Raw genomic sequence first — 131,391 nt, 5'->3', positions numbered from 1 at the left:
GCCAACTCCGGACACAGTGGGTCTGAGGAGGCCGACGCTCCCCAGCCCTTTGTGCCGACCCACTTCCCCGGGTCTGCTCAAGCGCCCGCCAGCTCCCTCTTCAAAACCCCGGTCACCGATCGCTTCTGGTCTCTTGGCTAAAATCAAGGGCAGCGTCTGCTCTTTTTACTTTTATTGTTCATTGTGTGCCCACCACCCACAGTCAAATCATCTTCTGTCACCAATATTTGGCCCCTTTTCCCTTTACTGCCCGCCCCACCCCCAGTGCCTGTGCCTGTCAGTGAGTAACGCCCAGTCACCTCTGTACAAACTAAAGTGGCACTTGGTTCACTCTGGGCCCCTTGCCCGGCCACCACAGTATATTACTGATTAAAACCTGCCCGAACCCCTGTAACTAGTGTCCGGCTTTGTTTCTCTGTGACCCCAGCGCAGTCAGCCATCAGAGCGTCAGGATTTTTTAAGTGGATCACAAGCTAGCGTTCCCCCCACTCAGCTAAGCCACACCGCACAGCAGTAATCGAGGCTGAGTTGAGTGGCATGCTGACTGCTGATTGCTGACCGGTGTGGCTCATTTGTTCGGGTTTCATCCTGCAAAGCAAAAGTCTGCTGGTCGGAAGCCCAGTCCGGGCACATGCCTGGGTTGTAGGTTCGGTCCCCGGGTTGGGGTGCATACAAGAGGCAACTGATCGCTGTTTCTCTCTTTCATTGCTGTTTCTCTCTCTTTCTCCTTCCCTTCTCCTCTCTCTAAAAATAAAGAAATAAAATCTTTTTTAAAAAAGACTGAGTAGTAAGTGACAGACACCCAACTCAAAGACCCTACCCAGGTTACTCAAAAGTGGGAGGGAACTCATCAACTAATGCAGCTGGGGAACCTAGAGCTAATACCACCTTCAGGCATAGCTGGATCTAGGGGCCCAGACAATGTTAAGGCTGTCTCTCATACCCTCTTCAGTGCTGCTTCCCTGTGTCTCTTTATAAAATGTCCTCATCCTCTCCTGCCACAGTCTCTCTCTGCATTGCCCTTATACCTGATTTCTGCTTGAAATCCAAAAGCACGCCCCTTTCTCTCCCAGCAGCTGTACAGTAGTCGCACGAAATTTTGGCTCTGCCGAGTCACATGCCCACCTATGAGGACCAATCCTTGGGGACAATGATATAGGGAACTGGTCTGGCCTTCTGGAGCAGGGATGTAGACTTATTTTCACCGGGGGCCACATCAGCCTCGTGGTTGCCTTCAAAGGGCTGAATGTAATTTCTACTCCTTCACTCTTTTTTTTTTTTTTAAGATTTTATTTATTTATTTTTTTTTTTTTAGGGAGGGAAGGGAGGGAGAAAGAGAGAGAGAGAGAGAGAGAGAGAGAGAGAGAGAAACATCAATGTGCGGTTGCTGGGGGTTATGGCCTGCAACCCAGGAATGTACCCTGGCTGGGAATTGAACCTGGGACACTTTGGTTCCCAGCCCGCACTCAATCCACTGAGCTACGCCAGCCAGGGCTCCTTCACTCTTAAGGGGTAGTTTCAACTCCTTAAGAGTGAAGGAGTAGTTACATTTACACAGTCCTAAAGTCATTTTGGCCCGTGGTGAAAATGAGTTTGACACCCCTGTTCTAGAGTCATGTGCCCACAGTGGCTTCCCACCACCCTGTGGAGGGAGGGACCAGGCCGTTCACAACCACATGGACTGGGGAAGAGTCAGTTCCCCAATGGAGAGAGGAACAGCAAGAGCTGACGAAAATAAGAGGTGTCCAAAGAGGATTACTGCAGGAGCTGGGGTGGGGGCAGTCTGATGCAGGGGAAAGGCAGAGCTGAAGAAGGAGGTGCTGGGGGCACAGTTGGAGTTGGAACCTTGAATGACAAAGGCTCAGGCCCCGCCAGTCCGCCTGGCAGGGTGTAGGTGTGGGCTTAGACAGTCCTGTGCTGGACAGTGTATTTCCATTATCCAGTCTTCCCAGCCACCTTGCGAGGGGATGCTATTACCATCTCTGTTACATAAACAGAAACCAGAGCTCGGAGGAGTTCAGTGATTTGCCCAGGCTCACGCAGATAGGAAGGGGCAGTGCTGGCATTTCTGACCCTGACCCAAATCGGGCCCCTCATAGCCAGAATCCACACCACGGACCTCCACTTTGCTCTCCTCCCGTTTACAATGTCTGATCATTAATAATGTAGCAAGGAGGTAAGAATGTCACCAATGAGCAACCTTGGGCGAGTGCTGTCCCTCTGAGTTATCACATCCTTGAACCGCGCACAATTCCGCAGCAGGGAATCAAAACAAACACCTGGATATTTGAAGCGCCCACGGAGCGGTACGCATGCGCGAGGCTGTGGGGTTGCGGAGAGGGGTGGAAGCTCAGTGGGGCGGGATCGAGACTCGCCACTGCTCCAGCTTCCGAAAGTTACCTGTGTGGTAAGGACTGCGGGTGGGGGTGGTTACCGGCTACGCACGCGCGCCGGCCACGCCCTCAGCCTGTTCAGGCACCTGTTGGCTCGAGGGCCTACTCGGCCGCAGCTGTCACCCAATAGGCGGCCTCTCTGTCCCAATATGGCCCCGCCCACCTCCAACATCCGCCAATCCCCGGTGAGCCGCGGTCCCTCTCCTGGGAGGGCCCGCCCCTCTAAGCGCTTCTTCCGGGTGGGGCCCCGGGCCGAGGCTATGGCGCCCTGGGCGCTCCTCAGCCCTGGGGTCCTGGTACGGACCGGGCACACTGTGCTGACCTGGGGGATCACGCTGGTGCTCTTCCTGCACGACACCGGTGAGCCGGACCCCGCGCCACCCCGGACCCACCCGATCCCCCGTGGTTCCCGAGACGTTTGAGTCTCTCTGGGTCCCCTGCCCAAGCTTCAGAGACCCTGGGATTCAACCCATCTCCGCCAGCCCCTGAGGCCCCTTCCCCATTTGTCATTGCAAGAGCTTTCCACCGAATACCCAGTCAATCCCTAATTAATCCCAGCATCTTCCCGACCTCTGCCAGATGCCCTGTCCTCCCCAGGACCCATGCGATGGACACCAGGTCTGATGACAGACTCAAGCCCCCATCTCCCCTGATCCAAGGACCCATCCGCTCCTTCCTGGGAATTGACTCCCGACCGTCCCTCCGTGAGATCAAATAGATCAAGGACTGGCGTCACGCCCAGCCCTCTGGCCACTAGCTGCCCAAGTGCGGGCTCCCCATTCTCAGGCAAGAGAACACCTAACAGGGGAGTGGCCTGTCCTCCACGTACGTCCCCATCCTTGCTTCTCGTCCCAGCAGTCCCCATTCACCCCACCAACCCTCCCCCACTCCCATCACCTCTTTAGTCGCCACAGGCTGCCTCCAGCACAAGCTGTCACCTTCCCCCCCCTCACTCTCACCCTCGGCAGCCCCCCACATCTCCCTCCGTGCTTCAGCCTCAGACTTCTCAGACCCTGAGGTGGGAGTGTTCTCACTTTCCCCCTAAGACTTTCTCAAGTCTCCTCCCTGGTCTTTGCCCTTTAGCCTAAAAACCTGTTCGGTCTCCCCATAGAAGGGAATCCCCAACCCCCCACCTCTGCTCCCTTTGGCAATCAAGGGGTGCCATGGTTGTTTGCTCTGCTGTCTGGCTGTCTCCCACCCTGCACCCCTTAGCTTCTGCACCCCCGCCCCACCCCCACCAACCCTCAGTCGCCTCCGTGGGCTGGACCCTTCCCAGCCTGGGCTGCCTTTGTGGCCCTCTTTGCAGCATCTAAGCATCCAAGCCTGCCGGCCCCACCGTCCTGTGTCTCTGTCCCACGGGCATCTCAGACCTGGTGGAGCCAGAGGCGGGGACCCCTCCTTCCTCTCCCCCACATCCGGTCAGGCCTGGTCCCTTCACCCCCGTACCCTCATCTGTCCATGCCCTGTCCACTCATCCTACCTGTGCCCCGGTCCAGCCATCTTCCTCTCCCTCCTGGGGAGCCCTCTGTGCCCCGAGGCTTGCGCTCTGATCCATCTTCTCTCCATCGGGAAGGTTTCCAGAAACAGGTCTGACCCTGTACCCTTCCGTGATTCCCCGCTGCCCCCCAGAGAGTACAGATGAACTTTTTTTTGGGAGGGGGGCTGGTCCTGAACTTCTGTACCTTATGCAGCAGATACATCTGACCACTCACCAAAACCTGTCTCCAGGCCTTACCAAAACCTGTCTCTAGGCCTTTGCTCAGCCAGGGACACACTCCCCACCTCCAGCTGCACCCGCCCCCAAATGCACCTTCCCCCACACACCCCCTTGTTCAGCCCAGCCAGGCCTCACCGTCCTCCTCTGGCCTCCCCAGCGCTGCGGCAGTGGGAAGAACAGGGGGAGCTGCTCCTGCCCCTCACCTTCCTGCTCCTCGTGCTGGGCTCCCTGCTGCTCTACCTGGCCGTGTCGCTCATGGACCCCGGCTACGTGAACGTCCAGCCCCAGCCCCAGGTAACCAGGGGGCCCCTGGGGACCTGAACCTCTCTCTCCTCCTACCAACATGGGATCTTAGGACCAGTAACAGTCTCATTCCAGGCTCCGCGGGGAGAGCTTTTCTGGGGCATCTCAGTGCATCCTCTTGCCAGCCCTAGAGCCCCATCCAACAGTGAGGACATGGCCAAGGCCCAGAGAGGGTGTGCAACTGGCAAAGGTCACACAGTCTGGCTCGGTCCAGGGCATTGTGATCTCTCTGCTCTACCACCTCCATTATACATGGGATGGGCCCCAAGATGTTCCTACCCGTACCATCTGCCTCCCAAGGGGCCCTATCTTATGCTCTGCCCCCCGTTTTCAGGAGGAGGCCAAGGAGGAGCAGACAGCCATGGTCCCTCAGGTGGTGCCCCTCCGACGCTGCAGATACTGCATGGTGCTGGTGGGTGATGTGGGGACTTCCTGGGGTGGGTCACGGGCAAGGCTGAGACTCTCGGACCTCCCCCTCCCCCTGTGCCTTGGCCACACCTGTCCAGGAAGGCCTCCCGGATTGGGGCCCAGGCTCCTGCCCTCATCCCTTCCCCCACTGTTGGGGCCAGAGGGGAGCTGGCGTCGAGCCCGCCTCCCTGCCTGCCCACAGCAGCCCCTGCGGGCCCGACACTGCAGGGAGTGCCGTCGCTGCGTCCGCCGCTATGACCACCACTGCCCGTGGATGGAGAACTGCGTGGGGGAGCGCAACCACCCGCTCTTCGTGGCCTACCTGGCGCTGCAGCTGGTGGTGCTTGTGTGGGGCCTGTACCTGGCATGGTGGGTCCCACCGCTGCCCTGGTGAGGGTGGGCGGGGGCAGGCTGCACGTGCCCACAGGCGTGTGCAGCCGGGGCTCCCTCTGCAAGGGTCTCAGACCCTCGTCCACGTGGCCTGACCCTCTGGGCTCCCCGAACTCTGGGCCCCCATCCCTGTGCTGCCCTGCAGGTCCGGCCTCCGGTTCTTCCAGCCCTGGGGCCTGTGGCTGCGGTCCAGCGGGCTCCTGTTCGCCACCTTCCTGCTGCTCTCCCTCCTCTCCGTGGTGGCCGGCCTGCTCCTGGTCTCACACCTCTACCTGGTGGCCACCAACACCACCACCTGGGAGTTCGTCTCCTCGCACCGCATTGCCTACCTCCGCCAGCGCCCCGGCAACCCCTTCGACCACGGCCTGACCCGCAACCTCGCCCACTTCTTCTGTGGATGGCCCTCGGGGTCCTGGGAGGCCCTCTGGGCCGAGGAGGAGGAGGAGGAGGGTGAGGGCAGCAGCCAGGCTGTTTAGGGTCACAGGAGGCAGAGCCACCATCTTGTGCCTGAAAACCAGAGGGCTGACCCCGAGCGCCCAGGGCTCCTCACTGCCGCCCTGGCCTCCAGCCTCAAAGCAGAGTGAACAAACGGCAAACCCTGCCTGTGGGGGGCGCTGTGCCTCCAGAGGGGAAGGGGAGGAGGAGGGCCTGTGTGGGGCCAGGGCACCCGCGCCAGGCTTCTGAGAGCTCCCCCCGACCCCTAAGCCAGAATGTCTCCAGCGTGTAGTTTTATACATTTAATAACCCATTAAGCAAGTCAAGTATTAAAAAAAACAAACCAAACCACTCCTCGCTGTGCCACCCTTTCTGGCCCAGGTCTGGCTGGGAGGCAGAGGAGGGGCAGGTGGCGGGGAGGGGACCGCTCTGCCCAGCCCCACGCAGCCCCAGGGCCCCGGCCCGAGTCCCAAGGGCCAGTGAATACCGGGCAAGGCCTGGGCCTCCTGGGCAGGGCGCACAGCCGGGCAGACCGGTGGGCAAGGGAGGCCCTAACCGTCTGGGTGGCACTGGGACACACGGGGGGGCAGGGACGCGGGAGAGGCCCCTCAGGGCTCCAGGAACCGCTCGGACACAAAGTCGAAGTCCCGGAAGGCGGCCTGCTGGCGGGCAGTGAGGGGGCTGCGGGGGTCGGGCGGAGTCAGGGCGGGCGGCAGCCCCGTGAACTCGCCCTCGAAGTAGCGCAGGTCCGTGGGGCCGCAGAGCGTGGGCGCGAAGGGGGGCTGCACGGCGCGGGCGAGCAGGGCCTGCCAGTCGGTGGTCTGGGGACGAGGGCAGAGACGCCTGAGGCCACAAAAACGACTGCCCGGTGGTCTCTCGACCCCTCCCACCGTGCCAGGCCACGGGGACCGCCGCGGCCGCGGCCACTCACCCTGAAGAAAGGCTGCGCCTTGATCTCCTCGGCATCCTGCTCGCCCGCCCCCAGGCGCTGCTCCGGGCACTTCTGGAGGAGCTGGACAGGACGGGTGCTCACCGCGGGCACTCGGCCCGGGCTCTGCCGCCTCCCCGGGGCCCCCCACGAGCCACGGGGCCCCAGAGACGACCGGTGACCACCAGCCTGTGCGCTGGGAGCGGCCGCCCAGCCCAGCCCTGGACCCTGCAGTGATTAGCTTCCCCTTTTTATAAATAAAGTTTTTAAAAATCCTCATCAAAGGATATTGTTCAATGATTTTCAGAGAGAGAGGAAGGGCGAGAGAGAAATATTGACCCATCCCCTTCCATACATGCCCTGACCAGGAATCAAAGCCGAAACCTAGCTATGCACCCTGACCGGGAACCAAAGCCGCAGCCTTCTGGCGTAGGGGACAGCGCTGCAGCCCACCGAGCGCCCCGGCGGGAACAGCGGTTACCTTCTGAATGAGCTCGAGCCCTTGCGCCGACAGGAAGCGGGGGTACGGAGCGTCCGCGTTGACGATGCAGTCGAACACCTCCTCCTCGGTGTCCCCCGGGAACGGGCACTGCGGGAGGGGGGCGCAGCAGGGTGCGTGGGCCGCCCCTTCCCCACCCCGACCTGCGGGCCGCAGCAGCCCAGGTGCAGCACTCACCTCGCCCACCAGCATCTCATACAGCAGCACGCCCAGCCCCCACCAGTCCACGGCCCGCGTGTAGGCCTCCTGGGTCAGCACCTCGGGGGCCAGGAACTCCGGGGTGCCGCAGAAGGTGCTGGTCCGATCCCCAAAGCCGATCCCTGCAAACCCACAGCCACACCAGTGCCGGCTCAGTGTGCCTGGCCCACGGTGACCTCCGTGGTCGTGAGAACCAACAGCCAACCCTTCTGTCCCCACGCCCCGAATCTGTGCCAAGCCCTGCCCCCGACTCTCGGAGGTGGGGATGGTTGTTATGCCATCTGGGGGAGGAGGGAGCTGAGTCCCAGCCAAGCTCACATGTCAAGGTCACAGAGAAAGCGGAACCGAGGGCCTTCTCCCAGCTCTGAGCACAGGCTCTCCCTTGCGCCAAGGGCAAGCTGGGCTCTTTAAGAGCTTGTAGGGCTGGGAAGGAAGCACCCGTGTGTCCAGCTGGTCCCTAGAATGAGGGTGGCGGTGGGGAGGTTTCCCAGGAGACGCCTGCTGGCCTGGGCTGGGTGAGGAAGGCTGGAGGACACAGGGTCCCGGACCGGGGACACCCACCTTCTTTACACAGCCCGAAGTCCGCGATCTTCAGGAAACCCTGGGCATCCAGCAGGAGGTTATCCAGCTTCAGGTCCCTGCGGGGGACGGGGGCAGGTCGAGGGGACCCCTGGGACAGCCGCCCGGGAAGAGGCGGGGCAGCATCTGCTCCCTCACCACTCCCCCTGCACCGCGGGGCCAGGTTACCTGTAAATGATCTTCTTCTCATGTAAGAACTGCAGCCCCAGGACCACACAGGCCAGGTAGAACCTGGAGGGGATGTAGGGGGGGCTCAGGCCCGGGGCTGTGGGGGGGAGGGCAGGGGACCACAAGGATGGCCGAGGCCGGGGGACCCTCAGCTTTCCCCGCCCGAGTCGGATGGGGGACGAGCCGCGCTCTGCCAGGGCTGAGTGTCCTGCAGGGAACAGCCCCGAGACCATCCCAAGGTCGCTGCTGGCCAACAGCACACCCTTCCTGGGAACTTGGACGGTGCCAGGGACGGTGCCCAGCTCTCACACCCTTTTCTCCCTGCCTGCTCCCGGCAGCCGGCATGACTGCCTTCCACCTGAGCACCTGAGACTCCAGGCGAGTGACATGCCTGGGGTCACACGGCTAGTGGCAGAGCGGATGAGCCCAGACGCCAGCGCCTGCTCTCCGACGGACGAGAAGCGACTCCGGCTGCCGGTCACTGGCTGCTCCCTGGCCCCTGGGCTCCGTGAGCCATAAATACTGTGCTCAAGTACGCAACAAGCCTCCGGGACAGTTATTATGAAGCCAACTCATAGCTACACACACTGACGCTCAGAGTCCCAAGTGCTGCGAGAGTCGATAAAAAGAACGTGAACCAAGGCCTCCCGGACACCCTGCTCTTTGCCAATGGGTGCCCGGAGGAAGCAGGGCGGGGGGCCCGGGTGTGGGGACAAGGGGAGGCTTGTTGGGAGAGGCAGACACGAGGAACGGAGACCCACCGGGCCTGGGGCTCCGGGAAAACGTCCTCGTGGATCTGCATCATGAGGTCCCCACCCGGCGCAAACTCCGTCACGAAGCAGGCGTGGCTGGCGGTCTGGAAGCAGGCGAGGAGCGACAGCAGGAAGGGGTGCCCCATGCGGCCCACGGCCTCCAGGATCCGCTTCTCGCAGTACAGGCTGCAGGGAGCGTGGGCTTCAGAGGGAAGGCAAACCTCCTCCCGGTTCCGCCCTGCCGCCCCCCGGGACACCCCTGGCTCAGCGCGCAGAGTGAAGGTTTCTGCGTGTCGGGGGCTCACGTGGATGAGCCTTTAACCTGCACACCCACCGCTGTCCCATTTCACAGGCGAGGAAACTGAGGCGCAGAGATGAGAGGGGACCTGCCCAAGGGCACCCCATTAACGGCGGGTGCTAAGAAGAGAACCCAGGCCTGGCTGGGCCCAGAGAGTCGCCACTTGGAAGCCCCAGGAACCTCCTGGCGCCAAGAGCCCAGGCCAGCCTTCCCGGGGGCCCCCTCCAGGCCAGGTGTCCCCCCGGCTAGGGTCACCGCACACCTCTCCATCTCGTCCCGGCTCAGCACCTCCTGCTTCTTCAGCGCTTTGATGGCGTAGTATTTCCCCGTCCCCTTGAACTGCACCAGCAGGACCTGGGGGGGCAGAGAGAGGCTGGGCTCCAGTGGGCAGCACAGGGGAGCCTTTACACACCCCCACCCACTATCCGACGACCACGGTGCCCTCCCAGCTCGTGTGCCGAGGGCTGCCCTCCCTCTCCACCGCACCCTCCTCCGTCCACTACCTTCCCGAAGTGTCCCCGGCCCAGCACGGCCAAGCAGCGGAAGTCCTGGAGCCGGGGCGGTTTCCTGCAAGAGAGGGGGCGGCACAGGAAGCCCCCTGGGACGAGGGCTGGGCCTCCACCACGAGCTGCTCCCAACCCTCTCCGGCCGGTCCGGCCTGCCCCCACGAGCAGGCCCGGAGAGCCTGGGTGGGGCTCCTAGGACAGCAGGTGCCTGGAGTCCGGCGTACAGCTGCAGCTCCATAATGCTGGCTCAGCCCTGGCTGGGCAGTTCCGTGGGTTAGAGCGCCACGCTGATCCGCCCAAGTTGCAGATTCCCCGATCGGGGCACGTACAAGAATTAACCAGTGAGTGTGTAAATACGTGGAACAACAAATCAATGTTTCTCTCTCTCTCTCTGACATCAATCAATAAAAATCTTTAATGATGATGATGATAATAATAATAATAATAATAATGTTGGTTCAGAGAGTCAGAACCTGAGGGCAACCCAGTGAGTCTGCCCAGCAGCGCGGGGCGATGTGGGAATGGATACCCGAACCCCCGATCGAGCAGACAATGTCTCAGACAGGAGGGTGAGCCCGGCAAGGGTACCTGACGGCTGAGGCTGGCGGTGCCGGCCGGGGTCGGGTCCTGGGCTCCATGTGGGGGCGTTTGGTGCGCTGTGAGGGCAGAGGGGCTCAGGGCAGGGCTGGGCTGCCTTCCTCTCTCCCTCCGGCCCGGCCGCCCCCAGCCCAGCACCCCCAGGGCCAGCAGCCCCCCCTCACCGGCGTCTCCTCGAGGGCTGGCTCCCGGGGCAGGTAGAGGCGCGGGGGCTTGGGGGGGGGACTCATCTCGTCTCCCAAGGGGGTCTTCTTGGGTGGGACATTACTGTGAGGAGGAAGCAGACATGGGGTGGGGCACAGGCAGATGGAATAGCTGTGGTGGGGGGAGGGGGGGGACACACAGCCGTGCGGAGAGAGAGGGTGAGAAGGGGAGCAACAGGGACGGACAGACAGACACCGACAGCCCCCCGGAGAGGCAGACCACAGAGCCGCAGGCGGTCTGGGGTGAGGCGGCTCCTCACCTGGGAGAGGCAGGGGAGGCGGCCCCCCGAGGTGTGGCCGGGGTCTGGGGGCACCCTTTGGGAGGGCTGATCGTGCTCGGGGAGCTGCAGGGGGGCAGCAGGTTCATGACCAAGCGCCCCCAGGCTGCCATGCTGAGGTTCATCTGGGAAGCCCTCAGGAAGTCCTGACCTGGAACAAAGCGGGGTTCAGTCCCGGGGCCCCCCCGACACCCCTGCCCTCTCCCCTACACGCACCGTCCTCTCCTGTCCATACCCCTGCGCTTCGAGAAAATCCGTTTCTGCCTCTGCAGCCGGGGCCTCCTCTCAATGACAGGGTCGCAGAAGGTTACCTGTGGGGGCAGAGGGCGGGGCTGAAGGCCAGTCCCCTCCCGCCCCGCCTGCCGTGGGCACCCCCCCCACCCCGGCTCCAGGGTCCCAGCCTGAGCCCCCAGCGTCAACAGTGCAAGAGCCAGAAGGGCCCAGAGAGATGGATTCCGCGTCTTCATCGGAAACAGTGGGGAAACTGAGGCCCAGAGAAGCGAGGCACTTGTCCAGGCTCACGCATGGAGCAGGATGGTCAGGACAACGGCTCAGGCTTCCAGAGTCCCAGGAGGCTTGCAGAGTGGCCTGGGGATCTGTTCCGGGAGCCCCCCTCCCTCCGGGTCCCCATTTCCACTCCTCTGCTCGGAGCGGAGGGCGGGGTAACACAGTCTCCAAGGCTGCCCTAGCTCTGATGGAGCCAAGGAGCCCACAAGGTCAGAAGGCAGGGGTCAGCGGGCACCTGGGCAAAGAGCAGCCCCTGGGGCACCAGGCTGAGGGTCAGCTGGTGACAGGCATTGTCCAGGAAGTCCTCCAGCCGCAGGAAGGCCACGCCGCACAGCTGTCGCCAGTCCCGCCAGCGCACCCCGACCTCCAGCTCTCGGGCCTGCGTCAGAAAGGTCAGGCTGGAGACGGGGCGTGATGCCAGCCTCTGCCCGGCTGGCCTTCCGCCACGCATCCCGAGGTCACCCCCGGCCTCACAAGGGCCAGCCTCACCCGCTCCAGGGGGATGACAAAGGTCTGGTCCCAGGACTGCCTGGCCACCGGCCCCCAACCCGTCTGGCCCACGGGACGATTGTCCACCTTCAGCACGGCCAGCACCTCACCTGCAGGGCCAGAACCAGGGCTCAGGGCAGGCCGGGACCGGGGGTCCTTTGCTTCCCCCCACAACTCCCTGCAGCCCCCTACTCACTGGCCAGCTCGCCTCCGCCACGCTGCTGCCTGGTCCTGCCCCGAAGCCAGCCCGGCGAGGGGCTCCCGGCTAGCGCAGCCACGGGGGACCGGCCGGGCACAGCTGTCAGCAGCTGCTCACAGCCCAGGAGGCGGACCTGCAGCGTCCCTGTGAGAGCACGGGGGGAGGGGGAGATGTCGTCAGGTGCCATCCTCCCAAGGCCACCACCAGTGGGTCCCTGGAGCCTGAGAAAGGCTCCCTTCTCCAGGAGACGACTGAGCCACAGCCTACCCACGGGAGGCCTTTGCTGCTTCTGCCACCCTCCGTGCGGACCGGCCGCCCCGCCCCTCCCAAGCTTGGACCATGAGGTGGGGGCAGCAGGGACCCACAGGCAAAGGAGCGAGACTCAGACCTCAGCCAGGCCGCATGGAGCCACCGTGTGTTGCGCCGTGCTGCCCCAGGTGCAGGACCCGGGGTGGGGGAGGGGCCCGAGGCACCAATGAGAGCTTGGGGAGCAGGAAGCCTGGCTGCCCGTCCTCCTCAGGCCCAGTCTCCCCATCTGTCCAGAGGCCATGAGCCCCGGCTCCGTCCCACCTCCCACAAGGGGTACAAAGAGTGTCTGCCCAGCAAGGGGACTCATGTTTAGGGCCGCTAGACTTTGTCCCTCAAAGGGGAGAAGAAGCAGCAGGACACCAGCCCTTTCTGAGGAAATAAACGGGGCCGAGGAGCACCCTTCAGAGTCCAGGCCTGCGGGGGTTACTCGCTGAGGGACCTTGTCCAAAGGCAGCGGCCCGGGTTGGAGAGGATTCTCTTGGGAAGCACAGGGAACGAAGGTGTTGGGCCAGGACGCGGGATATGCAGGGGCCCCGAGCAGCTCACTTCGAGGCCTCTAACACACCATTTCCCCGGCCCTTCTCGGCTCGTCCATCTGGCCAAACCCCGCACGCTCTTCGAGGCTGAGCTCAGACACCGTCTCCTCCAGCAAGTGTTCCTGACTCCCCGGGGCCAGGGGAGGGGCCCACCCAGCCCCTGAACCTCCCCTTCTCAGCTCGGCTTGCAGGGGGATCACCCTGTGTGCCCCGCCTCGCCCCCGCACCATCCCTGAGCAGGAAGGCGCGGGCCCTTCTCGCTGACTCTGTGTCCCAAGCGGGAAGCTCAGAGCTCCCAAAGCCGGCGCTCCGAGATTAGCGACTGACTGCAATTTGGCTGCCACTAGACGGAGACGGGTCCAGCTTGGGATCAGAAAGGGCTCTGTACTAGTCCACGCTGCCCAGGGCTGTGAGCTCCCTACCGCTGGCGCCTTAAGCGTTACCATGGTTACTCGTTAAAATAATCGCTTCACTGACGGAGCGCTAACTGCGCCCGCAGAGCGCACGCCACGTGCGACAGACGGCCCACTGCACTCGCACAGCAACCCCATGCCGCAGGTGCTGGCACCGCCCCCATTTCACAGATGGGTAAACCGAGGTTTGCGGAAAGGGTGTCAACCGCCCGGGGCCACACAGCGAGAGGGGGGGTGGGGCCAGGAACTCTTCTCCGAAGTCCTCCCCCATCGTATTTCAGAGTCCCTTCTGGAAGGGAAGGAGAGCTCTGAGGTGGAAGGGACCCCCGGCTACCTGTTACTGCGGTGGGCTTTACAAGCATCCCTGCGGGTGGAGGGTTCCCAGACGCAGCCGTCCGCAGCTCCCGGGCCACTCTGCCACGCAGGGGGTGGGCAGGAGGCAGCCCTTCCAGCAGCTGCTCCAAGGCCAGCCGCAGGAGGTCCAGCTTCTGGGAGGACTCCTGGAGCTGGGCCTGAGCCTGCAGAGGGGACACAGGCCCGTGGGGCATGGGGACATAGGGGCGGTGCCTCAGGCCACCTGTAGACACCCCCGTGAGGTCTAGGCAGAAGGGGTCTCCTGTTTCCCCACTGCCACCCCGCACGGCCACAGCCACGTCACCTCCCGCCACTGCAGAGGGTGAACGGGAACAAGGAGACACTCCGAGAGGAGTGACCACCGGGGGGTGGGGGGGGGCGATGGTCTGACCTCGGCCAGCGCCTTGCGGTCCTGCGTTCGTCGGCTGCCCAGCAGCTTCACCACGTTCTTGGCGCCCTTGGCCACGGCAGCCTCGATGCGCAGTCGGTGCCTCAGCTCCTCCGCCAGCAGCTCGGGACCTGGGGGGAGGGTCAGCCCTCAGGCCCGTGCCCTGCGCGGCCCTGCCCGTCCCTGCTTCTCAAGGCCTCACCTGGCGCGGGGGACCCACTGGCCTCCAGGCTGCTGATCTTCATGCGCAGCAGGGCCACCTTCAGCTGGCTGTCCCGCAGCATCTGCTGGGCAGCTGCCAGGAGCTTCCGCCCCTAGGGGGTCGTGACACGCGCTGGCCCAGAGCCTCCTGGGTCAGACCAGGGGCTGCGGCCAAGCCTCCCCCATGGGGCCGGGAGCGAGGCCAAGTCTCCCTCAGTAGGCCAGATAAGGAGCCAAGGCTCCCTGGTGAGACAGGTCTGGGGCAGAGCCTCCCCGGGAGACCAGATAAGGGCTGAGGTCAAGCCTCCTCCACCCTATCAGGACTGAGCTCCCCACACCGGGCTGGGGCCGGGGCTGGGGCCGGGGCTGGGGCCCGGCCTTCCCCGCCAGACTGGGAGCTTGTGTAGTGGCTTATCTGTTAGAGTGGGGTGAGAGCCGTGCCTTTCCCCACCAAGCTGGGATCTGGGGCTGTGCCTCTCCCATCGGACTGAGGTTTAGGGCTGTGTCTGCCTCCTAGGGTCAGTGGCCGGGTGACAGTTCCCTTTCCGATCAGAGGCTGGAACAGCTGCCCCCCAAGTCAGCTCAGAGCCAAATCTCTCCGCCTCAGAGCCCAGGAGCCTTACCTTGGGCGTGCCGCTGGCATAGGTGTGGGTCATGTTCTCGGCGCCCTGCTTCACCTTCAGCTCCACCTGCAGCTGCCTCCGGAGAGCCTCCAGGTGCCGGGCCCTCGGCTGCTCCGCCGGAGGCTGGGGTCCTGGGGCCACGGGTTCTGTTGGCGCGAAATGCGGGACCCGTGAACCCCTTGCCCACCTGGGGCAGCCCAGCTCTCTCCTCCCTCCCGTCCTGGACGGGGGGCTGCCCGAGGAGGCTCTGCGAGTGGTGAGTGGTCCAGCCGGGGAGCTGGGCTGGCCCCAGGGCCTCCCATCCCCGGGGGTCGCGCACCCACCAGCCGCGGGGCCGGGCAGCAGGATGCGGGTGTGGAGCTCCTGCAGCTCCCCGTGCAGCTGCTCCAGACGGCGGTTGGAGGACCGGAGCAGCTGCTGCACGTGGCCCAGGTGGCGGCGGTCCGTGGCCACCCGCCGCAGGTTCTCCACGCCCTCCTTGATTTTCAGCTCCTTCTGGATGGCCCGGCGGATCACCTCTTTCTCATCCTCCGGCGGCCGCCGGCCCGGCCCAGGCTGCTGCGGAACGGCAGAGGAGCAAGCCCCTCAGTTCCCGCTGCCACCAGCCTCAGCTCACCGGACGGTGGGGGTGGGGGGGCGGCGCGACGGCACCCAGGACCCCCACTCGGGGTTTGGGAAGCGCCTGGGGCTGCAGAGCTAGCACCCCTAGGCCGGTGGGAACCCTGGGCTCTGTATGCACCCAGCCCAGGCGCCTCTGCTCTGCGTCAGAGAGAAGGGTGAAGGGAAAACCCGTCAGGCGTATGTGGTGCTACTGGGCGTCAGGGTCTGACAGCTCTGCGCACATGAGCTTGTCTATCCCGACGGCAACCCCAGGAGGTGGGCGCAGTTACCATCCCCACCGAAACGGTGAGAAGACAGACACAGAGCGAGGTTGCGTGACCTGCCCCAGGTCACCACTCGGAGGAGACGCCACCCCCTCTGGGGCCCCCGCCCCTCCCTGTCAGCCACGCTTCATCGTGCCGCTGCTGTAAGGATGGGGGGTTCGGGGGAAGATTTGGGGCCAGAGAAGAGGCTAGGGATCCACTCGAGCTCAGGGGCGGCTGGAGGCCTGAGCAGGGATCAGGACTGGTCCCCTGATGCCTCAGGCGGCAAAGCAGAGACACGCAGAAGGACTGGGAAGGTCTCCGGGGACCCACCGCCAGCCCAGCGCCCAGGAGGAAGTAGGTTTTCTCATGACTTCACCCCAGAGGCCCTTTCAAACCCGGGGTGCCGAAGCTGACCTCAGCGCAGGGTAACCCACAGGTTACCTCCCAGGGACTCTCGCACCTTACCTCTCGGCTCGCCATCTCCTAAGCCCAGTGGAAGGGTGGCCACCCCGGCCTCAGGGACACCCCCCACCCCAGGCCTCTGTGCCCTGCTGGCCGGGCAGGCACAGGGGAGGGGTGGGGCTCAGGAAATCCTTTGCCGGCTCTAGGCGAGAAGGCCAGAGCCAAAAGCCTGAGCAAACAAAGATCCCATGGAGCTGGGGGCCCGGCCACCGGGGTCCTGAGTCACCCAGCCCGCCGCTGCTGGGCGGAGGTTCACAGGAAATAGGAAAATGTGTACAAGTCCCCGCTGGAACAGGCGAAGGGACCTCCGGAGGAAGGGGGCGGGCAGGAGAAAGCAGCCCTGAAGGCTGCCTAAGCACTTGGGGTGGGGGGGGAGCAGCACTCAAGGAGCCAGGGTGGGGGCCACCTCACCCTTGAGCACGGCCCAGGCTCCGTCTGCTCTGGGCTGGACTCCTCCTGCTCGGTGAACGCACACCTCCCCCATTTGCTCCGGACTAGAACGCCATCTCTTCCTCCCCAACAACAGATCTGCACACAGCCTTGGCCCCCGTACCCACGCGCCTATTGCCCAGGTCTGGCAGGAACCCGATCCCCTCACCTTAGGGCTGGAACCCTCTGGGTACCCGCAGGTTCGCGCCCAGGCGCTGAGCCGGGCGCCTGCGCCTGGAGACCACACTCCTCGCGGGCCGTATTCTCTGGGAAGGACCCCCACCCACCCAAGGGCGCACAAGGGCCCCTTCTCCCGCTAGGTCGCTCCCGAATGCGTCCGCACGGACCTCCCTTTTGCTTTTCCTCACTGATTCCCATTGGCCTTCGAGTCCTACCTGAAAGAAACTATTTTAGGAAACTTTGGGGCCCACCCTGGTGACTCTGGCCGAGAATTCAGACGAGCTCAAAGGCTGGCCTGGCTGGAAGTTGTGAGTCACTTGGAGTGATTTGGGGACGTTTCCAGGGCATGAACGACTTACCCCCAGTGCGCAGCTAAGCCCTGCGAAGGGGTAGGGGGACACGGGGCAGGAGCTGGGAAGGGACGCAGGGCGAGGTTGGGGACACCGCCGGAGGCTCCCCCCGCCCCCCTCGGCCCGCACCCGCAGCCCGGCCTCTCCCGGAGCCGTTCACCTGCCGCGGCGCCCCCTCCTCCATGGCGCCACTCCGACTGCTCGGCCCCTCCTTCCACCAGCCGGGTTCCGGAAGCCCCGGCCCCTCCGCCGAGACTTTCAAAACTTGAAACTTCCCGGGAAGCGGCGCCGGAGCCGCGGGATCGGGCGCCCCCTCCCGAGGTCCGCTGGCCTTTCAGGTACCTGGGATCAGCGCCGCCACTCGGCCGCGCCAGGTCGGCTCTCGGGACTCCATCCCGAACCCGAGGCCCCAGCGCCTCCCCCGGGTCCGGCGTTCCCTGGGGTTTCGGACCCCGCGCCCCCTCTCCGGAGGCGGTAGTTCCCTCTCGGTGGCACTGACCCCCGTCCCGGGTTAGAAGGGCAAGAAGGGGCATTTCCCGCGCTGGGGCTCTCCGGTCGCCCCGCCGCGTGCTTAGAGGGGCGGGTCCGAGTGGAGACAGCGCCGCCTGCTGGCCGCGGGGCTCTGCCTGTGTGACGGGTCCACTCTGCCTCCTCATCCTCCGAACCCTACTACGACCTGGCTCCGCCCCTAAGGGTCTCTTCCTTTCAGATGTCGTTGGTGTAAAAAGGGCTAATCCCAAACCTGTCGCCCCCACGAAATCGTGGTCCTTGTCCAGAGCCACTGTAAAAATGTATGCTTCCGAAAGAAGTCAAGTCTCACCCAAGTTATGGCAAATGACAAATCACTGATGATCAACTGCGACTCTCACGCTCCCACCACTTGACCCAACGGGAGCTTTCTGGTTCAGGCCGAGCCACTGTTCCACCTTCGTCCTGAAGAGACAGACCTTCTAAGGGGAAACCCCAACCCTAACTGATGTGGTTCAGCGGTTTGGGCGTCGTCCTGAAACGGAAAGGCCATGGGTTCAATTCCCGGAGGGGGCACATGCCTGGGTTACCCAGCTAAATCCCCAAGCGATCGATGTTTCCCTCCCTCTTTCGCCCTCCCTTCCCCTCTCTCTAAAAATAAATTAAGTCACTTTTAAGTGTTTTTAAAAAGTGAAGACACATTTATACCCTGTAAAATAGTCACTGTCTCCGGAAACGAACCACCTGTTGCAGACTCCTGGCGATGACTTGCTTGGGTAGGAAATCCCGGTCGAACCACCTCTTCACTGAAAGTACCCATGTCCCAGAGGTCAGAAGTAAGGGTCAAATATTGAAGGTGGCCTATTAGTTGACTTGGAATAAGCACCCCCTCTGCCACCCCCCGCCCCGACCCAGTGCTTTTTGCTGAGGAAAGCCTGTCTGTTCCACTTTGCTCTGACCACCGCCCTCACAATGGGCTTGGAAAAGTGAAATTGGCACGCCGTGGGCAACCCTGGATTATTGCCCTGCCACGGGGCATCAGCAAAAATGCCAAAGCAACTTAGTTGAGTTGGGGACACGCCTGTGCTTCAAACCAGGACGTTTGTGGATATACCCATCAGGGCTGCTGAGTGGTAAAGATGAACACATAGTAGGCTCTTTTCTTTTTTTTTTTTTTTTTTGCTTGAGAGGAAATATCTGTTGTTCCACTTATTTATGCATTCCGTGGTTGTCTCTTGTACGCTCTCTGACCAAAGATCAGACCCACAACCTTCCTGCACCGGGACACGCTGGAGCCAGCTGAGCCAGGGCCACAGCAGGCTTTCGCCTGGGAGTCACCAGGCCGCTTTGAGCACGATGTGATCAGCCGTGGTTTAGAGGTAGTCTATCGGTTTCCGACCGCAGGTCACAGGCTAGTGAGAAACTAGCAAAGCCCCTCCACTTGGGAGGGTGGTCTATCTCCCATCCGGAGGATCCCTTATCCACTCCTGCAGCCTGAAAACTGAAAGTAGAATCCAGCCACCTTTTTGAATGAACCTCAGGCTGGGTGCACCTACAGAGGAATGTGGCAGGAGTCTGACCAGATAGTCATGCTGTGTGTCTTAACAGCGATGTCAAGTAATGAAATTTCAACTCTTGGCAAAACTGAAGTTTACATTCCATATACATCAGACGGTGAACAGCACAAACCACCTCTCCAGCTAACTAACTGTTTAACTGTACAAGCATCAGACTGAAAGGAACCCAGGTTTGCTGGCAGGGTACGTAAGGAAACCCTTTCCCCTTTCCATACTCATTATTCTTGGCCATTACAGACACCAAATCCATCTCCATTTAGATTGGCGTTCCTTGGGTATGAGTATGCAATGGCACCAATTTATCAAGTTGGCACACACCCTCCTTCCAAGCCCCGCCCTGGCTGGTGTAGCTCAGCAGACCGAGTGCCGGCCTGCGAATCTTAGGGTCGCTGGTTGGATGCCCAGCAAGGGCATGTGCCTGAGTTGCGGCTCAGGTCCCCAGCTGGGGGTGTGTGAGGCAACCAATTGATGGACCTCTTACACATTGATGTTTTCCTCCCTCCCTCCCCCTCTAACAGTAAGTAAATGAAATCTTTAAAAACTAAAAAAATCAAAATAAAAAGTCCCTTCTATTTTCTTTTTTTAGATTTTTATTTTTAGAGAGGAAGGAAGAGAAACATCAATGTGAGGTTGCCTCTCGCACGCCCCCTACTGGAGACCCATCCTGCAACACAGGCACGTTGTGCCCTGACTGGGGAATCGAACCAGCAACCCTTTGGTCCGCAGGTGGGCGCTCCATTCACTGAGCCACGCCAGCTAGGGCAGGTCCCTTCTATTCTTGTTCTAATCATGAAACGGCAGCCCGTTCTTTCAGACCTGTTCAAGAGTAAATGTGTTGAGTCTTCAATAAGCCATATAAACACTAAAAAGGGAATGGTCACTGATCTGGTTGGGGAAAGACTTCAAAATAGGATGTCCTCTGTAAGTGTTTAGAAAGGCGACTCATTGTCTCCTTAAGAACTCGTCTTAACCTTCAGGAAACCGAGTGTCCACCCTTGGCATCAGAGTTCCATTCTTGCAAAAGCCACCAAGGGTTCACAGAAACATTGAACAGAGAAGTCGGGAAACCCAAATCTTTTCCTGGGACCAAGTGAAACAATGAAACCACTCATAACCCAGAATTAATGATGAAGACGGCCAGGTCAGACCGGAACACAACTGTCCAGGGATCCTCTGAAACCCAAAAGGTCCCCCCACCCCGACTCAGAGTCAGACACTAATGACCTATATAGCTAGACAGCTAACCCACGTGCAGACCAGATGTAAAGCAGTTTGCCGGCTCTTCGGGATGCCCAGGCACTCCGTGCATCCTTTACACACCCCATTCCCGAGCCCGAGGCGGGCGAGAACAGTCAGGGCCTGTTACGAAAGTCAGAGAGTAGGTCCATCTTTAGAAACCAGGACATCATTGGAGAGACCAACGCTAACCTCAGCTGCAGGGGTGAATTAAAATAGAATACTCCTTAAGGTTTTGAAATTAATGCAAAGACACATTACAAGAGACTGTCTTCTCTGCCCCAATTCACGCAAGCTCCCCTCACAAGCTCAGCGTAGCACGGCTCGGGAGGGTGTCCTCTTCCCAAAGAAAACTAAAAAGCTATTTGCTTTTTCTTTTTTAATGTCCTTTGTACCCAAGGAGTGTTGTCATTCATCTAGCACTTTCCAACACATACTTGCCCAGGGGCCACCCCGGAACTCCCCCTGCCATCGGAACGAAGAGCACTAGCTACTCCGGAGTCGCTTTCCGGGACACGGGGGCTGCGGCTGCGTTTCCCCACAGCCAGCAGCACTCACTGCAAGCCCAGCAGGCGCAGGGGTCCGAAGGGCGACCTCAGTGGCTGGAAAGAAGTGACCTTTAGTGACTTTTCCCTGTGCTCCCACATTCCCGTAAGATGGCATTATAAAAGTCGACTTCATGCGGCCTGCCACCCCCTAGTTCCACGAGCCCACCAGCACACACAAACCAGGTTTGGTCAGGCGGCAACTTTGTTCACAAAAACCCCAGGCGTCCTTCACGTGCGTTCACTTGGCTTCTGCTCAGAACCGCCAGTTCAGATTAACACAGTCTGTCACCTGTGTCTCATACATGCCTTCTCATGTGGAGGTGACCTGTGCTGTACTTACTGCTGCAACCACTCAAGGGCTTCCCCACTCCCATCGCTATGAACACAAGTAAGACAAAAGCTTGCTTATCGCCTAAATCCAACAGCAAGAAACATCTCTCTGCAGAACAAGGAGAAGGACCCCAGTCGGAAAACATCTTTACGTTCCTTTATTGGAGCAAGATTCCTGACCGGTACACAGCGATGTGTTCGTTCCCTGACAGAGGCCTGTGCGGAAGTTACAGGCTATCCATCTAGACAGGTTTCCATCTCGCGTTGCCTACTGATGGAATAGTTCCATTGTATAAAGTTTTATACACCAAAATGCTTTGAGAATTTGACCAGGCTGTCCGTTAATTAATCTCTGAAAAAAAGTTAAGTGGCATTTCATTTGTTTAGCTATGATATTTTACAGCATTAAAAAGCATAGGCATTAGGTAGCTTCTCAAAATGTCGGTCTGTGCACGACAGCGTTTAGAGACACAGCGGAGTCCACCGTCTCGCCCGGCCCCACGGAGACAGGCGGGTCTCGCGTGAGCGCGACACGCTACACGGCTGGTACTCAGACACCGCAGAGTCCTGACCTGAGTTTAACCACCAACTCGGACTTCTTACTGAGCGCCTGTCTTCTCGGCCACATTTCAGCGTCCCAATCGAGACACGCCAGCAGTAGCCCCGCGCGTAAGTCAGCTCTAGAGCACCAGGTCTGTCTGACGGCGGTGGCAGGCACGGTCATTATACCCGAGTGAACACAGATCCTTTTTTAAAAATGCCAATCTGAAATACAAAATGAAGTGTACAGCATACTCCAAGCTGAGTTGTGAGGGCAATCTCGTATCCCAAATGATTGGAAGGTTTTCAAAAACGGATAGCAAATTGTACTCATGATGTTTCCCGACTACGGAGACATGAATACATCGGTTCAAGTCCCTTCCCTCCGTCCACGTCACCCTGGGGTCAGCCTGCGACGCAGTATCAAAAAACACGGTTAGGTTGACAGAATTTGACAATACATTATACAAGTCAATCTTGCAATCTGTACTGAGAGAAAAAGCATCAAATTCTTTGTGTACACATTTAGTTTTATTGTAACAAAGCAACTTGTACACTTTTAACGTTTAAAACTGAGTATCATCTTCTTTTCCAGTGAAACAAAAAGAAAATTTAAAAATAAACAGGAACAAAATTACAATAGAGAAATGTCAATTCCGAATAAGATCCTACAAGGTTCTGCTGATTCTCCCATTGAGTGGCAGGGCTCAAGTCATCATTAGGAGAGAATTTTATTTTTTTTAAAAGTGTCATCTTCAATTGCAAGGATGTCTGTTAACATCACGATTAAACATGCCAAAGGAGAAGCCATGTTGTCAAAATGCCCACTTAACCCACCCAAACATCTCAAACCCACCCTTTGCTGACCTTCTATAACCCCCTTTTTTTTAAAGTTTTTTTTTCTTTTTTTAAACAAGAGAAAGTAGACAGATACATGTTGGTAAATGCTAACTGTCCATATTCACATAGAGACACAGTGTAATCTCTGAGCCCAATATACAGAGAAAGGAGGAAAAAAGCTAGAATTCTATGCACGACTACACAGGGGCCTAGCACCCTCCAGCGTCCAGCAGAGCTAAGGAGGCGGAAGGTTTTTCTTTTTTCCCACAGAGCACGGTGGTGTTGATTCCATAAAGTTTTGTCAAGACAGGAAGGGATAAAAATGAATTTGGAACAGAAAGGGGCAGAGATTCTTTTCCCACCGTATTCCGCTCAAGGTACACCCCCCCCAAATCAGGTGAGAACCATGGTGTAAAGGAGAGAAAAGAGACCTCAAAAACAGGGAGACTGAGCACAAGAGGGGGGAGGGGGGAAAAAAAAGACGGCAACTTGCTCCCAGGGACTGGAGAAAATTAAAAAAGGTTGGAATCCATCAGTGTTCCATTAGTCATCTTCTCCTTCATCTTCCTGTAGGGAAGAAAGGCGGCAGTCAATCTTCAGGGTTAACTCTGGAGTCATTCCCCGACACTCACGGGACTGGGGACCCCACAGACGGGAACACGCCACGAGGGCGTCTCCCTGCATGAACCCGGACATCACAGCCCGCGCCTCAGCCCCGGCTCCCAGGCCAGGCACGACATTCCAGACCCGCGCAAGCTTGGCACTTGGCAGATTTCTCAGAATGTGGCCAGCTGCACTCCCCCTATCGCTTCAGACAGTAAGTCAGATAGTAAGTACTGGTAAGGGAAGGGCAGGGTTGAGTAGTCACAAAACACTAACCACGAAAGCAGAGCTAAATAAATCAGATCCAATTAGCTCATCAAAATTTCTTTCAACCTTGGGATAACAAAATGGTTTATCTTTTCTACCTTCTCCCATAATTAGCTGAGTCAGTTTCATCTTACGACATTATCTATCTACCTACCTACATATACATATCTTCCAAAATAACAGCATGAATAAATTCTTTAAAGGTTATCTTTTTGGACTTATCCAAATTTTCTTTTACCTCTCCTTCCTCCCCCTCATCATCATCTTCATCTTCTTCACCTTCATCCTCATCCCCTTCTTCATCAATATCTTCCAACCCTTCTTCCTCTTCATCATCATCATCATCTTCTTCTCCTTCCCCTTCTTCGTCATCCATATCAGGGACCTTAAAAAAAAAACAAGTTATATTAAAAACTCATTTTCAAACAAGTGAGACAAGTGCAACCTTGAATAAAATATTGTCAACTCACCAAGTAGTACTGTAATGGGTTTGGCCAAATATCGTCTTTGATGACTTCCCCTAACTCATCGGCACCTGCATCAGAATGGTCAGTAAACCAGGTAAAAAAGCTCTCTGGTTCCTCATGCTGCCTCTTCCTGCTGGCTTTATTCTGCGTTTGACTTGAACGTTTCGTCAAATCCTAAATGAAGATGGAAGAACTTTTGGTACAGGCTCTCTACCAGACCCATGTTCCCTATAATTTAAACAGTAAGATTTTTAACCAAGAGGAGAACAAAAATGAACATCAGTATATTATCAACACTATTGTTCTAATCTAGAAGAAATTACAATATAAAGAGAATTCTAGGTCTACAAAGTCCATTGTTGAATTTGTATGACTAGCTTTTCCTGAAAAGATACCAGCTAAATTTGGCTTTTTCATAAAATTAGTTCCACAACCAATCTAACAGTGTAACAAATATTTTCTGGGGGCACGGGAGTGGGAGGAGGTGAAAGAGGGTATGGGGAGATAAATGATAATGGAAAAAAAATACAATAAAAAGTGAACTATGACTTACACATACATCTCAAAAAAAAGTATTTATTTACTAATTAAATGGAGGCATAAATGGACTTTGGGATGTGGCCTGCCATTTGAAGAGCTAGGTCACCAATTAAGAAACCAAACACCCCAGTCTCTTTATTTAAACACTTGTACTGTGGGGTTTATGAGAAATCCGAAGTTTTTCACTTGACTTAAATTTTTTTCGAAAATATTTTAAGGATTTGCGTAACACATTATCAGAGCACCAAGTATTGATAAATTGAATCAACAACTAAACCAAATACACAAATATTTTTGCCCAACAATTCTTCAAATACCTTTCCAGATTTCCATTTGATTTCAGTGGACTTCGAAGATGGATCGCCACTCTCATTCAGATGAAATTCTTTGGAGAGAACTTTATTTTCGAAGTAAGGATTTTCATCAAAATACTGTAATAAATGATTAGAGGATTAAAAACCAATACAAATAGCTCTGCTAACCGAGGTTTAAGTTAATTTCCACAGTGGCAAACGGAAGTTGCGATACTTACAAAATCTATTCTGTAACCTGATTTAATATCTTCAAACTCTGTCACTTCGACTCTTGTCAAATAATGCAGCGCCTCTTCATCCTCCTCCCCAAGCAGTGCAGACACTAGAGCAGCAAACCACAGGTCAGAGGAGTATTAGACAAGCATTGGAAAGCAACCGAGGTGTTTGTTAAAAGCACTGCAAAAAATCTCCAAAATTAGTGAGCTTCTTTGCTTTCATAAATCCATTATTAACTAATAACCAAATGGCTCAGGGTGTTTGGGCTATCACTACCCTATTATCAGGAAACTAAAAGAAATCCTCCGTCAGAATACACGCTTCTAAATAGATAGAAAACATTAATTACAAGCCTCTCCTCTCTGAGTGTTTCAACCTCTGTATGTAACCAACGTGCGGGACCAAGTCCTCACTACACCCAACAAGCGGACACCCCACACTCGAATAATGGATGCACTGCCATGACATACCTTGTGGATGGTTGACAAATGTTGTTACCCAAAAATTTGGGATTTTGGCGATCAATTCTGACCTCTTCTGAAAAAATGGTTGGCGGAGTTTGTTATATTTCTGTTCTACTTTCAAAATCTCCTCACTGGCTTGTTCATTAAGTCTGAAGCAAATGAAAAGACATGTTGACAACAATGGTATTTAATAAATAAATTGTTGAAAGTACAAAATGTTTCTTGTTAGCTTTGTAACAGCACAAAATACCTACTTATAATAACCACATCGCCTTGAGTTTTCTACCTATAAACTCAAGTCAAAACTAAGATGGCAATTTGATCTGCCTTAGGCACTCAACAATTGGCAGTTCTTAAACTAAGTGCCTGAGCTACGCATTTTGGTAACATTGTATATTTACTTCAAGTACTCTAAAACCAGCTAACTTCCATTGTCTCCCTCCAGATCAAGGGGAATGAAAGTGCTTGTAACAAAGTTATAAGGTAAGGTAGCAACACTGATGCCAGAGTACTGAACTGTCAGAGGTCAGAGCACTGCCATACAGAGCAAGTTTGTAGCCTTTAAAAAGCAAACCCAATCTTTACAATGTCAACGTGCAAAAGCTTTTCGATGACTACAAATATTTTACAGAGAATTATCACAGAATCTTCTTATTTCCAACTCAGTTGTAACTATCTACACTTAGTCAGTGGATACAGATTTGACCATACTTTCAAAAATCACCAGACCTTTAAGCTGCGTTTCAGAAAACTTCTGGAAAGTAAATTAACAAAAAACCTTACCTGTCTATTTCATTTTGTACTTCATCAATATGTTCAATTGCTTCTTGCTGTTCTTTTTCTGCAAGAAAAAGGTACACAAGCTCAATACTAGAAGATACACCGAACTAGCTTTCCCGATGTTAACACCGTCTTCCACGAGCTGCACCAACAAAGTTGTTTGCAAGAAGAGAATCTGCCTGCGAGGCATGCCCTCCACGTGTTCATGCAAGTAGTTGACAAATTACTTTTTAGTTCAAAGACTGCTCACAAACCACGCTATCTGCTAGGCTATTCACAATGTTTCTAGCACTTTTGAACAGTTACGTTACAAAAAAAAAAAAAAAAAAGGGACAGATTGTTAAAGATTCTATTGTGGAAGACACAGAAGGAACTTTAGAAACTCACTGTTTATCACACTGCATACCCGCAATACCCTAGGGCCAGCTGTTAACCAGAGTAGAGAAAGTAACCCCTGACATGAACAGAAATCAGGACACCACCGATCGCAATGGAAGGGTCACACTTTACGGAAAGCTGAAAATAACCCCCAGCGCCTACCATTGAAACACCAGACACGCCTACAACGACAGGGAAGGGTCGCACAACTACCCTCCCACCGTCCACGCTCAACTTTCCCTCGTTAGAATGCGAACCCCGAGACTCCTATCAGGCCTTCCTCACCCTGCAGCCCAATTTCAGGCGGGCTGATCTCAGACGCGGCCCAACATCTCGGAGCACACTTACAGGGAGCCAACCGTGCAGCCAGAATACTAGCAGCCACAGAAGGGAGAGGAGAAAGAGGCGTGCTGGGAAAAGGTGCCCTTTTGTCCGGTGTAAAGGCAGCGGAACCTACATGCTAAGTGGGCGTGAGGGGCCCCGAACGCGCGGTCCATTTCCGGTAACCATCCCGGGGCTTGCAGCCCCCCTGCCGAGAAAGCCTTAACGGAAAAGGCAGGAAATTTCCCAAGAGCCATCGTAGTCAAGACCCTCGGACACCCCGGCCGCGACGCCAGGTCGCTCGGCGCCCGGCCGCGACGGGGCGGCCGCCCCACGTGGGGAGCGCCCGGGGCCGCCCCGAGCATCCTCCGGGGCGTCCCGGGCCCAACGCGCCGCCGGCCGCGTGCTCCCCCGCGCCCCCACCCTGACCCAGCTCCGGGCAGAGGGGACGCGCGGGGGCCGGCCTCCGGGTGGGGGCGCGGGGGTGCCGCCCGCGGGCCGGGCGCAAAGGGGGAGCCGCGTGGAGGCCCCGGCGCGGGGCCGCGTCCGGCCGCACCATGTGGCGGCGGCGGCGGCTGATGGGAGCGAGGCATCATGGCGGAGCACAATAAAGAGAGGCTTCTCGGGAGGGAGGGAGGGGGAGGAGAGCGAGGGAGGGGGGAGAGGAAGGGGGGGTCTCCTCCGCCCGCGCCGAGCAGGCCGCAGCGCCCCCGCCTCGCAGCGCCGTCCGCCGCCGCGGCGCCGGCCCGGCCCCGGCCCCGCGCGCACAAAAAAGGGCGCCGAGCCGCGCGCCGGCCCGTCCGCCCGGCGCCCCCGGCGCGCCTCGGGCCCCGCCGGCGGCCTGCGGGCCGGGCGGGCGGCGAAGATGGCGGCGCGGGCCGGCCCCCGCCTCGCCTGCTCCTCACCTGAGGTCTCGTCGGCCCCGTCGTGGTTGGAGTTGAGCTCCTTTTTACTGACTTTGGCCGCCGGCGCCGACATGGTGCTGCTCCGCGGTCGGGGGGGGGGAGCGGGGAGGGGGAGAGGAGAGATGGGAAGGCGAAGGGGGCGGGCAGCGGCTTCCCCTCACGCCACACGCGCGGGCGCTCGCTCGGTCCGGCCGCCTCCTCCCGGCGCCCGCTCGCTCTCCCTCCCCCTGGCTCGCGCGCGCTGCCCTGGCGGCCTGACGAGGAGGGAGGGGCTGGGGCAACGTGCCGGGCCCCGGCCCGGGGCTCCTGCTTACGAAGGGGAGGCGGCGGCGGGCAGGCAAGCGGCTGGGCTCCTTCACTCACGCTCCCCGCTCCAGCTCGCTGCTCGTTCTCCCTGAGCCGCCTCCTCCTCCACCTCCTCCTCTCGGCTAGGGGCGGGCGGTAGGGCGCAGGCGCGCCAGGCCCCGCGCTCAAGCCCCGCCCCAGGCCGGAGAGGCTCGCGCCGCCTGGCCATTGGCTGGAGCCCCGGGACGAGGGGGAGGAGCCTCGGCGAGGAGACACAGGGCCTGGCGAAGAGGCGGGAGGAAGGAACGCGACGACGTACGGGGCCGCCCCCCGCGCCGCGTTCCCCCTCCCCCGCTTTCCCCTTCTCCGGCCCGACCCGGGACATTTGCGCGCTACGGCGCGCGGCGGTCGGAGAGGCGGGGCTTCTCCGGGCCGCGCGCAGGCCCCCCAGCGGGCGCGTCACGTGGTGTCGGAGCTGCTCCCCTCCTCTCTTGGAGAGAGGGGTGTTCTCAGCCCCCTGTAAGTGCATACCTCCTAAGTAACGTTGGAACCCAGAAAGAGATTCACTCTCCCCCCTCCTCGGAGACTGCTGGGGCATCCCTCTTAGAGGGGAGAGGAAGGCGACACTTCCATCCTATTTTCCTGATGGGGAAGCTGCTGACCCAACTCACTCGGGCTTGTTTGCAAAGCCTGAAGCAAAGGCTTTCAGTCCAAGTTCTGCCCAGTAGGCTGTGTGCCCCTGGGCAAGTCACCTTTCCCTTCTTCTCTACTATTTATGTTAGAAAGTTATAAAATGCGAAAAAAGCTGACAAGTGCAAAATCATAAAATGCAAGAAAAGGCCGAAATGAAGTGGAAGTCCTCTGAAGTCGGGGACGCCGGTCCTTTTGGCCCAACCCAGTGCCTAACGCTTTCAAGAAACCCTACCTAGAGCAAGTGCACAGCATTCGCAACGCCGCTGACCAGAGGGTAGAAAGGCGTTAGATTCATTTTGCCCTGTAAGAGATGATAGGCCTGCTTTTGGAGACCGTGTCTCCAACCATTAGATAAGGCCAAGGCACTTGTTTAAATACAAATACCGCTTTCCAGGTACTGCAAGGTACCCCACTCTACTGACTCCAAGGCCCCAAGACATGGACCGCAAAAAGCTTCCCTGGGTGTGTGTAACCCGAGTTTGATACAGGATAACTTCCCCTCCAGCAACCACAATTCCCAGTGTCTTTATTGTTCAAAAACGGTCCACGGTGAGTGATCGATAAATGCTAAATAGCTCGCATCCAGTCCACGAGTACAGAATACAAGTACCTTCTTGGGACTCCCTGCAAAAATAAACAGAATTTCACCTAATCCTCCCCCCTCCAAACCTGATTCTCTATTGAGTCCAGCTCAATCCATACCTACCCCAACTGCACAGGCTTAAAGAATTGTTAGTATACGTTTGACAACTGGCTCCCAGAAGGGAGAAAAAAAAACACACCAAAAACCCTGATGGGTAGCATTTGCTGATTTCAGCGATGTAGAAATACTGTCACCACGGTCAGTTTCCTGCTGGCACTGAGATGTCACCGAACAGAGCTGGGAAAAAACACCAGCTTCCAGGCACTACTGAAGCGCGGACCGCGGGCCACAGGCTGGGATAAGCGCAAGCACCTTCTCCTTCAGTCCTCATGAGATACGAGGTAGGCATTAATATCCGCATTTCACAGATACACTTAAACTTAATTTTTTTTATACAAGTGGCAGAGCCAAGATTCTAAACCAGGGGAATGGACAGCGAAGGCCCTCACCTAGGACAGATTTTCCCGTTTTTTGAGATGACCTGCAGCGTAGTTACAGTTGGTATCGGGATCCGACTCACTGCACGCACAAAACGACGCTTTGCCCTCACAAGTGTGATGTGGTGTGACCCTTCGCCTTCCATTTTCTTTAAATGCAGGGTACACTCCACTAAAACGATCTCAAGACCCACCTATGTGGTAAAAGATTCTGGAAAACACTGTGCTGAGGGCTGCTGCTCCGAGAACCCACAGCGTCCCTTAAGTGCCTGGCCTGCCAGAGTTTCCCAGGCGTCCGCAGAGGCTCCAGGGCGCCCGCCCGCAATCCCAGACCCGAGGGCTGTCCCGCTCCTCCTCTTCCCGACCTTTCCCACAGCACTCCAGACGAAGGCAAGGAGCACACACTAGGAAGTGGAAGAGAAAGAGAAAGCAAAAGGGCGAGGGTTTCGGCAAACAAGGGAGTGGCAGGGGCACACCAAGGGAGAATTCGCCACGGTGGTGCCGGTATCCGCCGAGGTCTCTCCTTGGCCTCTCACCCTCGCTCAGGATTCCTCCCTCTCTCCTCTCCTCCCCAGCGTCCTTCTGAAGGAGGAGAAGCCCACAGCTTAGCTAATGGATGAGAGAGATGCCGGAGCTGCCTGCAGGGCAGCAGTGTCCCGGGATGGCCAGGAAATCTTAGCTAGGATGGCCTTCAGCCCACACATACACACCCCAGCTCGGCCAGCCTCCTCCTCCTGTTCTGTAGATGGGCTCACTGTCCGGAGCACGCTGCTGCTGTGAGGGCTGGGGGGAGAGGAGCGCTCAGCACAGTGCCTCGCAGAGCAGTGCCCAGTGACCGGCAGGAGCTGTTATCTGGGTTTGCACAAGCCACTTCTCCTCCCGTTCATCCTCCCAGGAAGCTAAATGGAAGGAGACCAGGAAGATTCATCCACGTTTTGCTGCTCACAGGTGGGAATGAATTTACTGCCCGCCTCAAGAACACAGATGATGTGCCACTCACTGCCTTAAGTGTTTTACTTCTATTGAAGCCTCAGAGATAGGTACTGTTGAGCCCATTTTACAGAAGAGGGAAAAAAAAACACAGGTTATGTCACTTGCCCAGCAAGGTCACACAGTCAGAGCCGAGTTGGAACTTCACCCCAGTGGTGCCATCGGTGGGGCAGGGCCATGCAGCCCCCTGGACCAAGGCTCTGTGGGGTCAAACCTGCCATGTCACCCAGCACATCCCTGGGGGCACTGACGTGAGGACCCATTGCTTCTTCCGCCTGAGCCAAGTCTGCAAATTAGGAAGACCCCCGGACTCCCAGCCCCTTCCCCACTGAGCCAGCCAGCCCGCCTGCCTGCCGTCGCCTTTTCCTAGGGCACTGTCCTCCTGCCCGGCACTTATCCAAACCCAACCCTCATGAAGGCCCCAGCACATGGCCACTCTAGCAGGGAGCCCTAATCACCGGAACAGTCCACTTTGTGCCCAGCTCGAAGCTGCGTCTGCAAAGGGAAGCCCTCACCTCCAAGTTAAGGGTCAATGGCGGGGGGGGGGGGGGGGGGGGGGGGGGCGGGAAGCAGGCAAGTACAAAGTCATGCTGTACGGGCTGCTCTGGGGTCACTCTGGGCGCTGCCGCGGCACCAGGGAGCTGCCAATGGCCAGCAGCTCAAGGGAACGTGCATGCGTGGAAGTAAGAAGTGACTTTTCAGCAGAGAGCTGGAGACCGAGGACGCAGGCACAGGTAAAAAGAGGAGAGGGGTCAGGGAGAGAACAAGTGGATGTTCTCTTATCCATGGCCCCAGGTGAACAGTGGGTGGCCCCAGATGAGGGAATAGAGCCCCAAGAGTTGTAAAAGGTGCTGCTGGAGAGAACATGAACTTGGACAGGTCAGCAGGGACCAGGTGGGCAGAGCCCAGGGAATCTCAGTCTTTACCTGAGGGCAATGGGGCAGCGAGGAAGTGGAAGGACTTTAAGCCAATGAGTCACGTGAAGGGCTCTGCTCAGGATGGATGGGAGGAGGAGGAAGCTGGAAGCAGACGCAGGAGGAGGAGGAGGTGACCAGGAGTGTGGGCCCGCGCAGCGGCAGCGGGAAAGAGAGGTGGAGGGATGAGAGGCTGAGGGGCCAGGACCCCCACAACTGAGGGATCTGACAGGATGTGGGACCGTGAAAGAGAGGAAAGGGGTCACACGTGTCTCCCCAGCCTCAGGCTGGCCGATGGCGCCACAGACCGAGACAGGGAAGCCAAAAGGGGTGCTTGGGGGCTGGGGAGACAGGCTCGGTGGAGGTGTTGGGGTGGGGGCAGGGATGAGCTCCCACGTGCTCCGGGGTCTCCCAGTTTTCCCTCTTTGTTTTTTCTTTTTTCTTCAAATAAACCTAATCCACTCACGCTGTGCTTAAAACCCGTCCGGGCAGTTTGGGGTCACATCTCAAAAGTCTCAAAAAAGACTAGGCAAAATTTTAAAAAAAAATTTTTTTTAAGACACTTAGGAGTCCGTCTTTGCAAACCCCTTCAATCTCCAAGGTGTGGGGACTTACCTTCCTTCGGCGAGCTCAGAGCGGTCGGCTTCTTCTCCGGCTTGGGGGCAGGGGAGGGTCTCGGTTTCTTCGCCAGGGGTGGGAGCGAGGACGGGCGTTTGGGAGCCATGCTGGGCGAAAAGTCAGAGAATCTGCCCGGGAGGAAGTTGCACGGCTGGAAGGAGCTGGGCGAAATGAGACCGCCCCAGGTGCGGGAGCTTTAAATCCGCCCTGGGGCTGCCGCGACTGGGGGGATATTTACAAGACAGTGGGACACACACCTCACTCCCCTCCCCCCGCCTCACCCCTTTGCACCCACCCTCCAATCGAGATCTGCCTCTGTTAGTGGCTCCCTTCGCTTCCCTAGGGCCCTTCCAGGCACTGAATGGACGGGAGAGGTATTTCCTCTAGGGAGTGGCCGGGGCTCCCTAGGACCCTCTGGGTCTGATCAGCAGCCCTTCCCCAAATCGCCTAGACAGGTAGTGCTGCCAAGTTTTCCTCTTCTTTTTTCCCTTTGGCCTCCAGAGAACTTAAATGTGACCTTGCTCCACCTCAGCCTGGAACATTCTCTAGTCCTCCCGGCCCCACGGCCTCCATGTCTGGCTAACTCATTCATTCCCAACCTCTAGGTCTCGGCTGGGAGGGATACATGAACACTGAAAGAAGGGATTCCCAGTCAAGAATTACAAAGGAAGAAGGGAAAGCAGGCGCCCTAGAAAGCAGCCATTCCTTCTTCACTCGTTTCAGAAGAGGACAGAGGGGTCAGGAGTTCCAAGGACACGTTGAAGCCATCTTGTCTGGGAGTCACCGACCCCAAAGCCTTCTGGGCCCTGTCGGGTAATCACTATGAGTAAAGCGAGCGAGTGCAGTTCAGGGGGACTTCACGAGGGTATGGAAGGTGAACTGGTACAACCGCTCTGGAAAACGGGCGCCTCTGGCTCCAACAGCTCTGAACAGCACACTGACTGACTCTGAGATCACCCAGCAACTCTGCCCCAGGCTGCAGCCCCATCGGCCACGCATCGCCCTGTGCACCAACACAGGGTGGGGCAAAAGTGGGATTCCAGCCCTTCCTCCAGAGAGAAATACAATAAGGAGTAAATCATAATACAGGAATTGTGCCCTGGCTGGTGTAGCTCAGTGGGTTGAGTGCGGGCTGGGAACCAAAGCATTGCAGGTTTGATTCCCAGTCGGGGCACATGCCTGGGTTGCGGGCCAGGTCTCCAGTGGGGGCCACATGAGAAGCAACCACACATTGATGTTTCTCTCTCTCTTTCTCCCTCCCTTCCTGTCTCTAAAATAAATAAATATATATATATTTTTTTAAAGAATTGGCCCTGGCCAGGGAGCTCAGTTGGTTAGAGCATCATACCAATGTACCAAGATCGCAGCTTCAGTCCCTGGACAGGCCACGCACAAGAATCAACCAATGAATGCATAAATAAGCGGAACAACAAATTGATGGGGTTTTTTTCTCTCTCTCTCTCTCTCAAGTCAATTAAAAAATAAATGAATAAAAAATACAAGAATAAACCTCGTACTCAAACTGTAAAATCTGCTTTCGCCCCAGCCTGTGTGTGTGATGAGTGTGAGCTAGAATGTGCATAGCCACCAGATTCATAAGAGCCAAAATCTGGAAACAATACAGATGCCTGTCAATGGGCAAGTGCATATGTTGTGACGTTCTGACACGAGAGAACTCGGGAGAGCAAGGAAACCCACGCGCCCTACGGGCTGCGAAGGCCAGGTGGAAGGCACAAGATACAAAGTAGCACAGGCAGTGCGCTCCCCTTTGTGTCAAGTACAAAAATGGGCCAAGCTGGCCTGGGCTGTAGGAAGGCGTGAGTGTGATTCCCTCGCCTTGGGGCAGGGTGTCACTGGAGGGGGCCTCGCCCCATGAGGCCTGGTTTCTGGATCTGGGGCTTGTTCTACCTCTGCGATTTGGGAACCCTGTGTTGCCAGAGCTTTGATTTTTTTTTCCAAAGTGAAGGCAAAGATACACATTTTTATGTGAAATCTCTGGATTTTTCTTTTTCTTTTTCTTTTTCCAGCTAAGAAGAGATGATTTATTGGACACACTCAGCCACAGATGATAACAGAACCAGTCCAGAATGTCACAGGTCCAGGGCAAAGGACCAAAAGGGACTGTTGCTGTAAGAGCAGCGTGGGACTCTCAAAAGGTGGTCGCGGAGTTCAGACTTTATGTTCTACACCCATCGACAAGTTCTCGACAGCAGGCATGGAGTCGAACAGTTTGTGCCAGTGTCCCTGGCCTCTGGCTTCCCTTATTTCTGCTCCCGTGGTTTCCATGGGTACGCGCGCTAGCAGTGTACTCGGACCTCCGCCTCATCTTTCTTCCTTTGCGCTTCAGCCTGCGCATTCGCCTCTTCCTCCACGTGGCTCTCATGGCGCCGAGGTTTCTAAGAAGATGGTGTTAAGGCCGAGAGAAAATCTCTGGATTTTTAAAAGTTGGCAATATTTAAACATTTTAAAAACATACATTGTAAAAAAAAATATATACCATATTTTTCTGACTATAAGACACACACACACACCCAATTTGGGAGGAATAATGGTTGTTAATGCTGCTGTTGAGTTCTGTTTACATTTATATTGGTGAAATATTATGTTATTTATGTTATTAAATATTTTACCACATTTTTTGCTTCAAATTTTTCTTTCCTATGTTCCTCCTCTAAAACCTAGGTGCATATCATGGTCTGAAAATATGAGTACATTATGCCCTGGCTGGTGTGGCTCACTGGTTTGAGTGCAGCCTGAGAATCAAAGGGTCAACAGTTCTATTCCCAGTCAGGGCACGTGCCTGGGTTGCAGGCCAGGTCCCCAGTATGGGGCGCACGAGAGGCAACCACACATTGATGTTTCTCTACGTCTCTCCCTCTAAAAATATATAAATAAAATCTTTAAAATAAATAAATAAAATAAAATCAATAACTAGCCTTGGCTGGTGTGGCTTAGTGGATTGAGCTCTAACCTTTGAACCAAAGAGTCACGGGTTCAATTCCCAGTCAGGGCACATGCCTGGGGGCCAGGTCCCCAGTGGGGTCGTGCAAGTGGCAAGCACACATTGACGTTTCTCTCCCATTCTCCCTCCCTTCCCCTCTAAAAATAAATAAATACATCTTTAAAAATAAATACATAAAATCAATCAATAAAAAGTTTTTTAAAATCTACATACTTTGTGGATTAAATGAAATATGTGGTCAGGCCGCTTTCAGCCTGTGGGCCATGCGTTTGCAACATCTGAGATAGTGATTTTCCTTTTCCTTTTCTTTTTTTAAAGATTTTATTTATTTATTTTTAGAGAGGGAAGGGAGAACGAGAGAGAGAGAGAGAGAAACATCAATGTGCGGTTGCTGGGGGCCGTGGCCCGCAACCCAGGCTTATGCCCTGACTGGGAATCGAACCTGCGATGCTTTGATTCTCAGCCCACACTCAATCCACTGAGCTACGCCAGCCAGGGCCTCTTTTTCTGTTTTCTTTCCCCCGTCAATTCCCCTCTTAACAAAATTAATCTCAGACGTAAATAAACAATGCCAATCCCAGCAAAAAGCTGAGGTCGCTCTGGTGGAACACCCTCACCTTCACCTCTTGCTCCCCTCTGTCCTTCCTTTCTTTGCCAGCGTCAGAGGGTCCTCGGGATGCTCCTGAGATCTTTGACAAGTCACAGTGTCTTTGTCTCATAGCTAGGCGAGCTGAGAGCTGAGAGAATTGGTTTGCCTCAGGTCAGGAGGAAAATGACTTTGTTAACAGCTGGAACCACCGGGACCACGGGATCACTTTCTCGCAGGGGTGACCAGCCTAAGTCTCGGCGTTTACATCTGTGAAGTGGGGGGTAACGGTGCCTGCCTCTTCGTCTCCCATCCGAGCACTCACCGGGCCCGACCCTGCTTAGCTTCCGAGATCAGACAAGATGGGGCACGTTCAAGGTGGTGTGGCCACAGACTACCTGCCTCTGTTTTAGGATTGTCAATTCGTCGACAAAAGGGTCATCTTTTCCCTATTTTTACCTTCAGAAATTGTCCCCAAGAGCATGGGAAACAAAAATGAAAATTCTCTGAATAAGGTCGGGAGTTGGCTAAACCACAGAATGAATAGGTAGGCGACTGCCAGCGAGCAGGAGCAGGGTGTGAGCGGGAAGAGGGGACAGGCGCCTGGCTGCAGGATTCTGGGAGCACCAGCGAGGGACCCTGCTGGATGCAGGGGCGCTAACCTGAAACCCAGCGCCGGAGCCGAGCGTCCTAATGGGGTGCTGCAGCAGGTCCGCTGAGTTCCGGAATCAGAGAAGGGGCAAAGTGAGGAGTGGCCTGGAGGAGCTTCATAAAATAAGCCCAAATTAAAACTACTTAGGGTCCTGGCTGCTGTGGCTCAGTGGGCTGGGTGCTGTCCCACAAAACAGAGGGCCACTGGTTGGACCCCCAGTCAAACGCTGTCAGGACACGTGCCCGGGCTGTGGATTCCGTCCCCCGGCAGGCACGGGCAAGGGCAAGGTGCCCTGTTGGTGTTTCTCATAGGGATGTTTCACATTTCTGTCCTTTCTCTCTCCCCGCTCTCTAAAAATAAGTAAGCTCTTTTTTTTAAAGATTTTTTATTTATTTATTTTTAGAAAGGGAAAGGAAGGAGAGAGAGAGAGAGAGACATCAATGTGCGGTTGCTGGGGGTCATGGCCTGCAACCCAGGCATGTGCCCTGACTGGGAATCAAACCTGCGATGCCTGGTTCGCAGCCTGTGCTCAATCCACTGAGCTATGCCAGCCAGGGCAAAAATGACTAAACTCTTAAAAAAACAAAAACAAAAACAAAAAGCAAACAAAAAAACCCCCGACTGTGAGCTACCTATTCCCCCCCGCCCAACCTGAGATCCAGAAGTTTGGAAACACTTTTCCTGGGTAAGGGTGTGAGGAGAAGTCCCTATAGTTTAAATAGATGCAGCCTCTTGCGGCTTACATGGATACAGCCCTGTCGGGGGCAATTGAGCCCAAAGAGTACCTATGAAAATGTACAAAAGCAGCTCTGGCTGGTGTGGCTCGGCGCACTGAGCACAGTCCTGCAGACTGAAAGTTTGCTGGTTTGCCTCCCATTCAGGACACACACCTGGGTTATGGGCCAGGTCTCCGGGTGGTGTGATTGATGTGTTTTTTTCTCTCTCTCGCTCTCTTCCCCTCTCTCTCAAAATAAGTAAATAAAAATCATTTTTTAAAAACTGCAAAAACACATGCCTTTGACCCAGAAATTCCCTTTCTAGGAATGTATCCTACAGGCTCATCGCAGAGATGCTACCTGTCCAAGGCAACTCACTGCAACATCATAAAAGCAAAGACTGGGCCCTGTCTGGTGTAGCTCAGTGGACTGAGCGGGGGCTATGAACCAAATGGTCACAGGTTCGATTCCCAGTCAAGGCACAGGCCTGCACTGTGGGCCAGGTCCCCAGTAAGGGCCACATGGGAGGCAACCACACACTGATGTTTCTCTCCCTCTTTCACCCTCCCTTCCTCTCTCTCTAAAAATAAATAAATACAATTTTTTTTAAAAGCAAAGATTGGGAACAGTCTAACTTCTTTAGGCTTCTGGAATGCTCTGCCACCAACCAGGCATTTCCACGTACACCTAGAACACAAGGACTTAACAGGAGGACTCCCAGGAATAAGGCGGTAACTTGGCCATTCCCGGGGAGGGGGCCCGGTGATGAGAAATGAGAAGACAGGGGTGCGAGGGAGACCTTTCCGTCTTTACCCTGCTGTGTATTCTGAATTTTGAATCTCGTGACTACATTACATTTTAAAAAACTACCTGAGCTCCAGTATTTAGACCTAGCTACAGACCCACTTGGCCCGTGTCAGCTTGAAATCAAAATAACAGACCCCGCCTTTCCTTTCTTGTCCAGCTTCCAAACTCGTCACTTCCTGGATTCCCAGAGGTGTTACTAGGCAAGGGTGCAAATCTGCTAACTTCCAGAACGGGCTGCCAACGAGGCGGAGGCAAGGCGAATGGTGTCCTGGTGTCCTTCCACCCCACCCCAAAGGTGACAGGCTCAGGATGTCCTTTAACCCAGAGGCTAGGCTCCCTGCTGGAACCAGAAGTTTCCAAAACAGTCGGAACCCAGAATGTATTGTTCAGTTATCTGTGTGCACTGTAAGGTAGCTCTAAGTAGCTACCGTTTACTGAGCTTTAGCGGTATGAGAGGCATTCACTAGGCGCCATCCTTTTGATTGCTCCCAGAGTAGTATTTTGTCCTTATTTTGTGGTTATAATCAAACTGAATGAAGAATCCATAGTCAAAGAATCCTACCCCTCAAATTGAAAGGACAGAAGAGTCAGGATTTGAACCTGTGTTTAACTGACTGCCTCACACCACTTTTGGTCTTAATATGATACAGAAGCGTTGCTCCGCAGAGCCTGGTTGCCAGGTGAGCTCAGAACACACCGACACCTTTCTCTGAGTCTCCTCGGGCCCCAGGAGATCTCCTCCGGCTGGCCCCTGGTGGCTTCCCTCCTTCCGCACTGTTTGACACTGAGGAGGCACTAGGAGTAAGACAATCTTTGTCTTCATTGGGTGCCAGGCCCCAAAGTTTACTGGGTTCTTTTTTCATTGCCCTCACACTGTGCTTTGGCTTCGTAATAGTCATTAAAAAGTTATAGCCTTGACTGGGTGGCTCAGTTGGTTGGGGTGTTGTCCTATACCCCCAAAGATTGCCAGTTCCATCCCGGGTCAGGGCACATGTAAGAATCAACCAATGGAGCCCTGGCTGGCGTAGCTCAGTGGATTGAGCGTGGACTGCGAACCAAAGCATCACAGGTTCGATTCCCAGTCAGGGAACATGCCTGGGTTGCAGACCACAGCCCCCAGCAACCGCACATTGAAGTTTCTCTCTCTCTCTCTCTCTTTTTCTCCCTCCCTTCCCTCTCTAAAATAAAAATAAAAATAATAATAATAATAAAAGAACCAACCAATGGGTGCATAAGTAAGTGGGACAACAAATCAGTGTTTCTCTCTCTCCCTTTCCCTTATTCTCTCTCTAACATTTAAAATAAAATATTTTCCTACTTCATGCTTCCATGAACATTCTTTTTTTATTTTTAAATTAAAATAAAACCCTCGCCCACCTGAGTATATGCTTATTGATTTGAGAGAGAGGGAGAGAGAGGGAAAGAGAGAGGAAGGAAGGAAGGAAGGAAGGAAGGTAGGTGGGTGATAGAGGAAAACATTGACTGGTTACCTCCTGCACGCTCACCGACCAGGGATCAAAACTGCAACCTAGGTATGTGCCCTGAACAGGAATCAAACCTGAAATCTTTTGGTGTATGGGACACACCAACCAACTGAGCCACCTGACCAGGGCTCCATGAACATTCTTTAAAAAAAATGGAGATTATAGCACAAAACTGGTTTTTAGTGTAATTATTCCTATGAACAATTTTCCTTTACCATCTTTTCATGCTATTAAATATTCTCCTGTGATGTTTTTCACTGCTGCAGTATTTTCTGCTGGACAAATGTGCTAGAATTTATTTACCTAGACCACAACAATAGCAATTTAAGATGTTCCAACTATTTTGATGTTGTAAGCAATATTGTTTTTTTTTTAAGATTTTATTTATTTATTTTTATAGAGGGGAAGGGAGAGAGGAAGAGAGGGAGAGAAACATCAATGTGTGGTTGCCACTTGAGTGCCCCCCTACTGGCGACCTGGCCTGCAAACTAGGCATGTGCCCTGACTGGGAATTGAACTTGTGACCCTTTGGTTTGTAGGCCGGCACTGAAATCCACGGAGCCACACCAGCCAGGGCTGATATCATAAGCAACGTTGTGATGACCATCCCAGCAACTAAATCTTGGCACGCACACACGGTTCCTTTCTTACGATACACTCCTCCAACTGCAGTTGTTGAGTGAAAAAGTACGTAGAGTAATGAGGGCTGTTAACGTGCTGCGGGACTGCTACGGTGCACGCCTCTGTGCCGCCGGCCCCTGCCTCTTTCTCGGAACTTCCTCCCTGCTAGGCGGAAAGTTTTCTCTCGCAGTTAGCATTACCAGTGAGATGCAACAGGTTTCCACATGCTTCTTGACTGATGATGGTATTTATTCTTTTGTAAATTGCCCATTTGTGTTCATTGACCCCCCCCCCCCATTTTTTTTAACCCAGAATGAGTTCAGTGAGATGGCTCCCCACCCACCGTGACTCGGGGTGCCGCGGCGCCGCTTCCTCCTGCAGGCTGCAGAGCACGGGGAGCAGCCCGCACACGGAACCACGGCAGCGCAGGGCGCGGCGGGGCGCGGCGGCGCTGTTCCGGAGTCCCCGGCATTTCCCATCCGAGAAGTAGGAACTGGGGCTCGCCCCGGGCTCCCCTTCCTGCGTCCCCTCCTCTTCCCTGGAGAGGGAAGAAGGAGAGCCTCAGCCAGAGGCGTCTGGTCCAGGGCAGGTCGCCGCCTCCGGAAAGGCAGCTCGCCCAGTTTCTCAGCGAGATGTTTCTCATCTCTTTGTCAGTTTATCAGTGTGTTTTACATATTAAGCACATAAGCTTTCCCTCTTCTATGTTGCAAAATATTTTCCCTTAGGTCGTTATTTGCTTCTCATTGTCCTTTAAGTGATACTTTATTTGTGGGGTGGGGGTGAAAAGACTCGCTGGTGTGTTTTATTTTTATGCGGCCAAGGCCCTGGGTCTTTGTTTTCTTTTCCTTTTTGCAGTGTTTGCTGCCATCGGCGAAGCTCGCTCACAGAGAACTCCTCCACCCCAGGACGATGGAAATAATCACCCTAGTTTTCTTCCACTGCTGATTTCTCTTCCTTTTTAACTTTACAAGTTGTAACCCATCTGTGTTGGTTCTGGAGTGTCATGGGAGGCAGGATTATAATAACTTTTTCCCCAAATGATTGGTCAGTTGATCCAACCCATTTAAAAAAATCTAATACATATTGATTGCCTTTTGTTAAGGTTCTATTTATTTATTTTTAGAGAGGGGGGATGGAGGGAGAAAGAGAGGGAAAGAAACATTGATGTGTGAGAGATACATGGATCGGTTGCCCCTCCCACAACCCCATCTGGGGACCCGGCCCCCAACCCAGGCAAGTGCCCTGACCAGGAATCGAACCTGCGGCTTTGGGATTCGCAGGCCAGCACCCAGTACACGGAGCCACACCAACCAGGGCCATTTTGGTTAGGCCTTGATGTGAAAGCCCCAGTGGAAAGCGGTAAGAAATGCTGCAGTGGGCCACACGTGAGCCACCTCTCATTGAATAACTGCAGCCCCCAAGGTTCAACTTTACCCAAATAATTGTTTACATGTTGCATTTTTTTCAACAGAACTGGTGCTGGAGTTCACAGCGTTGACAGAAGAAATGCTGGAGTTGACATGTTTAGGGGAAAATCTGCTTACGTAGAACCACATGCACTCACTCAGTCAGTCCATATTTGTTGTCTCATGCACACCCGATAGCAATGATTGTGATACGTTCTGGAGCAAAACACAGGTCACAAGGTAAGGCCTCCCCAGTAAGCTGGCATTGGGGCCGAACCCCCAGGAAGTGGGGGAAAGGCCTTGCGACCATCAGGGAATGCACATTCTGGCCCACAGGCGGCAAACACAGGACCCTCGGGCCGAATCCGGCCTCTGCCTGGTGTTATCCAGCCCGGCACCTTGTTTCTACCCGGAGGCAGTGCCAAGCCCCTTGCCCCTAGTTAAGGAGTAGTTATACAGTCATAAAATTACATTCTGCCCTTTGAAGGCAACCATGAGGCTGATGTGTCCCGTCCCCCCCCACCCCCCCACCCCGGTGAAAATGAGTCTGACACCCCTGGGCTGTGTGGGGTCGATGCTCGAACCAACTAAAGTACCTGACCAGGGTGCTTTTTTTTTTTTTTTTTAATAAGAGTTTATTTGAGCCAACTGATGGTGAGCAAGATTTCAAAAGCTCCCTGAGATTTCTTCTGAGGGTGATGAAGTGTCCTAAAATTGCCCTGGCTGACGTAGCTCAGTGGATTGAGCGCGGGCTGCAAACCAAAGCATTGCAGGTTCAATTCCCAGTCAGGGTACATGCCTGGGTTGCAGGCCATGACCCCCAGCAACTACACATTGATGCTTCTCTCTCCCTTTCTCTCTTTCTCTCTTTCTTTCTCCCTCCCTTCCCTCTCTAAAAAATAAATAGATGAAATCTTAAAAAAAAATTAAAAAATAAAGTAGCTCTGAAATATTAAAAAAAAAAAAAAGATCATGAACATGATCAAACTCTATGGGGAGGCCATCCGGGTGAACAGGGCATCAGCTCACAACAAACATCTGGATGTGGGGGCCAACATCTTCATTGGGAACCTGGACCCCGAGATTAATGAGAAGTTTTGCTTTATGATACTTTCAGTGCCTTTGGGGTCATCTTACGAACCCCCAAGACCATGCGGGACCCTGACACAGACAAGTCCAAAGGTTATGCCTTTATTAATGTTGCTTCATTTGATGCTTTGGGTGCAGCGATTGAGGCTATGGATGGGCAGTACCTCTGTAACCGCCCTATCACCGTGTCCCATGCCTTCAAGAAGGACTCCAAGGGCGAGCGCCGTGGCTCAGCCCCTGAACGACTTCTGGCAGCCCAGAATGCTCGGTCCCAGGCTGACCGCCCTCACCAGCTCTTTGCAGACGCACCCCCTCCACCCTCTGCCCCCAGTCCTGTGGTGTCGTCATTGGGGTCTGGGCTTCCTCCACCAGGCATGCCTCCTCCTGGCTCCTTCCCACCCCCAGTGCCGCCTGCTGGAGCCCTTCCACCTGGGATACCCCCAGCCATGCCCCCACCATCCATGCCTCCTGGGGATGGAGGACATGGGCCCCCTTCAGCAGGGTCCCCAGGGGCTGGACATCCTGCACACGGACACTCACATCCTCACCCATTTCCTCCCGGTGGGATGCCCCATCCAGGGCTGTCTCAGATGCAGCTGGCCCACCATGCCCCTCATGGCCTAGGACACCCTCATACCGGGCCCCCAGGATCTGGGGGGCAGCCACTTCCCTGACCACCACCTGGAATGCCTCATCCTGGACCTCCTCCAACGGGCATGCCCCCCCAAGGGCCTCCATCTGGATCGCCCATGGGTCACCCAGGTCCTATGCCTCCCCATGGTATATGGACCTCCTCCACTGATGCCCCCTCGTGGGTACACTGGCCCTCCACAACCCCCTCCCTGTGGCGACCAGAGGCCGACCCCCTCCCTCCACCGAGACCCACTCCCCGGCCTCCAGTTCCCCCTCGTGGCCCATTTCGAGGCCCTCTCCCTCAGTAATTCCTCATTCTCTTTCCTTGTGTTGTATCTCCACAATGTCCTTTGTATTCCTTGGACCAATCAGATTTGCTGTAGCTTCCTGGGGTTAAGGCTGACCCCTTAGGCCTTTTTTAAAAGTGTAATTGTTTTTTCCCACAGGAGGCTTTATTATTATTTTTTTCCTATGTTGGTCCTAAGTGTTTTTGCAAATGCACAGAGATAATAAAACTGGACTCATTGTTAAAAAAAAAAAAGAATCAACCAACGAGTGCATGATAAACGGAACAACAAATCATCAATGTTTCTCTCCCTCCCCCTTTCTCTCTCTCTAAAATCAATGTAAAACCATTGTTTGTATTATTCCACTTGGAATACTACTCTTTTAAAAATATTTTATTTATTTATTTTTTTTTTAGAAATAGGGGCAGGGAGAGAGAAATGGAGGGAGAGAAACATCGATATGCGAGAGAAGCATCAGTTGGTTGCCTCTCTCATGCCCCCAGCTGGGGACCAAACCCTCAACCCAGCCACGTGCCCTGGCCAGGAATCAAACGGGCGATGCCCGACCCCCTGAGCCGCACCAGTCAGGGCGACTACTACTTTTTTTAAACCGCCTTTTTTAGATATAATTTACACACCATGTATTTCACTCATTTTAAGCATACAGTTCAGTGGTTGTTAGTACATTTACAAGGCTGCACAATCATCGCTACAATCTGGTTTTAGATCATGTCCATCACCCCAAAAAGAAGCCTCATGTCCTTTCTACCACCAGCCCCAGGCACACACTAATCTATTCTTTTCTGGATATTTCATATAAATGAAACTGTATGTGCCATCTTTTATGTCTGGCTTTATTTTATTGTTTTTAAGATTTTATTTATTTCCTTTAGACGGAGGGGAAGGGAAAAAGAAAGAGGGAGAGAAACATCAATGTATGGTTGCCTCTCATGTGCCCCCAGTGAGACCCAGGCTACAACCCAGGTATGTGTCCCCGATTAGGAATCGAACTGGTAACCCTTTGGTTTGGAGGCTGGTGCACAATCCACTGAGCTACACCAGCCAGGGCTGGCTTTACTTTATCTATGTCTTCACACGTGGTGAAACTTGGCTTCTTTCATTATTCTGTAATTTTAGGAATTTTATTGGGCATAATCACAGCTTTATTCTTCCAAATGATCTGGAACAAAAGTCATATTCCAAACACATTTTATAGATTGAAAGAGACCCCCCACTAAGCGCCAACATAATGATTTAGAGTCACGTTCCTATTAACAATGGATACGTTTTGAGAAACGTGTCGCGAGGCGATTTTGTTGGGCGAACATCATGGAATGCGCTTGCAGAAACCCAGACGGTCCAGCCCACCACACACCTAGGCCAAGTGCAATAGCCCACTGCTCCCTGGTTATGGGACTGAATGGCATGTTACTACACTGAATACCGTAGGGAACTGTAACACAAGGGTAAGTACTTGTCTATCTAAAAATAGAAATTGCACAGCAAAAATACACCGAAAGGAGAAAAGAAATGGTACACATGTATAGGGCACTTGTAGGGCTGGAAGTTGCTTTGGGTGAGCCAGTGAGTGAGTGGGCAGCGAACAGGACATTATTGCTCACCACTGTGGACTTTATAAATACTGCACACTATGGCTGCACTAAATTTCTATGACAGGCGATGAAATCAAGCACAAGAGAAAATGTTGCGATCAGGAGACTCTATAGCCCTGGCTGGTGTGGCTCAGTGGACTGAGCGCTGGAATGCAAAGCAGAGGGTCACTGGCTCAATTCCCAGTCAGGGCACTTGCTTGGGTTGCAGGCCAGGTCCCCAGTTGGAGGCATGTGAGAGGCAACCACACATTGATGTTTCTCTCATTGATGTTTCTCTCTCTCTAAAAATGAATAAAATCTCCCGGCTGGCGTAGCTCAGTGGATTGAATGCAGGCTGCGAACCAAAGCATCGCAGGTTTGATTCCCAGTCAGGGCGCATGCCTGGGTTGCAGGCCATAACCCCCAGCAACTGCACATTGAAGTTTCTCTCTCTCTCTCTCTCTCTCTCTCTCTCCCTCCCTTCCCTCTCTAAAAATAAATAAATAAAATCTTAAAAAAATTATTTAAAAAAATGAATAAAATCTAAAAAAAAAGAGAGAGAGACCCTGTAAACATGAGATGTTTGAGGCTGCCCCCACGAAATAGGGCATAATGTTTACGGCAAATTTTCTTTATAGGTAGAAAGAATACACTCTAAAATAACAATAAGAATACCATGTAACTACATCCACCAGTAACACAGCGGTTTATTGTGACCAGTGAGCCCTACGTACCCTGCACAGCCGTTTGTGCCGCACTTTTACACAATGGGCCGCCCGGTGGCTTTGCTTAGAGGAGTGCCTCATGGCCTATTGTTGACTGAAATGTCGTTACATGGCATGTGACTGTATTTAGTCTCTGAATAAATCTTGATTCTAAAAATCAAATCCACTTCCAGCCAAAATGGAGGTATAGGTGGATGCACCGTACCTCCACGCACAACCAAGATGGGAACAGCAACAATTTAGAGGCAGAATAACACCCAGAACTGACAGAGAATTTATCTGAATGGAAGTCGGACAGCCAAGAAGTTGAAATAGACCCGTTCATCCAGACCGGTAGGAGGGGCGGAGACGAGCAGCTGGGCGCAGGGCGTGGCGCGGAGAACAGGGAGAACTGGGTGCAGAAGGCAGCCAGGAGAACGTAAGGCATCTGGGGCGCACAAGACCGCAGTGGGTGGACCCTGAGTACACAAGGGGCAGCTGGCGGACCCAGTGAGGCGGCGACTGTGGAGCAGGGCAGAGCACCCAGCCCAGGGTCCCAGAGAAGGGACTGAGGTCCCACAAAGAACAGAGCTACCGCCATTGTTCCCCTCCCCCCACCCCCAAATACAACGTCACAATCTAGCGACTGGGGTGCCCAGCCCCGGTGAACACCTAAGGCTCCGCCCCTCACCGGAACAGGAGCGACCAGACCAAAAAAACAAAAGAGAAAGAGAGAGACAGATGGCTCAAACAGAAGAACAGATCAATGCCCCAGGACTCATCCTTCTGAGCGACTAAGAGATAGCTAACCTATCAGATGCACAGGTCAAAACACTGGTGATCAGGAAGCTCACAGAATTGGTTGATTTTGGTTGCAAATTAGATGAAAAAATGCAGGTTACCATAAACGAAATGAAGGAAAATGCACAGGAAACCAATAGTGATGGGAAGGAAACTGGGACTCAAAACAATAGAGTGGAGCAGAAGGAAGAAAGAAAGAACCAAATAGGAAAGAATGGAGAAATAAGAATTCAAAACAAAACAAAACAAAACAAAAAACAAGGAGAAGCTTAGGAACCTCTAGGACATCTTTAAATGTTCCAACATCAGAATTATAGAGGTACCAGAAGGAGAGGAGGTAGAGCAACAGATTGAAAACCTATTTGAACAAATAATAAAGGAGAACTTCCCCAATCTGGCAAAGGAAATAGACTTCCAGGAAATAGAAGTCCAGGAAGCTCAGAGAGTCCCAAAGAAGTTGGACCCAAGAAGAAACACAACGAGGCACATCATAATTACATTAGCCAAGGTAAAAATGAAGGAGAGAATCCTAGAAGCAGCAAGAGATAAGGGGACAGTAACCTACAAAGGAGTTCCCATCAGACTGTCAGCTGATTTCTCAAAAGAGACCTTACAGGCAAGAAGGGGCTGGAAAGAAGTATTCCAAGTCATGAAAGACAAGGACCTATATTCCAGATTACTCTATCTAGCAAAGCTTTCATTTAGAATGGAAGGGCAGATAAAGTGCTTCTCAGACAAGGTCAAGTTAAAGGAGTTCATCTTCACCCAGCCCTTATTTCATGAAATGTTAAAGGGACTTATCTAAGAAAAGAAGATTTAAAAAAAAAACATGTATAGTAAAAGGACAGCAAACTCACAATTATTAACAACCACACCTAAAGCAAAACCAAAAGAAACTAAGCAAACAACTAGAACAAGAACAGAACCACAGAAATGGAGATCACATGGAGGGTTATGAACAGGGGAGTGGGAGGAGGAGAGAGGGGGAAAAGGTACAGAGAATAAGTAGCATAGATTGTAGGTAGAAAATAGACGGGGGAGGGTGAGAATAGTATGGGAAATGTAGAAGCTGAAGAACTTATAAGTATGACACATGGACATGAACTAACGGGGGAGATGTGGGTGGGAGAGGGTCTACAGGGTGGAGGGGAGTGAAGGGGGGAAATGGGACAACTGTAATAGCATAATCAATAAAATGTACTTTAAAAAATCAAATCCATCCTACACACCCTGACTGGTGTGGCTCAATGGATTGTGTGCTGACCTGCAAACCAAAAGGTCACGGGTTCAGTTCCCAGTCAGGGTATGCTCAGGGCACATGCCTGGCTTGCAAGCTGATTGATGGGTTTTTTTTTCTTTCTCTCCCTCCTTTCCCCTCTTTCTATAAATAAATAAATGAAATCTTTTTAAAAAACAAAACTTTAAAAAAAAGAAAGAAAAAAAAAAGAATGAAATCTTACCATTTGCAACAGCGTGGACGGACCGAGAGGGTATTACACTGAACGAAACAAGCCGGCTGGAGAGAGACGCACCATATGATCCCGTTACATGTGGAGCCTAAAGAACAATATAAACAAACGAACAAAACAGACACAGACTCACAGGGGAACAGGCCGATGGCTGGCGGAGGGGAGGGGGCGGGGGGGCTGGGGGAGGCGGGCGAAGAGACAGAGAAGTGCAGGTCGGCGGTGACGGAGCGGTCACACGGGGACGTGGAGGACGGCAAGGGGAGCACAGTGGGGAACACTGTGACAGCCGTGTGTGTGTGTGTGTGTGTGTGTGTGTGTGTGTGTGGCCGGCGGGCACAGGAGCTCCCAGGGGCAACGCTCTGTCAAGTGTGTGACTGCCTAACCACTAAGGGGTAAGCCTGCAACTAACACAAAATAATAATGACTCTAAACTGTAAATAAATAAATAAGAATTAAAAAAAAAACTTACCTGGCAGGGGAGATACTATGATCACGAGAGTCTTTCTCAGGGTGAGGCTCATCCATTGCACTCTGGGTGTGCTGGCCCCTGCGATTTCCCCAAATGTGGGAAACTCGACTGCACAGTTTGTGGTAGTGGGGGGCTCCGTTTGCACTCTCCCCTGGTGAAAAAAATAATTTTTTAAAAAGATGTTATTTAAGCCCTGGCTGGCATAGCTCAGTGGATTGAGCGCAGGCTGGGAACCAAAGTGTCCCAGGTTCCATTCCCAGTCAGGGCACATGCCTGGGTTGCAGGCCATAACCCCCAGCAACCGCACATTGATGTTTCTCTCTCTCTCTCTCTCTATCTCTCTCTCTCTCCCCCCCTCCCCTCCCTCCCTAAAAATAAATAAATAAAATCTAAAAAAAAAAGGATGTTATTTATTTATTTTTATAGAGGGAAGGGAGGGAGAAAGAGAGAGAGAAACATCAATGTGCAATTGCTGGGGACTGTGGCCTGCAACCCAGGCATGTACCCTGGCTGGGAATCGAACCTGCGATGCTTTGGTTCACAGCCCACGCTCAATCCACTGAGCTATACCAGCCAGGGCTTTAAAAAAATAGTTTTAAAAAATATATAAATAAATCAAATCCATTTTCAAGGGATAGAGAAATTTTTATTTTTTAGGACTATCAGACTAAAAAGATAATTCCAGCCTCGACCCATGTGGCTCAGAGACTTAAGAAACAAGAAGGAGCTGTGGCCAGGGAGCTCAGCTGTTTGGAGCATCTTGTCAATGCACCAGGGTTTCAGGTTTGACCCCCAACAGGGTTCGTAAGCCCTTGGTGGAGCAACGAATCTGAATCCTTTCTCCCTCCCTTCCTTTCTTTCTCTCCAATCAGATTAAAACAAAAACTATTTTTTTATCCTCACCCGAGGGCATTTATTTTCATTGCTTTGAGAGAAAGAGAGATCGACGTGAGAGAGAAACATCGATAGGCTGCCTTCTCAAACGTGCCTCCACCGGGGTTCGAACCCACAACCTGGATATGCACCCCAATGGGGAATTGGACCTGCAGCTTTTCAGTTTGTGGGACAATGCTTCATCCAAATGAGCCATGCCGGCCCGGGCAAAAAAATTTTGTTTTTAAAGACTTTATGTATTTATTTTTAGAGAAGGGAAGGGAGGGAGAAAGAGAGAGAGTGGATCAATGTGTGGTTGCCTGTCACATGCCCCCCACTGGGGACCTGGCCTGCAACCCAGGCACGTGCCCTGACTGGGAATTGAACCTGCGATGCTTTGGTCGCAGCCCGCGCTCAATCCACTGAGCTACGCCAGCCAGTGCAAAATTTTAAAAAATAAAATAAAATGGAGCCAATGCCTCAGAGCTGGAGACAGGTGTTTCAGGCAGAAGACACTGCGGCACAGAAAGGGACAGGAAAGGCGTGAGGTCACACGGCAAACACACAGAAGAGCCAAGGTGTGACACTCGACTGCCAGATGCCAAACTCCCCTCCGTGAATGACATTCTAATGAACCAGCCGTTTTTTAAAGATTGTGTTTATTTTTAGAGAGAGAAGAAAAGAGGGAGAAAGGGAAGAAACACCAATGTGTGGTCGACTCACACACGCCCCCTACTGGGGACCTGGCCCACAACCCAGGCACGTGCCCTGACTGGGAATCGAACAGGCGACCCTTTGGTTCACAGGGCAGCACTCAATCCACGGAGCCACACCAGCCAGGACTAACAAACCACTCATTAACTGGACTCATGTGAGGTTCACACATCGTAGGTCCCAATAATATATGTCGTGATCGCCCTTGCTTGATCCTGGGTGGAGGGAAGGCAGCTCAGGGCTGGGGCTGGTACGAGAGGAAGGCTTGGGCGTGCTGGATAAGGATTTCAAAAGAGTGTCTTCCTGGGCTCCAGCTGGGAGAGGGGCAGGAGTTTCATCCCATTGTCCTTCTCTTCCTTCCCGCTCTCCAACTCCAGCTGGGACAAGGCTGTTTTAGAGTTTATTAAGGCTCCTTTGTCTTCAGTCCACCTTCGAGCTGGGGCCTTTCCGGTTGGGGGGTGGGTTGGGGCCTGAGCTGGGCGGAGGCCAAATCCGAGGGGCAGGGAGAGAGAGCCAGGCAGGCAGCGGACCTTGGGGCCTGGAGGAGCTGAAGAATTCACCTCTCAAAGGTTCCCTCTTCCTGGAGGGTTCCCTTCCCTTGCTTTATTTTTCTTCTGGCCCTTGGGTCATAGTAGGCATTCTACTTATATTTGTTGAATAAAGTTATGTGTGCCCTTCCACGTGAGAAGCACGGGGCTGGGCCTGTTAATACCACCTCCTGTTCGCCCCGCCTCCTGTTCACCCCGCTGTCCGTCTCTGAGTGGTGACCCCCGTCCTCAACGAAATGACCAAGAATCTTCCAAGCGGTTTTCACGCTGTGATCACGTGTACAGTGTCTGTCAAGGCTCAGAGTGCACAAGAAAGCAGGACTGCTTGGTGGTAGTACCTGTCCCCAGGCACAGCGTCTGACCCACAAGAGGCACAGGGAATCATTTGCTGGGTGAGCGAACACGTGAATGAATGAATGAATGAATGAGTAAATGAATGAAGGAACAGTAAGTGCATCTCAGGGCTGAGCTGGGAAGCCTGCCTATGTGACTTCCAGCTAATGCCTCGTGCCCGGAACTGCATGGGATTTTCCCTTCTAAGCTGCTCTCATTTCTCGGATACTGCCTTTACTCTAAATAGTTCCGGAATTCTTCTTGAGCAAATGGGTCTTAAACTTCAGAGCACAAAAAGATGGCCCGGGGACGTGCCAGACCCACCTTTGGGAGAAGGGATTAGTGGGGCGGTCCTGGGCGATGGGCGTCACCATCCACTCTCCACTCTGCAGCCAGGCTCTGCTCGAAATCCGCAAATCCAATGAAGGCACTCCCTAGTTGCAAACCGGTTGTCTGTGGTTTCCTGGCGCCCCAGGGGTCAAGTCCGAACTCCTTGTCCCTTTAGCACCTGTGGGATCTGGCCCCGACGACCTGCCGCATCAAGGCACCAGGCTCTCCCGGCTCTCAGGGACTCCACAGTGGTGTTCCTTCTACACGGGAGACTCTGCCTCCCCTTCCCACTCCTGCCTTTGCCTCTGAGTTATCCCTGCCAGGTGGTGGGCTTCCTTCAGACTTCAGCCTAGAAGCCCTCCCCTCCCTCCTCCTGCTCCCCAGCTGCAGGAGGGCCCTCTGCTGGCCCCCCACCCCAGCCCATGCCCCAGAGCTGACTCAGAGGGCATTGTGACTGTCCCTCCCACGCAGCTGTCAGCTCACTGAGGGCAGAAACCCTCACGGTCCCCAAAACCGAGCACCGTGCCTGCCTCATGATTAGTGGAACTTAGGGGAAGGCAGCACTTATTCGGATGACCAGTTGTGTGTGGGGAGGGTTGGGGGCGCGGGACCCTGTGGCCTGGTGCTAACTCAGGACCAAATTTCCCATCTTTTAAGGCCCAGTCTCCCTTTGTGTGGTCTCCCTGATCCCCTGTGGCTTGGGGCTAAGAATAATGTTCATAATTAATAAGTGTGTGTGCTTGCTCTCCAAGCGCTAACTCAGTCATGTTTCACCTGAGACAGGCCCTCGTGTCCCAGCTGTGTGGGCAAGAAGACTGAGGCACAGCGTGGTTTAAAGAAAGGAGCACAAGCTTTTGTTTGAATGGGGCAGTTGTGGGCTTTCATCTGACCTCCACCACTAAACTTGAGCGAGAAACAGAAGATCTCTGAGCCTTCCTTCTTCCCTGTGTCTGTGAACAGTGGGTCGTGGGAGTACCCGACTTACCAGGACGTTCGTTGTGGGGGTTCATGAGAAGTGCTTGCGTGGGGTGAGCACTCGAGGAAGTTGTGTGAGAGGCACCCGGACTACGTTTCTCTCTTGCATTGATGTTTCTCTCCACCTCTCTCTCCTCCCTCCTTTCCCCCTCTCTAAAATTAAAAAAAATAATAATAATAAAAGGAAAACAAGTAAAAAAAAAGAAGTAGGGGTAGAAAGCAGGAAGCTTCCTGGAAGGCAGCTTTACAAGCAGGAAACAGAACTTACTGATGGCTAGGTATTTATTCCGCTAGTCTTCATTGTGTGTGCCGGGCACAGCGCTGGGTGGGCTCTGGGGACAGCTGTGGTCCCCACACTGGTGGAGCGGACCCACTGGGGCAATGACAGGTATTACTGCCGTGTTACTTAGTTACAATTTTAAGGAATGCTCCGGCGGCGAGAAACACAGTCCACTGAGAACCAACAGCAGGGGCTGGGATCTGGGCCTTGAAGGAAGTAACACTTCCAAGGGGGCTTGAAGGTCAGGAGGACAGGGAGGGGCGGCCCAGGTGGAGGAAGGGCGCACAGAGGCCGGAGAATGGGTGGAGGAGTTTGAATTGCCCTGGTGTGATCTGGGATGGGCCAGAGGGAGGGCCCGCTGCTTTGCCGGGTCTGGAGACACGCCGCTGCCTCAGGGCTGTTGGCTGCCCCGTGCCCCTCCCTCCCCTCCCCTCTCCTCTCCCCTGCTCTGCCCCACCCACTCCTGCAGTGAGCAATACTCTCCCTCTCAGCCTCCACCTTTCTGGCACACGTGTGGCTCGAGACTTTCCCATCTTGCCCTGGCTGGTGGAGCTCAGTGGACTGAGTGCCTACCTGCGGACCAAAATGTTGCTGATCCGGTTCCCAGTCAGGGCACGTGCCAGGGTTATGAGCCAGGCTCCCATTTGGGGGTGAGCATGAGAGGCAACCAATATTCCTCTCCCTCTCTTTCTCCCTCCCTTCCCCTCTCTCTAAAAATAGATAAAATCACCCTGGCTGGTGTAGCTCAGTGGATTGAGCTCGGGCCTGTGAACCAGAGGGTAACAGTTTGATTCCCAGTCTAGGGCACTGCTGGTGTTGCAGGCCGGGTCCCCAGCAGGGGGAGTGGGAGGGGCAACTACACATGGATGTAAAAACAAACAAAAAAAATTAAGATAGATAAAATCTAAAAAAAAAGACTTTCTCATCTTACAAATGTTTCCCCAGTTGCCTTGCCCACTCAAGCAAGGCATATGCAAAATATGCCTTCCGCACACGAGGCTTTGTCTGTCTGTTCATCCAGCCACTCCTTTCTTCCCACATACAAGCCACGTAAAACTTGAGCGCTAGGAAGAGAGAAGAATAAAACGGGAATTCCCCAGGGGTGAACACAATCGATATCTCGGGCCTGCACTTCTAGGTGTCATTAGGGACATGCGTTGTTGGAGAGGGCATCGCATTCCTTGCCTCTTCCAGGAAAAAGTAAGAATATTGCTACAAAACAACAGCAGTTGTGATTCAGAAGTCAAAGGCCACAAATGCATTAATGATCCCACTGTAGCACCGGAATCGATACAAAAGAATATTGAGTGTGGACTGTCACTGAAAAATAAAACTAGGAAAAAGAAAAAACGAGATATTGTTATAAAAACAGAATACACTGTATATAAATGGCATATGTTTTTAAAAGATTTTGTGTATTTATATTCAGAGAGAGGAAAGGGAGCAAGAAAGAGAGGGGGAGAAACACCATGTGCAAGAAAAATGTCAGTCAGTTGCCTCTTAGAAGCCCCCAATCTGGGACCTGGCCTACAACCCAGGCTTGTGTCCTGAAGGGGAATTGAACCCACAGCCCTTCAGTTCACAGGCCAGCATTCAATCACTGAGCCACACCGGCCAGAGCAGCATTTTATGAAAACTTTAATATGCTGTCAACATTGTGCTGCATTTAAACATCCATGTAACAACAGCGTTAATGGCCACCTGAGATTCTACACATGTGTCAGAAATACTAAACTGAGGGTATTCTTTTTTTTTTAAAGATTTTATTTATTTATTTTTAGAGAGAGAAGGAAGGGAGAAAGAGAGAGAGAAACATCAATGTGCGGTTGCTGGGGGTCATGGCCTGCAACCCAGGCATGTACCCTGACTGGGAATCGAACCTGTGACATTTTGGTTCGCAGCCCCCGCTCAATCCACTGAGCTACACCAGCCAGGGCAGGGGGTTCTTTTTCAAATGTTTAGTGAGGGCCTGTTGTGTGCCACAGCTTTGATTAGAATGGACACTGGCTGCAAAATCAGTCACTCTTATCACAGTCACTATTACAAATCATGCTTTGCTAAATATCCCTTGGGCTCAGTGTCTGTGTGAATCCGTAATTGTTAACTCAGCAAAAAAAAAAAAAAAAAAAAAAAAAAAAAATCCCTGGAATGGGATATCTAGATTAAAGAGGGGGTATAGCCCCAGCTGGTGTGACTCAGTGGACTGAGTGATGCCTGGGAACCAAAGGGTTGCTGGTTCAATTTCCAGTCAGGACATGTGCCTGGGTTGCAGGCCAGGTCCCCAGTAGGGGGCACACGAGAGGCAACCACACATTGATGTTTCTCTCCCCCTCCTCCCTCCCTTCCCCTCTGTCTAAAAGTAAATAAATAAAATCTTAAATAAAGAAAGAAGAGGTATACTTTAAGGTCAAATTACCCTCCAATTAGGATGTACCAATTCACACTTACACCCACTTCCTGTGTTTAGCTCCCTAGCAACGCTCATTACTTTCTCTGCTTCCTCCTTTCGCCCCTAAACCCTCTGCAGGCTGTGTCTTGTCCCCGCAGCCCCACTGAAATCGCTAAGGCCACCAGTATGGCATCTAAAAGCGCCAGTTTCAGTAACTGATCTATTTTCTGGTCTTATCTTTATTGATCTGTTTGGGGCATTTAATACCTCGGACCTCACCAACACCCTTCTCTTCCTGGAACCTTTTCTTCCTTCAGTTGGGGTAAGCAGGCCCCGTCTTACTAGCCTCATTTCACAGCTAGGAACCCAAGGCTCACAGAGGTACCAAGGAGAAGAGGACACTCTGTATGTCCTCTTATAGAGTGTCCTCTTAGCCTTCAAATCCAGGCCTCCAAAAACCCAGTCGTGAGCTTTTTTTTTTTTTTTTTTAAGATTTTATTTATTTTTAGAGAGGGAAGGGAGGGAAATAGAGAGAGAAACATCAATGTGCAGTTGCTGGGGGTCATGGCCTGCAACCCAGGCATGTGCCCTGACTGGGAATCGAACCTGCGACACTTTGGTTCGCAGCCCGAGCTCAATCCACTGAGCTATGCCAGCCAGGACCGAGCTTCTTTCAATCTGAGTGTGATTTTTGGAATCCTCAGTGATGGTTGCAAATTCTTCCAGCACACAGGTGGCAAACACAAGGCCCGAGGGCCGAATCCGGCCCTCCACCTGGTTTTACCTGGCCTGGCCCTCTGTTTCCACCCAGAGGCAACGCTGAGGTCTCGCTTAACTGTTAAGGAGTAGTTACACTTACACAGTGCCAAAATCACATTCAGCCCTTTGAAAGCAGCTGCGAGGCTGATGTGGCCCCCGGTGACAATGAGTTTGACACCCCTGCTAGCGTTAAGAGGGCCCTGCAAGAAGAACGCTGTGTGGTTCTTTCTTTGCAGGAAGAAATGTCCGTAGCATTTCATTTTAGCAGCCTTGCCCATCTAACTGGCCCTCCAGGCCTTGGTGAAACAGGGTTCTAAAGAGGACTCAGCCTTGGTGGCGTGGAGGGCCCCTACGTGGGCAGGTTTTCATCCCCAATATATCCGGGTAGCGGGAAAGCAGCCCAGGGGCCAGGCCGTTGGATTCCTGCCAAGAGGCTCAGAACAGGGCTTCGGGCCAAGCAGCCGCCTGTGGGTGTCGTGGGCAAATGTCATGGGGACTTGAATGTACTGGGTAACTTGGGGCAGTCACTCTGACGATCAGCACTCTCGCGTGACAGATGACATTTGCTTCTTCACAGCGTCGTTTTGAGGATGTAATAACATAACACACACAGAGTTCTGGCCTTTGCCTGTCACACAACACCCGTGTGGTCAATCCCTGGGTCTTCCATTTCGATGTAACAAGGCTGTTTCTGCAGACAACTTCATTTGGGCCTTCCAACTATTCAACCAGGCTCAGGGTCCGTATATGGACATTTTACTTATTCTTATTTATTGATTTATTTTAGACAGATAGGAAGGGAGAGAGAGAGAAACGTCAATGTGCTGCCCCACTTACACATGCATTCACTGCTCTGACACTTGGCTACCCAGACGAGTGCGCGGCCGGGGCAGCGTACGGATACTTTAAATTACCATTCTACTGGGGCAGACACTGTAGATCCGAGGTAGAGCGCTTGACTTCAAAGTGGCGGCCAACTGGAGCAGCGCGGTTCTCGGCTCTGCTGGGAGAACCTGCCTGGCCTGGTGGTCCCAGGCCAGCAGGTCTTAAAACTCGCCCGCCTGTCCTGGCCGCAGCCTCCCGCGGTGGCCTCTGCGAGGGACGCTCGACGCCATCTTGGATCCTGGCACTGGGGGACTCACTTCCGCATTCCCAGCCTCCCCCGCAAGGGGACAGCCGCGCATCCCCTAAGCGTTCCCCTTAAGAGAACAGAGTATCCAACACTGGTTATGCTTGTACAACTGGCTAAAAAGAATAACTTACCTCCTTTTCCCGGGTCCTGGGGCAGTATCTGACCACTTCAAAAATGGCACCGATAGCTTCACCTCCCCGGTCATCCGTTGTGAAGACGCGGGGACGAAGGTCGCGTTGGAGTGCGCCAGCGCCGGCCCGTCTCCATGGCAACCTGCGCGCAGCCCAGGCACCTCTGCCTGGCGGGAAGCGCGGGTGCTGTGGCGCTGGCGACTGGGCGGGCTGCGAGCGCCGAGGGGCCCGGGCGGTCGGGGCCGCTGCAGGACGAGACCCTGGGCGTGGTGTCCGTGCCTTCGCAGTGGAGGGGCGTCCAGGGCCTCCGCGGGGAGACGGTGAGGGCGCGGGCCCCGCTCCGGGCGGCGCGGGCGGCGGGGCGAGGGCCACGCCAGGCCGCCGGGCCAGGTTCTGGCGTCCCACCGATTTATTTTCATATTTTAATACACAGGAACTAACCTTTGGGATGCTCTCGTGTCAGTTTCCTCAGTCTTTGAACAACAACATAAAGTTTTTTTGTTTTGTTTTTTAAGTCTGAAGACCCTACGTTTGGAAGGATTTTGTATGAACTGAAGTTTTTAGGCATTTCAGACCACCTTCCGTTTAAAAAAATGACCCGACTGCATCTTAAGATCTAGACAAGCCGCTTCTTGTGGTTTAATCAAAAGCTCACAAAAAGAGGTGCTTTGGGGAGATGAGGGGCCGGGCTCCTGGATGCCGGGGCCGCTCGGGAGGCGCTTGGAACTCCCGCTGAGCGCAGCCCAGAGCGGTTTGGGCGCGGGGGCCCTTCGGGGCTTCCTCCCGGAGCCCTGCCTGGGCGCGTGTGCGCAGGGGACAGAAAATTAACAGTGTATGCAATAAGTATATTATGCAGTGTGTTAGAAAGTGGACGGTGTCCTGGACAAGACAAAGAGGGGTGAGGGTTTAGAAGGAATAAACGGGGAGGGAGAGGGTGAGTTGCAGAGTGGGCCGCATGGACAGGGGGCATTTAAACAAAGACTTGGAGTGAGAGAGTTAGCGGAGCGGATCCCTGAGTTAGCAGGGTCCAGGCAGAGCCAAGGGCGGGTGCAGAGGCCTGGGGTCAGAGCTAATCTGGTGTTTGAGGAGCTAGGCGGGGCTGGAGAGGAATGCAGGACCGGAGGCTAGAACGGTTCCAGGTGAGATCAGAGAGGTTAAGCAGAGGCAGGTCAAGCAGGTTGATGCAGAAAATTGAGGCTTAATTTGTCGCACAGGTGTGTCCAATTTGCAGCTCACATGCTCACCGACACCACACAACACCTGTGGCGTTTCCCTGTTTCCCTGACGTCTTGCCTTTGAGGACAGTTTGTTGCCTCAGGCCAACAGCCTGTAGGTTTCAAGCCAGGATTTGATCTGATTTCAAAGCACTTGGCCTCACCAGGCTGCACAGGAGCCACCGTTCTAGTTAAAAAGTAAAGGCAGTGGATGCTTGAGTTATAGAGACCCTTACCACAGGTAAATGTATGTAATTCACTGGACGTGAAAAAATTACTTGAAATACCTCTCTGGCTTGCTGATGATTCAGATTTTAGAAGACTTCAGATTTAGAAGTTGGGAACTCCTGGTTCAGTGTAACTCCCCCCTTCCCCCGAAGAATGAGACTGAGGCTTGTTAATTTTCTTGTAGATAGTTTTAACCTGTAGGAAGAACTGATCCTGGGCTTTCATTTGTGAGGGTGATTCATTTGAATCAGGCTCTTATCTTACTGAGTTTTTTTTTTAAGATTATATTTATTTTTAGAGAGGGGGGAAGGAGAAAGAGGGAGAGAAACATCAATGTGTGGCTGACTCTCACGCGCCCTCTACTGGGGACCTGGCCTGCAACCTGGGCATGTGCTGTGACTGGGAATCAAACTGCCAACCCTTTGGTTCACAGGCCTGCATTCAGTCCACTGAGCTACACCAGCCAGGACAGATTTTGTTAAGTTGTAAGAATGTTGCAAGGGTCAGAAGGAGGGGTAAATTATTTTGTACAAATTAACTTTTTTTTTCTTTTTAAAAGTTATCTATGTCTCCCAGGTCAGGGCACATACAAAGACTCAACCAATGAATGCATAAATAAGTGGCAAAACTCTGCTTCTCTGCACAACTCTGTTTCTCTCTCAAATTAATATGGATTTTTAGCCCTGGCTGGTGTGGCTCAGTGGACTAAGCGTTGGCCTGCGAAGCAAAGTGTCGCTGGTTCAATTCCCAGTCAGGGCACATGCCTGGGTTCCCTTCAGGTCCCTTGGTGGGGGGTGTGTGAGGGGCAGCCACACATTGATGTTTTTCTCCCTCTCTTTCTCCCTCCCTTCCCCTCTCTAAAAATCAATAAAAATCTTTTTTAAAAATTAATACAACTTTTTAAAGTTATCCCAAAATTTAGAGAAAAATGGATAAATAAAAAAAGAAATAAAAATCACCCCACAGTCTCATTCCCCCACAGCCATTTGGTTTGTACCTGTCCCCTTTCTGTTTTTTCTCTTCTCCACATTTTTAAAATTATGTTTTATTGATTGTGCTATTACAGTTGTCCTGATTCCCCTCTTTGCCCCTCCATATTTTTTTTTCTTTTTTTTTTTTTTTTAGAGAGAGAGACAGACAGACAGACAGACATCAATGTGTGGCTGCTGGGGGTTATGGCCTGCAACCCAGGAATGTACCCTGGCTGGGAATCGAACCTAGGACACTTTGGTTCCCAGCCCGCGCTCAATCCACTGAGCTACGCCAGCCAGGGCAACATTTTTCTTTTTTATAAAAGTGGAGTTGCATTATGCATAACACTTCCACCTAATACAGCCAAACATTGCATGTCAACATTTTTTATAACTTTATTTCCCCAGTCCCTTTTTTCCTTTTTATTTTTTAATTTAATTTCTAAAAAATATTTTATTTATTTATTTTTAGAGAGAGGGAAAGAGAAAGAGGGAGAGAAACATCAATGTGTGTTTGCCTCTCACACACCCCCTACTGGGGACCTGGCCCACAACCCAGGCATGTGCTCTGACTGGGAATTGAACCAGCAACCTTTTGGTTCACAGGTCAGCACTCGATCCACTGAGCCACACCAAATGGGGCCTATTTAATCTTTATTGAACTTTTTTCCCCATTACCATTTAGTCCCTTATACCTCCCTACCCTCTTAACCAGTCTCTTTTAGAATGGCTGTTCGATTTTTTCCAATTTTTCTCTTACCAATTAACCCTGTGATGAGTGTTCTAGGTAAATTTTTATACAGTTTCTTAGTTTCTTTTGGAAGTTTCTTTGGCATAGTCAAACATGGGTCTTCGCTTGGCTCACGCCGTGGCACAGTATTGGAGTGTGGGTGTGCACTCCAGTGCTGGTTTCTGAAACTTTATTTTCGTGTCAATGGTCTTGGGCCTGACTCGGCTTTTCTCGTCACACCCCAGTCTGCTCCGAGGGACAGGGTCCTGGGACCCAGGTGCGCAGACTCTCTAAGGGTTGGCCTTGGGCCACTCACGTGGTCTCTTCTGCAAAAATGTGTCTTGTTAGGGTACTTCTTAGGGGGGTGACAGGAGGCTCAGCGATGAGCTCAATGGCCTGAGAGGGCCGGCTCCTGGCCGCCCCGCCCCTCGCTCCTCTGCGGTTTCTCAGCCGTGCCTGACACTGGAACGGCCTGGAGACTGGACGCTGGGGGTGTCCGGGGCCTGCTCTGAGTGACTGTAGCGGGACTAGCGTGAGGTCAGAGCCGGGACCCTGGTGGTACTGAAGCACCCAGCTCCCTCTAGTGCACAGCAGAATGTGCACGCTGCTGGTCCAATCCTTCCCACTTTCCGGCAGAGTTGCCTTTCTGAAGCCCCCCTTCTGAATGTAACGTGGTTCTGTGCCTTTGGGGGCCCTCCTGCCTGTTGCTGTCCTGTCGGCCAGCTCCTTGTCCTTCCCCTCTCAGCTCAGATGCCGGCTCCCTGAGAGGCCACCTGCGCCGCCCCACCCCGGGGGCTTCCCCAGCTCCCCCGCACCTCTGCTGCACCATTGGATTCCCATGGGGTTTGTTTGTTGGTTTGTTTGTTTACTCGTCCACAGCCGAGCCCCAGGCGTGTTGCTCGGGCACAGGAACCTTGCACGTTCTGTTTTCCGCTCTATCCATGGTACCCAGACAGTGCCTGGCGAGTAGATGCTTAATAAATGTATGTGTGTGCATGTACGTGTACATGTACATATACGTGTGTTGTGTGTAGTATAAATGAACTTGAACCATGTGCCAAATACCAGGCCAAGTGCTGGGGTGAAGGTGGGGCAGGCGGCGTTCTCCTGCCGGAGGAACTCACAGCTGATGGGAGCTGGACGAGCAGAGGGAGGTTGGTGGAATGGGAAGGGGGCGTGGGCACAAGGGTTGAGTGTGCTCCAGGCTCTAAGGAGGACTCCCCTGTGTGGTCCTCGTCCCCTCTCCCGGCTCACCAACTGTGGCCTGGGGCCTGGCCCTGCCCCCGAGCCTTAGCAGGGAATCTCGGGGGCGGGACCCTGATGAGTGGCTGGGTGAGGAGGGCCTCTGGTGGATGACAGTGATCTCAGGGACGTGGGTCCCTCGTTTGGAAAAGACCAGACATGTGGGTCCCTCGTTTGGAAAAGACCGGACATGACTGTCAGGAAGGCAGGTTGGCAGTGCCTCTCCTGAGCACCTGATGCCTGTCCTTGTGCCCAGCTGACCGAGGGACAAGGACCTTGAGACGGAAGGCAGGGTGCAGAGGAGGGCAGCCGGGAAACAACCTGCCGTACGTGAACTGATTCATCATGGACCCATGTGTCTCCTTTGGCCACGGGTGGAAGGCACCCCGCTGGAGAGAGCTGTCTGCCAAGGGGCGGGGGTGGGCTAGGGGGTGGTCCGCCACAGCCCACAGGGGCTGAGGGTGCTGGCCGAGGCGGCCACTGCCGGCTCTCAGGTCCAGCAGGTCCTCAAGCAACGTTGTTCTGTTACAAGGCTGATGAGGTGCTGGGGGAACTTGTTTACGTTAGTTAACCTATGATAAAACTAGTTTCCTTACAGTCTTTAAAGTTGTTACATGACTATTCCAGCTGTCAGTGTCTTCAGAGGGGACATTCCTGAGTCCTCACCAAAGCGTGTCACCCCAAGGCCTGGGGCTCTTACCAGGTCACACGGTCCCTCTGAACCAGTCACTGAGGCTGGGGGGCAGCCCCGGGCTCTGATTAGCTAGTCACGGCCCCGTCCCCCCTTGGCCTCCGTGGAGCAGACAGAGGAAGGCTGCGGGGCCATCTCCACTCGCACGCCACGCAGATTGGGCCCCTCCTAGGGAAGACGGGACGGGCTTTGAGCAGACAGCAGAGAGGCCCGCCGCGGGCCTGAGGATAGCGAGCTGCATGGGAAGAGAGTTCCCCGGGCGGGTGACCCGGTCAACAGCTGGCTAGCTGGTGACCGCGGCGTTTTGATCTCCTCCAGAAAAGCTGCCAGACGGCCAGCGTCGCCACTGCTGAAGCATCCGTGCAGACCCGGAGGTGTGCAGATGCCGAGGTGCAGACCGAGGCCGTGGTGCCGGCGGGCTCCCCGCCCGCGCCCCAGCACGACGGCCCCGGGCTTGTGGCCTTTCTGCAGAGAGTGGAGGCCCTCATGATCCGGGAGCTGAACAAGAACTGGCAGAGCCACGCCTTCGACGGCTTCGAGGTGAACTGGACGGAGCCGCAGGAGACGGTAGGGAGCAGGGCGCCACCTGTGCCCCGTTTCAGGCCCGTCTTTTGCACGGCCCAAGGGATCCTCATACCCGTCACGGTGTCAGCCCTTACCGAGCCCTTGCGCTCTGTCAGGTGCCCAGGGCTGTCTTGCAGGAGTAAGTCAGTGGGCCCTCGCTGGCTGCATCCTGCAGCCGGGGGCAGGGGACTCAGAGCTGCGGTAACTGCTCCGGAACAGTGCTGCGCTCGTGAGCAGCAGGGGCGGAGTTTGCACCCGGGCTCCCCGCCGCCCGGCTGCGTCTCCCCGCGCGCCGTGGGCGCGGAAGTCCTCTGTACCGTCCCGCTCACTCCCCAGGACACCCGTGTTGGCGCCGGGACGATCTCCACTTTATAGAAAAGGCACAGAGAGGTTAAGTGGCCGAGCTGGAATTTGAGCCCTGGCCTGCGTCGTTTCAGGGCTGTACTCTGGCGACCGACGTCAGTGTCTCCAGCTCTCTCTGCCCCCCAGGCACAGCTCAGAGCCGGCACCCGTGAACTCAGCTGTGCGGCCCACAGACGGCGTGGGCTCTGAGGGCGGGAGCCTCCGAACGAAGGAAGAGCTCTTGGCGTTTGCTCCGCACTGGGCCGGGTGTGACGCCCGCGGGCAGGCTGCTCGCTCGGGGCTGAGTGCCCCAGTCTGCAGGCCTCTGTGCCCTGGTTCGCACCTTTGTCTTCTTCCTTTTTTGAAAGATTTTTACATATTTATTTTTAGAGAGGGGAAAGGAGGGACAAAGAGAGGGAGAGAAACATGATGTGCAGGAGAAACAGCGCTCTGTTACCTCTCTCATGCCCCCTGCTGGGCACCTGCCCCGCAACCCAGGCGTGCGCCCTGGCTGGGCATCGAACTGTCAGCCTTTTGTTCTGGAGGCTGCCACTCACTCCGCCGAGCCACACCAGCCAGGTTTGTCCCCCTTCAAAAACATCTGTTCTTTTTTTTATTATTACAAAAGCAGCATGTGTTTATTATAAGTTCAGCCATCACAGACACCCAGAACCTAGGAGATGCAGACAGCCAGAGGGGAGCTGGGCCCCAGGCCTGCGGAGTGTGTCCCGTGCTGGGCGGGCACAGTGCGGTCGCCGCTGTGTCGTCCGTAACGCGGCTCACCGAAAAGGGAAGCACTGGGTGTGTGTCTGTGGCATTTCTCCGCTGCCAGAGCGTCCCACGCCAGGGCCCATGCAGGGGCTCCAGCCTTCCCAGCACGCGTGTCGCGTCCCTCTGCGCCAACACGCCGCCACCCTTTGTCTGCGTCCTGCTGGTGGGTGTGCGGACAGCAGCCTCGCTCCCAGAACTGTCGCCTCCTCCTGCACGTGAGCAGGCGGGAGGCTGGGCAGCACCCTGGAGGGGCCTCGTGCTGTGCACGCCCTGGGCGGCCCCAAAGTTTCTAGCTCATTCCAAATGTCAGGCAGAGGAGTGCTTTCAGACTTCGCTGTTAACGTAACCGAACGGCAGCACACCTCTGTCTGTCTTTCTTCTTTTGCATCAGTTTCTGCTTTACTCCCCTTGTAGCGGGTGGCTGTTTCGGCCCTTGTGGGTGTTTCTGTCTCCTGCTGTCAGGGCTGTGGCCTTGACACTTCACCACTGGCCTGGCACTGCTGCAGAAGCCCCTGAAGGGCTGAGACGCCGCTCGTAGTGCAAAGCCGCAGTTTGAGAGTTTGTGAACGGCCACGGGCGGCGGCCCGGCTTGTCGGAGCAACCTCCTGAAACGCCGGGGCGGGGCGCCTGTGGGGGTCGACTGGCGAGCGCCGGATGGGTGGGGCAGTGGGTGGCGTTTCTCTCTTTCTCTTTCTCCCCTTCCCTCCCCCTAAAAACCAGTAAATTAAAAAAGTATCTGTAAACAATCTGACAACTTTGCCGAGCCCTCAGAAATCAGAGATAAGGGAGAAATCCCCGACGGACCTCCCCCTGGAACCTCTGGTCTGTTTGCTGTGTCATTTCCTTCCCGTTGTTTTCCACCCGTGTGCTGCTGGCGGCTGAGTCACGGTGACCAGGCGTAGGGTCTTTTCCGGCCAAAGCAGAGCCGGTTCTGTGCCGGCAAACACACACCTCACCTACGGAGCGAGGGTGCAAGACAGCCCCATTGTCCCCTGACTCCCCCCCCGTCAGTCTCCTTTTAGACTGTAGGTTGCATAATCACTGCGGCTGTAGCATTATGACAAATAGCTCACTGTATGTACGGCAGTGCCCCGTGTGCTTGGGGGCGAGTTCCAGGACCCCCGGCGGGTGCCTGGGACTGTGGACGGCACCAAACCCTACAGAGCAGGCAGGCCCTGGAGTAGCGTTTTACCCAAGTCGTTTCGTTAGGACATCGAGGAGATGCCTGGGAACTCAACGCCTGTTTGTGTCGATTAGTCTGTGGTGAAATCGGTTTCATGTGCGTTGTTTTGCTTCAAGTTGCAGAGCCCATTGAAGACGTGAGGTGAGGTTACTTCGGGTCCTGTGTTTCTGTACACACGTCCCAGTGATGACGTTCAGTGCCTGAATTAGACACAGTGAGGGACGAGCAGTAACAGTGATAAGATGGAACAATTCTGACCCTCCGCGGCCATAACAGTTACTCGGAGGTGGCATTGTCTGGTGACGTAAGCGTGGCTGGAACTCGGGCGCTGTGACTGGCGACAGCGCATGTGAGAACCGGGACCGGCAGGCGGGGAGCGTGCAGGGCGGGAGAGGCCGCAGAGCGAGGACTCCCGTCCCCGTCCCGGGCAGCAGCGGGGGGCGGGGCGTCGAGCGACTGCAGCACGGTGCTTAGACTGGCATGCAGCCGAGAGCCGGGGGACTGTTTATTTCCGGAGTGTTCCATGTCACGTTTGCGGTCCATGGCTGATCACAGGTCACTGAGATGGGAAGTAAAACCGCAGATAAGGGGGAGGCTCCTGGAGTTTATTTTTAATGGGGACTTTTATTGACTGTAACATAAAAACACGCAGAGCTTACACGTGTTCAAGTCCGTGACTTTTCTTTCTTTTTTAAAAAACCCTTACCCAGAGGCATGTGTGCAGATATTAGAGAGGAAGGAAGGGAGAGAAAGAGTGGGAGAGAAACATCGATGTGAGAGAGAGACATGATCGGCTGCCCCCGCCCCCCCCATGCGCCCTGATTGACCGGGGACCGAACCCGCGGCCGGGGTCAGCACTCAGCCCTCCGGGGTCCGGGGTGGTGCTCCAGCCAGCCGAGCCGGCCCACGACTCTCCACACGGCGGGAACTTTTGTGGGACCGGGACCCAGGCCAAGAAACTGAAAACCCCGAACATTTTCTCACGCCCCCTCTGCTTCCCACCTCAGTGTGTCGTCTTGTTTCAGAATAACAGACGGATTGAGATTCTGTCGCTATCCCACGTAACTCGCCACGTAAAGCGTGCCGTTCAGTGGGTTTTAGTGTGTTCCCAGGGCCATGTGACCGTCGCCACAACCAACGTCAGAGCGTTTTCGTGCCCCCGGGAAACCCCGTACCCATTAGGCATTTCTGCCTGGCTCCTGGCAACTGCTGATCTATCTTCTGTCTCTGTCGCTCTGTCTCTTCTGAGCATGTCCTACCAGTGGGATCTGAAGAAGCGGTCTTTTGTGACTGGCTTCTGCCACTGAGTGTTGTCACAGGGCATCACGGTGCGGCGTGTGCTGGTGCTGCGCTTATCTGGCCGAAGGACATTCCACTGTGGGGAGAGGCCGTCCTTGTCCAGCAGCCGGCGGACATTCGGCTCTCGGGCACAATGCCGTGAACACCTGTGCACACGTCTTGGTGTAAACATGTGTTCAGTTTTCTGTGGCCGCCCCCTGGGACTGGGACTTGTGGAGCGCCGGCCACTGCCCGCGAGCCCCTGGACGGAGCGCCAGACTGCTGGCCCCAGGGCCTGCCCGCCCCACCTCCTCGGAGCGGCGTGTGAGGGTCCCCAGCACGCGGCTTTTCCGGGCCGTGGGCCCTTCCGGTGGGGCCGTTCCTTTCGGTGGGGCCCGGGGGGCGTCAGGAAGCGTGGAACTTCTCACGGAGCTTCTTGCCGCCGTGGCCGGCGTCGCCAGCCGTCTCCTTCGCTCGCCTGCACGGGCTGAGGAGCAAGACGCCAGAGCTCAAGAACACTGTCTCCGCTCTGACCGTTCCCAGCGCGCAGCCCCGGGGCACCGAGCGCACTCGCCATCCAGCTCCAGAAGCCGAAGCTTTTGGACGTGTGTGCAGGATGGGTGTGAGAACAGGGTCCAGCTCTGGCCCCTGCCCTCCAGTCCGGAAGCATCGTGCTGGGGGGCACGTTGGGACGAAGGCCCCGCGTGGTCCTCGGTGGACTCCGACCGCTGTCAGGGCGCTGGGCGGCGCGAGCCCGGGGGCGGTGTTCGTCGGGTGGTACTGAGGCCGCCCGCTGGGTGTCTCTCAGGCTCAGGGGTGGGGACGCTCTGTCTCTCGCAGGTGACGTGCCTGCACACCCTGGGCTACCCGCCCGCCCAAGGGCAGGGTCTGCACGTGACCAGTGTCTCCTGGAACAGCACGGGCTCAGTGGTGGCCTGTGCCTATGGCCGGTGAGTGGCAGTGGGGGCCCTCGGGCTCTCGCTGGAGCATCTGTTTCCCCGTCTGCACGGGGTTGGCCCGGAGCTTCCTGGGCAGCGGGGGGTTGGGGTGTGGAGGGGCTTGGAGCCCAGGACTCCGAGTGCCCACCGGCCAGCCCTGGGCAGGGAGCCGCGGGCCTGCCGTGCCTTCTCCGTGAGCTGTTTTCTGATGGGTGAGGCTCCCCAGCCCCACCGTCGTGTGGGCCCAGGCTTGGTTCCTGGGAACCCTTTTCCGGAGAAAGGCGTGCCCTTGGCGTGCTGTGGAGGAGCCTGTGGCACTTGGATACCAAGTACAGTGTCTGGGTGTGATGCGGACACAGGTCACTGTGTGTGCGGGCTGTGGGAGAGAGGTGGGGTTGGGGTGGGGACGGGAGGCCTGGCTCAGAGGCGGAGCCAGCTCGGGCCGTCCCTGCGCAGGCTGGATGACGGGGACTGGAGCACCCTGAAGTCCTTCGTGTGTGCCTGGAACCTGGACCGGCGAGGCCTGAACCCCCGGCAGCCGTCGGCGGTGGTGGAGGTGCCCAGTGCCGTCATGTGCCTGGCCTTCCACCCCACGCAGCCCTCCCACATTGCAGGTGAGCCGCCGGCCTGCCTCGCGTCTCCGCCCGCCCTCCCTCCCTGCAGAGGGCAGCCAAGGGGAGGATCCCTCGGGCCCTCAGGCCCGGGGCACGGCCAGGGCGGAACTAGCGGGAGGCAGAGACCACAGGTGCACCTGTGCTCAGGTGAGGATGCTGAGTGGGGCGTGCAGCTCAGAGCAAGAGGGTCAGCCTGGTTGGGATGAGAACAGGGTGGAGCCGGCGGCTCAGGAGCTGCCGCTGACAGGAGCCCCCCGCCTCTGGGAAAGGGTCGCGCCGGGGGCCTCTCCAGCGGGGCAGGGGAGCTGGCCCAGCTGCAGAGGAGCTTCCCGGGTAGTGGGGCGTGTCCCCCTTGGGATGGCTTTCGGGCAGCAGCTCCGCATCCTGGCCTGGGAGGCCGGGGAGCGGGTGCTTGGCCAGCACACTGGGCTGCTGGGCAGGGGTCAGCTCTGGCCTGGCCGGCTGGGTCCCACAGGTGGCCTGTACAGCGGCGAGGTGCTGGTGTGGGACACGGGCCGCCCTGAGGACCCACTGCTCTGGCGTACGGGCCTGACAGACGACACGCACACGGACCCGGTGTACCAGGTCAGGGCAGTGGGTGTTTGGGAGGGTCGAGGGGGTGCCTTCTCCTCCTCTCTGAGCTGGGTCCCACTGGCGTGGGCCTGCTCCTTAAGGCTGAGCAGGAGAGAGGGCGCCCGCTTGGCACAGCCGTGGAAGAGGGTCATGAGGGAGCTGGCGGCTGGGCAGCTGCCATCGGCATTCTCGCAACTCCCAGGGCCTGAGTCACAGCCCTGTCCCCGGCAGGAGCCACCCCAAGGGCCATTCCCGGCCGCCGCCAGCTGTCCTGGCTTTCTGCTGGGACCAGGGGACGGACCTCGGAGCCCTCTGAGCCTGCCCCTGGGCGGGGACTGAGGTGGTTCCCGGGCCTCAGCCTCTGCGGGGAGGCCGGCGGCAGCATCCCTTTCCTGACCTTGGTCCCGCACCCCGTTGCCCCAGGTGCTCTGGCTCCCCGAGCCCCGCCACAGCCACCGCTGGCAGGTGCTGAGTGTGGCCACCGATGGGAAGGTGCTGCTCTGGCAGGCAGCTGGGCCGGGCCAGCTGCAGCTCGCAGGCGGCTTCGCCCTGGTCGTGCAGCAGCTGCCACGGAACACCAAGCTGAAGAAGGTACGTGGGGGCCAGGCCGCTGCCCCTGGAAACGGCCCTGAGAGCAGCCCCGGCCTGTGGGACCTGCCTGCCTGCGCAGGTGAACCCTGGGGGCAGGTGGGGCGAGCGGGCAGTGGCAGCAGCACCCCCAGCCGAGCCGGGACCTGCTGCAGGGCCTCTGGGCCTGGGCTCCTTTGGGACACTCACCAGCTTCCCTCCCCTCCGCCCTGCCGTCCCCTTCCCCACAGCCGCACCGGGGAGAGACCGAGGTGGGAACCACGGCGGTGGCTTTCTCCAGCTTTGACCCTGGCCTTTTCGTCCTGGGCACGGAAGGCGGCTTCCCGCTCAAGTGCTCCCTGGCGGCGGAGGAGGCCGCGGCCACGCGGGCCCCGAGCTCCGTGCCCCTGCGGGCCCCGGCCCAGTTCACCTTCTCTCCCCACGGCGGCCCCGTCTACTCCGTGAGCTGCTCCCCTTTCCACAGGTGGGCAGGGCCTGGCCTTCGGGTGTCCTGCACCTGCCACGGGGCCCCTGGAGCAGGCGGGTGAGGGGTCCCGCCGGGCTTCACCGCAGAGCTGCTGCAAGGGCCTGCAGTCCGGCCTGGGCCTGGGCCTGGGCCTTCTGCGTTTGGGCCCCGGCATCCAGAGACCTGGCGGCTGGTCCCAGGGAATCGGACCCTCTCTAACCGGGACTGCCGGCCTGGGGGGTCCAGGGAGGGTCTGGGGGAGCCCGAGAGCCAAAAGTCTGGGGAGGCTCGAGCCGTACCTGGACACCCAACACTCACCCCGCTGCTGGGCCCCGCCCCTCCCCCACGCAGGAACCTCTTCCTGAGCGCGGGCACGGACGGGCACGTGCACCTGCACTCCATGCTGCAGGCCCAGCCCCTGACCTCCCTGCAGCTGTCCCGCAAGTACCTGTTCGCCGTGCGCTGGTCCCCTGTGCGTCCCCTGGTGTTCGCGGCCGCGTCCGGTGAAGGTAGGGAACGGGACACGGGCCCGCCTGCCCCGTAGTTCGGGGGTGAGGCCTCCGCTCCCGTGGGAGCGAGCCGAGCCGTGGCCCGGGAGTCGGTTTTCCCGGGTGCGCAGGGAACCTGACGAGGCCCCAGGCCCGTCTCACCCCACAACTCCCCCCCCACCCCGCGAAGGTGACGTGCAGCTGTTTGACCTCCAGAAAAGCTCCCAGAAACCCACAGTGTCAGTCAAACAGACCCAGGACGAAAGCCCCGTCTACTGCCTGGAATTTAATCAGCATCAAACTCAGCTGCTGGCTGCTGGCGACGCCGAGGGCGTGGTGAAGGTCTGGCAGCTGAGCACCGAGTTCACCGAGCAAGGGCCCCGGGAGACGGAGGCCTTGGAGCGGCTGGCGGCGGAGGTGGCCGCCTGAGGACGCGGGGGTGGCAGGCGCGTCCCTGGGCACAGAGGCCGGGGGGGGGGGGGGCGGGGGCGGTACCTGTGCTGCCAGACGGAAGCTCAATGAAGACAGACCAGTTTGGGGGCAGAGTCGAGTCGTTTATTTCTTTTACATGAAACAAAATTGGCTGGGGGTGGGGGGGGGGGGGAGGGAGAACAAGAGGAAACCAGCCAACTGCTTGGGTTTTCTGAAGTCGGAATGGAGCAGCTGGCTTCAAGACGGGAAGCTGGGTCCCCATGGTGGCTGTAACCGGGCCGGAAGCAGTTTGCTGAAGCACCGTTTTCTACTACGTTTCACCCCAAGCTAAGCAGGTTTAAGGTTACACTGGGAAGTGACGCCGTCTGGAGCATTTCTCTTAGGAGCAGAGAGGAGCGGACATGCAGCGAGGCAGCGGCGGGCAGGCGGCGCGGGCTGGGCGCGGAGGGTCAGTTCACGAAGAGCGAGCGGGTGAACTCGACGTAGTCGAACGCCGTGGGCAGCTCGCGGCCCTTGCCGTCCACGTAGGGCTTCATGTGGGAGACGCAGTAGTCGGCCTGCTCGCGGGTCAGGTTCTGCGGGGAGGACGGCGCCTGTGAGCCCCCACAGAAGCGGGGGCTGGGCGGGCTCGGAACCGTTACCGCCCAGGCTCCAGGAGACCCGTGCCCGGCGTCCGGGCCGGCCAGCGCTCTGAGCCTGGCCCCAGAGCCACTGTGGGCGGCTGAGACACCCGCATCCAGCAGGGGGCGCTTTAAGGCGAGGCCCGTTCCTGGAGACTCGGCTCGGCCCTGGTCCCGGCACCCCTCCCTCCGCCCCTCCCGCCCAGGGCAGGCAGCGGGTGGGTGCGGAGTCCCCGACCTGGTACAGCTCCTCCTTGGTCACGTAAGGCTTCCCCTCGGAGCTCAGGGCCCGGAAGGCGCTCTCGATCTCCTCGCTGGACTTGACGTTCTCCGTCTCCCGGCTGATCATGAAGGCCATGTACTCCTGCAGGGACACGTGGCCGTCCCTGGGGAGGGGCGAGCGCGGTGAGCAGGGGGGCAGAGGTGCCTCGGGCAGAGCCCTGTCCACTGCCTCCCCCGAGGCTCACCGGTTCGGATCCACCGTGTCCAGAATCGCCTCGAACTCGGGGTCGGGCTCTCCTTCCTCCACCATGGGCAGGTCGTAGCCCAGGGAGCGCAGGCAGGATTTGAACTCCTGGTGGTTCAGGCGGCCAGACTTGTCCTTGTCGAAGTGTCTGCGGCACAAAGTGGAGGGCGGCTCAGCACACAGGCCCTGCTGCCAAGCCTGCCTGCACACCCCCGCCCCCGGAGGACGCAGGTGCACTCACTTGAACATCATGCTGAACTCTTTGAGGGCCTCCTCGGTCACCCCTGTCGTGTTCCTGCAGGAAAAAGGAGAATTAGGGACCGAGACCCCACCCCGCTCAGCAGTAGCCTGACTGCAGGACGCCAGGTGACCTGTGTTCAGGTGGCGTGGCTGTTCTGCCCACAGCCCCAGTGCCGGGCGCAGGTACCTGGCCTGGATCTGCTGCTCCAGGTTGTGCTGCATGCGCATGCCCAGCTGGTCGAGCTGGTCCCACTGCTGGGCCAGGCCCACGGTGCTGTGCTCCGTGTACTTGTTGTCCAGGATCAGGGCTTCCTCCATGGCCGCCCCCAGGTCCTCGATCTTCTTCAGCTGGCTTCTCATGGCTCGGATCTCCTGGTGCTTGCGCTGCAGGGCGGGGAGCAAAGGTGTACGGGACGGGCTCCTGCCACGCTCACCAGGCCCAAGAGCCTGCCCAGTGGCCCTGGCCCCTGCGCCCGAGACCAGCAGGGCCATGGGCGGAGAGGGAGGTGGGTGGGGTGCAGTGTAGGCCCCGGCAGCCTCGGGAGAGGGCTGGACTGCAACGTGAGTGCCACGGAGCAGTGGGCAGGCTGGCCCGGGAAGCTGCTGGGTTGGCGAGAGAGTCTGTGTGGTGTTTTCTGTGAAACAACAGGTTTTTCATTTTCACCAATAACTTAATTGATTGATTTGGGTGTTTTGAGTGTGTTGGCTCTCTCCTGTGTGGTACAACATTGACTGTTCTCCATTAACGTCTTCATCTGATCACTGTCGACGTCAGCTGGTCCGCCCGACCGGGGGGCCTCGTCCAGCGAGAGGCCCCCAGCACACAACTCCACAAACCGCTTCTGACACATTCGCTCAGTCACAGTGCCTTCTCTACACACTGCACAGACCTTTTTTGTTACGTTTCTACCTTTCTTGAAAGAATAAAGCACAATGGCCAAAGTGTTGCACATTTTCTTCCCTCTTCAATGTTAAAATGGGCACACAAAAACTAAGTTTTTAAAAAAATGTCGACATGACAGCTGTCACCATACAATCGAACAAAATTGCCTCAATGAAGTTAAAGACAACTGAACACTACTAGAGCTATTACAGGTGAAAAACCAAACTTTCTGGCCAACCCAATACAAACCAAGAACGAGAGGAGCCTTTTCCTCTCCAAGCAGGGCTCAAGGCAGCAGCCGTCAAAGACAATGCCTTCCCTTAAACCGGTGGGGCCCAGGCTGCTTTCCGCCAGAGGGTGAAGGGGTACCCGGCCAGCCCACCTCCGGCCAGACTGAGAGCCAGGCAGGTCCCCCGGGGTGGACGGGTGCGGGGTCTCGGCTGGGTCAGGGGCCCTTCGGGCACTTACTTTGGTAGCTTCGAGCTGGGATTCAAGGGTCCCGGATTCTTCCACCATGCAGGACCTACGTGCAAAACACGAAACCGTGGTGAGGCAAGAGGGACCCGTGGGCTTGAGATGAACTACTCCCCGATGAAACAGGGCCTGCGGGCCCAGCTCCTTTTACGAAGGAAACGGACCCACCTGCCGCCAGCTGCCTCTCCCTGCGCGGCCCGGGAGCGGGCAGGCCGTCCTTTCCCTGAGTCCAGGGGGGGAGCCGCTGCTCCGAGTGGTTGCCACCCACCCCAGCCCGGGCCCTTCCCCCCGCGGTCCCTGGGCCCCGCACCGGGCCCTGCACCGCTGTGACACAGGGCCTGACTCGAGCCAGGCCCTCGAGGGGCACCTCAGGAACCGACTTCCCAGGAACACAGGAGGGCTGCTGGCCCAACAGGGCACCCCCCTCTGCAGCCCCGGTGGGAGGAGACCCCCGTAGGGCCCTCCCTGCTGCCGACAGACGGGGAGGCCCTAGGCCGGAGGGGGCTGACAAGCAGACAGCCACCCCAGGGGCCCCTGGGGTCTCCTGCAGGTTCCTGGGGAGAGGCCCCCTTCCAGGGTCAGAGGCAGCCAGACCCCTGAGACACGGACGCCAGGTGCTAAGAGGTCATGGCCAGACCTGAGTTTTAAAAATGGTTCTAGTTCTGCCCGGAGGAGGGTGGCGGCTGTGACTAAGCCTCTGCTTCAGGTCCCAGGGTCTGGCGGCAGCACCAGAGGCTCCTTCCAGGGCCAAGTTCTGAAGAGCAAGGGGCTGGGGGAGCCTCCGTCCCGCTGACACGGAGCAAGGCCACGGGAGGCTTCCAGTGAACAAAGACGACAGCCGGGTTGGGGGCGTGTGCAGGGACAAGTCACACTGTGCGCATGTCCTCGGTGGGATTTTAGCCCGGCCTCCCCTGTACCCCTATCTGCCCCAGCCTACCCTTTTAACACCCAGCGAGCCAGCGTGAGCTCTGACATCTCCCCAACTTCAAAGTGTCGAGCAAAAGCAAGGCACCAGGCCTCCTCCTACCCCAGCGGGTCAGGTCAGACTCACAGTCAGGCCACGCGCCCCAGGGCAAAGCACACCCCCAGGGCCTGGGGGTGGGGGGCTGGGTGCCGGTGCAGGGGGAGGGGGACAGGCCGCTCTGTCCGGAGCGGCCGAGGGCAGTGGGTTAGTCGGAAAGCAGAGCCGCCTGGGCAAGTCAAGAGTGCACGGGCAAAACCACAGTGAGGTAAGGAGAGAAATAAGAGGAGAAAAACCTTCCAGACAGATCATCCCCAACTTCATACTGATAGACACGAACGACCCGACGGTACGCTATGCTATTCAAAGAGAAGAAACCGAGTGAATACCCGTAGAGGAGGGAGGGGGGGAGCACACCCACACAGACACACGACAGAGGCCGAGCAGGCAGCACCCAGGCAGGGGCCAGGGGCCGGGGGGGCAGCCGAGGGCCAGCCCAGGGGGGCAGAAAGCCTTGGGGCAGCGCACGAAGGCAGGGTGAGACGGGGCTGGGGGCGCTACACGGTAAGGGGAGCGTGGCGCCTCACACAGAGAAGCCGGGACCACCGGGAGCCCCAGGGGCTCGCGCAGAGCAGACACCAGGTGGCTCACGAGTTCAAGCTGGAACTGGGACCCCTAAACCCTGACCCCTTCTGCCCTCAGCATGTAGGGACCAGTCCATACGGGCTTTCTTCTCCCACTGCTCGATTTGCCGGCTGCAGAGCCTCAGGGCACGGGCCTGAAGCTCGGGGGTCCCACCAACCCCGGCCCTGAGCACAGGCCTCGGGGGGACGCGAAGGGGGCTGGCCCTGGCAGAAGCCTCGATCGGAGGGAGAGGCCCCTCCCGAGAGTCGGGGGGACGGCCCTACAGCTCAGAAATACCGGGAGCTTCTGCCTTCAGTCGGGGTCACTGACACGGGTGTCTCCTCTCCACCCCAGGGAAACTGGGGCTGCTGGGGCAGGGCCAGTGCACAGCTGGGGACTTACTGAACCGGTGAGCCCCTAAATGCTGTCATCCGCTTTATGCCCACAGCCTCCTAAGGACTAAGTACTGCCCCCCCTGGACACACAAGGAGGACAGGCAGGAGAGACAGCCAGTGCCGTCCCATGGCAGAGCCAGCACGGGGATTCCCAGGGGCCTGGCCTCAGCTCTGGCCACCCAGCTTGGTCACACTCCCTGCCTGAGCGCCCCTGGAGCTGGAACGGGAAGGTGGGAGCACCCCTCTCCCCCGACCGTGGGCTGTGGGGCACGGCACACGCTCCTTGTAAGGTGACGGGGACAGGGCCGGGGATGTGCAGCTGGCCCTGGGCACAGGAAGCTCCCTCCTGGGATCCTCGACAAGCCAGGCCACAGGGGGACACGGGGCAGAGGGACAAGCACACGAGACACCACCACACCGCAATCCCCGAGAAGTAAGAAGACAATATTAACCCGTCGAGGAGATACGTTCTGTGGAGATGGGGTCCGAGCAGCCACAAGACAAGGCGGTATCCGGACAGCAGCAACCAGGAGGTAGGGGACAGGGGGGAACACGAGAAAGGAAAGAGAAAAAAAACAAAACGACATCATCAGTACCCGCCCTGCACTCAACCCGCCGGCCTGCCGCCGAGCCGCCACTCAAGGTTCACCAGGGGCCACGCAGGGTCCCACCCCGTGGGGTGCAGTCCCCCCGAGAACACCGGCCGAACACTGCCGCCCGCCCAGCCCGCCCCGTGCTCCCTTAGTGCCCAGGGTGCCTCCTGCTCTCGTGCAGAGCTCCCCGGGGCCGGGCCGCACCGGGTCTCCTGGATCCACTGGTGGAAGGCGTTGGCGTGCTGCGCGAACTCCTGCCGCAGCTTGTCGTTCTCCTCCTGCCGGCGCTGCTCCTTCTGCAGCTCCAGCTCCCGCTCCTGAGGGCCAGAGGGAGGCACAGGCCACGTCACCCCAGCCCCCGCACAGACGGCTCGGGACGGAGAAGGCGCGGCCCGTGGGAGTGGACGCATCAGCTGACTTATCATCTGAGAGCGGCATTTCTGACGCTGAACATGAGAACTGTCGCTCGGGGGGGGCGGGCAGGAAAACGGGGCGCTAACCTCCACCCAGAGACAGGGGGGAGGCGTCTGGGAAACGCTCCGTGAGCCCTGAGCACTCGGTAACTCTCCGGCTGCTTTCACCCCCGGGGACTCTGGGAAGCTGTGCCCGGAAGGGACTGACGACGGGCCCCGGGCGGGTGGCTAGACGGACACCCCCGCTGACGTCTGGGAAACGCAGCCCTGCCCCCTCCGCCCGAGTCTCACTGCTCTCCCACTGGAAGGGCACCTTGATGATCTTCTGCAGGTTCCTCCAGGTCTCCTCCAAGGCCTCCATGGTGAACCAGGTGTAGGGGTTGGAGGCCACGCGGAAACTCTTGATCTGGCGGTCCAGCTCGGCCAGCTGGTTGAAGTCGGCCTGGGCTGAGCTGAGGGAGGAGCGGAAGGCGTCGTGGGCCTCACGCAAGGCTTTGATCTCTTCCAGGGAGTTGCAGCGCACGGGGTCCGTCAGATCCTCCTCCGCATTTTCAAACCAGCTGTTGAAGGCCGAGGCCTTTTTGGCGAAGGTCAGGAAGAGGTCCTCCACCTGAAAGCAGAGGAGACAGAGCCGTGACAGCTCCCGGGGCGGGGGGACTGGGCAGGAAAGGGGGCGCCAGGGTTGACACGGCACGAGGCTGGCGTGGCTCCCTCCTCCCACTTCCCTGCTGAGCAGCCCTGCGTTCCCGGTTCCCTTCCGCCCCCCCTGGGGTGCATGTGAATTCACCCGTCCCCGGTGTTCCTGAACAGTAGTCTCGTGAGGGTGACCCCACGCACCTGAGCATGCCCCCTGTGCCGAGCTGATGGCTCGGCCCCCCTCCCCCAGCAGAGCTCCGCCCGGCCCACCCGTACCTTGCGGAAGTGGCTCTGGGCCTCCAGCAGCTTCTTCTTCCGGGTGGCCGAGTTGGCCAGAAGCTGGCTCCACCTCTTCATGAGGGAGGCGTGCCGGGCCTCGATGGCCTTCGACTGGATGTGCTTTGCGGCCAGCAGCTGATCCTTGAGGGCGGTGATGTTGGCGATGCCCTCCTGCTGGAAGGCCTGCAGGCCGGCGTCGAAGGTTTCCTGGAACGGGACGGGAGCCCAGAGTCACTCTGCAGCCACCACCTCGAGACTCCAACCTGCGGGGTCTGGTGCCTCGGCCGGCCCGGGAGCCCGGAGCCCCCACCTTGTGCTGCCACAGGGTCACACCTGCCCTTGTCCCTGAGACTGAGGTTTAGGGCAGCAGCATCTTCCCGCCCCCCAAGCAGCCTGAGGCCGGACACGAGGGTAAGCCCACGGCGCGCCCTGCGGCACACGGCCGTCTGCACCCACTGGGCCGCCGCGAGCGTGTCTAGCGTGGCAGTGCCCCCGGAACCAGGACTCGCCCCGTGTACTGCCGAGCCCCTGGGGCCTAGCTCGGGAGTCGGACGTCTCAGTGAAAGACTTGGAGCACCGAGTGCCCCCTGGGAACGGCCACCTGAGCAAACCTCAGCCAGCCAAGGGACGCAACCGACCTGTTTGGTGAGGAGCGTCTGGACAGAAGACAGATCTCGGCCATAGTCGTCGGTCTTCAGGCTGTTCTCCTTCTCGCCTAGAAAACCAAGCACGGGAAATGGACCTCTCCTTCTCGGTGCAGTGAGACGAAGTTAAAAAATGATGAGGCACAGCTATTTTTTATGTTTCGATTTCAGTATCCCCAACAGCAGTCTCTGAACCCACACTAACGGGCCCCGTCTTGCACCCCAGACTCCCGTTTTCTGTTTGTGCTGTGAAGACACGGGGTTCGGTCTCTTCTTCTGTGACAGCAACTACCAGGGTCACGTGACCCCCGAAGCAGAGTCCAGTTCCCTCTCCCCGGAAAGCTGAGTGCACGCTGGACCCGTGCAGCTGGCTGGGGGCCGTGCTGATGCAGCCTGGTGCCAGCCGCCCCCCTCCTTTTGTCCCCATTGTGACCTCCACCGCCTCTTCCATTGGCCAAGGGCGTTTTATTTTTTATTTCTTGGCAAACCCGGGTGCTGGCCCAGTGCCAGGCACCGCCGAGGCCCCGACTCTCTGGGGCCGGACACCGGCCCGAGGTCTGCCCGGGGGGCGGGGCGGCTGAGACGCCCGCACCTGACCAGCTGCTTCTCTGCGGGAGAGAACCCACCGCCACGGGAGCAGACGAGCCGGGGGTCGGAACAGTGCTGCTGGGCTGGGGGCGGGGGCTGGGGGGGACACGGGCTGCCCCCAGACCGCGCTCACCAATCCAGGACTCCACCACGTCCGCCTTCCAGTTGAACTGCAGGAAGGCCGAGTTCTCGTCCAGCTTGGCCTTCCTCTGGGCGGCCGCCTTCTCCAAGTCGGACACTTTCCCGTTCAAGCCCTTCATCTTGGAAGAGATGTTCTCCTCGTGGTGGTTGTTCTAGGCCGAGAAGGGAAGGCGCGCCCCGGTCAGCCGCAGCGCCCGCCGCGCTCGCCCGGCCCGCGCCCTCCCCGTGTTCCGGAACGGCCTGCTGCGCCAGGGAGGGAGCGTGGGGAGGGCTTCCCAGAGCAAGACAGTGTAAAACCCTTTGAAAGATGAATACTGCAGCTCCTCCTCAAAGAATCAATTCCAAAGGAGTAATCAGGAATATACTAAAATGTTCAGTTACAGCGATGTATGCATCATCATTACTTTTGATAGTAAAAAACTGGAAACAGCTTAAACGCCCCTTAGAAAAAATACTCTACAGCCCCAGAACGGCTGTTTCACTCCTTTGATGACAACAGAAAATGGTCCCGCAGACGCTCTGACACGAGGGAGGCTGAACTCGGGAGGCCACAGACACTTCTGTTCCCTCTTGGTTCAGAGCGTATGTGAACGTCCCGTGTGGCAGCCGGGGCACAGCCGGAGTGTCTGTCCCGTCTGGGGTGGCGGTGCGCGTGGAGGAAAAGCCCGAACGGTGGGCCCAAGGTTGCACCGGTGGTCTCAGGCGGTGGTCTCGGGTGGTGGTTGTGACTCCCTTTCCTGACCGGCTTCAGAAGGAACTAGCCAACTAGCCCTGGGGCCTCCCCCTTCATGAAACATGGGCACGGCACTGCCGTGGGCCTCGTGCCACGCTTTGGTGACCGTCCTGGGTGTGAGTGCCGAGGGACAACTGAGGTGCCAGCAGGCGGGCGTCCCGGCGTCGGAAGCCAGGGTCTCACCGGGGGGCCAGGCTCACCTTCTTAATGAGGTCTTGCCCGTTGGTGCAGACGTCATTCACGCGGTCCTTGTGCACGGTGAAGTCTGTCTCGAAAGCTTCGTGCTTCTTCAGCAAGCCCTGCAAGGGAGGCAGCGGGGCGGGCACTGAGCGCCTGGCAGGCGCCAATGCGCCGGGTCGGGATGGAGGGTCACAGGCCTGGGAGGTCTAGCTGGGGACTGGGACGGCAGACAGGCACGGAAACACATGGCGGTTCTGAGGGTGGGAGACCCAGGGCGCAGCGAGAGCAACTGGCGGGGCACTGGCCACGGGAGCCACGCCAGGGATGGCCTTCCTGCAGGGGGCAAGCCCCCGGCAGTCAGCGGCAGGCACGGTGTCTTTCTTCCCAGAGGACACCCGAGGGGACAGAACGCAGCCGCAGGGGAAGACGACACTCCTGAGCACGTGTCCTCAGGGACCTTCCCGGGCTCGTCCTGGGCACCGCGGGGGCACCACGGGAGCACCGCGGGAGACAACGCGCCCAGGGCCCGGGCTGCAGAGCTGGGGCCTCCCTCGCCCGTCTCAGCGCCCGCTCCGCCACCCTGACTAGCTGCCCGGGGTCTCCGCTGTGAGGGCGGGGCTCAGGGGCTGCCCCGGGTCTTGGGAATGCACTGTCTCCACGGCTGGTGGCACACGTTCCGGAACGTTCTAGCATGCTGTGCTGCCCCTCCTATCAAGAAGGGAGTCTACCCATGCACCCATGACCCCGGGCTGCTCTGTGACGACTCTGACCAGCGGAAGGCAGCAAGGACGCCATCGTGTCACCTGAGACGAGGCCCCAGGCCCCCAGCAGGTTCCGCCTGTGCCCGTGTGATGCCGCCTGAGGCGGGCGGGCTGGGCTCAGGGAGAGGAGAGGCCACGTGGAGGGGCCGGCTGCCGGCACCCGAGCGGCACTCACGAGCTCAGCCCCGCTGCCCTCTGCGCCTCGGGGCAGCCACGAGGGGGCCCATGGGAGAGCAGCGGACGGATTGCCCCCCGATTCGCAGAGGGGAGACGGCCCCTGAGAACAGACGGGGCCTGGAGTGACGCAGCCACAGTCGAGGGCCACCTGGGGCCCCCGGGAGCTGGAAGGGGCAAGGAAGGACCCTCCCCCCGAAGTTTCAGGGAGCGAGGACCTGTGGACACCCTGCTCTCAGACCTCCGGCCCCCAGGACTGTAAGACAATAAACACAGCCGCCCGTGAGCCACAGTGCTCACGGCAGCCACAGCACAGCACCCGAGTCCTGGGGCCCACCGAGTCAGGCCAACTTTGGAGAGGGACGGCACCTCCAGCGCAAGGGCCTGAGGGCAACAGCCAACCCACGCGACCTTGGCCGCTGGCTCTGTAACCCCCTGGTAAGGAAACAGCCACTTGGCAAACGAGTAGGAAATGGGTGACCAGAGGCAGGGGCTGAGAAAGGAGGCAGGTGGCACCTCCCGGTTCTCTGACCTGGATGGCAGCCAGAGTGTCTCCGTAATCCTCACTGGCCACCAGGGTCATCTTCTCGTTGATCCAGGCTTCTTCCTCTTCCACGTTGGCTACGAACTGCTGGTATTCCAAGGACTCCTCTAGCCGCTGGCCCCTATTGACAGCAGACAGAACACGGTCAGCCGGGACCTCTTCTGACCGACTGTGAGTGTGCACGGGCTCGAGGGCACTGCCAAGTGCGGGTGGAACGGCTCGGTGAGGCCCCCTGCCTCACACAGAGACAGAGACGGCGCCGGCGGAACGGGAAATTCTGGGGCTGCGTGCTGGGCCGGGTTCCTGTGACGGAACCAGCTCGCCAGGGGCTGCCAGAGGGGCTCTGCAGCAGGCTGGCGTCGGCCCCTGCACACCCCGGGACAGGGTCCAGGAGGCGGCAGGAGGGCCCAGGGCCCCTCCCCCGCCGCTCACCGGGCCGCCGCCAGCTGCTTCAGCTCCTTCCAGTGCTCCACAAACTGCGCCAGGCGCTGCTGAATCTCCTCCTTCCCGATGGTGTTGTCGTCAGACAGCTTCTTCCCGGTGTCCAGGACGCCCTGGCAGGCGAGAACCGGCAGGTTAGCAGCTGTCGTCAGCCAAGCTTCTAGATGCTTCCAGGCAAAGGCCTCAGCACGAGATCCAAAACTGCTTCCCGGTTTGGGGCGAGGGGGCCACAGACGCGGAGGGGCCGCAGGGACGTGGCCCAGAGCAAAGCACGGCTCCGTGTGTCACCGGGGCGCGTCCCCCCGCCGCCCGCTCCGCCCCGCGCCCCGCCGGGGAGGCCTCACCTGGATCGCGGGCTCGTGAGCAGCCAGCTCGGCCTCCAGCCGCTTGTGCTTCTTCCTCAGGTTCTGGACGCCCGTTAAGTCGCGGCCGTAGTCCTCGGAGCTCACCAGCAGCTTCTTCTCCCTGTGCGGCCCAGGCGGGCGGTCAGTGCCCGTATCGCCGCGCCTCCAACCGGCGACGTCCGGGCGGAACCGCTGAGAGCTCCAGCCCTCGCGACGCCCTCCACTGCCACCCAGCCCTCTCTCCGGGAAGACACCCGCCAGTCTTCCGGAAACCAGAAGCCTCTGTCTCCCAGATGAACAGTGTCTGGGAGTCCGCAGAGGGTGGGGTGCACCGCGGCACTGCCGGCTGACCCGCTTCTCCAGATGTATCACACACAGGACGAGAGAGACACTGGCATACTCTTTTTAAGTGAAGAATTCAGAGATTCCCCCACTTTAGGTTGGTCTGTTTTGGAGAGACGATTAAAAACAAACTCCTCTCTTTCCTTCCAGAACCGGTCTTTCCCAGAAGAGAACACACTGTCTTTCCCAGGTAGGAGCTCACTGATTTCCCCGGGGGTCTCAGGGCAGGGTCTAACCAGGGTCTAGCACAACCACTGTGCCTCAATCACTACCATTCAGAGGCTGTCGCTGACTAGTATCACCACGACCCGGACATCCGAAGAAAAAACATACTATTCCACAGTGAGTGTGGTAGACAGAGCCGGGACCCAGCACAGCGTGGCTGCTGAGGCCATGCCCTTGCTGCCACACTCCCTTGTCTTACCACCACCATCCAGGAGAGACCCGGACCTCCTGACTCTCACTCAGCCCTGCGGTTCCGACTGCCACTGAAGGCTCGAGGGGCGTCCCAGTGGCCCAGAGCCTGACGTAACAGACCACGACATCCCAGGAGCACGTACTTGATCCAGGACTCCTCGTCGTCCATGTCCCGGAAGAACTGGTGCAGGCGATGGGACTCGTTCAGCCTGGCTCGCCGGGAGGCCGCCATGCTCTTGATCTTCTGGAAACGGCCGTTGATGGTGTCCCGCTTGTCCTTCACCTGGGAGGTGTCGAAGGCACTGCTGGTCATCAGGCTGTCCGCCTGGCTGTTGAGGTCCTTCAGGCGATCCTGGGGTAGGGGAGAAAATGGGAGGGGTCAGAAATCCGGGGGTCCGTGAGCACCTGCTTCTCAGTGAGAGCGCGCTCAGGACGTGCTCCTCCAGCTGGTCGGCTGAAGATGCACGGGGCATGGCGTGTGGGCGGGGGGCTTCTTCAAGGCCGCAACCATGTGCGCACCCACGGGGCAGCAGCAACGGGGGTGTGTGTGGAGGGGGGGGTGTGCACAGGTGTGCGCTGAAGCCTTAGCTCGGGGCTGTGCGAACCGCGGCACACACTCCAGCACAGACACCGACTCTCCACCGCCCGCCCGGCACTCGCACTGAAAACGCGGCCTCGCCGAAGCCCTTTAAACAGCAGGAGCCACGAACCGCCCTGCGTCTCCGCCCCGGAGCACGCACCGCTGTTTAGCGTCCCGAGGGAGACGACAGGAACGCGCACGCACTGCCGCCTCGAACCCAAGTCCGAACCCAAGTCCGGGGGCGGCCTGGGGGGAGGCACGCGGCGCGAGCTCACCGAGCCCCCTCTCCACGGCCCACCGTGGCCGCGAAAGGACCACCGGCAGACCAGCCGCTCATCCGGACCCAGGATCTGCCAGATACTGTGTCAGGTGTTAAGAAAAAGTAAACCTGCCACTTCAAGGAAAACCAAGTTTTTTGCTAATGATAAAATTCTAATTTTCAGGAGAAAATCAGGACTTTGGGACACACCTGCCCCCCTCCGGGAGCCGGGCAGCGTTCCGACCGGCAGCGGCCTCCGTGTGGAGCCCGTGTGTGACGTTGACCAACGCGAAGACACGAAGAAAGGTGCCGTGGTCAGAAGATGCACGTGACTCAGCAAACCAGTGTTTCCCAGACGGTGCCGTGACCCTTGTGCACGGGGGGAACAGCCCCTCCACGCCCAGCACGGACCAGTGGGTTTTAACAGAAAACAGCGTAAAAAACTGACTGATGGGGCTTCAGTGTGCGCCTTGCAACTGACCTTGGGTGAACCACCACTGAGTGAGTGTCGTGGTGCAGCACCGAACATTCATGCCAAACGCCCCTCCCTCCTCTCACCCCCCCCCCCCCCCCCCCGCCCCTTGCATGGCTTGGCATGGATGATGCGCCAGCACAGCACGGCCCAGAGGCCGCCAGGAGAGGCCAGCTGGTTTCTAGGAAGCTGGCCACTGAAAAGATTTGCAAAAACATGGCCAATGCCACCCTTCTTGCTTTTTGTTTTTAGAAAAATTTAGTTATGATCCATAAGGATGTTCTTTATGTTAACTCCTAGTGGATTTATCACTATTTTAAGTGGAAGAATAAACAGACTCACAAGCAGCGGCACGAACAGCACGGGTCCTGCGTGTCCTCCCGCCAGGCCCCCAACCATCACACTCACACAGCACAGGACCCACACCAGCCGCTGCGCCGACGCTGCTGTGGTCGACCCACAGGCCCTAGCCAGACCCGCCCTTTCTCCTTCGAGCTCACTTGTGCGGGCCTGCAGGAGCCTGCCGTGCAGCCTGCGCGGTTTCACCCCACGTGCAGACCTGTGTGATCCCCTCCGGAATCGAGCCCCAGGCCCTGCTCCGGCGGCACCTTTCCGGCTGCACGCTCACCCCGGCCCCGACAACCGCTCGCTCGTTCTCCGCCTCTGTATGCTTGCCATTCCGAGAGTGTTACACAACTGAAGCCACACGGTATGTAACACGTTGGTGTCGATTTGTAAAAACTTAACTTCTAAAGGTCATTTCCTTGTAATAGCGGAGAACATTGATAAACGGAGCCCAGACAATGGCAGGGCCCCTCAATGACAGCGGAGAGTTCCCGAGACTACAATGTGTGAGACCCTCGGTTCTCAGTGACAGACGCCCCTCTCCTTCCCCAGGGCTCAGCCGCGCCCCCACACTGGCCTGGCTGCCCCGCCCCCTGCTCACCTCGTGGGCGGATATGTCCGCCTCCAGCAGCTGGTGCTTCTTCAGCAGGTTGTTCACGGAGGCCAGGTCCTTGCCGTAGTCCTCAGATGCCAGGAGGGCCTCCACCTGGCAGCGGAACCAAAGCGAGAGGCTACTGTGCAGTGCAGTGCACGCGGAGAGTTCCGGAACATCCAGCCGGCCCAGCTGCTATTCCCAGTCTTAGGAGGCTGCGTACTCCTCGTCATGTGTCCCCGCTGTCCCTGCAGCCCGGCTAGGCCCGCACGGCCCAAGGTGCTCCCCCCCCTTTCTGTCAACCAGCAACTCAAGCACCTGGGAATCTAAATGCTACAGCGAAAGGCTGGGTTGTGGAGCCTTCAAGATGGTTAGATGGCACACAGAGCAACGCCACGTCAAGGACACGCCGCCAGGGGAAGAACTGGCAGCATGGGAAGAGACGGCCCACGGGGCTGTTCACTGCCGTGCAGCACGGAGCGCCAATGACCAGGAGACCCAAATGTCCCACCGTGCAGGACTGGACCTGGGCCGGAACGACTGACGCCACCCGGACCTGCGCGGACCTTCGAGTGATCCATCAGGAGGGGTGTCTGGTGACTTAGGCGTGCCACTCCTTGTACGAACTGACAGAAGTACCCGTGAGCCCAGCTGTATGTAAGAAATACAGCCACATGGACGTGCACAGCAGTGTGCACGGACGGACTGGTGGGGCGGTGGGCCTCTCCTCCTCTCCGTGCTCTCCTACCGAGTACAGAGCGTACGGAGCGTGTACTGCTGACGGGCCCCCTGGCCCGTGCTCTCCTACTTTCTACCTGCGCTCCCTCCAGAGGAGGAGGGAGCCCACGGCCACCAGGGACGTGCTCGCTCTTCTCCGAGCACGCCTTCCTCTCCCCGAGTCGCGCACAGCACGCGGCTCACGCCCAGTGATGGAGGTTTCTGCTCAAAGGTACATCGGCAGGGCCTGACCTCCTGTGGTTTTGGGCTCACCGACAGACGGACCTCCCGTCCCCAGGGATTAGACATCCCCCGATGACGGGAGGGGGACCTTCCTGGCCTTACCTCAGAGAGCCAGAAGTCGAAGTCCTTGATGCCAGTGTTGAAGTTCTGCTGCTTGTTGGCTTCCTTCAGCTTCTGGCTCTTCTCGGCGGACTTCTGCACCAGGAACTGCCACTGGTCGGCCAAGGCTGCCAGCCGGGCCTGGGGAGAGACGGGAGCCCTCAGAGACGGGGAGGTCTGTGAGCACTTCACGCTGCTGAGGCCACCTGGACACGCTCTCAAGGGAGGAGGGCAGACGCTCGGACCAGTCACACCCGCTGGTCTGCCACCGCAGCCCCAAGGTGCAAGTTGCGGGGCATGCGGGGCCTGGGGCCCACCTTCACAGCGTCCTCGCTGCCGGCGCAGGCCCCGCGCTCAATCAGGGAGTTGCCCGTGTCGATGACGCCGCGGATGCGGTCGGCGTTGGCGTGCAGCTCCGCTTCGAAGGCCTGGTGCTTCTGGTGCTTGCTCTAAAAGCAGAAAGAACACCTTTCAAAACCAGGTCCTGCACCTGACAGCTTCCCGGGGAGAAGGGATTCTCCGAGGGGAGGGGCAGCAAACTTAAAGATCTGGGGCGAGGCTCAGCATTGTTTTAGCGACGTGGCCACGGTATCTGTGTGACTGCCGTGGGGCCAACCCATTGGGGTTCGGCGGAAGGGCTGAGCGAGCAGGGAGGAAATGCACCCGCTCAGGAATGGGTCAACTGAGTCGACTCCTAAGTCAGCCGGACTGGCTATTTGGGAGTGAAACCCTGGAATGAAACACTTTCTAACACTTTGCCGAAAACTAGTGGCCAGCAGCAGTTCTGAATGCACTTGGACGCCAGTTCCCACCCACAGCTTTCTCCTCGCGGACGGTGGCTCTGGCGACAATGCACATGCGCACCCTCTCCTCATCGGAGGCAGCGACCCCACGCAGCAGCGGCGTGTGGTGGTCAGGCCAGCCGGCCGGCCGTGACAGCAGAGAGGCCCACAGCAGCTGCAGGCCGGGGCCGGGCTGGCTTCTCACTTGCTAGCTGCCACAGCCCAAACTCCTGGGTACCGTCAAAACCCAGGCTTCAGTCTGGGCAGGGACGTCTCTTTGCTAAGAAAAGTGGGGGCCGGGAGAGTGGGGGGCTCCTGACGCGGGGGCTGGCAGTGCTTCCGGGAACCCGCACAGGGAGGGAGGCGAGGGAACACGAGACACAGTGCAAGGATGCGGCTGGAGCACAGTTCTGGGTGAGAAACGCAGGGTCTAGGGGGAGAATGTTATTTGGGGGGAAAAAGAACTAAAAGGGAAAGAACAAAGCAGTGTAGCTGGGCAAGAATCCTGCAGCAAGTGTTTCATTTCAGGGGCAGCAACTGGCACAGGATGGAGCCGCCCGGCTGCAGACCGCAGCACTGGCCCCGCTGTCCCTGCCGGGCCCCGGGTGCCCACGCTCCAGAACAAGAGCAAGAGCAAGAGAGGCCTCAGACACCCACAGATCCTGCCGAAGCCCAGTTTACTCTCCTCAGTCCGACCACTGTTCAGTCCGAGTCCCGTCTGTTCTCTGACTTCCTTTCTGCCACGCGCCCAGGCAGCTCCTGAACTACACTTGCACGGGCAAGTCCGTTCCACTTCCCCTTGGGTAACGTCCCCGTTCTTCTCAGCGCTCGGCCCCCGGCTCCTCTGAGGTTTGGGAGCAGGCCATCTACCCGTCTGTGGGCCTCTTGCTCCCCCTCCCCTGCGACCAGCACGAAACCCTGCCACTCTGCTAGACCCCCTGCCCCTGGGCCGCCGAAGGCCAGAAGCCTACGTCTACACGGAAAAAGCGGTTTCATTTTCTCAAAGAAGCATCTCGCCCTGGCTGGGGTGGCTCAGTGGACCGAATGCTGGACTGTGAACCAAAAGGCTGCCGGTTCAATTCCCAGTCAGGGCACGTGCCTGGGTTGCGGGCCAGGTCCCCAGTAGGGGGCACGTGAGAGGCGACCGATCAAAGTATCACTCACATATTGATGACTCTCCCTCTCTTTCTCCCTCCCTTCCCCACCTCTAAGGGTATTAAATAAACGCCACCTTTAGAAGATGCACCTCTAGAAAGAAAGCAATTACTGCCCCTCAAATCAAACACCGCACAGAACTGGCCCACGTGACAAACTGAGGGGGCATGTGGGGCGAAGGGCTGCGGACGACAGAGAAAGCCACATCCCACAGGCCACGTGGACGGGGGTGATGGATGGGGAGAGATGGAGAGACGGATGGAGCGACACCGGCAGGCTGCGCGTGGCCGTGGCCACGAGAGTCTGCCGGACAGGCACAGAGACTGGGGCTCATGTAACCGAGACTGGAAAGGAACACAGGACTTACCAGCAGCTTGGAAAGCTACAAAAACAGATCGAAATAACAAGAGTTCAGTACACCGCCGTGAACACACCAGTCAGCTACCACACAGACACTCACGCCGCCGTCCTACTCCCCCCCGGCAGCCCCGCGTGCAGGGACGGCGCACGGAAGGCCTCTGCGTGTGGCCTCCTCGCAGCCGCCGCCGCCAGCTGCCACGGGGACCGAGCCATTCTGAGCAGGCTCCGGCAGCTCACCGGGACCTTCCCACCAGCCCTCCTTGCTAAAGAAATTTCCACTGGCTCCACCAGGAAACTGGGTGGTAGGTGTACCCCCCTTTTAAAGATGTCCTACTTCACACAAGCTGCTCAAGGCCACCAGCCACGCGGGGGGCCGCAGCCCGCCCGCTCGGCTCACCTGGATGTTGGTGGGGTCCTTGTAGGACTCATCGCTTGCGGTCTGCAGCTTCTCGCTGATCCACGCCTCGATCTCATCCACGTCCCGGCTGAACTGCTGGAGGGTCTGCGATTCTCCCAGCTTGGACCTCTTCTCGATCATCTGGGCCTTGAGACGTCGCCACCTGAGCAAGGGACACGGAGACCCGAGTGAACGAGCGCCCCTCCGGCGGGCCTGGCCGGGGCCCCCCCACAGGCGCGGGGGCGCCCGGCAGCGCCGCGGGACACCCACCTGTCCAGGACCTCATTGCGCCGGCTCGAGATGTCGCCTTTGGCGTAGTGGCCGGCGGCGATGAGCTGGTCGGCGAAGGACTGCAGAGCGGCGATCTTCTCCTCCTGCGGGCGGGGGGGGGGGGGGGGGGGGGGGGGGGGGGGGCGTGAGGGCAGGCGGGCGAGGCGGCAGCGCCCGCCGCGGACTGCAGGTCTCGCGCAGAGCGCGGTTATTTTGGGTGACCGAGAGCTAGCCGGCGGCGGGATCGGACTACACCGACACTTTAGACGCAGGAGTGCAAAAAGCCAAAAGAAAGCTTGATTTCAATCATTCCTAGAGTAGAGTTTAACTCAAGGAGACTCCGGGTCACACTGGGGGCGCAGGGGCTGGGGCACCAGCCCGCGCTGAGGACGAAACCGGGGCAAAGGGTGCAGGGGGGCAGGGTTTCCGCACGGTGGTAGTGCGTCCCCTTCCCGTTCACAACGGATGTCCCCCTGCGGGGCCCCCATCTTCGAACCCTCAGGACTGACTGTAAAGTCAACAAATCCCCGTGACTGTTTTTGCTGGGCCACAGGGGGACTCCCGGGAGCTGTGGTGGGGACCACGCTGCGTCCGTCCTTTCTGGGGTCGGTGTGGTGCACTGCACTTTAAGGAAGCCGGCAGAGCCCTCAGCTGACTTAGTCGAGCCAGTGACGGTTTTACTCCACTTGTTGGCAGAGGGAAGGAGAAAAAGCCACCCGAGAAGGTGGCAGTCGGGAAAACCCAGTGCAGACTCCCAGGTGCATGGGCCTCACCTGCACATTAATGGCTTTGTCAAAGTCCTCGTGCTTTTTGATCAGGGCCTCCACACTGTCCAGCGAGTCCCCTTTGTCCTCCGTGTTCAGGAAGGCCTCCCGGGCCGCCATCCAGTTCTCCGCTTGCTCACAGTCCCGGTGAAACAGCTGGGGAAGGCGAGGCAGGTGAGGAGACAGGGCCCCCGGCACTGCCATGCCTGCCTGGCGGCAGCGCCACAGCCCATGGGAGGCCCCCGCCCCGCGCACGCACCTGCAGCTCGAGGCACTGGTCCAGCATCATGCGGCGCTGCACCCAGGCCTTCTCCAGGTCGGCACGCTCCTGATCGAGGATATCCAGTTTCTCCTTGATCTCCGGGCTGGCGTAGTGCCCGTGGGCCAGCAGCTGCTGCCCAAACTGCTCGAATGCCTGGAAAGTGCCAGCCCTGGCATCGATTTCCGTCCGGTGTTCCTGCCAAGAGGAGGGAAGGGATTAGGTAGCCGGCAGGAGATGCCCACTCCAGTGTCAACCACCGACTCACGGCCGAGGGTGACGGGGGGGAAGGCAGCAACCACGAAGTCTCCCCGGCCCAGCGGGGCGGCCGAGTCTCTTCTGCCCCGCGGGCAGCCCACGCACCTGGTGTCGTTCCAGCAACGCCTCGGCTCCGGTGACGTCCTTGGCCAGCTCGTCCGAGGACACCAGCCCGCGGATCCCATTGATCCAAGACATGAGGTCCCTGGAAACCAGACCCAGAGAGGCACAGTCACTGTGCTGCGTGTGAAGCAGGATTTCTGCCCAGGGAAGGAGAGGACGACAGAATTCTCGGCCCAGGAGGCTCCTTGGGGTGAATCTAGTCCATCTAGAGGCGGCGGCCAGATCTCTGGGCAACGTCATTTCAAAGCCTCTTATTCAGACCGATACACGTGAAAAGTCAAGAACGCCTCAGAGGAGAGAAGGAACAGGTGTAGAACACTAAGACTGGTCCACCCCACAGGGTGACGGGTGCTGCGGCGACAGCAGCCGTGGGTCCGTGAACCACAGCTGCACCTTCGAACGGAAACGCCCTCCTTCAGGCTTCGGCCCTCACAGCCCGAGGCCAGCGCACGTGGCCCAGCTCCTCCGAGATGTGCACATGGGGGGGGGGGGGGGACGTGCGCAAAAATCAATGTGTGAGGCCACACGCCGCACACTTCCTTGCACGTAACACGCCCAGAAAACAGGCAAATCTGGAGAGCCCCGAAGCAGGCTCAGAGGGGAGCGGAGAACGGGGTGCAGGGTGTTCTTCTGGGGTGGTGGAGGGTTTTCAAAACTGGAGGGGCGGTTACACGACACCGAGAATACACTAAATGCCACCAAACGCTCCACTGTCAGATGACTGTCTGCCCCCATCCCAGCGGGGACACGCCCCCAATGGACGGACACACACACACACATGACAGGAGTGTGTCAGTGCACGGTGGGTGCCACCACGGAGGAAGAGACGCCCGTGCCAAACGGCACCACTCCACAAGCCCCCAGTCGCCCAGCCGGGGGACGCTCTGCAGCCTGAGGATGACCGCGGCCCCGGGTCACGGGACCGTCTACCGCGACAACGGACCTGGGCTCTGAAAAAACGCCGGTGTCATGCCCCGGGGGCAAACGGATCCTGTTCTAGATCAAGGAGACCAGACTGCCAAAGGCAGACAGCGGCACTCAACTGGGTCGTGTACCGAAAACCAAGCCTGCCTTATAGAGCCACTTGAGACAAGTGGAAAAAACCTCACTATGAACCCCAAATTAAAGTGTCGGATTTCCGAGGGGAGGGATGGAAAGGCAGCCGCGTGGGAAGTCTCTGCTCTCGGGAGTGCAGGCTGCCGGGGGGTCAGCGGCTGCTTCCCTGTGGTTCTGAGAAAGAGCAGCAGCACGGACTCGGAGATGGAGCGAACGCCCCAGCAGTTACCCGGCGGCTACATGCGAACGGTGAGGAGTATCGGGGTGATCCCTGCTCAGCCCTCCCGTTTCTCTGCAGACTTAGGGATTTTAAATGAGAAACGTACACGGAGGAGACTGAAGTACACCCACAGAGAGTGAGAAATACGTCTAGGGAGGGAGTCCCCCTCGGCGGGGGAGGGGCTGCGTGTGCACGCGTGTGCATGCATGCAGCAGAGCAGGCGGCTTCTCGTCTTGCAGCACTCCGCTCCCTGAAGGGAAACGCCCACCGGCAGCCCCCCCCCCCCCCCCCCCGCCCCAGAGCTGCGTGCGGGCTGGGGGGCGGGGGCTGCGGTTACCGGAAGTCGCTCAGGAAGCGCTGCAGGTCGTGGGAGTCGCCCAGCTTGGCCTTGCGCTGGTCGGCACGCTTCCCCAGGCTGCCCCACGCCTGGTCCAACTCGGTGCATTTCTCCTGCAGGTCCTCCGCCGACTCCGGGTGGGACTGGATCAGGCGCTCGGCTGTGTCCCCGAGGGAGTTCACCTGGAGGAAGACAGCGGCGAGGGGGCAAGACGTGAGGGAGCTGTGCCGGGCACCCTCGGAGGAGGAGGAGGAGGAGGACTGTGCGCGCCCACCTTGTCGCCCAGCGCCGCCAGGTCCCGCTCGAAGCCCTCGTGCTTGCGCTGCAGCGCCTGCACGCTGGCCAGGTCGTGGCCATAATTGTCTGTGTTTAGAGCCTGATTCTTCTCTTCGATCCACTCTTTGGTTTCGTCAGCATCTCTACAGGCGAGAAACAGTCGGGTTAATAAATGCTGAGAACAGCTGCCCTCGTGACAGAACGAACAGGGACGTTTCTCGCTGGCACCGGTGCATGTGTCGGGGGTCACCACCCACAGCTCCAAGCCAGACACACACTCACGCACTCGGCATCCACCCGTGTCACACATGGTCCCAGGTGCTGCAGCACACACATTGATGAGCACCAGCTGTTACTGACGCGTTAGCAGGTCTGGGCCATGCTCGGCGGCCCCTCTTCCAGCCTGCGCCACCCTCACCTGTGGAAGCGCTGCACCTCGTGGGCGCTGCCCAAGAGCTGGCTCCGCTCCTCGGCCAGCTGCTGCAGGGACCGCCACCGCTCGTTCAGCTCCTGCGGGGGGATGGCACAGCATCAGCTCTGCGGCAGCCCCTCCTCCGTCAGGCCGCCCCCAGGCTCCGGGGCAAGGGCCAGCGGGCTGGCGGTTTCACTTGAAAGGAGGGGCCAGGACGCAGACGCCGTTCTCCTTCCAGCCTTCCCAGGTGAACACACTCGCACACAGCCACAGCACAAGTGCGGGTGGTCAGACCTCGCCGGAGCTGGCGTCACGTCTGGCGGTGTGCACGCTCCACACCTGACCTGGAAGTCACCTTGGAAGCAGCAGGAGACGCTGCTGACTCACCCTCACTCTCGGCCCCTAGTCTGGTGCCCACCACAAACCAAGTGCTTCACCAGCGACTGCCTAGCAGATGGGCCCCGGAGCCCGCTGCTCCGCCACCAGGCCCAAGACGCACCATGGACCTTGCACGCCAGAGAGCAGCCGCCACAGCCCCAGAAACGGAGGCCCAACCTCGCCTGGGAGGAGGCAAGAGGGGCAGCCACTGCCTTCCTCGCGGCTGCCAGCCCTGCTGGGACCTATGGGGAGGGGCAGGCTAACTCGGGCAAGACCTGGCGAGTTTGTGGCTAGAGATGTCACTCTTGATGCACAAAGAGAGTGAGTATTTGCCCAGGACACCCTGAGAACCAGGAGGGCGACACGTGCTACAGCTCATGCACTACTGAGGACAGGAGCTCCGTGCGGGCAGGAGAGCAAGCTGGTGACGGAGGCCGGGGAGGCGGGGCCGCCGGCCGCGCTTCTTACCTTGATGGAGTTGAAGGTGGCCACGGTGTGAACCATCAGGCGAGCAGACTAAGGCAGAGGAGGGAAGCAGAGAAGCAAGGCTGATCACGTGTCCGTCAATTAAGGGACGAAGACTGTAAGTGCCACTCATTCGTTCCCAATTGTTAACCAAAATTATCTTAAAGGGATACCGTTACAATTCCAAGCAGATGTATTAATAAAAGTATCACCCCTGGGAAGTCACAAAAAACCCAAGTGCACAATTAGACCCAGGTCAACGATTAATTTTCTTTGATGAACAGTGAAAAAAAAAAAAAGGTGAAAACCACAATTAACGAGTTGGAAGAAAGACAGCTTAAAGGCTACTGAGTGTCTTTGTCTCACCCTACTGCAGAGCAGTTCAGAAACCACGTTCAAGTGAGCAACGGCTGGCAGCCGAAACCATCCCACAGGTGAGCACACCGATGACTTAATCTCTACCTGTGATTACCGGGTCGCCGCCCCTTTCAACGGAGTCAGTTGCCTTGACCCAAAGGCGACAGCCTTACCAGATGGAAAAGAAAGTGAACCAGTGAACTACCCCTCTCCCTGCCAGCGAAGCTACTGGTCTCTCAGCGCCGCCCTCGTTTTATCTCCAAGAAAACCCCGGGGCACATTGTGACGCCCGTCGACTCGGAGGGTGTGAGGCCAGGGGGCGAGTGCACGCTCCGAGGGAGGGACGTCGGGCTGTCACATGCCCCCGGGCCACGCCCAGGGGACGTTTCCAACCCATGTGGGCGCAGGAGGCAGGACGCAGAAGGCAGACGCCCGCTGCCTCCGGCCCTTCCCCGAAACCGGAGGCGCTGCTGTCTGGGAACCACCTGAGATACGTCTCCGAAAGAATACTTATTATCTACCACCAGAAAAACTCTGCCAGGAGGTCGGACAGACGAGGCACAGTTTGCTATATAAGAATTAAGACTGAAAAAAGGGAAGAAAGTGGAATTAAAAGAAAAATGCGACCTCCCCACGCTGGGCACCGACTGAGCGAGAGGAACAGGCGGAGTCAGGGGGTGGGAGGCCGGAGGCACAGCCCCTCGCCGGGCCCTCCAACGAGGCACCTGGTGGTCAGGGCACCCGCCGGGAGGGCTCGTGGGGGGAGGCGTTCGGATTGCAGGCTTCCACGCCCCCGTCGCATCTCAGCAAGACGCACTTTTTGTGACGCAGAGACCTGCTGTATCGCACCTGCCCGCCTGGGACTCAGTGCCGTGTTCCTGAAGAGCCGGGTCAGGAGGAAAGGTGCTAAGCATCTAGTTCTTAGTTAGCTAGTTCTATCATCATTGCTAAAAAACATAGTGTCGCAGGTTCGATTCCCAGTCAGGGTACATGCCTGGGTTACAGGCCATGACCCCCCAGCAACTGCACATTGATGTTTCTCTCTTTTTTCCTCCTTTCCCTCTCTAAAAATAAATACATAAAATCTTAAAAAAAAAAACCAAAAAACCTCCCTACCACAGAGCTCCTCCCCTGCGCTGCTGGTCAGGCGCCACCCTGGATCTGTCTGGGCTCACGTCCACTGTCACGGGCAAACACCCCTCATTCCCCCCCCCCCCCCCCCCCCCCCCCCGCTACAGCTCCCCTCAGCGTTCCCTTCCAGGCAGCCTCGCTCGGGGCACAGGAGACGCGGTCGGCAGATGAGGCACGAAAGCCTCCTCCTCTGTCCCCTTCCCTTCCCGCCACGTCCTCCCGGATGGCCATCCCACTGCTGGGACCACGCCTGACCAGGCACCGCTGCCTCTGCCAGGTCTGTGCTGGCAGTGACACGGGCAACAAATGCCATCTGACTGAACTCGTCCCAAGCATCTGCATGGAAACACTTCCCACCTGTCCATTAAGCATCACGTTTCAAGAGAGAACAGATTCAAAGGGTGTGATGCCAGGATCAGGAGGAAACCAGGCCAAAGGGTCCAGGAATGACCACAGGCTTAAGACAGGCCTGAACACTCAGAAACGGGCACCCCTTCTAGACCAGGACGTGATACCGTTGTTCTCTCTCTCTCTCTCTCACACACACACACACACACACACACGAGCTCCTACCTTCCAGGGGGAGGCCGTCTTCGAATCGGTGTCGTCCTGTCCAGAGAAGGAGCAAGAGCTTAGGTGGCCACGCAAGTGGCACAAAGCCCGCCCGCCCTTTCCTGTGACCCCAGCAGCGCTCTCCCCGGGATTCAGAGCCCACCAGTGGCTGGTGGTGAACTGCAAGGCAGTTCGAGGAATGGGAGGCAAAAAAAACATATAAAAGGAAACTTCTAATTTTTTTATGCAGGAGAAGAAATGAGATCTAATTTAAAAACAATTAACTTTTAGTTCATCGAGTTTTTTGGAAAAGGATTAATAACCCTAAAATGACTCGAAAGACAGTCTGAAAAGACTAAGGAGATGAACACTTTGTCTTTTGGAGAACGGCAGACGAAAACCAGTGTGCGCTACTTCTTTGCTAGGTTTATACACGCAAAAGACATCTCTGAGGTTCAGAAACAGAAATCCGTGAGCGGATTTAGATTTCACGTTCTTCCCGAGGGCTACCCCCCCTCATGGTCAAGTTCCGCATGAAGCACCCGGGACTCACCCTGGGCATCGCGCCGTACACCTCCTACAAGGAAAAGGGGAAAGGAGTGTTGAGTTAGAGGAAACACCGCCCTTGGGAACCCCACTGCTGCCAGGCCCGCAGAGAGTTACGGAGACAGAGGAACGTACGGCCTCCTAGGCCGACCCGGCGTTTACACATAAGCCCTTTGCTTAAGGGACACAGGAGCTCACTAGTCGTTCCGGGCAACACAGACACCGACTCCCCCAGCGCTGGGTGGCTGAAAGGGGAAGGCGGGCTGTTTCCCGCGCAGAGTGAAGGGAAGGGCTACAGGCCGTGGACACTGAACCAGACGGATCAGGTCACGCAGGGGACCCGACCTGCGCCCGGGCCGCAGCTCGGCCGGGGACACGGCCTGTGGCTATGGAAACTCGGGGAGGAGGAACCAAGTCACTTCCTCGCGGCAACGGAGCCTCGCTCGGGGCCGGCCCCGCACACCCACCTGCTGCTGCACGGCCTGCACCTCCTCGGCCATCAGGCCTTCGGACTCCAGGTCTTCGGCCACCTTGTTAATGTCCTTCAGCCTCGACTCATTGGCCTTCAGATCCTGTAACACAGAAGCCGTGGCAGCCCTGAGCCGCGAGAGCGAGTCGAAGGCGGGCAGCAGAGGGCCCGGCTGCAGTTCACGCTGACGAATGTCCAGCCAACAGGCACCCTGCAAACCGGCTGCTCTCTACAGGGACACTGGCCAGGGAGCCTGTCGCCAGCACGGAGGTGAGAAAATACCAGAAGCAGTCTGTCTCAGAGTTACTAACAAACCGCAGTTAACGGCCTACTACTCTGCCTGGAGATTTTTAAAGACTTTCTTTGGGGTAGAGGTCACAAGGTTTTAAAAACGTGCCCTGGCTGGTGTGGCTCAGTGGACTGAGCACGGGCCTGCAAACCAAAGGGTTGCTGGCTCACTTCAGGTCAGGGCACAGGCCTGGATTGCGGGCCTGGTCCCCGGTGGAGGCGTACAAGAAGCAACCAACTGACCAATATTTCTCATACCAGTGTTCCTCAAATCAATGTTTCTCTCCCTCTCTTTCTCTCTCCCTTTCCTTCTAAAAAATAAGTAAATAAATTCTTAAATAAATAAATAAAAATGTGATGACTTTCAATGCCAGTCTCCACGGGAGAAAAAGCCCCCACGTTTTTTGGTGGGTTACAAGAACACTGCTAAATGGGGGGTGCATGGACGAAACGTGGCGCGTGGCTACAATGGAGCGCCGCCCGGCCGGAAGAAGCAGGGGCCCGGACCCGTGCTGCAAGGACGGGCCCCGGAAGGGCACGCTCCGGGGAGCAGTCAGCCGCAGAAACTCATGCAGCACATGACTCCATTTACAGGAATTGTCCGGAACATGCAAACCCGAGACAAGCAGCACGTCTGAGGGTCGCCAGGAACAGGGCAGTGACGGGGAGTAACCGCTTAAACGGTGCGTGGTTTCCTTTCAAAGTGATACAGACGTTTGGAACTAGCTGGAGGTGACGGCTGTACAACTGTGTGTTGTACCAAATACTCCTGAACCGTGTGCTTCAAAGCCTGAGTCACAGGCATTTAAACACTGCCTCACAGATGGTAGAAGATACCGCGTCACCTTCATTCTGATGATCTACAGTCAGAAATCCAGAGCCCCGCGTCTTTCAACAGCCCCCGGCCCAGCGGCACGCCTCGCCGTACCTTCTGGAAGTCGTCGAACTTCTTCTGCAGCACCTCCACCTGCTCCAGGTCCGCGCCCACCTCCTCGCTGGTCAGGGCCGCCTCCTTCTCGTTGATCCACTGCTGCAGCTCATTCGCCTCACGGAACAGCATGAACTTCTTGCAGCTCTTCTCCAGCATGCCCTTCCGCTTCTCGCCCAGCTCCAGCAGCGAGTGGTACCTGGAGTCGCACGACAGGGGACAGAGCAGGTGGTTGGCTTCCTCCAGAGGCCACGTTCCCAACGCTGGAGAGACCACCAGGCGTCCCCGAGACGCGGATCCGAGGCTATGAGTTTGGAATGAGGATGCCGCGGTGAAGGAACACCGGAATGCAGGTGACGATGAAGAGGCTAAGGGTCCCACCACAGCCTCCGGGACAGGCACAGGTGTTGTGGCCACCACTGGGTGGCCAGAACAGCCAGGCACGCCCATCCCCAGGCCAACGGTGCGCTGACGACACCACAACCACAGATGAGGGACACCCAGCGTTCCGCACAGTGACACGGGGGTCATGCAGCTACGGCCGAGGATGGGGTGAGTTTTCCGGGCGGATGTGCACGGTTTTTCTCCTGTCCTACAGCGGGCTGTCTGAGCAGCCCCCAGGCGGCGGGGCTTTACGCGGTCTCACACAGACCGTTAGTGCCTCTGGAACAGTACACAACTTCTAGGATGATGTACGATGTTCGTTTCCCAGAAAGTCTGGGCAACTCCAGAAGGAAAATCGGGTGGAGTGCAGAGTACCAGTGCCATTTCATTAGCTGGAAGATTTCTTAAGATGAACCCAAGAATGTTCCAGCTCTTGGGAACCAACATACAAAAGGCCGAACTCTTAGGTCTTTGAAGACGTGAAATGACGAAAATGAGGCTCACCCTCCAATCTAAGCTTCCCAAAGTGCACTTAAAAAAGCAGCGAGTTACCGAGAACCAGGGAGCACTTGAACGAGAGGCACTTAATGCCCTTCCTACCCAGGGACACTACAGAGCCGGCCTTCAGGCGTGCTGCTGGCCCGCCACCGCAGTCGCCGGGAGGGGACACCAACAACACTCTGAACACACAGCGGCACACAGAAGCCACCGAGGAGCTAAGCGGCCGTCCACGGACAGCTTCACCGACACCCTGACCCGTGCGAGCGGAAGCTGGGGCCCAGAGACGGTCCCGCCCGCCACCTGGTCTTTCTGGACGGACAGGCGCCCTCACGAGAAGCGGCAGGGGGTGGGCAGGCACAGCCGTGGACACAGGTGCGCAGCGAGGCTTCGCCTACTCACAGTTCTTCCACCTGTTTCATACGCAGGGATACACTGCCGGCCTCCTTAGTTATGCGTGTCCTGCACAGGGGAGCACAGCAAAAGCACGCACACATTAGTGGGGCTCACGCGCGGGGGTGAGGGGCGGCCGCTCCGACCGGCGCCACGGCGGCGGATGCCCCGAGTGGGGAGAGTCAGGGAGTCATTCACAAGCTCTCAGAAGCGGGCCAGGCCGTGAGTAAAATCATGTCAGGAAGCGGCAGGAAAACGCGGTCAGAGGGGTCAGTGCACCTTCACTGTCCTGGGGAGTCTGCCGTGCCCAGGGCAGTCAGGTCCCCGTGCCAACACCCCGGTGTCTCCACAGGGCAGGGCCGGGGAGAAAGTGACGGCCCTGAGCACCAGTGCTGCTGAGGGCCACGCACGCAGCCTCGGTCATGTTGGTCCAGGCCGAACCTCTCTCCCCTCTTAAAAGTACCAAGAATCTGCAAGTTTACAAGTAACTCATCACCAGTGGCCATCAGGGTCGGAAAAGTTCTACCATTCTGAACTCCAGTGCCAGTGTGGTTTCTGGGCCTCTCCCACGCGTGGGAAGCTGCCGATTTCATCAGTGGGGTCAGGCCTGCCTGGGGGAGGGACGCAGGTTCCCCGGGGGGCCTGGCCTGGGGGAAGGGGACCTAGCCAGTGTGAACCAGCTCCGTTCTCGGAACATGAGCCGCGGCAGAGGGTGCAGCTCTCTCACAGCCCCCGAGAGGGGGCCGAGCTGCAGGACCCTCTGAAAAAGCAGTTTCAGGGATCAGCTCCGGAACCGGATGGTAACGCTCAGAAAAGTGCTGCTTAGGAAAAGAAACCACGTGGGGAGGCGTCAGAACAAAGGAGAACGAAGGCCCCAGTCAGGGATCCGCGGTCCAAACAGCGCTGTGGGCGAAGGGGACGCGGGGAGGGGGCGGAGCAGGTCCCTCTGTGTGTGACGGGCACGCACACGCGCCCCGGAGTCTGCAGGACGCTGCCCACACTGCGGCCCCCCCGGGGCGGGGGGGACCCACTTGGCCCCGAGTGCCACCAGGACCTTCGTGACCGACGGCGTGGCCCTTACTGGTTGTCGATCTGCTCCTGCCGCAGCGCGATGCTGCCCTGCTCCTCCAGGAGGTTCTCGCGGGAGGCCGACTGCGCGGGGTCCAGCTTCTTCACGTAGGCGGCCGGCACGAAGCCCTGGCGGTCGTTCACCTCCACCTTCCACCAGTCCTGCGGGGGCGGGGCGGGGGCGGGCGGGCGCTGAGATGGGAGGGGCCACGCGTGTGCACACACGCTCACACTCTGGAGAGCTCAAACCCCGCTAAGAGGATCCTGTGACGGTGTCCCTCCCAGTCACTTGGCACAAGGACTGAAATTTCGGTCCCTTCGTGACCTAAGCCTGGAGAAGGCCACGGGCGAAGCTGCCACGACAGACACCCACGGGGAGGGCATCCTCCTCCTCTCTGCTGGGGCCCTGGACCTGTGCTGTCCCCTACTGCAGCCACTAGCCACCTGGGGCTGGGTAAATTTCAACAAATTACGATGAAATGAAAAACCCCAGCTGCACCTGTCACACCTAAGGGCTTAATAATCCCACGTGGCTAACAGCTGCCAGAGGGCCCACACACAGAGAATCCCCTCTGCCTTAGAAAGTCCTACTGCAAAATGCTGCTGCTGAGGGAAGCAGGGAAAGACCCGAGGGCAGGTTTCAACGGGCATCGACAGAATCCCAGGTCTTCCTGGCTGGTGTGGCTCAGTGGACCGAGCACCGGCTTACGAACCAAAGTATCGCTGGTTCGATTCCTAGTCAGGGCACATGCCTGGGTTGCAGGGGCCAGGTCCCCAGCATGGGGCATGCCAGAGACAACCACACACTGATGTTTTTCTTCCTTCCTCCCTGTCTTCTCTAAAAAAGTAAATAAAATTAAAAAAAAAAAAAAAAAAAAAAAAAAGAAATCCCAGGTCTTCTTCAACTCTCATGACTAGGGTACACTGGCAGTGTAGGAATAAGGGGGTTCTTAGCAACAGCCAAGTGCATCTGTGCACCTAACCAAGGTGGGAGGTGTACCCCTCAGGGTCGGTCAGGCAGCAGGTGGAGTGCCGTGCACCTCACTTCCGAGTCCCTGCCAGACAGGACGTCGGGGGGGGGCGGGGGCGGGCAGGCCGAGGAACCAGGCAGCGAGACCCCTGAGAAGACAGAGCCTACGGGGCGGCGACACGGCTCTCGCAGCCACCCACCCGCTGTGGCCGAGAGGGAAGCTAAGGAGCCGACGGGCACCAGGTCCAGACTTGGGGTTACGCACAAGCAGACACTGGCTCGTGAGAGAGAATTCCCCCTGGAAGGTGCAACTGTGACGGAAACACCGTCAGTGAGCGTGCAGGCCACTACGCCACGTGCAGGCGGGCGAGGCGACGGGCCGATGGGCCTCTCTGGGCGCACACCGCACAGCGGGACACCCCTACCCCAAGCCACGCAGGAGGCCGGCTGGGCAACCCGGGCATCTCTTCAGTTCTAAGCCGGCCTCGCTGCTCGGAGACACAGGGACCCCCACCCCCGGCCCCGGCCTGCGCAGGGCCGGGGTGCGGACAGAAGAAACGCCGACCGCCGGCCGGGCCTTGCCTTGTTGGTGCTGTTGAGCAAGGTGAGGATGTCCCCCTTCTTCATGGTGACCTCCCGCGGGCTCTTCTCCTGATAGTCGTAGAGGGCCAAGACCAGCTCCTTCCCGGTCTCGTCGTCCGTGGGCGCCACTTGTTGCTGACGGCCCAAAACAAAGGCAGACACGGTCACGCGGAGGACGGTCACGGCATGTCATGGGAGCACGTGACAGAGCCCAAACCCCACAGCTGTACCAAGTTCACCGAATGCACCCTTATGGACCTTCTTTGCAAAACTGCTAGTAAAACCCGGTTCAGGAGCGTTAGCTCTCTGGTGTCTTTCAAAATCTCGCTTCAAACTGCCTCTAAACGTTTGTGTCACAAGATTTGGGACAGCGACATCCCAAGAACACTGCCCACGACTGTCACACCTGGTGGCGGGCTCTGGGTCCTGCCCGCCCCCCCCCCCCCCCCAGCTCCGAGCACCCTCCGAAGGCAGAGCCGCACTCACCCGGCACGACTGCGCCTGCTCTCGCAGGGCCTGGATGCTGCTGCCGTAGGCGCTGAGATCCGACATCAAAGCTTCGTGCTTCTTTAGGAGAGCCTGCGACCCCAACCACACCATGACCCCGTGTGAGGGGCAGGGGCTGGGGCTGCAGCCTCTGCCCCAGTGGCAGCGCCACCCTCTCCTGGAATCCTGTTTAGCTACAGGACAGATGCTGTGATCGCCTCCTGCTCTACCCTTTCCCTCCTTTTTAAGTAAACATTTAACTTGGAGGAAACATTAACTGTGACATAGTATTTTCCACTCTGCCTCTACATACTTAACTAGGCAATATTTGAAACTCGTAAGGGGAGAAAGCAGTGTCACGTGATCCGTGAACCCACCTTGTCTTAGGAAATCAGACCGGTAAGTCAGAGCTGGTTATGGACACGCCCTCCTGGAAGGTCTGCCCCGCTCACCCCGCCACCCCCCAAAGCATCTCTTTCCTCACTACCATCTCCAAGGCTTCCCAGCTTTCCCGTCTTCAGGGAGAATCAAATATAGATCATGCCAGCATTCAAGTCATTCTGGTTTTTGTGATGACTGGCAAAAAAGATAGGCAGTAGGCACACGCCCTACACCCAGATGTTTGCGAGTAAAATGTAAGTGTGCCAGACGAAAACCCGCACCACCAGAACCCGGGATTAGCCTGTGCACGCGTGTGGTGGAAAGGAGAGATGCGACAACAGCAAAATGCGAACGGTGAGGGAGGTGACAGGTAGCGCACTCTGTCCTTTACGTATGACTGAATTTCTACCGTACAAAGCCAAGCAGAGGCTGGGAAGCACCCTAAAACACTGTCGACCACCACGCTGCCCCTTCCACTCCCGGTCCTCTTCCCGCTGGCCTCCCAGCCCGAGCCCCAGGCAGGCGCCTGAGCCAGCGCGACGCTCCCCCAGCCCCTCCCCCAGCCCGGTCACCTCGGCTGAGTCCTCGTCCTTCCCGTAGTCGGTGCTGCCCACGATGGGCTCCTTCTCCCGCATCCAGGACTCGGCCTCGTTGGCGTCGGCAAAGTACTGCTGCGCCTGCAGCGAGTCCTCCAGGTCCTGCCGCCGCTGGGAGGCTTTGGACTTGAGCGACTCCCACTTCTGGTTCAGCTCATTGAGCTTGGCCTTCACGTCCTCCGCGGCAAAGTGGCCTGGGGGGCAGGCAGGGGCGGGAGGGAGGACGGGGAAAAGCACGTTGATAGGCTGCAGGACGAAAGGGCCTTCCGTATTTTCCCTTTCGTCCCTGCGCGCTGGTGAGCCGGGCCGCTTGTTTCCTAGTTTTATGGGCAGCTCGGGTTCCGACCCTCCAACAGGTTCGCTCGTGTCTGCCCCACAAACCACCAGCTCTGTCTAGACGCTAACAATCAGGTGCCCCGAGCTGGCACCAGTGAGGTCATCGTAAGGAAATGAAGGTAACAGCACTCCCACAGCTCTCAGTCCCCGTCCCACAGACAAGAAACTCAGGCTCGGAGAGGTGAGGTCTCCCCAGAGTCACAGGTCACAGAGCTGGAGGGCAACGGCGAGGGTCCCCGACCCCGCAGTCCAGCCCGACCCACACCCTCACCACCGAAGACGGGAGACAGAGGACGGAAGCAGAGCCGCCCTCCTGCACGACCTCGGCTCACCTTCCTCCACCATGGCGTTCCCCTTCTGTGTGACTGCTTTGATGCGGGGTTCGTGTCCGGCGATTTCCGCCTGGAGGGCTTGGTGTTTCTTGAGCAGGTTCTGGACTCCGATCAAATCTTTGCCTGGAGGGGGAGGAACCACCCGCAGTCACCCAAGCCATCGGGAGAAAAGGCAGCGCTGCCCGTCACCCACGGCTTCCACCATGACTCCAGGTGACTTTAAATCTGACCCCGCTCACTCTGAGGTGCGTCCCCCGAGACTCCAAGGGTGGATGGGGCCCTCTCCCCACGTGACCCCAATCCCTCGGAGGGGGACCGACCTCTGTTGGTGGACGCGGCGATGGGCTCCTTCTCGCGGATCCACGTTTCCTCGTCCTCGACGTCACGGAAGAGCTGCTGCAGACGCAGGGAGTCGGCCAGCTTCTGCTTCCGGGCGATCATGGGCTCCTTGAGCGCCTCGTAGCGGGCCACGAGGGCTTCCTGCTTCTTCTTGATGTTCTCCGCGTCGAAGTGGCCAGCATCCTGGAACTGGCGGGCCTGAATGGTGATGCCGTCGATCCGATCCTGGCAATAGGAAAAAGGGCGAAGGGTCTTGAAAGCTGGGACGGGAGCTCAGCAGCTTTCCCACTGGGCCGACTCTGGCCCTTCAGGTGTGGTTGGAGCTACACGAACAAAAATGGTACCTCCCACCCCCCGCTGCCATCTGCTGTCTTCATGCCGGGCACCGGAAAGCCGAGGGGACAGCTGAGCTGCACCAGGAGCACACACAGCCCATGGGGCTGTGTTGGAAACCCACACATCGCGTCCCTCCCCAAACCAGCCCGGTCCTGAATCACCGGCCCGGCAGTGCCCGTCTGCGCCCCACCTGGTGTGCGGCCACGTCGGCCTCCAGCAGGGCGTGCTTCTTCTGCAGGTTCTGGACGTTCGTGAGGTCTTTGCCGTAGTCGTCAGAGGCCAGGTGGCCCTCCACCTCGTACAGCCACAGCTCGATGTCCTCCACGTTGCGGTTGAACTGCTGCTGCTGGTTCGCCTCGCGCAGCTTTATGCCTGGGGGGGGGGGGGGGGCGCACACGGATTGTCCGTGTTAGCGCTGCTTCCGTCAACACACCAATGGGCAGAGGAGGCTCACGGCTGCGAGTATGCATAACAGCTCCTCTTGCATTATTTATTTGTGCTACTGTCTCGTTACTATCCCCATTGTTTCGTATCCTCTAGATAACGATGGTTACACACTCAGCCTCCGGCTGCCTGCCCCCGAACTGCTCACAGACGGAGGCCAGCCCCAGTGCAGGGCCGCTCACGTCCACCCCAAGGGCGAGGAGAGCAAACCACAGCCTCGGCTCTCCCTTCTCGGTGCCGACGTGGAACTGCTCAGGAAGCATTCTGACCCCCGTGAGGTCAGGGCTCTTGGGCAGTATTAGGATCGGGGATTAATAAACGCCCTTGGGTCCCAGCTGGACTCTGACTATTCGTGATGAGGCCCAATCCGGGGAGGGCCAGCTGGCCGAACCACCCCCTCCTCACTCAGGCTCCCCACCAACCAGCACGCTCCACCACGGGTACCACATCTGCAGAGCATCGGGGCCCGAGGCAGTAACCCCTGCAGGGACGTGAGTCCCCGTGCCCCAAGCCCTCCGCACCCCTTCCTGGGTGGGGTGCGTCCCTAAGACACTCAGCCAGGAGGGAACAGTCACCTCCCCAAGCATTCCTATCCGTATCCATTCCTATCGCGATCCTGTGAACCACTCTCTCTCACCTTTCAGCTCAGTGGCCTCGAGCAGTTTCTTCCACAGACTGATGACCTCATTCATTCGAGCCGCCACTTCCTCCTTGGCGTAGTGGTTGACGTCAATCAGCTTCTGCCCTGCTTTCTCCAGGGCGTCAATGCGGCTCTGGTTTGCTGAGAGCTCGGCCTCAAAAGCCTGATGCTTCTGGACTTTTCCTTGTAGGTTGGATGGGTCCTGCCAACAGAAGAAGGCTCTACCTTGAACCTGAGCAGGTCACCTCGCATTAGCCTCACACTGATCTTCACAAGGGCGTGTGTCAAATGGCCAGCTGACATTAAATAGCACGGGTTTCAGAATTCCCCATTTCTTTTTTTTAGCTGTATTTATCTGTGGAACTGTGTTCAGCGTACCAACCAAGTACCACACTAACAGTACAGGTCATGCTAACAGTACATTACTTTATAAGCTTCATCTGTGGCCGTTTTCATCTTCTCGTTGACCCAGCTCTTGAGCTCATCGGAATCACGGAAGAACTGTTGCAAGTGGAAGGAATCGGCCAGCTGGGCCCGGCGATACATGGCCCTCTCGTGCAGGGCATTGCGGCGGCTCAGGAGCTGGAAAACAAGGACCTCCGTGACTCTCCACTGTCACTGCCCCAGAGCTTTGCAGCTCGAGAGGCCACCCCGCAGCATCTGGCCCAGAGGGGACATCGATGCAGGGGAGAGAAAAGCGCATAAAGGGCCCAGAACTCACTGCATCCCGGCGAGTAGCCACATCGTCCATGGCGTAGTGGTTGTTCTGAATGAGCTTGGTTGCAAATTCATCTAGTGCCTGGGGAGGAGGGAGGAAGAAGAGCCCTTCAGGGGTCGGAGGACTGTTCCAGAACTCAGCCTCCAGAGACAAATAACTGCTGAACAGGTCACAGAACACGCTAACCCTTCCCACAGGTTGAGGTTTTCCCAGACAACCCTGAAGTCTGAGTCGTTGCTGATGGCATTAGATGTATCAACGCTCACTGGCTCCACGCAGCCTGGCCAGTGCCAGACACTGGCTAACAGCCTTCCGGTCCCTACTTCTGAAACTTGCTGCTAATGGGAAGGACGCCTTCTCCCCCTTATATTAATTTTTACCTATTTTCAACAAAAGGTAAATCTCAACTGGGGGCTCACATCAGGAAAACGCTTTCGTTCTACAAAGGGGTGCCGCCCCCACCCTGAGACGGCCAGCGCCCACAGGACTGCCTTCCGCACCGACCCCTCATCAAGTTCCGTTCAGGGGCCATTCGGAAAGAGGGGACCCTCGAGCGGCCTGCCAACAACAGGGGTCTTACTGTAATCTTTTCCTCCTGGGCGCTCAGGGACTTCTCAAAGTCCTCATGCTTCTTGAGAAGCGCCTCCACGCTATCCAAGGAATCCCCCAGGTCCTCGTTCAGCAGGAACGCCTGGCAACAGCAAACACAGTGTTCAGGAGGCCACCCTCTTCCTTTCGCCTCTCAAGGCAGGAGAGCAAAGGGCAGTTTTGCCAAAACACAAAAAGGAACGCGAGTCTCTGGCTATCCAACCCTGAGCTCATCTGGGAGGCCCAGCCCTTCTAGACTGACCCCACAGCAGCATGAAATTCTCATCCCACGTCCTATGGATACTTTTTCCAAATAGCTTTTGATATGTCTATTAGATTTAGATTCCACGTAATCCTAAGATCTAAGGGGGAAAAATCTCCCACTTAATAAGAAGTTTCATACCGTCACACTCATCTGGAAACTGGGGACTTTCCTGACATCCTGAGGTCCTGAGGCAACGGAAGCTGCTCGGTGTGCCCCCCGCCCTCCGCCCCCGCTACTGTGTTCAGAACTGCTATGGTAATGACTTCCCACATGAAATAAGCTAACCACGCGAGCAGGGAAGGGAGTGGGCAAGAAATGCAATCATCCACAGAAAACATTCACCACCAGCCCTGGCCCCAGCGACCTATGATGACAGGCGCCTCCGCTCACAGCTCACCTCCTGCTTGCTCATCCAGTTGTCCACCTGCTCCGTGTCCCGGTAGAAGAGCTGCAGGTCCATGCACTGCTCGTACTGCTGCCTGCGCAGCTCCCACAGCTCCAGCAGGGCGGCGCGCTCCTCCGAGAGGACGGCCAGCTGCGGGGGAGAGCACGCGAGAGAGGACCGGTCAGTCCCGACGCCGCCAGGCACACAAAAGGCTGCCCGGGAACTTCTGATCCTCACGCTCGCCTCCAGGCCCGCACTGCACCCACTCGTGGGTGCCGGCCAACTCACAGGAATTCACACGAATCCTGAGCAGCTTGTACACTTATGCAGAATATAAAAGGGATGGCCCTGTTCTAATTAATCCACAGTTAACTTACTGCCGCATTACCACAACTGATTTCCAGTAAGAACGCGAAGGAAACTCCCAGGCGGAAGACAAAGGGCATCTAACGAAAAGTGAGGCGGGGGAGCATGTGGGATCTCGCTCCCTGGCACATGTTATCATGACTCAAACTCTTGAAAACATTCAGAAATTAAAAAGAAATCAAAATGAAAGCGAGGCAGTACGGACGGGGCAGGGACCCTCAGCTGAGAAGGTCAGCTGAGCGGACACGCGGTAGAAGACGTTAGGTAACTCAGCAATGCCCTGGGCAGAGTTTTCCGGGTCCGAAGTCCATGACACAACCGAGTGTGTCTCTGAAGTATCTCCTCTCCGTCTACCTGTACCATTTTTTAAAGTAACATTACCTAATGTTCTTCCGGCAGCTTTATGCTCCAAGACACTTTGAGATTAAAGATACCCACGCATGTGATCAAAGTCTGTTTCTCCTTGGCTCCAACTCCTAATGCAGGACTCGACCTCCTGCAGTCTCCTATGTCCCCAGTATACTAGACTTTCTCTGCTCCACCACCGGGCTGTACACACATCTTTTCACATGGAGAAGCTGCTCCCGCATTTCCAGGTGAATCCCTGTCCGAGTTTTCTCACGCCTCACGGTGAACGTGGCCACGTCTGGGTATTTAAGGACGGGTAACGGCTTTCAGAGACGTTCAGCAAAAGAACCTGGCCTTCTCTTACCTTCTCCCTGACTTCGTCAGAGGCGTAATGACCAGCAGTGAGCAGGGCCTGTCCGGATTCATCTGCCGATTTAAAGCTGTCCTCATGGGCATCAATTTCACCCTGCAGGGGAAAAGGCCCAATTTATACCCAGATCTTGCAGAAGAAAAGTAAGTTGTGGACTTTCAAATAATCACCACAAATCAGAGGATCGCATGTAGGATGAGGAAGAGATGAGAGCAAAGACCGGGCTCCCTCATACCGGCCTGGGCCATGAAACAGGAGCACGCACACCGCGTACTGAGGGTCCTTTTCCTGCTGGCTTTTCACGCCACCCCCGCCTGGTGTCCATACTCATGGGGTCTGAGCTCCCTGTCTTCTGTCCCACTACACTAGTCTGTCTGTCTTCCTTGTGCCAAACAGATTTGTCTACTATGACCTGGGCACCCGGCAGGGGAGCTGTCGTGATCAAAGTGTCAACCACTCCCACGGTGAGCGCCGCACCGATGCGCTGCAAGCCCGTGCCTTCACTTCTGGGAAGTCTTGAGATGCTACCTTGTGCTCCTGATGCCTATCCAGAAGGGCCTCGGCCCCGGCCACGTCGTTGGCAAGCTCGTCTGCGTTGATGAGGGCTTTCATCTCCGTCACCCAGCTGGTAAGGTCCCGGAAGTCGGCAAGGAAGCGCTGGAGCCTGGGGAGAACCAGAGCCACGTCCTGAGTGTTTCCGGCGGAGCCCCAGGACGGAAGACACGGCTGTGAACTCTCTGTTCTCAAAAGCCTAGCACACCACACAGATCCCAGTCCCGGGAAACGTGGCTTCTTCCAGCCCAAGGAAAGCAAGCGGGGGAAAGGGGCATGAGGGGACTAAAAGGCAATGCAACAACAACAACGATGAAAATTCAGTTAAAAAACAAAGGAAAGCGAGAGAAGGCTAAAGTCAGTCCTTCACACGGAGACTCTGTCCACCACCATAATCCTCAGTCTTGTCCCTTATTTTCAATGTCCTCGTTGTTCCCAAGTTCAAGCCCTGGTTGGTAAGCCAGAAGCATTCCTTCCCTTTCCTACCCTTGATTTGCTCGATTTTAACAGGGCATTTCACATGGTGCCCACACTGCTACAGAGCACTGGTCACCACACGGTGACAGAGGATGAGAGATATTTATGAAGTTAGAAATGTCACGTGTACACGCTCACACACTCGATAAAACCGCCAGTCTCCAAACGAACACCATGGAGGGAGGAGGGAAAAGTGACCTGCGTTTTCTCAGCAGAGGGAACGGCAGGGCCTCTGGAAACTCCGTCAGCCTGCAGACCTGACCCCGAGCCCTGCCCTCCTCTCTTTCTGCACGAAGCCCCATGATGCACCGTGATGCCCCGAGATGCGTGTTGCTGAGCGCCGGGAGGTCACTCCCACCTGTACGAGTCGTTGAGCCGCGCGTGTCTCTCGGCCGCCAGAGTGCGGATCTGCTCCCAGTTAGCGATCAGCTCCTCTCGCTTCACTTGAATCTGAGTGGCGCTCAGCGGGTGGGCCTGCTGCAGGCGGTCGGCCTCCGCACACAGGGCCTTGACCTAGAAACACACCCCATCAGGACTGCTTCCACGACCCCTGGTGACACGGTTACAGAATCGGCTGCTTTCAAAACCCACCTTGTCCTCCAAGGCGGCCAGATCTCTCTCCAAACCCTCGTGCTTGCGAAGCAGAGCCTGAACACTGGCCAGGTCTCGGCCGAAATCGTCAGAGGCCATTAACTGCTCCTTTTCCTTAATCCAGCTGATCGTCTCATCCACGTCCCTGCAGAGTAAGGGCACCAGGTAACCCACAGGTAGGGCTGTCTGGAACCGGGAACACCACGGGCCAAGAAGACCCAGTCGGCTCTGAGCCCCCCGCCCTGTGCTGTATACGTGACCCTCCCGCAGAAGCCCAGCCCCCAGGGCGCCCTCCAGCTCAGCACCTGTTAAAGCGCTGAACCTCAGCGGCCCCGAACAGCTTCCCCTGCCGCTGCAGAGCCAGCCCCTTCAGCCGCTGCCAGGCTGCGTTCACTTCATCCTGCTTGGTCTTGATCAGCTCCTCCTCAGGGTGCTGCTCCTGCACGGGGAAGAGGATGAGGGGGAGCCTGGGCCCACGGCCTCTGCGCCCCTAGCACGCCCTCCAGCCGGCTCCCCTCTCGATCTGCGTCGGCCAGCCTCCCGCGTTCTGAGCGACGCTGGCTTTCTGCGTGGGACGAAGGGAAGCACGTTCATAAGAGCTGCCGTTTCCTTGCGCGCACACAGAGGGGAGAACCAGCCTCCCCCTCGGAGGAGGGCGCGGCGGCAGAAAGCGGTCGGAGGCGCCTCGGCACCGGAGCCTGCACGGGGACAGACACCGCGGCCCCAACTCCGGGGGCCTCGTCAACGCGCCGCCCCGCCCACCTGCGCCATGTGCAGCGTTTCAAACATTCTTGAGGCCGTGCGGCGTTCCGGCCCATGAAATGGTTCTCGTGGTTTGTTCCTGACTTCACACTGGAGACATTTCCCTAAAAGTACCCTTCCCCACCAGCTGAATGTGTCTTGTTGTTTTGTTTTTACTAAATATGACGTGTCAGGTATGACAATGAAGCACTGCAGGTCCGTCTGTGAGACCACGGGCTTGTCCTGACGGCGCCTCCGAGCACCAGCATGGGCTGCGCTGGGGCTCAGGGTTCAAGACAGCACATCTGTCCCTGGAAGGACGAGTATTCTCGGGGTCGCCGGCCCTTGTCTCCCTTCACTGCTGCCTAGAAAGGACACGAGGACCAGGCCGGACACAGCTCCATCCGTCTATAATCCGTACCCCAGAACCCGATTTCCCACAGGCAGGAGTTGCCCAGCTCCCACCGCTGGGGCACTCTGACCCCGCAGTGGAAGGTGAGGATAAGGAAGCAGCTCACAGGACTGCCGGCCCGAGCGACAGGGAAGGGCGTGGCACTGCCTGCCACGGGTGTCGCAGCTCCCAGAGGACAGCCCATTCATTAAAGGTCCCCAGGCCCCCACGGGAGCCCAGGGAGCAGCAATGGGGCCTCGGTGGACACCTGCCAATCTGAGAAGCATGCCCCACCACACCCCTGTCTGAGAAACCCCAACACCCAGCTTCAGCAGCCCCATAAAAGCTTTCCGAGCCCTGTTTCAACGTGGGTGGAGGACACGGATCAAATGAACTCTGCCTGCCCAGCCCTCAGCCACACATTAAAAAGCATTTTCTAAATTAGAAGTACTCGGTATTGCCGCCTCATTCCAACCTAAACAAAACCTAGATGTGCTTTTACCAGCGCTTCTTCCCCCAGAAACTAGGGACCCGATCATCAGAATGTTCCGAAAACACTAGACAGTTAAAATAAGGATGTCATGAGCAGCACTCTGCTGCTTACCTGAATGAGTTTGGCAGCAAACTGGTTCACTTCATTAACTCTTTCTTCGTGGGCAGCCATATCTGTTTGAAACTCTTCGAATTTCTTCTGTAAAACCTCCACGTGCTCCAGGTCCTGGCCCAGCTCCTCGGAAGTCACAATCGCTTCCTGTTCAGGGACCAGGACAGAGCCAGAGTCACCCACCGGTCCTCGGTAACGATGGCCCCAGAACTCACGAACGAGGCGTGCGGGGCCCTGCAAGCTGCAGGGACAGTTTCCCGTGTGCTTTGTGATTCGGGGTCCTCTCCTAGTTAGGACGTGATGCTGACAGCATTTCGGGCTCAGAGACTCCAGGTCTCAGTTAGGAATGAGCGCACAGGGACAGCCGCCCCACCGCCCCCGCTCTCACTAACCCCGGCCTTCATCCGAGGCAGCTCCAGGGAGCCTCCGCCCTCTCCTCCCGCAAACCTTCCCTCTCGAAACACACCTTGTCATTGATCCAGTCCATCACGTCCTCACACTCGCGCAGGTACTGCACCAGCTTCTGGGCCTGCAGCAGTTTGACGCCCTTCTCCCGCATCTTCTCCAGCAGCAGGTCCCACTGGCGGTGCAGCTCCAGCAAGCGCGTCTGCAGGGGAAGGCCAACCCTAGGCATCACGACCGTGTCCACAGGACCTGGCTCGTCCAGAGCTCCAGCAGGTCAGAAACCTCACGGAGCTCCGAACAAGCCTTTCAAAGAGATGACCCGTGGAGTGGAAAGGAAGTCGTAAGTTCAGCTGAGAACAGAGAAAAGCGTACACTTGAAAGTGGTTTGGTGGGTCTTCAAACACTGACCTTTCATGGGTATATTCATTTTAGTTTGCCTCAAGGGAATTATTTTTTTCCTTTTTTAAAAAAAATATATTTTATTGATTATGCTATTACAGTTGGGAATTATTAACTATTATTATCAATTACTGAGTTTAGCTCCGGCTGGTGTAGCTCAGGAGATTGAACGCAGACTGTGAACCAAAGGGTCACTGGTTCGATTCCCAGTCAGGGCACATGCCTGGGTTGCAGGCCAGGTCTCCAGTGGGGGGGCACTCGAGAAGCAACCACACATGGATGTTTCTCTCCCTCTTTTACTCCTTCCCTTCCCTCTAAAAATAAACAAAATCTTTAAAAAAATTATTGCATTTATATTATTTGTAAGTGTTTAATGTTATTAGTTATTGCTAATCATCAGATTACTGAAGTGGATTCCTAGGTCGGAAAACCACCAGAGGAAGAAAAACGAGGAGTGCCACGGAACCGCGGCAGAAGTCGCTGAAGGTGCGTTCTGACTGCGTGAAGAAGGTCAAGGGGGAACAGAACGAGAGGCCCGACGGACACCACAAACGCAAACACACAGTTGTGCGGCCCACGTGACCAGGACCGCCCTAGTGTAGGAGCAGAGAGGACGGGGTCCTGAAATGTCATCGGCTGTCACAAGGGCTCTTAGCAGAAGAAGTGCTGCAGCCTCAGGGAAGAGATACAAGGTGTGGTACAGCTCAAGGTCGGTTCATTTCCAATTTCACCCAAGCGGCAGCCACAGGCACAAACGCAGCCCCCTCCCAGCATCTTGGGGTTCTCGTCGCACAGTCCTGGTGAGGACTTGTCAAGAAGTGGGCGGAGCCGATCATCAGTCCGAGCCCAGGTGATGCGTTCTCATAGTCTAACCCAACCTCGGTGCGTGGACGACACCTGCCCAAGATACTGGGAGTGTCTGCGTGACACTGGCAGACACAGTGAGCACCACAGAAGGTCTGAGCACGAAGGGGAGGAGGCCGGGATCCACCCATCGTCGAGGTGCCACTCCCAGCAAGCCAAGGGCTTGGAAGCCGTGCATGGCACAGTCAACATGGGTGGATTCTCCCAGAAACGAGGCGCGTTTCCTCTGCGAGGAGAAAGCAGCAGGGGAAAAGGGCTGTTCACACAACTCACTGCCAGCACCGCAATCACTTCCACCGCAGGTGGCTCAAGCCGAACCCACCGCCGGGGAGGAAGTGGAAGGCATTCCAGGGCCAGGAGAAAGAAAGGCAACCCACACAACGCAACACTCCACCTACTCGGATGTGGGACCCGATGTGGGTGGCGGTGACTATGGGGCGCCACGCCGTCCGGTACGGTGTGAAGGTCTAAACCAGTGACAGACAGGTTACCCAGGACACCCTCAGCCTCCGAGCCCCACCCGCCTCCCCCGGGGCGCGCGGCCCGCCGAGCCAAGTTGCTGGGTTCCGGGACCGGGCAAGCTAGCGAGCCAGGGCCAGCATGGGGACTGCGAGCTCGAAGGAAAAGACTCAAGAGGTAGCATGAGAGCCCTCTGCGCAAATGAGTCCGTAGGAGCAAGCTGAGAAAACCTCCCCCTCGGGTCAACTGTCAGTTAGTTTCCCACAGACTCGGTTTTCACACCCGCAGTAGCGAGCCGGGGCCCGCCTGTCCCAAGGCCGGAACAACTCGCCCATTCCCGGGTGCCGGGCCTCGCGGTCACTGCAGGGCGTGCGTGCAGCCTCGCAAGCTGCCGCTGCTCGGCGGTGTGCGTGGGCAGACGGGCGGGGGCGTGGAGAAACGCTCAGGAAGCTGGCAGCGCAGGGGAGGAATCCTGGCCCGGACTCAGGCAGGTTTGCCAGCGGGGCATCAGCGAGCAGCCGGCGCCCCCGGAGCAGCAGCGGACATAAGCCCTTCTCCCCGGGTAAGTGGGGCTGCCCGGCAGTGGCAGGGCCAGGGGGCCTCGGGGACTGGAGAAGCAGATCAAGGGGAAACGCGAGGGGAGGTCTACACCAGTGAAATGCAGGTTGGAAAAATACAGCAGACACTGGGGACGAGGGACAGAGAACGGACTGCAATGCCAGTTCGGTCACCTCCCAGCTGTGTGACTTCGGGGGACTCACACTGGTCCGAGCTACGGTTTCTGCCCCTCTTAGACTACTGGGGTAACGGCTGCCTTGCTGGCTTGTAGTGAAGGTCAGAGAAGCCCCAGGAGGGTGCTGGCACATAACAGCTACCAACAGCCTCGGCAAACAGTAGCTGACAGCACCGTGAAATGCTGCTTTAAGAAGACCCCTCAACAGGGAAGAGGTTACTCACTAACAGACCCGAATGAAGGGAGGGTGAGTCTGAGGTTGGGTCGGGTCCCCCCACCCCAGCTTAACTAGCAAAGCCAACACTCGACCAACTTCTCCCATCCTCCCCTGTGCTGGGTTTCAATTCGACAGAGCAGCGGCCCCTTCATTCTGGGCAAACGACTGCGGCCGAGAAAACGGGCATGCTGATTCGTCTATTGTAAGGAGTACGCAAAACAGCAGGACATGGCAGATAAATGCTTGTGTTCGATTACAGACACACGTACTACGTCAGCCAAACAGATGAAATATAATTAAATAAATGGTCACATGGCATATAAAATTTACTTTTATTTCCTATCTACAATCACTACTAGTAATAGTTAATTATTAATAACAAGCTTAGGCCTGGCTGGCGTAGCTCAGTGGATTGAGCGCGGGCTGCGAACCAAAGTGTCGCAGGTTTGATTCCCAGTCAGGGTACATGCCTGGGTTGCAGGCCATGGCCCCCAGCAACCGCACATTGATGTTTCTCTCTCTCTATCTCCCTCCCTTCCCTCTTTAAAAATAAAATGGATAAAATCTTAAAAAATAATAATAATAAGCTTAGGGCTAACGTCACGTCTTCGCTATGAGACTGCAGAGGGTATCAGAGCGAGAGACAGCGCGTGTTCACTGCTGACAGCTCCCAGACCAGAATGTGGGGGAACGGAACCTCCACGGGGCGGGGGCAGGTCAGGGAAGAGTGCGGACGAAAGCGTTCTGGCCGGGGCCTGAGACTGCAGCTTCCACCTGCACCTCCGGGACTGGCTGCACAGGTCAAGGACTGAAAAGGTCACAGCGGAGAAGGACTGGTTACGGCCCCAGCTCCGGCGGGCTGGCCCCCAGACCGGCAGACCAGAGTCTGAGGGCTCCTGCTTCGAAGTCTGCCACGCGGCTCGGTCACCGACCAACAAGTGCCACCAGTCATTTCTGACAGCTGCACCTTTCACTGGCGCTGGCTACAGCTCAGTGACCCCCGAGTCCCAGGGCGCGAGCTTGCCCTTGGCAGAGAACTTCCGTCACAGTGTCTGTGCGTAATAATCCTCCTTGTCTTTGCGTCCGTCCTGACCCCTAAACTCACCAATTTCCTGAACATGCTCTTCCCACCTAATTACCAACTGTAAACGTTAATAGTTTAATTTACACAAACGTCTCTGAAGTACCTTTGCACTCTGTGATTTGTTTTACAAAAAGAATGTTCACTTCCTCACTTGTTTGTATTCATAATGAGTCATCCCAGTACAAAGGCAGGATGTGGGTACCTCCCTTAGGGAACTTCAGAAAATTCTTGGAAAACCTAGAGAAGTCTATCTCTTTAGGAACCCAAATTTACACGTAGGCATTCACCGGCACTCCCCTACCAACCAGACAGAGGAACCCCCCCCCCCACCCCCCCACCAGCAGCTACCCTTACCCGTATGGTTTCGGACGCAAAATGCCCTTCCGAGATCATCAGGTTCCCGGTCTCGTCCAGCTTCACGATGGCTCCCGAGTTCGCCTGCACCTCGGCTTCGAAGGCTTGGTGCTTCTGGAGCTTGCCCTGTTGGGGGGCCGGCAGTGAGCTCTGGAGTCGGCCACTCGGCATCATCCTGTCGTGCCCGCCCCGCAGCCGCACCCCTCTAATCATGGACACCTCACCCAGCATCGCACCCACCCCCCGCCCGCTCAGTTACTCAAACACTCTGACTGCGGCTGCACTGGCCCCCTGAGAGCCTGGCCACCGAGGACCAGCGACTGTGCAGATAACAAGAAGCTACACAATATCCTGATGTGGCTGTCCACCGGGAAATCAACCTTCGTGTGGACGTCCGATCCCTCCCAGAAACACAGAACACTCTAACGGCCTTCTTAGCACACGGTGTCACCCTCGGACAAGCTGGCCACATGCACTCCTGAGCCGGTGTTCTCAGCTTGTTTTAGAAGCCACACTCTAGCCCTGGCTGGCATAGCTCAGTGGATTGAGTGCGGGTTGCGAACCAAAGCATCGCAGGTTCGATTCCCAGTCAGGGCACATGCCTGGGTTGCAGGCCATGACCCCCAGCAACCGCACATTGATGTTTCTCTCTCTCTCTCTCCCTCCCTCCCTCCCCTCTCTAAAAATAAATTTAAAAAATCTTAAAAAAAAAGCCACACTCTCCGATGGATTTAATTCGATACACTCCGTTTCTCAACACCTCTTTTTCAATCAGGTACTGAGCTGCCAAGGGCCCGCCAGGCACCTACACCAGCCCTCACCACTTCCTCGTCTTGGATGACGTTGACACGTGTAATAAGAACGGCCGTGAGCCCAGCTACTGCTCCTTTTGCTAAAATGTCTTTCCCCGAAAATCAGTGAGAGGAAGGGCTCTTTTCTCCAGACAGCCTTACTGAGGCACAGTTCCCACCATAAAATTAACATGTCTTATGGACAAGTCAATGCTTTTTAAAGGCTTTGCTTTTGCTAGCGAGTTAGTCCTTTCTTATGTCTGATCTACGTTCTTCTTGCCGCCCCAATCTCCCAAGGTCATAATTAAATGACTTCCCTGGTATACCCTGTTAAGCAGAGACACCTGAGCTCGTGAACCCTGGCTCGAATCTGGGGGAGGTCGCATGCACCTGCAGGTTGGTCGGGTCTTTGTAGTTCTCGTCGGACGCGATCTGCAGTTTCTCCTGGATCCATTTCTCCAGCTCCTCAGCATCTCTCTGGAAGAACTGGAACCGGTAGGAATCTTCAAGCTTCTGTCGCCTGAGGGTCGAGAGCTCCTTGAAGCGGTGGTACCTGTCCAGGACCTGCTGCCGCCTCTCCTGGATGTCCTCCGCGGTTTCCAGCACCTTGACCCCGCTCGGGTCCATTTTCTGGAAGGAAAGAACGCCCTGGGGTGAGCACAGGGCGCCAACAGGGAGGGAACGGAGCGAGCCTCTCCGGAGGAGAGGAAAGCGAGACCAGACAGCCCCGCAGGCCCGTGAGTGGGGGAGGGGGCCTCTTCTCAGGCTCTCACAGTGGAACCGGCCCCGCTCCTTCGTGAGAAGTCGCTACCTGCGCCCCCCAACACCTGCTCACATGGGTGCCACAGAGGATGCCCAACCAACGTGGCGGTGAGACCAGATGAAAACTGTGACCAGGACTATGTTCTGTCCTGTCCATTCTGTAAGGCCTCTGAGAATTCAGAGGAAATGCTTGCTGTCTGTGGTCCTCTAAGAGTCACTGGGAAATAAGTCCATTCAAGAGTCCTTTGGTCTGGTCTGTGTACTTTGTTACGTGGAGATTAAGTGGAATCTATTCTTACCTAAGTCAGCTTTTCTGTCTTTCTAGATCTCGGCCCGTTATCCAACGGAACAAAGGAAATGACGACGAGTACCCGAGCCCTTGCCGTCAACAACCAACAGAATTTGCCCGGCTGCCTCCTCAGCCACGCCCACCTGTCAGTCCCGCAGGTCCCCCTCGGGCTCCCAGGGAGCCTGGGCAGCCGGGCTTAGTTCCATCTGAGGTGCACAGCTAAAAGAGAATCACGGTGTGACTTAAAAAAACAACAACCCACAGCTGTGCTTAAAACTCTGCATCCTGCGTTAGGCCTCCCTGTTACTGTGGAGAGCGAGGAGACCACATTAAGGCCGGCATCAATTTCAAGCTCACCGCAAATGCAGGCTGACCAGGTAGGTGGCACTTCCCCATTCAACACTCAGTCTGCCACAATACTAGACCCTCGGGTTTCTGGACAATTTCGCCAAACTTTAATGTCAAAAAGAGAACCTGACCTATTTATGGGAGAAAGCCAGGAGACGCCACCTGCTCTTATCAGGAATGAGCCGCTTTGCTTTATCCTCTAATCCAGGAAGCGTCACAGAGGACAAGGGCTGGTCTGTAACCCAGGACCTCGCCCGGCCCACCGTCCGTCCGTCCGTCCGCTCTGGGCCTCCACTTCCCAGAACGACTGACGCTGGCAGGGCAGAGGGCCCAGTGCCCAGGCCCTTCCAGTTCTGAAGTTACGTTCTGCAGGGGGGGTCTGAGAGCTGGAAAAGCAGCCGGCCAGACCAGAAATGCTTACTGGTCTCTCCAGCTCCCATCCTGTCGTTTATTCAGACAGGGTATGAACCCTGTTACCCGGGCAACCTCTGAGCGCTTTTCCCAACTGGCCGGGCCCAGCTGCTGGCAAAGGACAAGCAGGCTACAGATTGGGCACCCCCCGCCCCACCCCACCCGCTTCCCGCTCCGGGCACACAGCGCTGGTGAGACCGGGGCCGTGTCCACCCGTGACGGGACTACATCCCGTGGAAGGAGACCACGAGGTGATTCAGCCGCATTACGGTTCCTTCCGAATGATTCTCCGTGTATTTCCCAGTTATTTCTGTTGTGCTGTTGTTCCCCCACACGGCCGATTTATTTATTTATTTGACTATAAAAAGGAACATGTTCTCTTGTTGCCATGTCACACCCACCCACGCTCTAAAGCCCCCCGTTACGGCTCTCTGCTGAGAGAGGCAAGGATCCACCCGTTTCATCGGCAGGCCCCTCGCTCTGGCCCAGCACGCCCGACTGGTGTCTCACCCACGCCCCCTACCCTCTGGGCATGTGGGAATAGTCCTTCTCCTCCCAAACACGGTTCTCTTGAAAGACATCACACCACCTGCACAGGCTGCCTGTGTCTAGAATGTTCCCGGTCCCGTCTCATCGGGAAAATTCCTGTTTACACCTCAACACCCGGCTGGGGTGATCAAGCCGCAGGACCTGCCTCCTTACTGGGCCATACACACTGCCCCTTCCTGCCCCCGGCCTCAGGGTCAACCACGCTCTTCTAAAGTGCCTGTGCGCACCGCCCACAGTGCAGTCAGCCTGCATGGTCTGGTCCCTGAGTCCTGATTTCCAGCACACGCAGGCCAGTAAGAAATGTTTGGTTGCATGAGATCAAGAGCATGCACGGCCCCCAATTTATTTTCAACAAGCGGGGGAGAGCTCAATAGTCCACCCAGTTTCATTTGTTCACACGGTCAAACTGGAATTCCATCCAGGGAAACGCTGGGTTCGTCACAACAGTCGCAAAGGGAGGAAGGGCAACCTTGAAAAAGGTTTCTCTTCCAGATGAAGTTTCTGTAATAGGGAATTATGCCCTGGCTGGTGTGGGTCAGTGGATTGAGTGCTGGCCTGTGGACCGGAAGGTCACCAGTTCGATTCCCAGGCAGGGCACATGCCTGGGGTACAGGCCAGGTCCCAAGTAGGGGGCATGCAAGAGGCAACTGTTGGAAGTATCTCCTACACATCGGTGTTTCCTTCTTTCCCCCTCCCTTCCTCTCTTTCTAAAAATAAATACATAAAACTTTTTGGGGAAAAAAAACAAAAAGGGAATTACAACAAGGCAGCTCTGGTTCACGCTGCTGCCCGAAGTTGTCTGCCTCTGTCAGAGAGGACTGACTCCTGCCCGACGAGGGCACCGTCGTCACGTGCCCCGTCGTCACCTGCCCCGTCCACCAGAACGGACACTCAACCCTTCTTGCTGCCCTGCGCTGTCTGCTCCAGTTCATCTTGCAGCAACCCCCCCAGCAACCCCAGGTTCCTGGCCTTGGGTGGGTGCGCCTCTCAGCTCACAGAGTCCCCTCTGCAGGACGGTTCTCTCCGCCCCCTCCCCGACACCACCATTTCATGCCTTCAACGCCCTCCAGGGGTACAGCTGCTCCCGCATGCTCCCCGAGGTCCTGAATCAGAGGGCCTCACTCCCTCCGTGCTGCCTCTGGGCACCATCGCTTTCTGCCACGTCACTGCTGTTTTCTCCCTGCCGTTTTTATACGTTTTTTTAGAGAATTTAAAGTTCCCAAGGGACTATAAAAAAACACCTGGTCTTACTCTCTGACCACAGAACTTGAGGCATATGAGACTCGATTACATTCTAAACTGGGAAATCGAGAAACACTGTCCGTTCAGTATGCAGGACACAAGGTCACCTGCTCAGCAGGTGGGGGAGCCCAGGGTGACCCAGGATGGTCTGGTTCCCAGGCTAGCATGCTCGAACCGGCGGTGCTGGAAATAATGACTGGGGCTGGCCTAATCTTTATTGGAGGCTGTTGGTTACTTATTAATTCCTTTCACTACCTCTTATCTTTCATGTCCCCACTTTGGAGGGAAAAAGAGAGGAGGAAGATACATTAATCAATTAACCATTAAAACACCTAAATCAGTTTTGTTTCCTTAAGAGACTGAGCATTCTGACCCGGTATAGCTCAGTTGGTTGGAGCGTCGTCCCGTAAACCAGAAGGTCAGGCGTTTGGTTCCCGGTCAGCGCACGTGCCTGGATTGTGGGTTCCGTCCCCAGTCAGGGCGCATGCAGGAGGCAACGGATCCAAGTTTCTCTCCCTTTCTTTCTCCCTGCATTCCCCTCTCCCTAAAATCTGTACGAATGTCCGCCGGTGAGCATTTAAAAAAAAGAAAGATGGAATATTCCTATCTTCCTAAGTTAGTAAACAATTAAGGTTAAAAATGATATATAAACTTCCCTTGTTCTCACCCCTCAGGAGAGTTAAAGTGGGAAACAGCAGGCAACTGTGTCTAATTTGCCAGCCTACAGAACTTCCTTGCAAGGAAACTTTCCGAGGGAGGTGTAGTTCTGTCTGGGACAGTGACCACCCTGCACGGCGCTCCTGCGAGGTGTCTGTCCTGCCTCCTCACACCACAGCGTCCACTGCCTTCCTCAAGTCCCGCAGCGGCTACGGAAATTTCCATGAAACACGCTGGGGAGCGGCCCTTCGTAATGGAAACAGGAATCCCCAACCTGCCACTGCAAAGGTTCCACCTGGGCAGCGCCCCTGCTTGGGTCCGGCGTGCCCATTTGCCCTCCCAATCCGGGGAGACAGACCGGCGAGGCCCTGCTGAAATTAACCAACCTAAAAGGCCCTCTTTGTCACCCCAGTGAAGTAGAACGAGTCAATTCTATACCAAGTGCTCTGGTCAGGCAATAATGGACTCTTCTTTCCTGCAGGGATCAGCTGACGTCAGGAGGTGGGAGCCCTGCCAAGCCACAGCTGGCCACTCGGGGGAGCAGGGAGCGGGGCATCTGCAGGCCGTCAGCGCTCTCCCACTGCCGCGGGCACGCCGAACATGCGTCTGCCAGGTCACAGGGGCCTCCGGTCACAGGTTAGTTAGTAAGAGCCCCCCACCCTCAACCTGAACGGGAGCTGTCTCCACCTTACCTGTACCAGCTCCCCGTTTCTTTTTGCTATAAGGGTACTTCCACAGACCATGTCAAACACAGGAACGTTTTCATATGACCAAGAACTGCTGCCACCCAAAGGTGCTTATGTAACCTCTCACCCAAAACCACGTGAGACAGTGAGTGGAACTGCTCAGGCTCTGCCGGCGCGCACCACGTTCCTCCGTGACAGAGGCGGGCTGCACGAACTCCACCCCTGCCCCCAAACAGGCAGCTGAATGATAAGGCAGATTCCACAGAGAACCTTCCACGCCGTTCCCTGCCTCAATAGGACTGACGCCTGTGAAGAGCTAGAAGGGAAAACTTCAGGGACAAGTGCCATTAGAGACGATCGCCAACCACAGCAGCCCACCCACCTATTCCTCCAACTGCCTGACACCCCGTGCTGCCTTCCCAGGACCGCAGTCAACTAACTGCCTGCTGACCTCGAGGCAGCAGAGCAGCCCTGACTTTGCCAGCCAGGCCCCTGCGCACGGAGAACGCGGAGGGGAAATGAAGTGCTGAGCGTATTCTCTGTGTGTTTAAGGACAGCTTCCCACTTAAGGTAACTGAAGAAAAAGGTCATGTTTTTGCAGATGCCGTGAGGCAAGGCTGGAGATACAGGCTAATTATAAATGCTGCAATGCAGCAGTCAAAATGCTGGCTGCATCCTTCGGCAAGTCATGTGGACGGATCTCGGGGGATACAGCAGGAACGGCAACCGTGTCCTCTCCTGTAATCAATACAGAGGTCCTGCCAGCGTCCTCACAGGACTGCCAGAGCTCGGGGAAGGGAAACAGGGGCCTAGTGATATGAAATCTGGGCTAGAAAGTTCTAGTTTAATCCAAAAATACAACACGTCTAAGCACGCCTCCTCATATCAAAACAAATGTATGCCCACTGCCAAATGAAAATGGAGGCCTGCTAAAGCAGCTGGCCATTAATTAATATCTTTGTCTTCTTAACAAATGCCAAGAGACAGCTGTCTGACACGGGTCTTGGTACCTGGAGGATATTTAAACGCCTTCACCTAAGCTACAGGAGCTGGTTGCCCCGCTGTGCCAGGGGAGGTATCTGTCTCCTCTTCGGAGGGTGGGGAGAGGCAGTGGGTGGGACGCACCCTGGGTTAGGCAACAGAAAAGACTGCAGACACAAACATTTTCAAGCCAAAGGCCAAAGCGTTTGGCCTCTGCAAACTCAGCGTCTGTAGTGAGTGGTTTCGGACGCCTCCCCGCTATCTGGGTGAGTGGGAGAATCGGACGGCCAGCTCCCCCACGGAACTCGGGAGAGAGCAAAACCGTGGCGAAGAGGGAAGGAGTCGATCTCTACAACGCAGCAACGGGACTGCAGGCATCTCAACGGGCTGAACACACCGGCTGCAGAGGCCTCGGGAATACTGCAAACTGAATTCGGGTCGCAGGCAGGACACGAGGTACACGGTTTTGCAAAGAAAAGGATTTTAGGAACCAACGGGATGAAGAGATCACTTGGCTCCGAGGGGAAATCCATAAACATTACCCAAAGCAAAAGGTCACAGAAACCCTTCGTCAGCTCTGTTTTGTTGCTCGGTCAGAGCCCAAAGGTGCAGCGCCGACAATGTCCCTTCTCCATGGCTCATGCAGCTAGTCTGCCACCAAATGTGACATTTCCACAGCAAGAGGACTTCACACCCAGGGATGCGGAAGGGGTCCCCCAGAACAAACCACCAAAAAACTGGTCAGCCGTCCTGACGCTTTTACACCAACTGAATCTCAGATCAAACAAATTAAAAAACAAAAACAAAAACAAAAAACAGCCTGGCTGCAGATTTTAGTGGCGAGCTGCTGATAAGCAGAGAGGTAAAAATTACAGGAATTAAGAGATTTAACCATGAAAAAAATATCTCTGTTTAAACCACATTCCAATCAGGATTGTGGATCTGCAGGTCAGCCTTCAACCGGATGCCTTCATTCCGACCCCTTAGTGGGATTCTGCAGAAGTGAGCAGGGACTCGGCTCGGGGAAGGCAAGAATCTCATGCTGCATTGCATCACAACCCAGAGACGAAGAGCGACGTTGGAAAAACTTACTTCTGCATGCCCCCCCAATTACTACCTTGCCCCCCAATACTTACCTGTTAACCTGTGAAATTCAGATGTGAGGTGTTTAAGTGCAAAACATTGTTACCAAGATTCAAAACAAGAGCAAAACAAGAGAACATTGTAACGTGGCCCATTTTTATAAACCTCATTTAAATAATTAGCCAGCCTGGTTTATAAAAGCGCCTGCCTTGGGTTTATCGCCCATAATCACTAGACATTTGCAAAGTTTGTGTTTCTCCTTGTGGAACAGCAAGGCATTAATTTTAAGCATTTTTCTTTTTGACAAATACTCAAAAACTGTACATAGACACAACAGATATATAGCGAGCTTTTTTTTTTTTTAAGTAAAAAATGCAAGCTCCATTTCATTATAAGGATTGTGGCAGAAAAAAAAAATAAGTTAATGGAATGGAAACAGGAAACAAAAAAAAGTTTACAATACTCGCCAAATTTTAAAATACTACTTTGACTATGTTTCCAGATTTTTTTCCTCAAATATCTGAGATAATCTGTTTTAGTCCATTGGTTCTGAAGGACCAAGTAACCATCAATAAAAAGTAACCCAGCAAACGTTACATGCAAATGCCAGTAGGGTGATAAGAAATAATATATTCATGCCTTAAAGAGAGGAAGGTGAAAAACAAGGCGGCTTTGAAAATTGTAGAATTTGCGAAGACTTCTGGTCATATAACACCAAAACCAAACGGGGGGAAAGAAAAACCAACCCTAACAGGAACCTTCACAGAAGAGGCATGCGGGCCGAGCTCTCCCCCCTCCCGCGGGGTCAGGCCATCCAACCTCTCGGACACGACAGCGTCGTCACTGCAAACCAGGCAAAAGCGAAAAGGCAACGCATTTCCTGCATGCTGGTCAAATACCTGGACTCTGCGCTTACGAAACGACGAGAACATGACGAGGAATGCGGAGTCTAAAAGGGCGGGGGAGGGGGGTTGGGGGGGAAGCAAGATAACAGGCTCCTGAGGGCGAAGGGAACAAAACTGTTTCAAAATGAAGAAAACAGATCCTTAAAAACACTTGAATACAACAGATAAGAATCAAATTTCAGATGATTTCCCCAGAGCCTTCTATTAATAAATCCCACCAGGGATTTACCGTGTGGGAAGAGAGCTGAGGTTTTCTGGTCTTGGCAGTTCCTATCTGTCTAAATGGGCTGCTGTGGCCAAGTCATCACAGCCCCTCTGGGCCTCAGTTTCCCCACTTTTCAAATAGAGTAATAATACCGAATATACTCTTTAACACTAGGGTTCCAACGGACGGAGATTCCTAGGACTGGTTGATCCCTACATCCCCTTCCATTCAGCCATAGAACAGCATAATTTCATGACATCATCAGAATCGAGAACTCAAGATCTGACTTGGGCCTAGTTTACAGGTCCAGGTCCACTTCCTCTGTGAAATACTATTTCCTGTTTAAAACAGTTGCAGGGGGAATAGGCACAAAAAAAAAAAAAGGTGGAAGGGAGGTACAAGGGCAGCTGCCCCCAGCCCACAGGCCGCAGTGCGTTCCTCCTGAATTCCTGGAGCCAGCATGTGCTACCAGGGCTCGGAATTCTGAATTCCTGCACCTACTCGCACCACAGCTGATGCACCACAGCTGATAACTGCAGCAGAGCCAGCTGCGTAACCAGCGGCGGCGTCCTGGAATAGCCCAGAGGGCTGACTGGGAGGCGGGCCTCGTGGTGACTGTCCTCAGAGCAGGTTCAGCAATGACAGCACCGAGGGCTGCGGCTGGTACCCGTTTCTCAGGATCCGCAGTGGGCCCCTCCCTTTGGGATGAAGGCAGGTAAGGAAAACGATTAAATGGAGAGAAGATTCTAACCCAGGGAACCACCTCGACCTGTTCATCAGATTGCCCGACGAGCTCGTGCTGGAGCCAGAGACAGATCAGATTCCTCCAATTATTAGATTACCACAGAACGCGGCCGCAGACCCAGGGCGTCTCGGGGAATGCTCCTGAGCCCAGCCAGGGCCGACGCTGAGAACGGCTTCCCACCTGTCCCGCCCGGAGCCCAGCCTCCTTTCCTGCGCATCGCTCCGTCTAGGTCCCTGGACGACAGCTAACACACTTTGAGGGCCCTCTGAGTAATTATCGGCCCAGTTACTAAAAAGGGCTTATTGTTCAGTTCCTGCACAGAGGCCCTCACGGCAGCACATTTTTTAAACTTTGACTTCAATCTGACCTTTCAAAATCTCAGACATTCACCGCAACAACAGGAAAAAATAGATGACTGGTTTGCGGAGTTAGAACCTCGGCTCCACGTAGCTGAGTGTTCCCACTGCTATTCTTAAGGTTTTTCTTTTCTGGCTGCAAGACACCCCCACCCTTCCATCTTTGATACATTCTGTTTCAGTAAGGTCCAATTGCTATGACAACGCAATTTCTCAACACGTTATGAAAACACTTCATACGGTCTCTCTTCTGTTCTTCCCGAACAGCCATGATGGTAAGTTTTTCTAAAATACCACGATGAAGACAGAACAAAGGGCCTACAGATCCCAGGATCTATTATATAAAAGAGATGTAATAAGGTGTTGCAGCGGTTCAAGCATCCTCTCAACCCAGCTTTCTGATCTGTTCGGGCTTTTAATTTAAAACATAGCCAACCCTTACCCTTACCAAGCACTTTATTTAAAATACGCTTTACCCCAGTACATCCAAGAGACTTTTAAAGGCAATTTTCTTTGGGAAACACCTAATCAGATTCAGGGACGGCTTTCAGACAAAAGGCTGCTCTATCATTCAACGCCGGCATGGCTGTACAATTTTTGACAAGTAATACACCTCCCTCGACTCGAAAAACACGGTCTTGGAAAAAAATGGTAACTCTAATCTATTAAGTTATTTGATTTGAGTCTCACACAAAGCAAGAGCCGCAGCTATTCGCTTTTTACAAGCAAATCACAACCGGGTAGAAAAGAAATGTTCATTATAAGGAAAAAAAAAAAAGAGAGAGAGGGCAGCCTCGAGCCTTTCTGCATCCAGGGAAGGCCGAGAACCGCCGAACCGGATGAAATTAACGTCAGAGACCTTCACCTTAGGCTCTCGGCTCTTTCTCCTCCAAGGGGCAGGCCCGCACTGCTTGCAGGGATTTGGGAAAAGAAGCTGCAGAAGTCGCTCCCCACCCAGGGAAGAAACTGGGTGCGGTGGGGGAAGCGCTCTGCAGGAAGGAGAAAGGGGACCATGCCCACCAGGGAGCCCCCGCCCCACCTGCCGCAACCGGATGGGGCAGGGCGGGGCCGCGGCCGAGGCTGGGGGCGGGGAGGGACCCGGCGGCCTCGCCACCCGCTCTGCCCAGTCAATGACATTCCAGCTGCAAACACCGGGACTCCGCCAGGCGGCTCCTCCGCAGCCCACGCGCCACAAGCCGGTCGCGACCGGCTCGCCCGGCTCCCCGCCCGCCCGAGGAAGCTGCAAGGCCAGCCCGGCTCACCTGTCCGCGCGCTAGCCCCGCCCCTCCCCGGGGGCGACACCGCTCCCGGCCCAGGGGTCGGCTGCCCTCCGGCCCCGCTTCCACATGCGTTCCCCTGCTCCCTGTCTCACCGGTTCCTGCGGGTGAAGCCGTGGGTGCGTGGGGCTGGGGGTTGCTGAGGGACCAACGATCCTCCGCGGCCTCTGCTCCTTGCCGTTCGCTCCGCAGCGGGTAGTGGCGGCGACGCGCGCGCCCCGCCTCTTTTATACGCGGCCACGCGCGTTCCGGCGGCGGGCGGGCGCGAGCGCGAGGGAGCGCCGGGGCAGGGAACGAGGGGCGGGGGCGAGCGCCGGCGGAGCAGAAGGGGCGGAGCTTCCACGGACTCGCTTCCCGAGCGTCTGACGGAAAGGGGCGAGCGTTCCCGGAAGGAGCCGAAGCGGCGGTGCCGGGGCCGAGAAGATTGCGGGTGCGCGGCGGAGGATGGGGACGGAGGGCGCGCGCGACGGATGAGGGGTGTCGATGGTGCAGTGGAGTCTCTGCCTCCGCCCAGGCCGGCCGAGATGCTGCATCCGCCCCACCCTACCCGCAGCTCGGATCCTCCAATCCTGCCCCTCCCCGCCCTGCAGAGAATCTGCACCCCACCCTTCCACCCCTGGGAGCCCTTCCAGGACTGCACCGAGAGGCGGGGCAGGGGTCACTTCTGCAGTCTGGCCGGGGATGCTGCGCTCCCCGGCCGGAAAAACACCCAGTCCCCAAGGATGAGGTCACCGTGTGCTTCTTTTCCTCCTGCCCACTTTCCGGAGGAGACGTCTGGGGCCGAGGACGCCAGTCAGCCTGTGCTGGTGGGGTCTGGGGTCAGAAACCGAGGGTGATTTGGGGGCTCCAGGTTTGAGGAGGTGGTAAGCAAAAGGCCAAATCCGATCATAAAAAAATAAAGTCGACCAATTTAGAATTGAAGTCTGTCATTCCGGGATTTGGAGAGTTAGTAATTTCTCATAAACTCACAACAAACGCTTTCTCAGAGGTCACCCGTGGAATAGGATGCATTAATTGTATTCTCTAAACAAGACATCCAAGTTCTTCCTGCCACCATTAATTGAACTTTCCTCGTGTACCCGGCACTATGCTAAGCATTTCATGTGTTACTTTTCTTTCTTAAGTATTTGAGGTGATTTTATCAGGTGGGTATTATTTCCCCACTTTGCAAATAAGCACCCTGACATGGAAGCTAGGAGTCTTGCCCTCCATCAGGCAGCTATCAAGAGGAAAAGCTGACTTGAATCAAGCAGTCAGAGCCTTCTCTTAAACAGTATGTCAGCCTGCCTTCCCATAGGAAAGGGGGGCATTGTGCTGGTGGATGCTGGAGTGCGGAGAAAAGAAAAGATTTCTGGAATTTCTGTTCCTTACGGACGTGGCAGTTTGAGCCCTGGGTTAGGACGCCCTTTCCCCACCCCCACTGGGGTCACAGCTGGGCCTCGGCCACTGGGAGTAACACGGGGCTCATTCCTGTGCAGTCAGGCAGACCCGGAGCTCTGCAGCTCAGGAAGGCCGCAGCCTGCCGGTTACCGAGCAGCCCTCCTCTTTAAATAAATATAAAGGCACTGGGCACAGCACCAGAACTTGGGCCCAGGCCCGGCCCTGAGCTTCCTGCTCCTCGGCCGTCTGGCTTCTTCCCCTGTGCCTGGGATCTGCAATCCGGTTTCTAAGCCACCTTGGCTGTAGCCATGACAGTGAGGAAGAATTCTGTTCCCACAGTCCATTGGAGCAGAGAAAAGAAAAGGAGTGGCCACACCCAAGAAGCAGCTTCACAGAATGTGGAGGAAAAACGTAGGAGCTAGGAGGCATTTCCTGCAATCTACAGTGTGGAGAAAACGGCCGGGTAACTCCTCCCTGGGGTGTGCACTTCTGGCAGCAGCTGAGGGCGGCCATGGCTTCTTCCCCAGCGGGTAACAACAGCCAAGAAATATTCAGCTCTGGATGCAAAATGGCTAACACAGTCATAGCTCTCCAAAACGACCCAGACCTGCTCCGGCAAAAGAATGGGTCTCTAGGCCGCGGGCAGGAGCTACAAAAGGGAGGATTTTTCTTTTAAATCATTCCGGCCTCATAGCAAAATGGGGGTTTTGCTGCCTTTGCCAGATGCAAAACAGATTGGAGACCTTAGAGGGAGCTTCTGTGTTGATACAGAAACTAAAATCTTACTCGATCCTTTGATCTGAGACGTGTTCAAAAATAGTATTCCAGCCCTTTCCACCTCCCACGCAGCCACCCACCCCATTCAGCATTTGGCACTGGAGATGAGACTTTAAAAAAAAAATCCTTTCTTCGCGTGTTCTATTGTCTGCCTACTTCACCTCCCATCGGTTTCAGCACATGCCTAACACTCTGCTAGGTGTGGGGAGAGGGGGATGACAAAGCAGATAATGGCATTCTTCGTTGTCTGACACTCATTCAGAAAAAAAAAAAACGTTTTAAAAATACTGGACGGTTGCTCCTGTAACCAATCAACTCTGTCCTCGGCCACATTGTTCCCGGCCTCCTGAAAAGCAGGAGGTGGGACTGATGGTAAGTTCCTTTTCTGTTCCAGCTGTTCTCTGAAGGTTTGCTGTGTGCCTTAAGCTTAGGCATCTCAGCGGTCCCGCTACCTTTTCCAGTTCTTCAAGAGGTCATCCATTGGGACATACACTAATGCTATAGTGTTTTCACACGCTCCAGCCACGCAGCGTTACCTGCTCCCTCTCCCCGGGAGAGACAAGTGTCTCTCTCTCCTCTCTCTCTTGCACACACATGCAGCAAGGCAAACAAGCAGGCACCAACACTTGCACCATTTTTTTGTCCCCACGAGGGAGTCCCACTGGCAAGTGGGCTGCACTTCTTCCCAGATGACCGTGCTGGCTGGCAAGGAACAGTACAGAGCTTCCAAACAGTGACTGGAAAAACCTTGAAGACGCGCTACGTGAAATAAGCCAGACACACACAGGCAATTATTGTGGATTCCACTTACGTGAGGTCCCTAGAATAGTCAAATCCATAGAGACGGAAAGTAGAGCAGGGGTTGCCGGAGGCTCTGGGAAGGGAAGTGGGGAGTTTGTATTTAATGGGGACGGAGTTTCAGTCTGGGAAGATGAAAAAGTTCTGGAGTGGATGGTGGCGAGGGTTACACAACAGTGAGTGTGATGCCTTGGCTGAGTAGCTAAGTTCATTTGAATGCTGTCCCATAGACTAAGGTTGTGGGTTCAATCCCTGTTCAGGGCACACAAGAATCAACTAGCCCTGGCTGGTGTAGCTCAGTAGTTTAAGCACTGGCCTGCAAAACGAAAGATTGCCAGTTTAATTCCCACTCAGGGCATATGCCTGGGTTGCTGGCCAGGTCCCCAGTGGCGGCTGTGTGAGAGGCAACCGATCAAGTATCTCTCACACACTGATGTTTCTCTCCTTCTCTCTTTCTCCCTCCCTAAAAAAAAAGTTAAATAAAAATAAATTAAATTTAAAAAAAGAATCACCCAATCAATGCATCAAGTGCAACAAATCCATGTTTCTCTGTCTCCTTTCCTCTATTTCTAAAATCAATTAAAATAAGGTCAGGCCTTCTTAAACTTTTTAAAACATTCTCTGTTTATTGATTCTAGAGAGAGGAAGGGAGAAAGAGACAGAAAGAGAGAGAGAGAAACATTGATCTGTTGTTCCACTTATTTATGCACTGATTGGTTGATTCTCGTACGTGCCCTGACCGGAGATTGAACTGAATCCACGACCGTGGTACATCAGGACAATGCTCTAACCAATAGCGCTACCCAGCCGGGGCCTCAACAAAACTAGTAGCTTTTCATTGTCTAGAGTTGCCCAAACTCATAAGAGATTCTGAAGGATTCACAAACTCATTCCCACTTCTGTCCAGAGCCATTTTCTAATGCTTTCCTCCAGAGGTGAGCTTAGTCACTTCCTAAACAAGCTTTTTATTTTCCATTTTTCATGCTTACAAAGTTTTATTTATTTATCTTTAGAGTGAGGGGATGGGAGGGAGAAAGACAGGGAGAGAAACATCAATGTGTGGTTGCCTCTCACGTGCTCCCTGCTGGGGACTTGGCCCGAAAC

The 131,391-nt window shown here is 56.6% G+C and overlaps 5 protein-coding genes, 1 non-coding gene and 1 pseudogene across 19 annotated transcripts; 4 read left to right on the top strand and 3 right to left on the bottom strand.

The window, feature by feature from the left end:
- Positions 1-2,600: 2,600 nt before the first annotated feature.
- ZDHHC12 (zinc finger DHHC-type palmitoyltransferase 12) lies at positions 2,601-5,997 on the top strand. Of its 3 annotated transcripts, none has more exons than XM_028516321.2 (5): positions 2,601-2,753; positions 4,268-4,404; positions 4,748-4,825; positions 5,027-5,190; positions 5,357-5,997. In XM_028516321.2, the coding sequence occupies exons 1-5, from the start codon at positions 2,654-2,656 to the stop codon at positions 5,685-5,687; spliced, it is 810 nt and encodes a 269-aa protein (XP_028372122.1). In that variant the 5' UTR covers positions 2,601-2,653; the 3' UTR covers positions 5,688-5,997. The 3 variants fall into 3 exon arrangements, with proteins under 3 accessions (XP_028372122.1, XP_028372107.1, XP_028372130.1); XM_028516306.2 differs by having other exon boundaries at positions 5,024-5,190; XM_028516329.2 differs by having other exon boundaries at positions 5,024-5,190; positions 5,379-5,580.
- PKN3 (protein kinase N3) lies at positions 5,937-17,529 on the bottom strand. Of its 3 annotated transcripts, none has more exons than XM_036022334.1 (22): positions 17,119-17,529; positions 14,995-15,226; positions 14,672-14,817; positions 14,050-14,161; positions 13,851-13,978; positions 13,440-13,623; positions 11,845-11,991; positions 11,649-11,758; positions 11,395-11,538; positions 10,888-10,963; positions 10,635-10,803; positions 10,336-10,438; positions 10,163-10,230; positions 9,572-9,635; positions 9,331-9,422; positions 8,780-8,956; positions 8,019-8,081; positions 7,833-7,909; positions 7,251-7,393; positions 7,056-7,163; positions 6,578-6,658; positions 5,937-6,467 (listed from the first exon to the last, which is right to left on the bottom strand). In XM_036022334.1, exons 1-22 carry the CDS (start codon positions 17,140-17,142, stop codon positions 6,255-6,257), a joined length of 2,661 nt encoding a protein of 886 aa, XP_035878227.1. In that variant the 5' UTR covers positions 17,143-17,529; the 3' UTR covers positions 5,937-6,254. The 3 variants fall into 3 exon arrangements, with proteins under 3 accessions (XP_035878227.1, XP_035878225.1, XP_035878226.1); XM_036022333.1 differs by lacking the exon at positions 17,119-17,529 and adding an exon at positions 15,514-15,917 and having other exon boundaries at positions 6,255-6,467; XM_036022332.1 differs by lacking the exon at positions 17,119-17,529 and adding an exon at positions 15,514-15,917 and having other exon boundaries at positions 6,233-6,658.
- Positions 17,530-22,166: 4,637 nt separating this feature from the next.
- On the bottom strand, positions 22,167-32,535 carry SET (SET nuclear proto-oncogene). Of its 3 annotated transcripts, XM_028512142.2 has the most exons (9): positions 28,067-28,207; positions 27,753-27,829; positions 26,152-26,209; positions 25,375-25,517; positions 24,907-25,010; positions 24,692-24,805; positions 23,838-24,008; positions 23,606-23,752; positions 22,167-23,064 (listed from the first exon to the last, which is right to left on the bottom strand). In XM_028512142.2, exons 2-9 carry the CDS (start codon positions 27,823-27,825, stop codon positions 23,041-23,043), a joined length of 834 nt encoding a protein of 277 aa, XP_028367943.1. In that variant the 5' UTR covers positions 27,826-27,829; positions 28,067-28,207; the 3' UTR covers positions 22,167-23,040. The 3 variants fall into 3 exon arrangements, with proteins under 3 accessions (XP_028367943.1, XP_028367934.1, XP_035878223.1); XM_028512133.2 differs by lacking the exons at positions 27,753-27,829; positions 28,067-28,207 and adding an exon at positions 32,330-32,535; XM_036022330.1 differs by lacking the exons at positions 27,753-27,829; positions 28,067-28,207 and adding an exon at positions 32,330-32,534 and having other exon boundaries at positions 23,647-23,752.
- A 10,003-nt stretch (positions 32,536-42,538) lies between these two features.
- Positions 42,539-43,829, top strand: LOC114505946 (annotated as a pseudogene).
- A 4,773-nt stretch (positions 43,830-48,602) lies between these two features.
- Positions 48,603-48,764, top strand: LOC114514752. Its single transcript, XR_003686113.1, has one exon. It is a non-coding gene; the product is annotated as a U1 spliceosomal RNA (small nuclear RNA).
- An 8,429-nt stretch (positions 48,765-57,193) lies between these two features.
- DYNC2I2 (dynein 2 intermediate chain 2) lies at positions 57,194-70,500 on the top strand. Of its 2 annotated transcripts, XM_028512402.2 has the most exons (9): positions 57,194-57,394; positions 62,469-62,717; positions 67,129-67,238; positions 67,683-67,840; positions 68,316-68,425; positions 68,837-69,004; positions 69,232-69,464; positions 69,798-69,955; positions 70,125-70,500. In XM_028512402.2, the coding sequence occupies exons 1-9, from the start codon at positions 57,209-57,211 to the stop codon at positions 70,361-70,363; spliced, it is 1,611 nt and encodes a 536-aa protein (XP_028368203.1). In that variant the 5' UTR covers positions 57,194-57,208; the 3' UTR covers positions 70,364-70,500. The 2 variants fall into 2 exon arrangements, with proteins under 2 accessions (XP_028368203.1, XP_035878222.1); XM_036022329.1 differs by lacking the exon at positions 62,469-62,717.
- On the bottom strand, positions 70,468-127,598 carry SPTAN1 (spectrin alpha, non-erythrocytic 1). 7 transcript variants are annotated; one of them, XM_028512363.2, is made up of 57 exons: positions 127,428-127,598; positions 117,227-117,466; positions 116,046-116,171; positions 111,997-112,137; positions 111,531-111,677; positions 110,100-110,233; positions 109,795-109,939; positions 109,562-109,716; positions 108,703-108,838; positions 108,169-108,270; positions 107,103-107,240; positions 106,433-106,543; positions 105,856-105,933; positions 105,561-105,716; positions 105,132-105,336; positions 104,241-104,422; positions 103,696-103,939; positions 103,376-103,498; positions 102,684-102,901; positions 101,731-101,823; positions 101,245-101,379; positions 99,706-99,854; positions 98,634-98,693; positions 97,350-97,548; positions 96,132-96,236; positions 95,672-95,695; positions 95,140-95,175; positions 93,082-93,129; positions 92,242-92,333; positions 91,822-91,966; positions 91,548-91,729; positions 89,917-90,016; positions 89,554-89,751; positions 89,304-89,450; positions 88,531-88,634; positions 88,261-88,423; positions 87,871-87,885; positions 85,884-86,015; positions 85,570-85,707; positions 84,517-84,621; positions 82,403-82,611; positions 81,501-81,621; positions 81,148-81,269; positions 80,704-80,836; positions 79,257-79,355; positions 78,316-78,475; positions 77,589-77,665; positions 76,948-77,157; positions 76,349-76,645; positions 75,827-75,939; positions 75,482-75,499; positions 73,044-73,098; positions 71,880-72,076; positions 71,694-71,747; positions 71,454-71,600; positions 71,225-71,372; positions 70,468-70,941 (listed from the first exon to the last, which is right to left on the bottom strand). In XM_028512363.2, exons 2-57 carry the CDS (start codon positions 117,461-117,463, stop codon positions 70,816-70,818), a joined length of 7,434 nt encoding a protein of 2,477 aa, XP_028368164.1. In that variant the 5' UTR covers positions 117,464-117,466; positions 127,428-127,598; the 3' UTR covers positions 70,468-70,815. The 7 variants fall into 7 exon arrangements, with proteins under 7 accessions (XP_028368164.1, XP_035878217.1, XP_028368182.1 ...); XM_036022324.1 differs by lacking the exon at positions 127,428-127,598 and adding an exon at positions 124,744-124,837; XM_028512381.2 differs by lacking the exon at positions 98,634-98,693 and having other exon boundaries at positions 127,428-127,564.
- Between the last annotated feature and the right edge of the window lie 3,793 nt (positions 127,599-131,391).

Source organism: Phyllostomus discolor, chromosome 3, assembly GCF_004126475.2.
Source record: "Phyllostomus discolor isolate MPI-MPIP mPhyDis1 chromosome 3, mPhyDis1.pri.v3, whole genome shotgun sequence".
NCBI classification, from domain to species: Eukaryota; Metazoa; Chordata; class Mammalia; order Chiroptera; family Phyllostomidae; genus Phyllostomus; species Phyllostomus discolor.
Note: the sequence above shows the minus strand (reverse complement) of the source record. Positions and strands in the feature narration are given on the sequence as shown.

Coding starts and splice junctions, on each gene's coding strand:
- ZDHHC12 (XM_028516306.2), top strand. CDS start 2,654: ATGGCGCCCTGGGCGCTCCTCAGCCCTGGGGTCCTGGTACGGACCGGG. Junction 4,405..4,747: donor ACGTCCAGCCCCAGCCCCAG/GTAACCAGGGGG, acceptor CCCCGTTTTCAG/GAGGAGGCCAAGGAGGAGCA. Junction 5,191..5,356: donor TGGGGCCTGTACCTGGCATG/GTGGGTCCCACC, acceptor GCTGCCCTGCAG/GTCCGGCCTCCGGTTCTTCC.
- PKN3 (XM_036022332.1), bottom strand. CDS start 15,564: ATGGTAACTGCGCCCACCTCCTGGGGTTGCCGTCGGGATAGACAAGCT. Junction 8,082..8,779: donor TTCCCGGAGCCCCAGGCCCG/GTGGGTCTCCGT, acceptor CATCCCCTCCAG/GTTCTACCTGGCCTGTGTGG. Junction 7,394..7,832: donor CTTCGGGCTGTGTAAAGAAG/GTGGGTGTCCCC, acceptor GTGGGTTTGCAG/GGATCGGCTTTGGGGATCGG.
- SET (XM_028512133.2), bottom strand. CDS start 32,438: ATGGCTCCCAAACGCCCGTCCTCGCTCCCACCCCTGGCGAAGAAACCG. Junction 26,210..32,329: donor TCTGAGCTCGCCGAAGGAAG/GTAAGTCCCCAC, acceptor TTTTTCTTGCAG/AAAAAGAACAGCAAGAAGCA. Junction 23,065..23,605: donor ATGAGGGGGAGGAAGGAGAG/GTAAAAGAAAAT, acceptor TCTTCCCTACAG/GAAGATGAAGGAGAAGATGA.
- DYNC2I2 (XM_028512402.2), top strand. CDS start 57,209: ATGGCAACCTGCGCGCAGCCCAGGCACCTCTGCCTGGCGGGAAGCGCG. Junction 62,718..67,128: donor GGACGGAGCCGCAGGAGACG/GTAGGGAGCAGG, acceptor TGTCTCTCGCAG/GTGACGTGCCTGCACACCCT. Junction 67,239..67,682: donor GTGGCCTGTGCCTATGGCCG/GTGAGTGGCAGT, acceptor GTCCCTGCGCAG/GCTGGATGACGGGGACTGGA.
- SPTAN1 (XM_036022324.1), bottom strand. CDS start 124,776: ATGTTCTCGTCGTTTCGTAAGCGCAGAGTCCAG. Junction 102,902..103,375: donor GAACGCCATGGTGGAGGAAG/GTGAGCCGAGGT, acceptor CCTGCCCCCCAG/GCCACTTTGCCGCGGAGGAC. Junction 98,694..99,705: donor CAGGAGCAGATCGACAACCA/GTAAGGGCCACG, acceptor TCCCCTGTGCAG/GACACGCATAACTAAGGAGG.